At 42.6% G+C, this 109365-nt stretch overlaps 3 protein-coding genes across 5 annotated transcripts; all 3 read right to left on the reverse strand.

The window, feature by feature from the left end:
- Positions 1–14482: 14482 nt before the first annotated feature.
- On the reverse strand, positions 14483–34624 carry SKA1 (spindle and kinetochore associated complex subunit 1). Of its 3 annotated transcripts, none has more exons than XM_089513469.1 (7): positions 34180–34621; positions 33231–33332; positions 31726–31850; positions 27323–27414; positions 24578–24715; positions 17436–17605; positions 14483–14940 (listed from the first exon to the last, which is right to left on the reverse strand). In XM_089513469.1, the coding sequence occupies exons 1-7, from the start codon at positions 34238–34240 to the stop codon at positions 14792–14794; spliced, it is 837 nt and encodes a 278-aa protein (XP_089369595.1). In that variant the 5' UTR covers positions 34241–34621; the 3' UTR covers positions 14483–14791. The 3 variants fall into 3 exon arrangements, with proteins under 3 accessions (XP_089369595.1, XP_089369606.1, XP_089369612.1); XM_089513480.1 differs by having other exon boundaries at positions 33231–33329; positions 34180–34620; XM_089513486.1 differs by lacking the exon at positions 24578–24715 and having other exon boundaries at positions 34180–34624.
- A 3263-nt stretch (positions 34625–37887) lies between these two features.
- On the reverse strand, positions 37888–73685 carry LOC149324187 (tetraspanin-36-like). The gene is made up of 7 exons (XM_089497409.1): positions 73445–73685; positions 51480–51671; positions 50648–50722; positions 48897–48992; positions 46337–46495; positions 43819–43902; positions 37888–40965 (listed from the first exon to the last, which is right to left on the reverse strand). The coding sequence occupies exons 1-7, from the start codon at positions 73502–73504 to the stop codon at positions 40879–40881; spliced, it is 753 nt and encodes a 250-aa protein (XP_089353535.1). The 5' UTR covers positions 73505–73685; the 3' UTR covers positions 37888–40878.
- A 6998-nt stretch (positions 73686–80683) lies between these two features.
- LOC149324188 (tetraspanin-36-like) lies at positions 80684–105529 on the reverse strand. The gene is made up of 7 exons (XM_089487527.1): positions 105470–105529; positions 98898–99086; positions 96825–96899; positions 94848–94943; positions 87739–87897; positions 83528–83611; positions 80684–81402 (listed from the first exon to the last, which is right to left on the reverse strand). The coding sequence occupies exons 1-7, from the start codon at positions 105527–105529 to the stop codon at positions 81316–81318; spliced, it is 750 nt and encodes a 249-aa protein (XP_089343653.1). The 3' UTR covers positions 80684–81315.
- Positions 105530–109365: the final 3836 nt, after the last annotated feature.

Consider the following 109365-nt stretch of genomic DNA (forward strand, 5'->3'; position numbering starts at 1 on the left):
CATGACACTTGCATTCGATTCAGTTTCCTCCCCCTAACCCACATTTAAACAACTCAATCTTTTCTATGGATTTTTGGTTCTTTTTGTAGTGGCAATGGTGGCTGCCTTTACACTCACAGTAGCTGCAAGCTTCTCGCTGCTGCTGACAAGTCAGAATGAAGCACCCACCATTGATAGCATGACTGGGCACCTCATTCTGACATCAATTGCAGTGCCAGGCAACAAATGGGGGCCATGTTGCAAGGCAGCTGCCCATTGTTGACTGTGAAAGGTGAAAACCCACTGCAAAAAGGGGCAAATTTGGGGCCAGGCCGGAGCATTCTGGCAAGGGTAGACCTATCCTAATTCTCTTTACAAGATCCAAATGTCTTGCAGATGGATTCATTCTGAAATCCTATATGTGCTTTCCTAGCTGTGAAGACTAACTTAAATTAATGGGACTCCCTTCTGAGTAAGGATTTCTATGCAATGTGTATAGGACTGCAATGTAAATGTAGTCCCCAGAGCAGTTTTTAAGAGGGTAGGACATACTGTGCCCAAGATAACAATTTCCAGCTTGTAATAGAGTCAGCATAGTATTTAACTTACAAAACTCTATTTAAATTCCTACAATCTCCCAAGGGGGGAAAATATTTATATGCCTTAAGCTTCTTATGCTTACAGGAACCACTGTAATCCAGCAGGTCAGTTTCTGCCCAGTACAGCAAGAACAAATGTGAATAACAGTGTTAATCAATTAAGGTTGTCACAATTCTCTTCTATAAAATTGGGACAAAAGTATATCTAACTGGATTAGGCGGATTATTGACAACTCTCGCACCTCAAAATTTGACATGTAACATTGTCAGTACTTTAAGGTCTCTTGTGACAATTGTATTTTTCAGAAGTCTGTACTTAGTCAAGGTATTTTGTCCCCCATTCCCCCCTCACTGCCCATCAATTTGCAAAATGTAGTGCAATTTACGTTGGCCATGACTGAATGTGCTAATGAATGACAGGCTAAATCTATTTATCTCATCAGTCCACTGGAAAACATCTAGAAAAAAACCATTTAAACAGTGTATAGGTTTTTCCAGATGTAGCAGTGCAGAGACATCTTGAGAAAATCTGCGTTCTCTGCCCAAGAAAGGAACCTGTGGCTTCACAAGAGATGAAGACATCCTGAATCCCAAGAGGTTACTTTACCCCTGCGAATGGAGTTTAAATTTTACTGCCCTTTCTCTCAGTTCTCAGTTCTCAATTGTTTTTGCTTATAAAGAACAATTTTTATTTAACCTAGTGGCCATCAGTGGTGTATTCAATTCTTTTATTCCAAGTCTCAAATCAAATCTTGTCTATACCTTCAAGTTTCAAGTTGAGTCTCAAGTCCTTGCAAGATACTTTCAAGTCTAGTCTCAAGTTGAGTTTCAAGTCTGGGAGCCAACTTTAACAGATAAAAAAGGAGGTGGTTGTGTGTCTGTGAGAGAGACAGTTTCAATAACTAGACAATTAAGAAGACATGCATATAGTTAGATAAATTAAATTATCATAGGCAATTTATCAAGATTACATTTTAGAAAAATGAAGGCGGGATACAGATGGGCAAAAAGGGGTGTGTTCATGACGTCATGAAGGTATAGCCTTCAGACGGCCCTTACCTGAATGCCGCCATGAACACGCCGCCCGCACGCCCCAAGCGGGAAGAAGCGGCATTAAAAAGGTGCTGCTTTTCCCCGCTTCTTTTCTATATACTGCGCAGCTGCGCATCTCCGTCTGTAAGCTGCAGCACCGGTACGCCAGAATTGTTACGCCGCTAATTTAAGTTGCCCATTTAAAAGCTCTGTGTCTGCTGCGTCGCATAATGAGTCGGGGTCCTGGAACATGCGCAGTTTGCACCGAGGCTCTAATTAGAGCGTCAGATGCCATGCAGATGTGGAAGCTGCAGCACAGCTGCACTCTATTTTAATGCTCATAACCCTAACCCTAACCCTAGAGCAACATGTACGCATGCGCTGCTAGAATTGGGGAAAGTTTGGAATTTAAAGTGAACCCCTACACACATTCCTGTGCCATTTTCACCTAACAATAAAAAACTCCTAAAACTTTAAATATTTACATATGTACAAGGGAGGTGATGGGGGATGGCAGGGGGACAGCGGTGGCAGCGGTGGCAGCGGAGGCTGTGCATTGCAGATTCAGCAAGAGCGTGGGGACCAAAGGAGAGGAGGCATCCATGATGCTGGTGACACTACCAACGTGCAAGCGGACAAGGATGCCAACACCAGCTGATCACCAGCTGGCAGGAGACCACCATTGTTCTTGGGCAGGGCGAGGGAAAAAGTTTAAAGGGGCCTGGGCGCTTTAAATGTGCACATAGGCTTTCTGCCGCTGGCAAAAGAAAAAAAAAAGCCCCGTTTTTGGCCGCCGTGCAGAAGCTGCCTCTCTCTTTGCAGCGTCCTCCGAGGCGGCGGTATGGAAACTGCGGGTCAGAAACGGCCCCAGGTGAGGCGTCTTCACTGCCCCCCGTGTGGAAACCCCATACACCTGAGCCACGCCCCCGGGGCGGGCGGTCTGGAGGCTCCGTATTCAGCAGAATACACCTCCAAGACGTCTTCCCCTGCCCGTCTGTACCCCGCTGAAGTCTACTGGAGCAGCCCTTGAAAGCTTTTCCTAGGACCAGCAGGTAAAATTCACTGCCACAGCATGGGGCATGTTTCTCGAAGGGGAACAGCAAATGCATTAGGAAATGGGCTTGAGGTGGAAGGATGGCTTTAGAAGACTCCTCTGATGTTCACTGGGGACAGGCTGCTGAGTAGACCTCAGCCCTGCAAGCCCATTGCCTAACACATTAGATATTTCTGGATGAAATTACACCAACAAGTCAGTTGCTAAAAATATACAAGTTACGAGTCAGAGCCTCATTTACTGCCAAGCCAAGTCCGATTTGAGTAACTGAAGTGACATGAGTCCGACTTGAGTCTGAATCAATTGACTTGAGTCTACATCAATGGAGGCTATAACATCTGAACTGCATTTTGATACTTATTATTCTGATTTAGTCCTATATCGGTGTAGTCCTGTACTCCTATATAAAAGGCTACCACCCTGTCAATATAATTCCCAAAGTGTTATTGAAAGATGTAAATCATATCAAAGCCTAATAACTTTGTATTGTTCATGTGAGAAAGCATTAAAACATGGTTGATCAAACTTTCTAATACTTAAAATAGTTCATAGTATCAATATAATAAGCAGGATTCAATTTTTTCCATTAAAACATTAATGCAAAAAAACCAGTTTAATTTTTTTTTAAAAAAATGACTCCCCCTGCATGTTCAAATATACATATATAGACCAAACAGAATAGTAGGAAGAACATCAATGCAGCTCAGCCTCTCTACCTCTTCAGATGTTTCATCCTGCTGCACAAAGGATTTGAGTGGGAATAGTTGAAAGATTAATATGCAACCCAGCTTCAGGTATCTGCAAGACAAGCCTCAACAGGTAATTTTTGCCCATTTACCAACCTATCATTTGCCACTTGGGACAAAATTGTTGGATTCTTACTGTTTGTTACTTTTGTGGACTGGAGTGGAGAGGGAGGACTGGTAAGAGAATGGCATACAATTTGGAAAATTCTAGTCACAATACCTCTAAAATACCCTTTTCAAGCATTTTCACTTTTATAGTCACTAAAAGTTAAAGAACTATTAAAGAACCAATAAAGAAACAATTTTCAAAACAAACACTTCCTATATTACTTTTGAAATGTAACTTCAATATACTCTCTATGCCTCACCAATGAACTCATTTTAGGTTACTGGCTTGTAAACTCTGATTCTATATTTTTAAGTTGTACCCAAACTGTTTGTATGCATCATGTGTGATGGTGTTTCCTACCGTTCACAACACCACAAACCAGGACAAAATCCAGTAGGAACGTGTGGTTGTGGCGCAAGTCAACAGCTGCTTAGTGCTATTTTGTCTTCCAACCCCAAAGTTTCTTGGCTTAGAAAAGTTTGTGAATTTCCAGAAAGGTTAATCTGGTCTTTTGGGCTTGAGCTAAACTAAAACGATTAACGATTAGCACCATGGTTTCTGTTTATGTAAACCGAGCATGGTGAGCAACTACTCTGCCCGCAAATCTTTTAAACCAGAACAGCATGTCTTTATGAAGCTGCAGCAGTGCATCTGACACCAACTTGGCCTGCAGAAGAGGAAGGGAGGGGGGTTTCATTTATTTAAGAGTCCTTGGTTGCACATATATCAGATCTACCATATTAAGCCTGTAATTGCTGTACAGCTGCTCCAAAATTACATGGGAGAAGCAGCAGCATTGGCAATCACTCCAACTGCAAACAAAAACGCAAGGAGCAAGTCAGCCTCTCTTGTTGTGTTAAAGGTAATCAAAAAGGGGAAAAAAGGAACATACCAAGCTGGTTTATATGGAGTCAGACTATTGGATCATCTAACACCCTAATGCTTGTACCAGTTTTCCAAATGTTAGATTCAGATCTTGGAAAAGTTGCTTTTGAGGACTACAGCTTCCAAACTCACAGTGGCCATGCTATGTAATGGAGGGTGGATTTTAAGAGCTGTAGTCCCCCAAAACTTTACTGGTTAGTAGGGTTCCCAGGTACCCCTTATTTAATGCTCAGAAGGCTTGTCTCTTCCTTATAGGATCAGCAGGTATCCTTTATTTATAAAGGTTGCTCCCTATTTGAGGATCAGAAAGTTTTTCATAGAATCATAGAGCATAGAATATAGACTGAAAAAGATGCCTCCCAAAATCTTGTATTTTAGGGAGTGGGCCCTTCACAAAGACAGAAATGTGTGTATTGTGTAATTTATGAATAGGGGCAATATGTTAATTTTACAGAGAAATGCATGGCTAGGTTACCTGAAACCAATCCCTGCATTTGGTATTTAGGCAGAACACAAAATTTGTTAATGACTACTTCCTGTCAGGTCTGCATCTCACAAATCTCGGCTGTCCTTTATTTTGAAAATCTGGCCACAGTACTAGATATACAATTCCCACAATTCTTCACCAGCATGGCAATTGAGCTTGCAGGCTGGGGATGATGGTAATTGTAGTCAGGCCCATCTAAAGTGTTGGGTTGGGGAAGGCTAGATTACAATGACTGACAGAGGTTCTTTAACATTTTAGAGAGATGTCTTTTCCACTGTGTCAGGAGATGCTGGGATTTGAACCTTGAACCTTTTGCATACAAAGCATGTGCTCTACTGCTGAGCTACTGCCCTTCCCTGAACTCTGGAACACAGCTGAACTCCATTATATAATACTCTCCAAATGTCTGGTAGCAGAGATATTTTTAACATCTGCATTAAAAGTGAAGGCATACTTAATTCTTACATCACAACGGTTACTGAGAATTTATCTCCACACTAGTATTGATGCTTAAACTAGCTAAGGAAGTTACCTAGAATGGTACATAACCACAAGAGAATTAAAGCAGAATTTTGATCAACCTGAATAGCACTGTTTTATATAATGCAAGTCAAGTTAGCATACTCAGGTTTAACTGATACCCCATTAAATATACCATCTATATTCTCTAATCTTTTAAGAAGGGATTTGAAAGAAAGAAATAATGAAAATCACCAATTGGCCAAATCCTGATCAATCAAGTTTACTTTGCCTAAAACAAAACAAACAAAAAAGAAAGTAATACTGTTAATCCACCTGGCATGCCAATCGGCTAAAGAAAAAGAAAAAACCAGGCAGAGATGTACTAAGAAGGATAAACTGGAATTTAAATAGTTAAAGATAACATGTTCTTACGCATGTGGCTAGAACAAAAATTACTTTGCCATTTAATGCTTCAGAACTGGGCACAATCCAGAGAACATTAAATTTATTAAAACTCTGCTGAAAATCACTATACTTTAAAGCCTAGAATAGAGCCAGGTCAATTTTAATAAATTTTAGGCATCCAGCTTATGATCTGCACATAAGGGAAAGATAAGCAAGATGTAAACAAGCTTCTACCCCACCTGGAGTCTGTGAATTGGTTAAACTTCAAATCCTGTTATCCTCATTTTGGGATTAGTGGTGGCAGCATTTGTGTTCTTGCACCACTGCATTGTTAACAGGTCACAATAATGCATTGGCCAAGGGGAGCAAGAGAAACCAGTATGCAAATCAGGGATGAAGAAATCAAATGTATGAAGCTGCTGACTGTCAAGGAGACCTACTGTGTTGTATTACTTATAGAGATGAAATAAAATTAAACCTTGACACATAATTTTATGCAGAATGATAAAATGCATCCCTGCCGCAAGGAACTTTGTTGTTTTTGTGTGCCTTCAAATCATTACCAACTTATGGCGAACCTAAGGTGGACCTTTCATGGGATTTTCTTGGCTAGTGTATTCAGAGGGGGGTTGCCATAGATATTCTCTGAGGCTGAGAGAGTGTGACTTGCCCAAGGTCACCCATGACCAAACTGGGATTAAATCCCTGGTCTCCAGAGTCATAGTCCAATGCTGAAACCAATACCCCCACGCTGGCTCCTCAAGGAGCTTACACTCTAAAAAAGGAAGGCAACAGATGAAGGCAAGGGAAATAGAGGTAAGATAAACAGGGAGAAGGACAGGTTGCTTACCTGTAACAGTATTTCTTCGAGTGGTCATCTGCAAATACATACAAATGGGTTTCACTGCGCCTGCGCAGTGCTGTTTGGAAACTTCTGGAATCACTGGGCAAAGGTTACTTTGCAACATATAGAAACTTTTTGGTGGTAACTCCGCCCACCCGTTATAAGGCCCCTGCCTTCCTGCTCTTTTCCCCAGTTCCGCAATTTTTCCGCCAAGCAGGCGATGGAAGAGCCAATAAGAGCAGGATACTGAGGGGATGGACGGGTGGGATTTGTATGTTTTCGCAGATGACCACTCGAAGAAATACTGTTACAGGTAAGCAACCTGTCCTTCTTCTTCGTGGTCTCTGCGAATCATACAAATGGGTTTAGACTGACAAGCTTAGGTAAGCGGCGGAGGGAGTGTCCTGAAACCAAAGCTATGGTAAACCAAGGGTATATTTATTGCAACAATAAACACCTTGAACCATAAAAAGAGTCAGTCTTTTGTTCATGCACAAAAACTCAACACAGCAATAACATTGCAAAACCTGAAAAGGGGATCAAAGGTCATGCAAGACCAGTCCCATTGGAATTGTGCAAATCAACATTCAACAGAATGTAAAACAGTGGCATTATGTACATAAATGCTGACAAGACAAACCATCAGTAGTGCAATCAATGCAACCCTGAAACCAACACAGCCCTCCCGAAAGCTGCGTCTCGGATGGCTCTGGTGTCCAGCCTATAGTGCTTTATAAAAGTCAATGGCTGGGACCAGACAGCAGCCTTACAGTAATCCTCCAAGGGAATACCCGACAGGAATGCAGAGGATGCCGACACTGCTCTTGTGGAGTGGGACCGAACCCTGCCAGGAAGAGGTTTGCCCAATAGTTCATAGCAGAGGCGGATGGTACCAGCCACCCATTTGGAAAACCTCTGCGCAGACACGGGCAACCCCTTCTTCGGTTCCGAGTAGCATTGGAAAAGTCTCTCGGACCAACTGGAGGCAGCAGTGCTGTCCAAGTAAAACGCCAGCGCTCTCCTGACATCAAGAGAGTGCAGGCTTCGCTCCGCATCCGAAGTCGGATTGGAAGTGAGAGTAGGCAACACAATGTCCTGGCACATGTGGAAAGCAGACACAACCTTAGGCAAAAAAGTAATGTCTGTCCGAAGGACCACCTTGTCCTTGTGAAACCTCAGGAAGGGCTGGTCCCTCCGCAAGGCACAGAGTTCGCCCACACGGCGGGCAGAGGTGATGGCCACAAGAAAAGCAGTTTTCCAAGTCAGTAGTCTCAAGTCCGCTGTGGCCATTGGTTCAAAGGGCTTGGATTGGAGCGCGGCCAGCACCGCCTCCAAGCTCCAAGCCAGGGCCGGTACCGACACAGGAGAGTGCAGGTTGGCACATCCCTTCAGGAACTCCTTCACCAAGGGGTCCCTAAAGAAGGAAGCCCTACCCTCAAAGTGGTACCTGGAACAAATGGCAGAGAGGTAGCACTTGATGGATGTGAGGCACAACCCCTCATCCAATAGTGCCATCAAAAACTCCAGCACCACTGGAGTGGAAACTTGAGCAGGAGACAAGCCCTTTCGATCAAGGAAGAGGCTAAACCTCCTCCACTTCAGGGCATAGGACCGCTGGATGGATGGCTTCTGCGCAGCCAGGATCACCATCCTCACCGAGTCAGGTAGTGAGGCTAGGGCTGGATTCTCCAGGCCACAAGCGGCAGGCTCTCGATGTCCGGGTGCAGAATCTGGCCGTCCTGGATCAACAGCAGGTCCGGATGGAAGTCGAGGCGGAGGAAGCATCTCTTGGAGAGGTGGAGAAGGGATGCGAACCAGGGCTGTCTCGGCCACCACGGAGTGATTAGGATCGCATCCGAACGGTCCGTTGTCATCTTGGACACCACCCTGATGATGAGAGGGAAGAGAGGGAAGGCGTAGAGCAGCTCTCCTGTCCAAAGGAAGGCGAACGCGTCTCCGAGGGATCTGTCCATTCGCCTCCTGGAGCAGAACTGGGGACAGTGGCTGTTCCATTCGGTCGCGAAGAGGTCGACTTGGGGGGTTCCCCACCAATCGAACAGGTCGCTGACCGTCTCCGGATGGAGCCTCCACTTGTGGCACACCGAAGGGGATCTGCTTAGGCGGTCCGCCAACTCATTGTCCTCTCCTGGAAGGTGACTCGCCTGGAGGAGCACCTGTCTCTGGACACACCAGTCCCAAATGCGGAGAGTGATCTCGAGCAGAGTCCTGGATCTGGTGCCTCCCTGTTTGTTGATGTAATACATCATGGTGGTGTTGTCCGTCCTCAGGAGGACCACCTTGCCTGCGACAGCGAATTCGAATGACCTCAAAGCCTTTTCGACTGCGAGCATCTCCAAAGCACTGATGTGGAAATGCTTGTCCTGGGTCGACCACTTGTCCTTGACAACCTGGTCGAGCAGGTGGGCGCCCCAGCCTTCCAGGGAAGCATCGGTTGTCAAAGTCAATTGAGGCTGAGGTTGATGGAAGGGCATCCCGATGCAGACGTTGCGGCCGTCCAGCCACCATCTCAGTGAAGCGGCCACCGGTCTCGGTACTGTGAGCCACTTGGACGGAGGGTCGTCCATCGGAGAAGACTGAGAGGAACCAGGACTGCAGTGGTCGGAGGTAAAGCCTTGCCCACGGTGTCACGAATGTCGTTGACGCCATGTGGCCCAGAGCCACTTGGACGTCCCTGGCCCTCACCCTTCTGTGAGAGATGCAAGGCCTCAGTGATGCCACCAACGCCTGGAAACGGTCAGGAGGGAGAAAGGCGGAGCATCTTTCGGAGTCGAGGATGGCTCCGATGAACTTGGCCTTTCTGGTCGGAGTGAAGTGGGACTTCTCTTTGTTGACGACCAGTCTGAGGGAGTCCAAAAGGTGCAAGGCGAATGAGACTGCCTCTCGGAGCTCCTGCTGTGAGTCGGCGGCAAACAACCAGTCGTCCAGGTAAGGGAAGATTCTATAGCCCTTCTGATGAAGGTATGCCACCACTGGTGCCATGCACTTCATGAAGACCCTCGGGGCCGTGGCAAGGCCAAAGGGGAGCACGTAGTGGTACGCGGTGGGGCTGACGGCGAAGGCGAGGAATCTCCGGTGGGACTCCCGAATTCCGATGTGGAAGTAGGCATCCTTCAAGTCGACCGTCGCGAACCACAGGCCCTGGTGGAGAAGCGGCAGAATAGAAGCCAAGGTTACCATCCGGAACCGGCGGTATTCAAGGAAAAAGTTTAACTCCCTCAAGTCCAAGATGGGTCTGATGCCCCCATCCGCCTTTGGTACCGTGAAGTACCTGGAGAAAAAAGCCCTGGAGCATTGTTTGGGCGATAAAGGGGAGATTGCCCCCTTGTCCAGCAAAGTGCGCACTTTGTCGAGAAGGGTGTCCGAGGGGTGAGTGGACATGAAGGCTCTGGTTGGGGGGAGCTCTTGGAACTCGAGGGCATAACCCCTACGGACGATGTTGAGGACCCACGAGTCCATTGTAATGGAGGCCCAGGTGGTGACAAAGGGCCTTAAAATGTCCAAAAAGAAAAAAGAAGGAGAGACGAAGCGCGCTGCAACCCTTCAGGCTCTCTTCTTCCCCTGGTCGGTGTCCTGCCGGCGGGACTTTCGGTACCGGGAAGGAAAGTTGCGACGGCCAGAGGAGGAGGAGGACTGAGAGGGGTACCGGCGTCTCTGGGAGCCCTGCTGCTGATGTTGCCGGTCTTGTTGGAAGGTCCCCTGTGACTGACCTTGCGGCTGCCACAGGCGCTGCCTCTTTCTGAAGGGCGAGATGGGAGCCGATGACATCCCGTGCTTCTTCGCTGCCGCCTTCATTCTGAACTTGCGGTTCAGGCGCTCGTCGGTCTTGGCGTGGAAGAGGCCGCTACCATCCAGGGGCATGTCCTCTATGGCTGACTTGACGTTGGCATTGAGGTCCGAACCCCTCAGCCACGCATGCTGGCGCAGAGCCAACAAAGCCGACATCGCCCGTCCCGCACATTCAGCCACGTTTCTGGAGGCGGTGATGAGCCAGCTGCCGATCGAATGGGCCTCATCACGGATCTCTACCAGGCGTCGCTGGGTCTCGTCTGGAACGTCCGGGACGAGTGGCGAGATCCCCTCCATGAGGGTCTGGATGTACGCCCCCATGCAGGCGTTATAGTTGATGGCCTTGACTGCGAGGGCCACCGCCGAGTAGGCCTTCTTGGCCAGACCATCAACCTTCTTTGCTTCCCGGTCGACTGGGGAAGTTGCCTGTTTGGGGACGAAGCCCTGCTGAGCCCCCTCTACGATCGCCGAGTTCTGCTTGGGGTGTTCGGCCAACCAAGAGCAACTCGACGGGGAGATCCGGTAGAGGGACTCGATCTTCCTGGACGATCCGACGAGGGAAGCTGGCGCATCCCACGACCTCCGGACAATGGACTCGAGGGAGGGCAGCAGCGGGATGGAGGGCGGCATGGGCACCCGGCCATGCACCCGACGTTCCACAGCATCCCGAGCCTCCTCCTCGGGGTAGGAGAGCTCTATGTCCAGGGCCCTTGCCATCTTAATGATGTGCTCGTTAAACGAGCGCACATCATCCGTTGGGGAGGAAGGCTCCGGGTGGTGCATCCGCTGCGGAGACGCCTGGACGGAGGTGTCGTCGTCGTCCGAGGGCTCCCCCGACGCTAGCAAGGGCTCTTCCTCGGAGTCGGTGTCCGAAGTAAGCGGGATGTCCGGGACCCTCACCCGAGTTGCTGGGCGCGCAGCGCGGTGCAGAGGCTGAGGCCGTCGCATGCGAAGGAGCAGGCTCATCATCTTGGGGGCCACCGGGCGCAGGTTGAGCCGGGTGAACTTCCTGAAGGCGGTCTCCCTCGGCACTGACATGTAGTATCTCCCAGATTCGGCGTCAAAAAACACGTCAGTGTCCCTCTCCATCGGTTCGTCGAACTCCGAATGGATTGAAGGAGGAGATGACACTCTCCGAGGGAGATCAGCTGCTTCCGCGTTGGCGCGGGCAGTCGACCGTCAACGGCAGCGGTGTGTCCAGGAGAGCGGCCGCATGCGAGGCGGAGGAGCCATCAGGGCGCGAAGAGGCTGGTGTTGGAGCCTTCTTCGACGGGAAGCGTTGCTTGTGGGAAGCGCACTCCTTTCCCTTGGAGGAGTCCTCTGACCCGGTGTGGTCCTTGGAGGGCTTGGACCTCTTTGGTGCGGAGCCTTCAGCTGCCTCCTTGTGGTGCCTTTTTTTAGACGACCGCGGCGTCTCAGCCCAATCCTCGGGGGGGAAGAAAGGGTTGTCCGGCAGGTCCAGCAGGACAACAGCTCCTGTGGATTGAGGCTTAGATGTCTTCGCCTTTTCCACCGGTGCAGCCTTCCCTGAAGAGGATGCCCCTGTCTCGGGCAGCTTGGAGGCGTGTCGAGATGCCTTCGATGATGCCTTGGAGGACGGAGTCGGGCGACGAGACCTCCGCCTCCGCGCGATCCTTCGCGTGTGAGCCCTCCGGGGACGGCTTCCTCCCGGATTTCACCCTGGGCTCAGTACCCTCAGTCCCTGACTGCTTGTGGGGGCGCTTGGAGGGCTTGTCGGTGGCACTGGGTTTATGTGAACCATGGGCCACATCGGTGGTGGTGGACAATCCTGCCATTGGCAGGGCAGACACCACGCTGGACACACTCGCCCGGGAAGATGAGGCAGGCGGCGGAGCCGATGATGGACGGGGGCCTCCCTCCTGAACCTTGTCCAGAGCGATGGCCGAAGTCAGCCGGGACTCACGGTTCTTGCAAGCCTGGGATGAGAGGGACTTGCAGAGCGGGCAAGCCTTCGTATCATGGTCCTTGCCCAAGTAGAGGAGGCAGGAGGAGTGCGGGTCCTGGATGTGCACCTTGCCCCTGCAGACATCACACTTCTTAAATGGAGCAGGCATTTTCCGAAGTTCCCTGAAGCAGCTAGCGCGGCGGAAAAAAGGAACTGGGGAAAAGAGCGGGAAGGCAGGGGCCTTATAAGGGGTGGGCGGAGTTACCGCCAAAAAGTTTCTATATGTTGCAAAGTAAACTTTGCCCAGTGATTCCAGAAGTTTCCGAACAGCACTGCGCAGGCGCAGTGAAACCCATTTGTATGATTCGCAGAGACCACAAAGAAGAAAAATGTAATTACATTCTCTGAAGAGGCCAGCCACAGATGCTGGCGAAACGTCAGGAAGAAAATCTTCTAGAACATGGCCACGTAGCCTGAAAAACTCACAAAAAACAATGTAATTACTGCTTCACACATATTTAGTTATATAAAATATATATACATACATTATACAAATATTTAAAAACCCTGAAGGCACAAGGTCCCATCTGATCTTGGAAGCTAAGTATGGTCAGCCTTGGTCAGGACTTGTATTGGTGACCACCAATGAATACCAAGTGCTGTAAACTCTATTTCAGAGAGAGGAACTGGCACAAACACCTTTGAGGATTCCTTGTGTAAGGAAACCCTATGAAGTTCATAAGCTGGCAGGTGATTTGAAGGTGCGCGTGCACATACACACACAGTGAGAGCAACTCCATGTACACTTTTGAGGGCTGCATGTAAACAGCATTTGCATCCAAAGCTATTCCTCCCCCAATCTCTCTCATCTCTGTGCTGAGGGAAGAGAATAACCAGGAAAAGTTTGACAGCAAGTTTTTGTTAGCTGTTTTTGAAGGCAACTGTGAGCATGGCAGGATTGTTGAGGCAATCCCTCTTTGAACTACTACAGGGTCATTCAGGACATCTGCTCTTCCCATTCCACCTGAGGGGAAGGCAGATGTGACCATGATCATGGAGCTCATGTCAGCCATTGCTGTGGAACAAGGATAGGAAACTTGTGATCATCCAGATATTGGGCCTCAAGTCTCAGGACTGACCAAGGACCTGTGATCTACAAGACTGGAAAACTGCATGTGCTGAGAAGGTCTGCATTCTTGTCTTACATGCAATCCAGCACCTGCTTAGGAGCCCTATATTCAAGAATAGCAAGACTCCTAGCAAGCCAAAAAGGCTTAGGTACCCCATGGAGCCCTGGTGGTGCAGTGGTTAAATGCCTGCACTGCAGCCATTCACTCAAAACCACAAGGTTGCGAGTTCAAGACCAGCAAAAGGGCCCAAGCTCGACTCAGGCTTGCATCCTTCCGAGGTCGCTAAAATGAGTACCCAGACTGTTGGGGGCAAATTAGCTTACTTGCTAATTAGCTTACTTGCTGTTCACCGCTATGATCTTTGGAATAGCGGTATATAAATAAAACAAATTATTATTATTATTATTATTATTATTATTATTATTATTATTATTTTGTGGCAATAACATCACCATGGCCTCCCCAATACTACAGATAATAAATCCGGGCTTTGATGCAGGGTCTTAACCTTTCCGTTTATCCATAATTTATAGGTTTTGTTGGCTTCTGAAAAGTGCTGTGATCATCTCTCCCAGACTGACCAACTGTGTTAAAATATTTTCCTCCTAAACCAGTGATGGTGAACCTTTTCGAGGCTGAGTGCCCAAACTGCAACCCACTTATTTATTGCAAAGTGCCATGTCCCTCTGGCTTTCTAGTAACAAACTCTGACAAATTCTGTGCTGGGATGATGGCACATGTGCCCACAGAGAGGGTTCTGAGTGCCACCTCTGGCACGCGTGCCATAGATTCACCATCACTGTCCTAAACTGTTTCAGGTGGTAACATTTGGATCCTTGTCTGATCCTTCTATAAACAGATACCCATACTGTACATACTCACACTGATTTTGTGTTTAGTAACACACAAACAGAAGCAGTTGCTTTGCAGTTTTTTGAATGTAACCATTGAGGGGTCACTACTAGAAGTATCTAGAAGATAATAGAAATTCACAGGAATTCTGACTTAACCAACATTCAGACTACTTTATTGGCATCTTAATCATTCCATTTCATTCTATAACAAAGGACAGAAATGCAAAAACAGAGAAATGGTCAAAAGGTTGTACATCTTTGCTGAATTTGTAAATTACCATACTATTATAAATAATGTAGTATAACAATACAAGTGAAAGCTGCCTTCTACAGCAATAATTAATGAATGATAGAAAAGAAGAGATGCAAAGAAATGCAAAGCTCAGATTTCTGCTCAAATACTCTAAATCAGCAACATGGTCACCTAGGAGATTCTGTTTCTTCCATTTTTGGGGGATAACCCATCCCAAAGTCTCAAATTCCCATGAAATCTCAGCAGATGGCATAACGAACAAGGCGTGAGCCACGGATCTCTCGCACTCTCTGGCAGTGTCGCAAGATGGTAAGAATACTGTGGAAGCGTTTGTCTGCCTTCATTTGTGTGAACTCTTCAATGTCAGTCTCCACTATAAAGAATTCACCTGGGAACACACAATTTTAAATTTTTATTTTTATCTCACACTTCTTAAAAAGAGCTCATGGATGAGTCCAGTGTTATACATACTTGGTTCCCCCTTATCCATTTTATCCTCACAACACTCGTGTAAACTGAGAGTACAAGTGGCTGAAGATAAGAATTGGGAGCATACTGATCAAATTTGCAGATGACACCAAATTAGGAGGAATAGCTAATACTCTGGAGGACAGGATCAAAATTCAAAATGACCTGAATAGACTTGAAAGCTGGGCCAAAGCTAACAAAATGAAATTGAACATGGAGAAATGCAAGGTACTGCACTTAGGGCAGAAAAATAAAATGCACAGATATAGGATGGGGGACACCTGGCTGAATGAGACTACATGTGAAAGGGATTTTGGAGTCCAAGTAGACCACAAGTTGAACATGAGTGAACAGTGCGATGCGGCAGCTAAAAAGGCCAATGCAATTTTAGGCTGCATCAATAAAAGTATAGTGTCTAGATCAAGAGAAGTAATAGTGCCACTCTATTCTGCTTTGGTCAGGCCCCACCTGCAATATTGTGTCCAGTTCTGCGCATCACAATTCAAAAAGGATATTGAGAAACTGGAGCGTCTCCAAAGGAGGGCAACTAAAATGGTGAAGGGTCTGGAAACCATGCCCTATCAGGAATGACTTAGGGAGCTGGGGATGTTTAGCCTGGATAAAAGAAGATTAAGAGGTGATATGATAGCCCTGTTTAAATATTTGAAGGGGTGTCACATTGAGGAGGGAACAAGCTTGTTTTCTGCTGCTCCAGAGAACAGGACCAGGAACAATGGATCCAAGCTGCAGGAAAAGAGATTCCACCTCAGCATTAGGAGAAAACATTCTGACAGTGAGAGCTGTTCGACAGTGGAACAAACTCCCTCGGAGTGTAGTGGAGTCTCCTTCTTTGGAGGTCTTTAAGCAGAGGCTGGATGGCCATCTGTCGGGGATGCTTTGATTTGGATTTCCTGCATGGCAGGGGGTTGGACTGGATGGCTCTTGTGGTCTCTTCCAACTCTACGATTCTATGATTCTTCTATTCTATGATCATCTAGGAAGCTTCATGACTAAGCAGAGACTTAAATCCAGTTGTCATGCCCTGCATCCAGAATCCTGTTGAAGACTCTGACATGAACAGTGAGTACTTAGAAAGAGAGATAGGTTATCAGGGGAACACACTAGTGCCTGAGACAGAGGATGAGACTGTCCAGCAGCCACAGCCTTCTTCTGTTGTGGACAGAGATACCGACAGAGACATAGACCTGTCATTACTGGCCCCAGCAGACCATTGTCAGACAAGGGTGGAGACACTGAGTGCTTATACCTAAAATACTCAGCAAACAGCATGTTTGGGAGGCTGCTAGATCATAAATAGCCTGGCAACATGACCATAGAAGGTGCTGGAGGACCTAACGTTTCTTAGAAAAGTATTCTCTCCAGTAAAAAAAATATCAGTCATGATATTTATTTATATTCATGGTTTTTCCATTTTCATGGGGGGCTGCCCCTAACCCCCACTAATGTGGGGAACTCTATTTAAATACACCTGCAATATAATGTGGTACAATTCATATTTCCATGCTAGGTCTGTACAATCTCATTCCACTGCATGTGTAGACTACACAGAGACTTTTGGGGCTGAGAAGAAAGAAAAGCAAGAGAGGAGAAAGTAGATGGAGAAAGCTAGAAGAAAAAAATGGATGGACAAAGCACCAAGCAGAAAGTCAATTCTGTATGCTTAACCTCAGCATTGACTAACATCACTCATTTTTCAGCTGACAACAAATAGGAAATCAGAAATACTTTCAGAAAAGCTAGTTATAAGCTTCTGATACCATTTCACACACTGAACTGCTGATATCATATCAGTTGAGAACATAAGAAGGGAAGATACAGTAATTGGAGACAACTTTTGTTTTTTACTACCAGGGGAATGAAGCAATTTCACTGACTCTTGGATGTCTCCATGCTGTGCCTTTCATGGTTCCCTCAGAATGAAACTAAGGCGGGATACAAACCGCCATATAGTACGTATAGGATACATACTAGGGTTAGGAAGGGGCGGTGCTTCCGCACCCCCCTAACCCTAGTACATATCCTATACGTACAAGATGGCGGCGCCCCTTCCACATGGGCGCCGCCATCTTTACGTACTGGACGCATAGCGTCCAGACGTGTCGCGGCGCCTATGACGTCGCGAATGCGCCAGCGGCGCTTTGCAACGTCATCAGTGCGCCGCAAGAAGAAGCTCCGAAATGGAGCTTCTTTTTTGCTCCGCGCAGGAGCCGAGCGGTTTGGCTGCTGCAGCTCCCGCGCGGAGCAAACGGCGGCGGCGGGGAAGCGCCGCAAAGTGGCGGTTTGTATCCCGCCCAAGTTGTGTATTGAATTCTCTCTCAAGAAGCATCCATCCTGGTGAGCATCTATCAGCTGAAGAGCAGAGAAGACGCTGATAGAAATACAAGAAAAAGTTACCTTTTGTATCTTTGGTTTCTTCTTCCTGGAATCTGAAGTAAAGATTCTTGATGGCACTGGACATAGTTCTAGTAGGCTGGTGCATGATCTTATACTTGCTCACTACTGCCTTGTTAATTTCCTGAATGACTGCATTCACTTGGTTATAGGTGAGACGGCCACGCATGTACCTATAAAAAGAAAGCAAGCAGGTTACCGTTACCTGAGAAGCCAGACATTCAGAATGATGCTACAACTTGCAACACCACTATTGTCCAGAGCAAACATGTAGCAAAAGAACCTCATATATTTATGTATAATGTTCACATCAAGCATTTGCTTTAGAAAAAAGAAAAAAAACCAAGACTGCTTCATTAGTGGCAGTAATGTAAAGGAATCCTGCAGCACTGAGAAACAAAGGAGATAATTGCACCTGGAAATTCCACTGGGATAGACACAGAATTGAAAAAGTCAACTGCAGGTGTTACTGCATGCAGCCACGGCCAGGCGAGTGCAACCCAGATGCAGCCCAGACCCCAACCGTGCGTATCCAGCAGCTTTTCAAAAGCGGTTTTTGAAAAGCTGCTGAATAAGCACGGCTTGGGTCTGGGCTGCATCTGGGTTGCACTTGCCTGGCCGTGGCTGCATGTAATAACACTTGCTTTTGACTTTTCAATCCTGTGTCTATCCCGGTGGGATTTCTGGGTGCAATAATCTTCTGACAGTTCGGTCAGTTAGTTTCAAAGGTGGTACAAGATCCCTTGTATAGACAGCTCCCTGTGGGCTATATGCAGTCTGCCAACCATGGTTTGTTTGCTCATTCCTGCCTTATAGTCTGCTGCTATAGTGCACACAGAGCAGAGGAATCCAAGCTTATGTACTCAAGATTGTTATGGTCTTCTGTGATACATAAGTTTCAGGCTCTTTCGAGCTTGCCCTCCCTCCCAGAGTTCTTCTGTGATCGAGGTGTTCCTAACAGAATCTAAGAAAAGAGATATCTTGTCCTACACAGAACGTTAAACCATTAGCATGAAGATTAGCATGGCCCCTGCACAAAATTTGAAACTAGAGCATGGGATGACTCTCCTGCTGTGCAAGGGTTAACATGAGCTCTCCAGAATCAAATGTAGTGCAAAGTCTGTTAGAGCATAAGAGATCTACTGATTACTTCCTTCCACATCTCTCCATCCCACCACAAAAGAAGCTGACATGTTCAGAGAAAGCAGCCAAGATGATCAAAGATCTGGAAATCCAGCCTTTTAAGGATTGACTGAGGGAAATGGTGACGTTTAGCTTGAAGAGAAGACTGAGAGATGACATGATAGTTATCTTTAAATATATGAAGGGAAGTCACATAGATAGAGCAACCTTGCTTTCTGCTGCTACAGACTAGAACACAAACCAATGGATTCAAATTATAAGAAAAGAGGCTTCACCTACATACTAAGAAGTAGTTTTTTCCTGTAAGGTTTGACAATGAGATAGATTGCCTCAGATAGTGTTGAATTCTCCTTCGTTGGAAGAACAGAGATTGGATGAACATCTTTCAGGAATGCTTTAGCTGTATATGCCTGCATGGCAGGGGGTTGGATTAGATGTCTCTTGTGGCCCCTTCCAACTCTGCTTTTCTCTGAGAAATCTGCTGTCAGGCAAGGTGATTTGCAGATGGATAGCTTGAGAAATATTGCCTACCAAATCCAGAGGGGGAAAAACCCTCATATTTCAAGTACTGGTAAGGTATAAGGACAATGATTGACTGCTTGGAACCGAAGATTGCTCAGTTTTAATAGATGTGAACACCTCCATCCACCCACACAAGGGAGGAAAGAGCAGAAGAATAGGACTGATATATGAGAACAAGAGAGAGCAAGAGATGCCTGTGGCAAAAGACAGACATTAAAAAACCCACTGCAACTAAAGCTGAAAATGAGAGAAATGAAAAAGCAAGAACAGAGTGTGTGTGTGTGTGTGCGTGGGGGGGGGGGGTATTCAGCTGCTGACGCTAGCTGGAAACAGGAAGATCTCTGCATCCTAAAGAAAATAAAAACAGCGTTGTTGAATAACTACATCAAGAGTTTTACAGAGTCCTATTCTTATAATCTTGCTTTCAAAGGTACATCATCCAGAATGAAAAAGAATGTGATACAGCCCTGTACATTGCTTTCTTCTCCTCTCTTTGCCAGACAGAAAATTATACTAAAACCAGTCTTCTGTCTCTGGTTCATGGAAATACCAAGTTACAAATATAAAAACTCAAAAAAATTGGTGGTAGGAGACAGATGAAAGTGTTTTCCCCACAATCTCATCCAGGCGCCGCTGGAGGACGGAACAGAAAAAGTTCTTTCAGGCCCTCACATCTCTGTCCTATATAGAAAAACACAAAATACTTTAGTTCGGTTGTTCACTTCTCCAAATACAAATGAATTTGCCTTGTGGCTACATCATGGATAAGGCTGCTAGATTTTGGAGGCTCCAACTTCCATTAGCCCCATGGAGTGGTTAAGAGTGATGAGATATTGACGTGACCATCATATGGAGGGCACATAGATTTCCCACCTGTGGCTTAGAAGTAAGGAGCAATGCTTTCTAATGCAGCATGGGTGGACAATGTGTGGCCTTCCAGACTGTTGCACTCATCATCCTTCACCACTGATTGTGCAAGATTCCAACAACAACTGAATGGCAACCACTCGACCCAGGTTTTTTGGATCAATCTTTTGAGTAAAATTTCTAGACATTAGTAAAGGTAAAAGTTTCCCCTTTGACACGATTGTCTAGTCATGTCTGACTGTAGGGGGTGGTGCTCATTTCCGTTACTAAGCTGAGGAGCCAGTGTTGTCATAGAAGACTCCATAGTCATGTGGCCAGCATGGCTGCGTGGAACGCGGTTACCTTCCCATCGAAGTGGTACCTGTTTATCTACATGCACCTTTACATGTTTTCAAACTGCTAAGTTGGCAGAAGCTGGGAGTAGTGACAGGAGCTCACTCCATCATATGGTACTTGGGTCTCAAACTGCCAGTCTTGCAACTGTCAAAGTCAGCATCTTAACCACTAAGTCACCATGTCCCTGTATATACATGAGTATATACTGTATATTACAAACAATATCATCATACATGATAACACTGTGTACAGTTCTTATTTAATATAATAGTGTTATTACTATTACAATTAAAATGCATACATTATTCACAAATATATAACCACAAGCTTCTCTTGTGTGTTTCACAGGTTCAAATGCATTAGAAAACGCTCACAAATGTGAAAATTTCAGATAGTATACATACTATAATGTGATAGTTTGTTATAAAAGCTTCAGAATTTTCTGATATAGATACATCATAATAATAATAATAATAATAATAATAATAGGATTTCTTTATATGCCGCCCAATCACTGGGAATCCAGGTGGCTTACAACAGAGGGAATAATAGACAGTTCCCTGCCCTCAGGCTTACAATCTAAAAGGACACAACACAAAAGGAGAAGGGAATGGTGGGGATCAAGTCTAGCATTCTTCTCTCCCTCTGAGGCCTGGACCAAGGCAGATGGACGGGAGGGAGGGCTCTTCTTCTTCAGGCTAGCCCTGGTGGAGCTGGGCCTGCCTGGCCAACTCCCGCATAGGCCGGAGGATGACAGTTATGGAGGGAGGAGTCTCTTCTTCCAGGCTAGCCCTGGTGGAGCTGGACCTGCCTGGCCAATTCCCTCATAGGCCGGAGGATGGCAGTTATGGAGGGAGGAGCCTCTTTCTTCAGGCTAGCCCTGGTGGAGCTGGGCCTGCCTGTTCAACTCCCTCATAGGCCGGAAGATGACAGTTATGGAGGGAGTTCTTCTTCCAGGCTAGCCCTGGAACATACTGCTGTTATTGGTAGCTGGAACCATTTTTAAACCCAAGAATGGTCATCACAATGTCTTTTTAATAAAGACTTATCTAAATTGGCTAATTTTTGGAAGTGTAATACTGTTAATGCTTCTTTAACCCATCTGTTTTGAAAATACCCCATACTTGCCTTATTTTGGAAGGAAGTAATATTGTTGTGAGGGCAAGCTTTTGGCAGACAGTGTCTGAGGTGCATCTTGCCTGAAAAAACTCACCTGTTGTTTTAAAGAGGAAACAAGGGGGCTCGGGAAAAACTCCCTGCTGAGAAGGTGGTGCATGTAAAATAAATGGCATTTGGGGCTTCTTCTGCCACAATTAGAAGCCAGGGAAATTACCAGGCATCTTTGGCCAGATCCCACCAGAGCCCAGCTGAGCTGCACTTTTTGGCGGGTCTCAACATCCCCTTTGGGGCCATTTGCCCTCCTCCTCCTCCTGGACTCTGACCTCAATGTGGGGGGAGAAAGCTTGGCTGTAGATAAAGGGATGCCAGGCTGGGCCCCCTGAGAGAGACAGAGACTGCAGGGGGGGGGGGTCCCTTCTGTCTCTGCTAAAATGGCTCCCCCCATTCAGCCCAGATGGGTGTTGAGTGGGTTACAAGAACTCCCTCTAGGGTCTTCGGTTCTTCTTCCCCAGCTCTCTTGGTCTTTCCTGCATGGCAGGGGGTTGGACTGGATGGCCCTTGTGGTCTCTTCCAACTCTATGATTCTATGATCAATAAATTTGGTACTAGAAAGTTCTCTGGCATTTAGAAATGCACATATTCTTTTAAATTATTTATCCATGTTTTGGAACCTAACACATGGTCAGCAGAAATGGATTCTTCATGCCCTCTTGACAGCTGAAAGCCTGACACTCTAGTACTGGAAATATAACACTTCTCCATTATGTGAGCCAATGAACAGAAGATTTAACAACACTTGCGACATTTGAAGGAGTGATATATCACTGCAATTTTCAAAAGGAGCTATATTCAAATATTTGGTGTGCTTTTACTGAAATTTCTGAGTAATGATTTCTCTTTTTAATCTTATTCCTTAGTGCTGTACTGTTGGAACATTATATGTAATATGCCTTACAATGCAATTTTACTTTTTACTAATAAAAAATTAATTTAAAAAGCTGATGTTTCTTGGCTCCAACACCCACCAGCTCTAGCCAGCATAAACAATGGTAAGGAATGCTGGGAGCTGCAATCTAACATCTGCTAAGATGTAATTTGCCCACCCTCATTCTGAGCCAAGAAAGTGCCAAAACACACCAAAACAAAAAACAAACAAAAACAAACAACCCCTCACACAATCCTAGCAGAAGAAATGAACATATTAGGGGAGTTCTAGTCCACAAAAGTAGCATGTCCAAATTCTGATCCCGAGTTTGTATCTGCGCCAAAACAAGGATCAGTCTGACTAAACAAAGAGGGAGGTGGGGAGAAGGAGGAAGAAGCGTCTTCTGAAATCAGACCCGTGATTAATTCTGTACCATTAATTGCTTCAGGCCTGCAAGTCAGATGTTGCCTTTCAACTTTCTCATTACGCAGAGCCCCCCAGATCTCAACTGCATTAACTTTTCATTCAGCTTGGTATTAAATTGACAATGGTGCAGAATAAATTATGACCCAATCTGTGAGAAGTGACCGTTTGGATTAGTGAAAGAAGAGCTTTCACTCTCATTAGGCTGGAAAGCTACTGGACAAAAAGCCAACACCAAAGGGATAGGGAAATATGTGTGCGTGTGTGTGCATGCACTAGTTAAAAACACACAGACAATGCGGTTTTGTGTTGGACATTCCTGCAGGGCAACTTTCCACATTCCAGGGCTGGACTACAACCCCTATAATCCACAAGCAATATATGTGTGCTGCTGAAGATGATGGATATGGTAGTCCAATTGTCAGGAGGATTCCAGGTTGGTACAGACATAAGAGAGGCAAGAGGGAAAGTAACATATACCATTTCACCTCTACCAAGCATGGCATCTCCAAGCACATGCAAACATATGTTTCAGATTTTTCCATGTTTTAAAAAGTAGGTTTGACATGAACAAGCTGTGCTGGGGGGAAAATCCACACATAGCTCCTTGGTTCAAGAAGGCAGGGCTCAGTTATGGTAACATAACTCCCAAGAGTGGGACTTGAGCATCCATAGATTTTGGTATCCACGTGTGTGTGTCTCTGTGTGTGTGTGCCCATGTGCGTGTGTCATGGAACCAAACCCCAGTGGATACTAAGGGCCCATTATATATTGGCATATAGCAATGATTGACAGCCTTGAAGCCTCTAAGTGCAGACCCTGAACCCCTCAAAAAGCCCAAAGCTCCCAGAACCTCCCCCAAATTATTTTTTTTTTCATGCTGATTTTGGGCATTCCCCCCCCCCCCAAACCACCTGAAAATGTAGTGGTTATCTTCCTCTAACCCTCCAAAAGCTCCCAACCCTACCCAAAACAAGCAAAAATGAAAAAGAATGTCTGAAAATTGGCTAAGATGACACCCAGAAGAGATCTTGCATAACTTCAGGCATGTTGAAATATGCCAGTGCGGCCTGCTAGACAGGCACAAGAAGAAACAAATGGCCTGTCCCCTTTACAGTTGCCCACCCCAGCATATAGTAATGATTCCCAACATCCATGGCCATCTTGACATTGTTGGACTGCAGATGAAGGGAAGTCTGGGAAGGAAGAGAGCCTATTGTCTAGAAAGACAGCAATGCAATAAGTCCAGTCATTAAACAGAAATAACCAGTCAACTTTTTGGCTAGTGAAGCTCCAGTAAAAGGAGTTGAAAATTTCTGATCTGAACCCGTAGGCTTCTTCCACATGCTCCAAACCCTTTCCCCTCCAACATTTTACTTATCTCTAATCACTAATTATAGATAAGAGCTGGGGTTTCCATGGCTGAAACTGAAGAAGAACATTATTCTTCAGCCAAGTACAGGGAAACTGCTGTTAGATCTGACCGATAATCAGAGATAAAATTTAAAGATATTTGAATTTCCTGTTTTTAAAAAGATGTTACACTGGAATTCCTTATCAGGAGAAATGCAGAGTTAAGCTGTATTTTCATGCCTCAAAGCTGTTATACTAGGGTTTACCTCTGAGAAGAAGTGCACAGAACTGAACCCTGCCTTCTATTTTTGCCCATATAAGTGTCCACTGGGATACAGCTTCCAAGATCCATGCTGAATTAAAATTTCATCCCTGGGCTGACAACATTCCCTACTCTGCCTTAACAAGTACTAAAATGTGATTTAACCATTCCTCTTAGGAATAATTGCTTACTTACGCAGGAATCCTTTCAAATTCCTCTGCTGTTATATAAGTTACTTCCTTGATACATTTGGCCTTCTTTGCTGGCTTCTTTGCATGGGCAACCTCAGCATCTTTGCGTTGTTCCTCATTCTTCAAAGTGAAGCCCATTTCACTGCAAATACAAGCAGAAAGAATGTGATGGAAAACTTGTCACAGAGGTAACCACAAACACACTTCTCAAGTCTATTCTCTTTGCCACTTCAGGTATATTAGTCTATGTGCTGCATAGTAGCTTGAGTGCTGCACTACGACTCTGGAGACCAGGATTCAATTCCCAGCTCGGCCATAGAAACCTACCGGGTGCCTTTGGACAAGTCACATGTTCTCAGCCTCAAGGGAAGGCAATGGCAAATCTTGCCAGGAAAACCCCATGATAGGGTCACCATAAGTCAGAAATGACCTGAAGGGACACAACACACACTTCAGTGCAACTGCAATTACAGCAAATGTATGGATGACTTTACCTTTGATTTTCTATAGAATTTTGCAGGAATTTTTCAAGGGGAAGGAAGAATACAAAATAAAATGTCAACTGAACCACAGTTGGCTCTAACCTAGCTAAAATGCCAGAGGACAACTTTCAATATTTCAGGAACAGTCTTCCACACACCATGGAACTTCCGCTTACTGTCATGGCTGCACTCCACCTGTACCTCTCCAGATCTTTTCCAAAGACTCCTTTAAACCTCTCAGAACAGCAAGGATTCATTACATTAGCAGTATAGTCACCCCTCCATATCCATGAATTCTGCACCCACAAATTCAACCATCCACAACCTGAATTTTTTTTTAAATTCCAAAAAGCAAACTTTGATTTTGCAATTTTGTTTACCATTTTACTAGACCATTGTGTACAATGGGACTTGAACATCCATGATTTTTGGTATCCACCAATTCCTTTCCTCCAGTCTCCCCAACAGAGTGCACCCTCACAACAGCACTCCCATCTCACATACTCCCATCTTTCATTTTTCTCACATCTTTTTCAGAGTCAGTCCCAACATGGTGGCTGGAAGTGAACTTGCAGCACTTCTTGTTGCCCATTCTGAGAAGGGCTCCAACAAAAATGGAGATATTTGGAGGGGCTTCCTATGTGGAGGCTAGAATGTTTTTGCACATTTTGAGGGCTTTCTCCACTTTTCAGATCAAAAACACCTCAAAATTGCAGTTAAAAAAAGAGGGGGGGTTAGGGACCTGGGGAGTGGGATTTTAGAGGTTAAAGAAATGAGATCCACAGGCTGCATAAATAGTTGAATCCATGGAGCAGAATCCAAGGATACAGAGGGCTGACTGTACTCAATTTGTTTGGGGAATGGTATCATCACAGTCTCTACCCACTTGATGAATAATTGTTCCATTTGATATTGTTTTAAAATTGAAAGCATTGATTTAGAAACCCAAACAAACATAGAGTTTAGCTTTGGCTGAACTAAGCTGTGGCTGTGTATAGCAGACAACAGTGACACCTGCTTGTCACTGGCAATTAAAGGTGAGGAGAAACTTTCTTAACCATGAAAAAACAACCATACTTTTATCAGGCCCACCAAGAAATGCAAAAAGCATTGTGCAAGCTTTTAAAATACAGAGGCTTCTTCGTCGGCATGGATGTTAAAAGTCATTTTAGGGGAATAAATGTGATGTGGGAAGATCACAGAGCGGCACCTTTCTTTGAGATATTGAAGCTGAGCTTAAGATGGTGGTAGAGAGAGGTTTGATGCCAATTAAAGCCAAACCTGTGGCTGGTCACGAGTCATTTTAGTCACAAAAGCGAGACAAAGAAGTAAACACAAAACCCCTCCCCAATTCTTGGAAACAAAGACAGCTCCTTTAAGATTCAGTCCATATTTGTCCTGTGTGAGGCTTCAAGACCGTTGGAATGCAGCACGTCCTTTGAGAAGCCTCTGTACAGACACATCTGGAGACAAATTCAGATGCTATAAAAGTTAAAATGTGCCAATGAGAGCCAATTTCAAATTGTTTTACCAGAGTTGGATGTGAAAACCTCAGACTGAGTCCCAGTATATCTGCTGCTTCTAGTTTATGATTCCTCCTGATTGATCATGGTTAGTTCAGATATCATGCGTAACTTTGATTTGCAGTAGTACTTAACCATGGTTTAAAAATTCAGATTTTTTTAAAAAGTAAGTAAGGCCAAAAACTTGCAAATATGTCACATCAGGAGTTCCAGTGCACCAGAGACTACTACCATCATCAGAAGTTTTTCCATTTTGTTTTGCATTTCTTAAAAGAATGGAAAAACACACAAAAACTGGTAACTCCCCTGCCCTCTTTTTGGCATAAGTTGTACAAGAGAGATAAACATGCAATCAGCTCTCACAAAAACCTGTCTTGATTAGAGTTCTTTTTGAACAGTTGTCATGGAGACAATCATGTTCTGGTGCCTAGCTTGATCATACAAAATAGGATGATTTTTGAATGTTACAATTTGAAAAATAACAGTAGAATTACATCTCATTTTTATGATGGTTCTTTGTATGGGAAAGAAGAGCACACTGCTGAATCTTAAAGCCTTGATTTCTCTGCTTTAAGAAGCGGTAGGAAATGTGATGCCGTCCAGATATTTGGGCTACAATTTTCATCAGACCCAACTAGTCACCCATGGTGAGGGATTATGGGAGTATTAGTCTAACTTGGCACCAAGTTGATTGGCCCTGGCTTAAAACGTTATGATCCTTTTCCTTGATGGCTGGAAGCATACCTGTTTTGGACTGCTTTGGGCAGGTGAATTGGCATATTATCTCTAAGATGTTGAACTTCAAGATAGTCCCTGTCCAAAGATTCCTGCAATTCCTGCAATTAAAAAATAACAACATTTTCTTGGGTGTGTGGGTCGAGAGCGTGTTAAACATAGTGTTGAGTGAACCAATGTTTTGCATCTATAACAAGACAACCCTGTCCTTCATTAACAATGAAATACATTACAGTACAACTCTACATTACCCGAGAATCCACTGGGTGAAACACAGAAATGTCTTCCTAGACAAGTCAATTTTTAGAGCTTTTTGTTCCATTCCCCACCTATAGACCTAGCATTCAGCAAAAAACAAACCAGGGTGTCTGTCACCCCAGCTACACAAACTCCCTGAATTTAGGGATAGTTTGGAAGCAATCAACAAAATAAGCTTGCTGTTGTCAGCAAGCGCATCCCATAAGAATTCAAGATCTCGGCCAGTAATTTGATGACACCAAAGGTCATCACAAGAATTCAAAAATGAAACATCACACAGATAAATACAGTCAGCCCTCAACGTTTCCAGCTTTGACTTGCACATATTTGATTATTCTCAGATTTGATTAGTACGTTCACTCTAGGAACCTCTAGGTCCTCCAGCTTGACTCTGCCAGAAGTTGACCATAGAGTCATGCTTGAGGATATACAGATTCCTGGAGAAAACATTTTTCTAGACATTTGTAGGCTCCAGTGTCATTATATGGTCAACTTATGGCGGATGTTGACCATGGAATTGTCAAATTCAAATTCAAATTTTATTGCTTTTGACCAAAGGTCATTGCACAGCACAACAACACAATACACATAACAACATAACAAGGTAAAAATGCATATAAATTATATCTAAAATGCGAGCGTCTCGTATCTGGTACAGAATTTCTAAACAAACGAACAACAGTTGTCATTATAGGTTAAAAATTTTGTCAAATATAGTCATCACCTTTACAGTTTATGGCTATCCCTGTTATATACTTGTTCCTGATTTTTTTAGCTGCTAAGGCAAACAAAGCTACTTTCTAGGTTACATATTTATTCAGGTCCAGTAGATGAAAAATCATATCCTGTGGGTTTTGACTGGGACTGGTTTCTATTATAGGTGTAATGAACCTTTCTCTTGGTTCTTGGTAGAGAGGACAAAATAACATGTAATGAACAAGGTCCTCTACCTCTTGACAGCCATATACACAAGTACATTCTTTTGTTGGAATACCTCTATATCTTCCGTCTCTGTATGCTGTATCCATCATATTTAATCATAATTCGGTAAAAGCTTTCTGTAAGTTTGCAAATGTTAAACTAACAAAATAGTCTGGGAAAATACAGAACTTCTTGAGTTTATAGTATTGGGGGGCACATGAGGACAGATAAGCAGTATGGAATTGTGTTGGAGGTCCTAAAGATTCCTAGAGAGGTGTTTTCTTATGTTAAAAAAGCAGTGAGTTTTTTATTTGTAGTTCTTCCACTTTCACAGGGGTCTTGTGCTCCTAACCCCAGAGACTATGGAGCGTCCGCTGTATAATCCAAATTATACAGCGGGGGGACCTTGAAACGGTGGTACATGCTCTGGTAACCTCTCGATTGGATTTCTGCAACGCGCTCTACATGGGGCAACCCTTGTACCATACCCGGAAGCTACAATTGGTACAGAATATGGCAGCCAGACTGGTTACTGGTACATCCAGAGCCAGTCATATAACACCTGTACTTAAAGATCTGCACTGGCTGCCCATTCGCTGCCGGGCGCAATACAAGGTGTTGGTTATAACCTATAAAGCCCTACATGGCTTGGGCCCAGGATACCTTGAGGACCGCCTCTCCCCATACAATCCGCCCCGCACACTCAGAACATCTGGGCAGCAGCTACTGAGGGTACCTGGGGCAAGATTAGCCTCCACAGCAAGGAGGACATTCACCATCTTGGCCCTGACCCTCTGGAACACGCTGCCCATAGAGCTCCGCTCGGCTACCTCCCTAGCCCTGTTCAGGAAGGATTTGAAAACCTTCCTGTTTAAGCGAGCATTCCCCGATACAAGTTCTAGTTAGTCCCCCCCCGATGGCCAATGATGTACTGGCTAATAGGTGATTTTAATGTATATTTTAATGCGCTTTTATTGTCTTTGTATATTGTGTTTGATATTGTGTTGTACACCGCCCTGATTGGAAGAAGGGCGGTATATAAATAAAGCATTTATTATTATTATTATTATTATTAAATGAGGTTTGTTCCATTAAACACAGGGTGTGTGGAACATTTTAGATCATACATCTTAAATATTAGCATCATTCCTAACACAATGAGTCTTCCCCATGATCTCTTAAAAATATACTGAACACATCTTTCTTTGAAGACGGAGACATTTTCTCAGCTAAGTTTTATTATGTACAGAGCCATCTTATTTATAATATTTATCAAAATAAATCTGCAAATAATTCCAGCAGGAGCTCATTCTATCAGAAGCAAATGAACAACTTCTAAACAGTTTCATAAGGAACCTTGGGTCCTTATATGACAAGCAATAGATAATATATTCTCTTTTCCAAACAATATAGTACAATACAACAACACAGCATTATAATACAAAATAGGTATTCTGGATGATTCAAAAGGTGAGCATTTCTAGAACAGACCTCCAATTCCTTAGCTGCTTAATTCAATAATATGTTCTCTAAAAAACCAAAACATTCAAAGTGAAGGTAAACGCTCATATTTAATGTAACTGTGCTTGAAATTTGTGCAATTAACTCTTTGGAAAGTTGTTATTTGGAGTTTATCTCAACAATTGTGCAAGATTTATACACATGGTATTCAGTGTGCCATTACAGAAACCTGAAAGGGATTTGAGAAGAACTGTTCATGGTCTGAGGGTTGGACTATGACTCTGGAGACCAGGGTTCAATTCCTGCTTGGCCATGGAAACCCATTGGGTGGCCTTGGGCAAGTCACACTCTCTCAGCCTTAGAGAATGGCAATGGCAAACCCCTGCTGAAAAAACTTGCCAAGAAGACCCCATGATAGGGTCGGCTTATGGTCGCCATAAGTCAGAAATTACTAAAAGGCACATAACTATAACAAAACTATAAAAATTAAATATATATCTTCATATTCTCTCTTCCAGCCTTCACGCTGATGATTTACTTACCTCTTCCTCGCCCCACACAGATGTTTAATTAGCATACATAAAACCACATTGCTTTATTCTATTTAGAAAGGGCATTTGGGGCCTGTCCCAAATTTGATTTTAAGTGTAATACTGTGATGGAGAAAGGGAAAATTTCATTTGGCAGCTTTATCAGACTAGAAAAGCGCTTTTATTTTTAAGAAACTCATGGGTGGAAAAAAATATTGCGGAACAAAAGCCTCAAAAACCTTTTTTCCTAAAAGATTTCTCTGTTTAAGGAGGTCACCCCGCTGGTTCCCACAAAGTCCTGTGATGTTCTCATCAGACCTACTGATTCAGTCTTCATGTGTTCTTCCTCGCACATCACCTTATTTGTCCCCTCTCAAAATTCAGTGAGCCGCCACAAGTTGTTTATGCAAACATAGGTTGCTTCTGCATCTCAGAAATAATCCAGGTTGACACCACTTTAACTGCCATGGCTCAATGCTATGGAATTCTGGAACTGTAGTTTGTTGTAATAATAATAATAGTAATAATAATAAGATTTATTTATATTTCCTGCCTCTCCCTACGGATTGAGGCAGAATCACAACACAAAATAAAAATACATACTACAAACAATAACAACATAATACTGTCCTCTTACATCCTCCCAGCATTGCATAATAATAACACTCAATTACAATAAATTGTTAAATCATTAAAACAATTTTACAAAATCACAACAAAAATCAATAATATACAAAATACATTTTATATACCGATGTTATAAAGGCAAGTAGGAAGGAGGTCCAAGCCGCTGTCCAGAGCTGGAACCTGTGTTATAGCAGCGCATGTTGTTCCTAGGCAGGTGGGGGAAGATCCCAATGTCTTGTCCAGCGTGCAGCCTCTGCCTCCCCTGCTCTTCCTGGGGGGGGGCATGTTGTTCCTGGGAGAGTGGGGGGGGGTTAAAGTCTCCCCCCAGCATCCGGCGTGCACCCTCCATCCCCCAAGCTCTTCCTTGGGAGGGTGTGTTGTTCCTGGGCGAGTTATAGCATCAGAGCTCTCTGAAAGTGAAAGCTAAATATCACAGAAAACTATATTTCCAAGAGTTCCATAGCACTACGCCATGGCTGTTAAAGTGGTGTCAACCTGGATTATTTCTACAGTGTGGATGCAGCCATAGTAATTTATACAAGCATGGAAACAGCTTGAATGTACACTATCTAGTCCTCCCTTAAAAGCAAGAGCAGATTTGTCAATATTGACTACCTTGAGTTGATTCTGTTGCCTTTCCTGATGGTGGCTTTCCATTTCCAGTTGATTGAGGAGCTTGTTTACAAGGAGCAACTCATGGACTATCTTGCCAAGCACTGTCTTCAAAGATGGCTCTTGGCCTAAATAATAAAGGAGGTAAGTCATATATATGAAGGCAAGAAAAGCTTGTCTCACCAGAACTTGAGTACTGTATATTCAATGCATGCTACTGAATATTACATACATACATTACCATTATGATCAAAAATTTCCTGCATTCCTGCTTTCCAATGTCTGACGTCATATGAAATCCCACACCATATGAACTACTATGTGGTCAGATTAATTTTCAGACTAACCAAGTCATAGCCCAACCGCACTTTACCCTTTGGCCTAACTCTCCCAGAAACCGCTTTTTGACGTCAATGATATAGCCTGTCTGCTTGAACTGCTTAATATATTGTAACCGTGTCTTATGGTCCCAAAAGGCTGCCTGGGGCAACGTACAAATAATATCGCTTATATTATCTGTATAAGAAATCCTACTGTGCCACCTCATTGTAGTGGTCTGGGGTAAGAGCTGACCGTGAGTCTTCAAAAGCAATGCCAATTAGAGCATAAGCCCTGGTACATCCTTAATAGGCTGGTAAATCTTTGAGTATGTATAGCCTAAATACCCTAAAGGCACCAGATCCCATTTGATCATGGAATCTAAGCAGGGTCAGCCCTGGGTAGTACCTGGATGGGAGACCACCAATGAATACCAAATGCTGCAGGTTATATTTCAGAGGAAGGAAATGGCAAAGCTACCTCTGAGTATTCCTTATCCAAGAATACCCCATGACATTAAGGAGGTGGCCATAAATCACCAGGGGATTTGAAGGCACACATACACACATGTAAATCTTTGAGTATCAGCCTGGGGTAGATCTCATGTTATCAGAGGACCAGCCTAGCTAAGTACAGAGAAGCTTGTCACCAGAAGGACAGCCACTGGATGATGAATTAGCCTTAACAGCTATGTACAGAATTGGTAGCATCTGCATCAATGGAAGAACTACCCATGTGAATTACTTCAACATATATACAGTATTCTCTCCACATTCGCTGGGGTTACAGGCACAGGACCACCACCAAAGTGGAAAAACCACAAATAACAAAACAATGGGTGTTTTTAAACTGAGAGAACACCTCTCTAGGAATCCCTAGGTCCTCCAACGGACGTCTGTGGTCAACATCTGCTGGAAGCCGACTGCAGAATTGCACCAGAAGACCTACAAATGCCTCAAAAAATGTTCTCTCTGGGAATCTCTAGGTCCTCCAGTGTGAATTTTGGTGGACACTGACCACAGAGTCAAGCTGCTGGAGGACCTAGAGATTCCTAGAGAGAACACAGTAATCAAATCCGTTGATAATCAAAGCAGCAAAAGTCAAAGCCACAAATGTGGAGGGCTGACTGTAATGTATATATTATATGAAATTAACGCATGTACGTACTCTGTAAACTTTAAGCATCTTACCTATCTTTCTCAGCTGAAGTGACTTCTTAATATTTGAAATCTTGGTGTTCAGGTGAGTGCACAAACCATTTAAATCCGGAGAGGCCATATTGGATTTCTCTGCTTTAAAAAAAGAAGTAGCATGCATTAAAATGCAAAAGTCAGCATAAATTAACTGTTATTTTGATTTGGTAGTGATTTGACAATATTTCACTTTTTTTTAGCTGGGGGGGGGGGTATTTAGACCCACTATGTATTAGGCCTAGGCAGGCTCCCCATACACAACAATTGCGGCAGAAAATTATTTCTGAAGTGTCCCTGACATGTTTGCCATTTATCAAAGTATGAAGAACCCCCCCGTTTTTCACTTCCGGGGGCTAAAAAGCCCAACTGCATCCGATGGAGTCGCCTGGAGCCCACTGCTTTACTGTAATAAGGATAAAGAGGGAGAAGGAAGGGAACTGGTGCTAGAAGTTGCAAGGGAAGCAGGCAAATGGGTTCGGATGGCACGAAAGAGAAGGAAACGTCGTGATTAGGAATAACAGAGCAACGGGATTGTTAGCAGCAATGTGTGACGTGAAAATGTTTTAGGTCACGTATATGTATGTTTTCTATGTACTTTTGTATGGAATGTTTTTATGAGTACAGTAAAAAGAACAAGGACAGGATTATTTTGAGAGAGAGAGAAAGAGTCATGGTAGTTGAAGTGATATTAAACTGCTTTAATTGTGCAATGTGAACACACCCTTAGGAATAACATGATAATGATAATAATGATAATAACAAAGAAGATTATTTTTGGAGAGAGAAAGAGAAAGTGGTACCAAACTGCTTTAATGGTGCAGTGTGGATGCACCCTTAGGAATGAGAAGACAAATAATAATAATAATTAATAATTAATAAATAAGAAAATCAGGATTGTTTCCGGAGAGAAAGGGGAGAGAAAGGGGGCACATCTGCCCATCCTCACCCTCAGTGCCATCAGACTGCGCCCTTCCCTCCATCTTCCCTTCTTCCAAATCCCAATTCATGCAGCAGCAGAGCAGAGGCAGCAGCAACCATAATATAGATTCAAATCAACCGCCCAAAGGGACAACTCTCGCGAGAACAGAAGCAACTCTCGCCGGCAGGAGGCCCCGGCGCGCGAGAACACCCGGCGGCTGTTCTTTTCGCCCCTAGAGCTAGGAAAAAGGGTAGAGTGACGCAAAGTGGTAGAAAAAAAGTAAGTCTCGTCGTTGAAGAAATCTCAGCGGCCGCTCTTTTTCGCCCCTAGAGATAAGAAAAAAAATAGAGTGACGCGCAGTTCCATAAACAGAAGTCGCCGTCGTCGTCGTCGTGCGAGAACGATGGGAAGACGCTGCTTTCGCCTCTAGAGTTAGGAAGAATGCAGAGAGTGATGCGCAGTTCCAGTGCGAGAGTAATGTGAGTTCGCTCTTTTCGCCGCTAGAGCTAGGAAACATGTAGAGCAACGTTACATTGATGACAGAGGTCCAAAGGGACACTGCAGAAACAACCCACTTTAACTGCCCCTGGCTCAATGCTAAGGAATTCTGGGAACTGTAGTTTTGTGAGACATTTCGCCTTCTCTGTCAGAGAAGGAGAGAGCTTTGGTGCCAGAATAAACTACAAATCCCAGGATTCCATACCACTGAGCCATAGCATTTTAAAGAGGTCTCAAAGTGGGTTATTCCTGCAGTGTGTTTTGGACCAGAAATACTAATTTACACACAAACACAAACACAAACACACGCCCTTAACTCTATGCTGAACAAGAGCTGAAGTTAACGGTTCAATGAGGAAGAAAGTGTATTAATGTCTTTCACATCATAATTACTTGTGATTTATTTACTTATTGTTGTTGTTGTTGTTGTTATATGTATTTCATTATTTTTAATGCCGCCTTTCTCCCCAAAAGGGACCCGTTTGGCGGCTCCCAAGAGAGAGAAACAAACATTTTACTTCACGGTGTTTATCACACACTGGGGCTGACTTCGCCATTAAAGAGAGATTAAAGCGCATTTAAACAAAGCGAAGACGGCAAGTAGTTGCGCAAATGATTGTCACACGCAATTGTGCAAATAAAATGATGTCGGAAATGCATTGTCGCTGGCATCCCAAAAATAAAAAGATGCGCCTCAATGCTTCTTTGTAACCACTTTAATGGCGGGTTTTGTGTGACGTTGTGTGAAACCGTTACGCGTAATCACACAATTTTCCCCCAGGATATAATTCACGGGATAAACTCCAGTGAGAATTTAAAAACAATTAAAATCATTTAAAGCTCCATGTACAAAACCCTGGGATTTGTAGTTTTGTGAGGCATCAGCACTCTTTGGCAGAAAAGGCTAAAGGCCTTGTAAAACTACACATCCCAGCATTCCATAGGGTTGCCATAAGTCAGGACCTCCAAACCGGGACAAATGTAGGACAGATGTAGGGCAACATTTTCAAATGTAGGACACATTTTTTAAAAAATGGAGGACATGCGAAAAAATTGAGGTTTTTAAAAAAAAATCTTAATATAAATGCATGTTTTTTAGGCATGATCAAAATGGAAGACATTTTGGCATTATTCCTAGACAGATGGCAGAAATGTACCTGCCCTCGGGTTCAACTTTACTTCTCAGAAGTGTGTACTTGGGCAAGGGACTGTGGTTTTTCTTCACTGCGCATGAGTTTGTAAAAATCACAGCAAGTTACATTGGCCATGCCTCAGAGGCTTGTTGATATCAATATCACCATCATCATCATCATCATCATCATCACCACTATAATTGGCCAAGAAAGGCAGACTTGTTAGCATTCAAATAGCCATAAATACACAGAAAATGCACTTGCATATATTTAATAATAAAAAATAGTTTAAAAAAACAAGGCAGGGGTGTATATATTTAATAATAAAAATTAATGTAATAAAATAAAAAACAAGCAATAATAAAAATTAATGAAATAAAATAAAAACAAGCAATAATAAAAATTAAGGAAATAAAATAAAAACAAGCAATAATAAAAATTAATAAAATAAAATAAAGACAAGCAATAATAAAAATTAATAAAATAAAATAAAAACAAGCAATAATAAAAATTTATAAAATAAAATAAAAATAAGCAATAATAAAAATTAAGGAAATAAAATAAAAACAAGCAATAATAAAAATTAAGGAAATAAAATAAAAACAAGCAATAATAAAAATTAATGAAATAAAATAAAACAAGCAATAATAAAAATTAATGAAATAAAATAAAGACAAGCAATAATAAAAATTAAGGAAATAAAATAAAAACAAGCAATAATAAAAATTAATGAAATAAAATAAAACAAGCAATAATAAAAATTAATGAAATAAAATAAAAACAAGCAATAATAAAAAATAATAAAATAAAATAAAAACAAGCAATAATAAAAATTAATGAAATAAAATAAAAACAAGCAATAATAAAAATTAAGGAAATAAAATAAAAACAAGCAATAATAAAAATTAATGAAATAAAATAAAGACAAGCAATAATAAAAATTAATAAAATAAAATAAAAACAAGCAATAATAAAAATTAATAAAATAAAATAAAAACAAGCAATAATAAAAATTAAAAAAATAAAAAGCAATAATAAAAATTAATAAAATAAAATAAAATAAGTATTTTATATTTTTAAAAATAATTTAAAAAACCCCAAAAAACCAAGGCAGACCTAATGGCCACTGACTCAGCTTTCCTCCTCCTCCTCTGCCCCAATTCTGCCCTTCAAGGCACCCTTCCTCTTCCTCCTCCTCCTCCTCCTCCTCCTCAAGGCTATGGAATCCTGGGAACTGTAGCTCTGTGGACCATTGAGCCTCCTTTTATCAAGAGAGCTCTGGTGCCACAAGAAACTACAATTCCCAGAATCCTATAGCACTGAGCCATGGATGTTTAAGGGGGGGGGGTCAAACTATTTCTGCAGCCTTTTGCTACCCCAAAGCCCTTCCTATTTACAAGCAAGGCAAATCTCTTCCTTCCAAGCCATTGAAAACCAACCCAAGTGGAGGGCTGATTGCTTCTTTCCCATTGGTCAGCTTTGGGAGAAATTTGCATATTACAAGTAAAGGTGTTTAGGGCCTCAAAAACAATCCTGTGATAAAGAATTACAAGAATACCAACGCGGTATACGTTTAAAAGATGAGGCATTTAGACTCCCAGTGAAACATGAACGATTGATGGCCTTTTTTTTCTTTTCTCACTGTAACCTGGAAAGTAAGGCCTCTTGCAAGGCATATATACCAACGTGGGCGGGCAAAAGCTCTGAGTGGCAGATGTCCTGAAGACCTGCTCTCTAGGCTGAGGGAGGCAGGGAGGCAGGGAGGGTGGCACAGAGCCACAGGGAGAGGTGGAGCTGCCTCCAGGGCCTTGCTGGGGGGGGGGGGGGAGTCCTGGGGGCGGGGCCAAGCCGGGGCGGGACCGTGTGGCCCCGCTCCCAGGCGGGATATGGCATCCCTACATAGGATGGGGCTACAGCACTTAAACTGGTATCAAACTGTATTATTTCTTTAGTGTAGATGCACCCTAACAGAGTCTCATAGCATGGTTTCTTGTATACAAGTGCTTCACTTCCCTCCAGCTCTATCATACCAGTTTGACATGAAATAAAAGATGGCAAAATTAATGTTTAAAACATTTTATTTAGCATTGAGAAAGAACTCTGCTTCTTTTCAACACAAATATTCTTGTGACATTCAGGAAAGGAAAGCAAAACGGTTTGGAAGGTAATGTTGTCACTGACGTATTTTTCTTCAAGCATGTATGCAACCTAAATAGTTCCTTTGCTCACAAAAATATGAAGACTGTTATATAAAATAAATGTAACCAGACGAGAAATAAGCAAAATGGGGCACATTAAAAGCCTTCCTGAAATTAAATGCCTACCTTTGCAAGGAGCCATTCAGACAACTATTTTTCAGTGCAGTCTAAGAACGTAAGTACAGGCAAAGGCAAATTGCTACAGAAATTAAAAACTGCTTCACAAAACTTCCCAACTGAGTCCAACACAAACATACTGATCTGAATTACTGGTAATAATAGATTGCCTTTGGTGCTGAAAAATGTTGTTACAATATTTTCAGGTTGGACTGGTTTGCCCTTGTGGTCTCTTCCAACTCTATGATTCTACTGAGTTTATCACACTGGGGCTAATTTTGGCATTAAAGAGAGATTAAAGTGCATTTAAAGCATCCCATAAACAAATCAAAATGGAGAGTAATTGCGCAAATGATTATCACACACAATTGCACAAATAAGGTGGTATAGGAAATGCATGGTCGCTGAGATCCTGAAAGTAAAAAGATGCACGTTAATGCTTTTTTGTGACCACTTTAATGGCAGGTTTTCTGCGATGCCGTTTAGCATAATTGTGCAATTTTTCTGGGATATTCATGGGATAAACTCCTGATCTTTGAAGGAATGTCATATTGAGGAGGGAGCAAGCTTGTTTTCTGCTGCTCCAGAGAACAAGACCCGGAGCAATGGATGCAAGCTCCAGGAGAAGAGATTCCACCTCAGCATTAGGAAGAACTTCCTGACAGTAAGGGCTGTTTGACAGTGGAACACACTCCTTTCTCGGAGTGTATTGGAGTCTCCTTCCTTAGAGGTCTTTAAGCAGAGGCTGGATGGCCATCTGTCAATGGGGATGCTTTGATTTAGATTTCCTGCATGGCAGAATGGGGTTGGACTGGATGGCCCTTGTGGTCTCTTCCAACTCTACGATTCTATTATCTCCTTCGTGTGCTAAACTGTTATGATTCAATTTCTTCCCTGTCATTTTAATTTTAGTATTTAAGTGCCTTTTTTTTCTTCTTCTGGAAAGGGCATCCATACTTTTCATCAGATTTTCAGTGTGCCTGTGGCTCCAAAAGGTTTAGGAACAGCTGCAGAAGACTTTCATGTGCCTTCATAAATTTATAAATTTAGACAAAGCAGTTGTTTGTTCTCGGGGATCTGAGGACAGGGGTGTTTATCAAACGGGAGGAATTTCTCTTAAATTCGAATGAAAAGAAAATGGGGCCAAAGCTCATTCACTTAAAGTCGCTAGTTTCACGCAATTATGTGAATACGCATTGCATTCGAACTGGCTCCCCATTGCCCAAAAATAGCATGCCATTGCCTGAATTTGCATGTGGCAGTCTATCACGCAATAATGTGAAACCACATGATTGTGTTCGGACTGACTTCCCATTGCCCGAATTTGCGTGTAGTGGGTTATCATGCAATAATGTTAAACCCCATGATTGCATTCAGATTGCTATTGGATTATACTTCCAATTTCCCTTGTCTGATAAACTTCAGGGAGATCTTCCTTGGAAGCCTTTAAACAGAGGCTGGATGGCTATCTGTCGGGTATGCTTTGATTTAGATTTCCTGCACGGCAGGGGGTTGGACAGGATGGCCCTTGCGGTCTCTTCCAACTCTATGATTCTGTGATTCTACTATTGTGCTTTATAATGTTGGTCACTTGAAACTAGCTGAAAGCATGTGGAATTGGATAAGCAACTGACCTAAGCAGACTGTACCAGCTGTTTTTAATTTATTTTTTAATATTTTTTATTCAAAGTTTCCAATGTAATTACGGACATATTGCAAAAGTATCACTCCCCCATGTCTCTACAGAATGCATATGGTCAAAACTTGGAAAAAGTGACCTTTCCAGATTATAACTCCGAGAACCCTCCAGCCAAGACAGTCAACATGTTCACTGGGGGAGTTTTAGTCCAAAGCTTTTTCCAGGTTATCCATATAATACCATGACTATCAGACATTTGATGAATGTCAGCATTCAGATTTGAATAAAGATGATCCCAGATGTAATGGGCAGAGGTCTGCAAACTACAAGAGGCATCAGAAGATGCCAACAGTCACCGCAAACAGTTGTCAGCACAGTTTGTATACCCTAAAAGTGAGACTACATTCATCTTAGATTGACATTCATAGGTGATGATGACACCTACATCACTTCAAGCATCCTTTGTGAATATTCAGTCAACTCAACAGAACAGGAGAAACACATCAGATATTTGGGGGGGAAAATAATTGGGTTTGAAAAAAATAATTTCTTTAAGAACATTTTAAAAAACAAACATATATATATATATATATATATATATATATATAAAATAAGAATTTTATATATATAATAAGAATTTTATACAGAGGACTGCCCTTTCTAATGTTTTTAGCTGTGGTTTTAATTATGTGGTAACTAATGTTGTAATATTGTAATTGTTTTTAACTCTGTTGTGATCCCGCCTCAATCCATCGGGAGAGGCGGGAAGATATAAATAAAAACTATTATTATTATTATTATTATTATTATGGCTTCATATGCTATTGTTCCAAGGTAGTCTTCCCCAAACTGGTACCCCTTGAGATATACTGGACTACTATTCCCATTATCCCTTTCCATCTAGAGCATGCCAGGTTGAGAAAGACTGTTCTAAGGAAGGATGTTCACCTTAATTCAGCTACATCAGGCTGAATCGATATATTAAAGCCAAGCTATTTCACATTAAATACAACTTTTTAAAATGATCACAATCTCCTTTGGCATTTTTAGAAAAGCAGGTCAACATTTTCTTTGCAAGGCATCTTTTCCACATCCATTTTATCCATGTAAGACCAAAGAAAAGTCACTCTCCGTCATCCGGTCATGCAAATACTCCTGAATTTAAAGATTGGTAACCATCACTTTCTCTCTTGCAGGCCAGCACACAGACACTAAGCATTCCAAAGAACTGAAATTGGAAAAGAATAATTAGTATTTTAAGCAACGTTCAAGGTGCTTGGGTCACAATTCAGAAAAATGTACAGTTCAAAAATGTAAACTTTTTTTTTTAAGTTATACAAATTTTCAAATGATTGCAACAGTTTACCTCTCTGTTTCTGTCTCATTTTTAAAAGACATTTTTAGAGCTAACAAATGCTGCTCCCAGACACTGCAGAATTAATGCTGTTTTACACCGTTTCAACTGTCATGACTCTATCCTATGGAGTCCTGGGATTTGCAGTTTGTTGTGCCACCAGAACTTTCCAACAGAGAAAGCTAAATATCTCACAGAACTATTAATCCCAGAATTCTATAGCAATCAGCCATGGCTGTTAAAGCAGTATCAAACTGCATTAGTTTTGAAGTGCAGATGCAGCCCAAGGAGGCCTAAATCAAAAATGAAGGTAGTTTGTGCACTTATATTTTTGCTTGTCTGAAGATGGCGATGTTGCTTTATTTTGCTATATAGCACCTTCTCATTCACAGCAAACCAGGGAAAGCAGCCAAAGGACTACCTCTAATACAAAAAAATGGAATATAAGATTAGTCAGCTTCCAAACACATATTTCTATTAAGAACAAGGAGGGAGACCTAAAAAATTGGCCATTTCTCCTATCTGTAGGCTGACCATATTTCCTTGAGACAAAAATGGGACATTAGGATGGTAAAACTGGATGGGTTTTCGTAATATTCCATATTCATGAAAAAGTAAGACAATAACAACAGGGTTTTTTACATGAAAATATTGAACTGACAGTTATTCTTCAGTGACAGAACAAAAGTTTAACTAGGGATAGAGGGGGAGGTTATATCTCCAAAATGGTCGTACAATGAATATCTATCTGATGAAGTAATGTTACGCAGCAATTTTTGGTCTTTCAGTACCTTATCATAAAACCTCTCACACTCCATGACACAATTTTTTATTCTTGTTTTTGGGGGTTTTTTTATCACAAGAATTTCAAACAACGTTCTTCAAAGCATTTTCACAACCCGACAGGCCATTTTTCTTGGAAATGGGACAAACCAGACAGGTTTATTAAAGCAATGGCATGGTTTGAAATATTTAAAAAACTGTCCTGTCCCACTTAAAACAGTAGGTATGGTGAGTCTATCTATGTGGCTTTTGACCAATACAGCACCAGCACAGTAGAAGTCCAGTTGCTCAGGAGCAGTATGGTCAAGGATGAAAGCAGGAGATTTGTGTGCAGCCTCCAAAATACTGAAGGTGTTAATATAAGGAGAGAACAGAATGGATAAGACCTCAAAGCCCTGTGGGATAAAATGTGTTGGTCTAACCCCTGTCAATAATGTTTGGTTTGGTTCAGTGCATGGAGAAATAATAAAGGAAGGGTTAGTCTTATTAGTTGAGTTCACAGAAAGAGGAAAAGCTGGAGAGGAAAGGAGATGCAGTTGCCAAGAGTAAGGATTAGGCCCTTTTCACTTTGTAGAAGAGAACAAGATTTTTCAATCTCGTATTTGGAAGGATTCAAAGGTATAGCCATGGCACAGTACAGTCTGCCCAAAAATGGCGGACTGGAGGCATCCGTTTTAATTCTGCGCAACGTCCCTCCAGAGTAAAAAGAATCCAGTTCTTCTGGGGTTTTTTTAGCGGTGCCTGGGTTAAGTCATGAGTGCGCCATTGGCACACTCATGACATAACGGACGCACAGCAATGTATGGATGTTATGCTTCCGTTACGTGAAGATGGTGGTGCACGTGTGGATGGGATGCTGCCAGTAGGCCACCACCGATACACCGTAGGGTTCAGGAGCGTGCAGTTAATGCATGTTCCTGAACCCTAGTATTGGCACTGCTACACGCCATTTGGCCAGTGTGTATCGGGCACATGTTAGTCTGTAGAATCAGTAGGTAGAGAGATCTTGTGGCACCTTTGAAATGAACTGAAAGAAAGAAGTTGGCAGCATGAACTTTTGTAGACTAAAGTCTACTTCCTCAAATGCATTTGGATTTGGGAGGGAACAACAAAAGAGTAGACATTTTATAGTGAAATTTCTGTTATGCATTTGCATCTACTGTTGTATCTTTTACTTAGGATGCAAATGGGAACTTGCAGCAAAGGGATCTTTGAGACTGAGAGAAAGAGGTTGGTAGAATAAACTTTCATACAATAAGTGTATTTCATCACATGCATGGAGTGAATATGCCTAGGAACATACTTTTATAGCCATTAATGAACTGGTTGTACAGGTAGGTGCAAATGGCAACAGGAATGCAAAACATGAGGGTATACTGATTAAGTGACAAGTTCAGTTATTTAGGAGTTTAAGGTTTGTCTCCAAGGTTGCTTGCTGTGCTACTGAGCAGCACATATAGTGGGTCCCTGGTATCTGCTGGGGTTTGGTTCCAGGACATCCTGTAGATACCAAAATATGTGAGTGATTCAGTCCCATTATGACAATGGCATAGTAAAATAGTGTCCCTTATATAAAATGGCAAAATCAAGGTTTGCTTTTTGTATTTTTTAAAATTGATTTTAAATTTTTTTTATTGCATCTAGTGGAAATGGAGTCTGCCAATGGGCTTTGTACTGTGTGTCGACTTATTTTTTTTTTCTCTTTCCTGAACATGCATGTCAGCTGTATTGGTGGTCCTGGAAGTATATGGAAGAAGGAGAAAACATTTATATATGCACAACTTGCATCATTGTATAAGTCTGTCTTAATCCCATGGGCAACTATTAGAATGTTATGCAGCTGCATAGTTAAATCTGGCTGCATTTTTAAAACATTTCCTTCCTTTTCCATCTGAAGTTTGACCAACAGCACTGATTAAATGTATATTTAAACTTTGGAAATACCTTCACAATGGCAAAGCCGAGGATGACAACCATAGCATAGCTAAGGACACTCTGTAGAATAGATTTCACTTTGTCTTCACAGCCCTGCAGGGACATCGAGGGGGGGGGGGGGGACAGATATAGCACACATTAGTTCATACCATTTCCTCCAGAACAAATAATGAAAGAACCTGAGGCAGGTTGTGCAGCCATCATGTATGTGGTCCAGTGGGATGTCTCCTTCAGAGCTGATCAGCAAAACAGCCAAAAACTCTTACTTCAACCCTAGTGAATTCCCAAACAGCTTAATTTCCCAAACAGTTTAATTTTTCAGTTCCAGTTTAATTAGTGCTCACAGTCCTTAAAGGGGGTTTCTGTGCCAGGGATCTGTCTCAGGTTGATTTGGGTGAGGAGAATTCCATCATGCACAGACAGGAAAGGAAATGCACAGCTGGTGAGAAGGAATGATAGGGTCGGTGTAAGAAGGCGAATGGAAAGCAGGAGCCCCATGGAAATAATGCCAGCTAAGTCTGCTGTCCCACTGCAGAATTAATGCAGTTTGGCGCTACTTTATCACAGCTCCAGCTTACAGAATCCTGGGATTTGCAGTTTGTTTAGGAACCAGAGCTCCCTGACAGAGAAGGCTGAATATCTCACAGAACTACAAATCCTAAAAATTTCATAGCATTGACCTATGCAGTAATTCTCCAATGTAGATAAAGCCTAAAACAAAGGCTAGATTGAAGAGAAAGTACTGTAATAGAGTAGAGAACATATGACCTTCTAAATCTTGCTGGACTACAACTCCCATCATTTATTTTCATTTTATATCCTGCCTTTCTGCCACAAATGGGACTCATAGAATCGGTTGGAAGAGACCACAAGGGCCATCCAGTCCAACCTCCTGCCATGCAGGAATACACAATCAAAGCACCCCCGGCAGATGGCCATCCAGCCTCTGTTTAAAAACCTCCAAAGGAGGAGACTCCTCCACACTTGGAGGCAGCATATTACACTGCCAAAAAACTTCTACCATTAGAAGTTCTTCCTAATGTTTATTTGGAATCTCTTTTCCTGTACTTTGACTCCATTGCTCCTGTTCCCTGGAGCGTCAGAAAACAAGTTTCTTCCATCTTCAATATGACATCTTTTCAAATATTTGAACATGGCTATCCTGTCCCCGCTTAACATTCTCTTCTCCAGGCTAAACATACCTGGCTCCCTAAGTCTCTCCTCATATGGCATGGGTTCTAGACGCTTCACCATTTTAGTCGCCCTTCTTTGGACACGCTCCAGCTTCTCAACATCATTTTTAAATTGTGGTGCCCAGAACTGGACACAATATTCCAGGTGGGGGCTGACCAGAGCAGGATAGAGTGACTCTATTACTTCCCTCGATCTAGACACTATACTTCTGTTGATGCAGCCTATCGCATTGGCTTTTTTAGCTGCTGCATGGCACTGTTGACTCATATTCTGCTTGTGGTTTGCTATGATGCCTACATCCCTTTCACATTTATTGTTGGCAAACTTGGTGTCACCCATCCTATATGTGATTCAAGGCAGCTTACAACTGAGTTGCAGAAATACAAATATAAAATGAACAAAACCATCAAAAAAACTTTAAAACATAGTTTTAAAACACACTAATGAAAGAAAATATAGCAACAACCATTAAAAGGAAACCTCCTCAGAAGGCAAGGTCAGTTGTCATAGGTCCACTTGAATAGAAGAATCTGTGTCTATCATGCATGATGGCTGCACAACCTGCCTCAGAAAATAGGAGTGGAGGCAGGCTAGCCTTCCTTCATAGGGAATTCATGGGACTAACAATTAAGAAAGCCCTTACTAGATCTCTTCTGCAGATCTCAGTGCCTCAATCTCCCCAATTCAGTCCTTTATATAGCTGGGAACCAAACTGTATCATCCCTCACTATTGGCCATGATAGGTAGGGCTCATGGGATTTACTATACAACAACATCTGATGGCACATATTTTAGTCAACTCTGTTGCTGCTTCTGGCTTGGAGAATCTAAGCTATGCCTATAATCATAAGCATAAAAGATGAGCCTTGCTGGCTTAGACCAAAGGTTTATCTCTTTTGCAGTTTTATAGGGTTTTTTTGTGTGGGGGGGAGTTGTTTGTGTTCTAGAAGAGTTTATTCCTGACGTTTCGCCTGCATCTGTGGCTGGCATCTTCTTTTGCAGTTTGTTTTCTGCAGCAGCCCATTAGATGCATCTGTGAGGTTGACAAGTTAGACACGATAAGATCTGTCTTGTGCTGTTGCTCTGCAGAAAATGTTTATGGCATGCTGCCTCCAAATATGAGGATTCAGAACTTGGTACAGCTAATAAGTGTGCAACTGAAAGAAAGAGGTTGCTTTCCAAGAATTCAAAATATATGTGGTTCATGTGAAGATTGGCAAAGAGGCACCTGGGAAGCAAGGCCTAACTGGGAACAAGTTCATGCTTGTGTTAGTCTTCAGGTCCTAAGAATACTAATACTCTCATACAGGTTCTGAATGTTGTCTGCTCTTACCTGAGTATTGAGAAATTTTGTCTCACTCAGCTGTCCAGTGCAGTTCTTGCTAACATCTAGCTTGCAGCAACTCAAGGGTACACTGTTGTTCTTGCCGGAGGAATTGTACCACTGGCTACCGATCCAGTCTGTATAATTGATGATGCCACAGCACTGAAGCTGCAAGAAAAACATATGAGATGGAATCGAAGCCAGTATTTACACCATTAAGACTTAAGACATGTTGCCCTACTTTAAGTAACTACAGTTTACAGACCCTCCTGATCCATAATACAGCCATTATAAACTGAAAACACCACAATTATATTTTTTAAATATGGAATCAAGACACTCTATATATCATGGCACCATTAAAATGTAGGGTGGTGATTTTTCAAAATTTTGATAAATTCTTTACTACAAAGAGAAGAAGGTATTAGTTCTTATTCTTATGAAGATCATGTTATTAAACACATTACAGAACAGAACATACTCATAGCATATGTTCAAGAATAAAAATTAGTCTTATGCTGAGAGCAAGATGGAGAACAAATGGAATGAATGAATTAATAAATATTTCTCAATAAAATCTTTTATAAATAGGCACATTCCTCTCTAATAATGGGATGAGAAATATAATGACTGACAAACAAATTCTAAATAAATAATATATTTAGACTTTTCTAGAAACTTTTTCTGGTTGAAAAACAAGGTAAACATCTATTTAAAACAATACTCCAATCAATTTACGTTTCTTCAATAATCCTATTAAAAACCAGCAGTACTACAAATACAGTAACTGTGTTCTACCAGGTGAGTCTATTCATCAGTTTCATTCACTATTTCTTTCTCAACTTGAAGTGAAAGGTGCTCTCCATTTGTGGTGATTGTGCCATTTGCCACATGAATAGGGCTCCCAGGTTGAATACAAGATACGATTCCTATATCTTGGATCTGTTAATAAATGCAAGAGCAGGAGGATGTAGTACCGTTGCTCTTCTGTATCCATGGAATCAACAACCCATGGCTTGAAAATATTTTAAAATATAAACATTCCAGAAAGCAAACCTTCATTTTGCCATTTTATATGAATGACACTATGCCATTGTATTTAATGGAACTTAAGCATCCCTGGATTTTGGGATCCATGGGGAATCCTGGAACCAAATCCCAGCTGATACAAAGAGAACTATATATGGTTTTGCCAGGCAAAACTATGCAACATCTCCTCCCGCAACCCACCTTTCAGCTGTATTCTCTGCTCTTACATGACCTTTTACTGCCCATCCAGATGCTTTTCTCCTGCCCCTTTCAATCTGGCAATGCTACACATAGAATCATAGAATCATAGAATCGTAGAGTTGGAAGAGACCACTAGGGCCATCCAGTCCAACCCCCTGCCATGCAGGAAATCCAGATCAAAGCATCCCTGACAGATGGCCATCCAGCCTCTGTTTAAAGACCTCCAAGGAAGGAGACTCTATCACCCTCCGAGGGAGTGCATTCCACTGTCGAACAGCCCTTACTGTCAGGAAGTTCCTCCTAATGTTGAGGTGGAATCTCTTTTCCTGTAGCTTGCATCCATTGTTCCGGGTCCTGTTCTCTGGAGCAGCAGAAAACAAGCTTGCTCCCTCTTCAACATGACATCCTTTCAAATATTTAAACAGGGCTATCATATCACCTCTTAACCTTCTTTTCTCCAGGCTACATGAACCATAACAAAACACTCTTACAGTGCCGCTGGTTGGCATGGAATGGGCTGTTTTACTTTCCATATTATTACACTTTACTAGTCATTTTGGTAGAGCAATCCAGCAGATAAAAACCAGGCATAACCTATTTTTCTGGGAGAATATCACAGTATATATGCCTCCTTCACCTTTTGGCCCAGCTGTGAGAGGGGGAGCAGAGTGATTTTGCCATAGTTGCTTGGCTTTTCTATTTTCAGACCTTCTAAGAAGAAGAAATGATGCTTGATGTTGCAACCATACCTTTGACCTGGTTGCAGTTAGGGGAGAGGGGGAGAAAATATGCGACCAGCCTAGGGAAACTGTGTTGGCTTTGGAGCAATCCTTGGTGTTGCCTGGGGATCTAGCTTACCATTGGTTGCAAGGAACTCCAGCTTCCATACGATATTCTTATTGTAAAGCATCATTCATCACCAAGAAATTTTATACCAACAGCTTTGTCTCATTGTGATCACTCCTGAATCCATTTTTGGAGTAATGGCGCTAATATGGCCTGATCCATTAAATCAGTGCCTCAAGCAGGGTTCTTTCCCATCAACTGCTTTATTTAAAAGTAGAGATGGTATTAAATTTGGGACCTTCTGCATGCAAGGCCTTTGCTTTACCAACAACATGATGCCACACCTCTCATTTTCATACAGCTGCCCAGTTCCTACACACCTGTTTCTCCCAAAGTCTGTTTGCCTGTCATTAAAAGGGGAGCCACTGCAATCTGCATAGTCTATGTACGAAGATCCAACATGTTTGTAATTCCAAAACTAACATAACAGGTTATTCTACCAGAGGAGAAAGCTTACAACAGTAATGCTAAACAGAATGTGCAGCTTATTTACCTCTCTTTGTAGGTAATCTACGACATGAGACTCTTCTGATTTCCCATCATAGACCTTGAATGCTTGTACCATTGGTTCATGCAAATCTGTTTTTATCTGCAGTAAGGAAGCATGGTACATGTTTTGTGTCAGCAGCCACTCCAAAGTTAACATAATTCTACTCCCATGGCAATATTAAATGAATTAAAAAACAGGGCTCAATACATGTTTGCTACCCAAGTGAAACACACAAGTATCTGAACTGTATGTTAAGTGGAAAGGTGTGGCTAGTATAGAGAGAAAATCAGGAATGAGTGAACAGCAGATAGGGTTGTGTGAAACGATTTACAAAATATTTCGAAAAGTAGGCACAAAAAGTTTTTCCCTTTCTTTTTTTCTTTTCTTTTTGTATACAAAGGTATATAAAACAAAGCTCAGCAGCAAAAGTACCTTGCAACACTTTCACCATGGCCTGGGGAAACAGGGCCATCTGATGAGAAAATGGAGTTATGTGATGGTGAGAGGACAGAATAGGGGGGGGGGAGTTGTTTGTCTTCATGCCTGGGTGTGTCTCTTGCTGTCTACACCATAAGATTATAGGAAGAGACTGGTTTGGTTGTTATCTTCTGTAAACTTCTATACATAGTTCAGACTGACAAGTAGGATAAAAATACTTCAAATAAATTAAGTACATGTTGTAATGTTCAAATGAGCATCCTCTGTGCTCATATCCCAGAAATCAATATAGTGAGCAACCTTACCCTCAGACAGTATGAGGTTTCTGGACTGGTCAGGTGCAAAAGAAGAGTTGTCTTTTATGCCTGTCTGGTTCTCACTATACCAAGCGGATATTCAGGCAGTGAAAATAATCCAGGTACAATCTGAGTTGAATCTTTGTTGTTCACATGCATTTTGAATACATTTGATTAAGCTTCCTTGGAGGGCTGCCAAATAAACCACTTAACCCAGGAGAATGGATTTGAGATTTTTTCTGTGTAAAGATTTGCATTCTCAGCTGTGTGAATAACTGATGTGAATAGAACCAGGATAAATCTGGTTAAAACTCTGCATGCCTTGTGCTTCAAATACATTCACACCCTCATTTCCATCTTTATTCGAGCACTGGCTTGTGTGAGAAAATCAACTCACAGAGATGTGCATAGATGCAGTTTCATAGTGTGAACAACAAAACCAGAATGTGTGAATGAGATTATTCACATTGTCATGCAAAAAAATCAATATCTGAATTCAGCATTCTCTGAACATGCCAGCCACAGATGCTGGTGAAACATCAGGAATAAACTCTTCTAGAACATGGCCATATAGCTTGAAAAAACCCCAAAAAACTATGGATGCCAGCCATGAAAGCCTTTGATTTCACAATGTCTGAATCACTTCCAAGATATCCTGCCTCTTGCATGCTAAGCTCTTGCATATGATTGCAATGCACACATATTCTCAAGAATTACACAACCTTCCAGGGTCCTTTCACTCTGCACAAACACAGCACTATGGTTCCCCTTTAGCTGTCATGATTCCATCCTGTGGAATCCTGGGATCTACAGTTCAGGAAGGGATGTTTAGAATACTCAGCCAGAGAGCATGTGGAGTCACAACGTTATAACTGTGTAGAGTGGTGAAAAGGCCCCAGGTCTGGTATGACCCTATTATAGAGCCCTGTCCCAGCATTAACAAGGTCACAAGAATTCAGTGCTGGGTCTGCCACCTACTTGTATCATTGGCCCAAAAGGCACACAAATATTTTCACCTACCTTTCCTCTGTAAATAAATCCAAGAACAAAGGCTGCCACTTCTGCAACGAAGATCATCAGGATAATGACCAGGAACTGAAATGAGAAGCAATTGAGAGGAGGTCGGGAAGAGAAAGAGAGAAACATGGGAGTATGCATCATCTTTTGGACAGGTGTTGTACACATACATAAAGTAGGAGTGAAACTGGGGTGGAGAGATTTGTCTTTCTCTGCTTCATTGCCAAGCATCACAAGAGATGCAGCCTTAGAAATCCCATCTCCTCCAGATAGTGCCTTGATGTGTCAAAGCTCCAACTGTCTCAAAGCCAGTCTGGCATCACCTAAAAGCTGCATTTGTACATATTCTTGTTCTCCCCAAACTATCATATCCTTGTAGACAGTCTACCTTTCTTTTGTAGAAAATTCTTCACCCAGTTGCCCTATGGCAGAGACTACTAAGAAACATTTGTACATATCCTAGCTGTTTTTGCATCCCTTGGGTCCCCCCAGCTGTTTCTAGGAAGAAAATCCACATTGGCTTTGAAAACCAGGCACACACTCCCTGAGCACCTTATTTTCAAGTGGAAGCATGGCCTTGCAAGCCTGACTTGTAAGCAAGGTGTGGTGGGAACCCAGGCTTTGAATGAACCCTGAACGAACCCTTAAGAAATTTCTGCCATATCTAAATTTCCTGTGATAATTTGTTTGTCTTTCCTTCTGCCGACTATTAGCTTCTAGGAGTGACAGATGCAGATGATGGGTAAGTTACTTGTCTGGGAAAGAGGCTGCTGGCTCCTTCAGGACAATCTAATTATTGCAGAAGGCATTTCCCATGACGGATACACACACTTACCACTCCCAGTCCAACCTTGGACTCACGGATGGTGGCACAGCAGCCAACCAACCCAATTATGAACATTACCACAGCGACACAAATGATGATGACTGCTGGCAAGAGAGCATATTTGTCTTGAAGGAAGGGATCATAGGCCTTGTACGTGTTGAGAACATACCCACCGACATAGGTGAGGCCAGCTGCTGCAGCCTAAAATAAAATAAAATAAAATATAGTTTGTTTCAACCATGAGATCAAACAAATCATTTTAAATTATTACGGCTGTCTCCCCTCCCTTTCCCAGTGAACCCAACTGATTCCTCCCAATATACCTAAAAATGAATTGAATCACAACACCTGTCTGTTTCCATGCCTTGTTCTTGCTGCTGTTGTTGTGTGCCTTCAAGTCATTTTAAATTTATGGCAACCATAAGGTGACCCTATCCTAGGGTTTCCTTAGCAAGATTGGTTAGGCAGTAATTCCCAAACTTTAGTCTTCCAGGGGTTTTAGATTTCAACTCCCAGAAAACCCAGCCACCTTGGGCAAAGGTCAGAAATCCTAGAATCTGGAATCAAAACACTTGGATGACCAAAGTTTGGGAATCCACTGGGTTAGAGGAAGGTTGCCATTGCATTCCTTGTAGGCTAAAAGACTGTGACTCTGGAGACCAGGGTTCAATTCTCCACTGAGCCATGAAAACCCTTTCGATGACCTTGGGCCAGTCACACACTCTAAGCCCCAGAAAACCCAGTGATAAGTTCACCTTAGGATCACCATAGGTTGGAAATGACTTGGAGGCATACAACGATGACAGCAAAAGCCCTTCAAACAGACAGAGGTGTGTGCATCACATAATGCACGAATGTGGATAATAGGTGAATTTTACAGAGAAACACATGGGTCGGTTAACAGAAATCCAATACATTCACTTGATATTTTGGCAGAACACAAGCTTGCTAATAGCTGTTTCCCAGTTGTAAACCCTGCATGTCATGAATTTCAACTACCATATATACTCGACTATAAGTTGACCTCATGTATAAGTTGAGGGCAAGTTTTAGGGCCAAAATTATGGATTTTGATATGACCCATGGATAAGTCAAGGGTAAAATGTAGCAGCATGTAAGAAAGGATATAAAGGATGAAGCAAAGTAAAATGATGCTAAAGATCTCAAAACTTTTGACAGGCATACCTGTTTGTGCTCACCCTAAGGGCTGTATGGATGAGAGAGTAGAGGGGTTGATGATTGTTTTAGTCGCTCCAAGAAGAATTAAGCTCTCACCTTTCACCAGGGGATGGTTCCTTTTCTGATAAGAGTTAAAGTACAGTACTTACATTGACCTGTGGATAAGTCAACCCAAGTTTTTTGGGTCAAATTTTTAAATAAAATTTCTAGACTTATCCCTCACTGCTATTTTGAAAACCTGGCAACAATCAATTAGGGCAGGTAAGCAGTACTCTGCTCTGTTATTCCGAATAGTCGCACAAATTTTAGTTTTTGTACTGTTTTAAACTTCTTTTTTCTCTTTTTTCAGTTAATGTTTTGTTTTAGCATTTTAATTCTGTTTTAATGTTGACCTTTTCTGTATGCATTTAACTATTGTTGCTGTTGTTGTTGTGTGCCTTCATGTCATTTCTGATTCATGGTGCTCCTAAGTTGACTCTATCACAGGGTTTTTCTGGAGCTGAGATAGTGTAACTTGCCCAAGGTGACTTGCAGTGGGTTTGTGAAGGTGGTGGGCTTGACAGAAGAGCCTCTCCTGAGGATCTCAAAGCTTGGACAGGTTCATACAGCTCACACTTGATCTCTAGCAGGGCTGAGCCATTCAGAGCATGCAGCAACCATTACAGCTTGTTGTGACAGTATAATATTTTGCTTAACTAATGCATTCGCCGGGTGGAGGAATGTTATCCATCCAGTCAGGAAGAAAGTCTCTTGAGAAGGGTTCTTAGCTATCAAACAGTTTATTTCAGTTTGCAGAACAAGTAATTAACTTTGAATCTTGTACATTTTCAATGATACTTGTATAAAACGGTGGAACTTTAACCCACAAACTCTTGGATATACCGTATGGTCATCCCTCCATATGTGCAGACGAGTCCACAGTCTCACTATTCACAAGAGGGACAAGATGCTACCTTTAAAATGTGTGCAGTCCCCCGCACACATTACAGGCGTGCACAGCATTATTCTCTAAGGAACTTGAATATGTGCAAGTCACAATTTTTGCGCTGAGAGGGGGGTCCGGAATGGATCCCCTGAAAGTTGGGAGGGGCGACTGTATTCTTTTTTACCATTTGTAATTCAATCACTGCACCACACAAGCAGGCATTTATATGTCTTAGTTCTAGCTAATTTTCTTTAAAAATGAGCAGGCCGCCATCATGGAACTATAAACAACACAATACACAAATATAAAATAGACACTTGAAAAATGATGCATGCATTGCTCATATTAAAATATCTTAACAAGGAAAAAAACATTTCCTTTTTACAAAAACCATGAAGCATGTGAGGCAGACTCATGTGATGCGTTCCATGATATCAATTTGTCATGGCTTTATGACTTCCTCCTTTGCCTAAATATCTGGGAAATCCCAGCATTTATAAGAAAGGTTACAATTCTGTATCCTGGTACTAAGTCCTACTGAACTCAGTAGGGGACACTATATGTCTTCATTGACATATGCAGGATTATTGCCCTGTTAAAAGGTCAGTTCTTTAAAACAAAGGCCAAGATTGTACAGCTAGTTCTTCCATTTAATAATAATTTTAAAGAATTTTACAAGATTTTTAATTCGCATCTTGTCTGTAAGACATCCAGTATTCCCTCAGCTTTTTTGAAAGCTGTAATAAAACCAATCCAAGCAAATTCTGTACTTTGGATATACAGTTGTCCCTCCCAATTTGTGATCTTGCCATTCATGTCCCTCGGTCTTTTGTGGATGGCAAACTGGGAAAAGGAGATAATGCAGTGCACGCCGCAAGTGAAAGCGCACCCCCATTGTAATCAATGGGGCTCCAATATTGGCAATTTTCCCAATTTGTGTAGGGGGTCTGGAACGGATCCCCCGCGAATTGTAAGGGACAACTGTACATTCAATTGCATTTGAGACAGAGGGGGAGGATGAAACAGAAAGGAATGCTCCTATTCATGCTTTTGTTGTTGCTGCTGCTTAAAAATGATAAGGGAGGCTAAGACAAATGGTCATTTTAGGAGAAAGGGTAATCACCATTTGCAAATTATCTGTAATCATGTAAAATGAATTGGCTAGTCACTGCTCAGAAAAGTTAATTTTGTTCCCACAGTACAGAGTCACTAATTTTTCACATACCCTTTAAAATATTGCAGTTCTCTAAAAGGGAGTGTGTTCCTTAGCAGCAGGGATAATCCAGTGTGATGGCCCTGTGGCTCTGCCACATGTCACCCACTTCTTTCCATCTCCCAATTATCATTATCTCCATGCTCTATGCATACCCTCCAAGGCAAGGACAGTCTTGATTAATCCTCTCCTGTCCCACTTGTTCAGTTGCTTTTAAAATGTCCCAGAAACTTGCTCTTCCCTGTAAATCTTGAAATTCTACTACTCTGGAGATCAGGGTTTGAATCCCAGCTTGGCCATGTAAACCCACTGGGTGATCTTGGATGTGTCACACTCTCTCAGCCTCAGAGGATTGCAATGGCAAATCCCTTCTGAAGTAATCTTGCCAAGAAAAGCCCATGATAGATTCACCTTAGATTTGCGACCAGGGTTTTATTCCCCACTTGGTCATAAAACCACCTTGGGCAAATCACATGCTCTCAGCCTCAAATCAAGGCGATGTCAACCCTCCTCTGAGCTAATTTTGCCAAGAAAACCCTATGATACATTCACCTAAGGGTTGCCATAACGACTTGAAGGCACACAACAACAACAACAACAACAACAACAACAAAGAGCTTTGCCAACGAGACCAGAGCATCACCAGTAGCTAAGAGATCAAGAGCAGCATGTACTCTCCCTAAAGTGAAATACATGCTTGCAAAAAGCAACTACCATCTGAACAAAATTAAATTGTCACCTTCATTGCAGTGGTGAAAGAGACATGAGAGTGTATAAGCATCACGTGGATAGAGATTTTAAATGCAGGGACATTTAACATTTATCAGGCAGTTAGGGTTACATTCACTCTGTTTGGATACACCTAGAGTTGTACCCATTATTAATTATCTCATACACAGATAATCCACTCCTCTGCTGGCTCTTAACTCAGACCATAGACCACAATACTGCCATTGTTCCTTTGTGGCTCTACAGTCAAGGGCACTCCACAGCTCCAGTACCTAGAAAATAGCATCTTCACTTAGAACAAGCAGCAAAACCAGGCAGAAATCACATATGGTCCTTATCACCCAAGTGTTCTTGAACCAGGGGCCCATTTAACATGGGGCAGAAATAAGAACTGGTCTCTTAGGCAACTCTGACAGCCATTTGCTCAATCCCTCTGGCTAAAAGCCCAGAAACCACTCAGTGGACAGCAGAATGGCTTCAGCAGAACCTTTTCAGAGTTAGGTTATTTGCAGATGTCCTCATATGTCAATATCAAAAGGCTTGACCAATCACATGCAGTTTGCCACTGGGCAGCTCTCCAACCTGGCACCTTCAAGATGCGTTGGACTACAACTCCTAGCATCCCTTGCCAGCAGAATGGTTTTGGGAAAGTGATGAACTTCAGTTTTCTTTGACAAATGGTTCAGGAGTGCTTTGTTTGTAGGGATGGACATCTGGATCAAGACTATGGAATAGAGTGGGAGGCTTTTATTATTTAAAAATGGCTAATTCTCGTGTTAATCCAAATGGGTGCTAGCAGGAACTTTTCTCTCATGGCAGATACAAGGGGTTTCATTCTTTCAGGGACTTTGATGCAATAAGCAGTCAAAGCACTTACCCTTCATGCCATGCTCTTGGTATGACCTTCCCCAATGCCAACTACTGCTAAAAGAAAAATCAACTGTGGGCTTATTCAGAAAGGAAGATAGTCCCTAGAAGTACTGAGACTTTCCATTTCTTATTCTTTTGATTTTACCTGTATATCCATGGGTTTGCATCCAAACTCTTTCTTGAAATGTATCATGCTACCAACTTTTTTTATTTCAGTTAGTCTCAAAGGTGCTACAAGATCTCTCTACATACTGATTCTACAGACTAACACGGCATTTTGTCAAGATGTAGCAGTTTTCAGTTCAGGCAGTACTGGAGGGACATTCATACAGGCCATCCCCTTCTTCTGGTCATGTAGATACTCCAGGAAATTGTTATTTTTTACTTCTATTAACAAGGCAAAAAGAGATGGTCCTCTTGTTATCTAAGCTGCCTTCATCTTTTGCGAAGCTACAGACTTCATTGTTAGGCACTGAATGCTCTCAGTGTTCTGGACATTGTGGAATTTGGATGTTATTGTAATTTAGCAATATTACACTTTAACAGTATTCTACTAGTGAAGCATTGGGACTTGTGAAGTCGAAGGCATTACTACTAGTGAAGGCATAACTACTAGTGAAGTGTTAGGATTTTTTTTTCTTTGATTGCTAGCATACCTCCTTCCCATGCTTGACATCTGGCCGCTGCCACAATGCAGAATTAATGCAGTTTGACATCGTTTTAACTGTCATTGCTCCATTTTACAGAATCTTTAGTTTGTTGCAGCACTTTTAAAAAAGACTAAATTTGCCACAAAATTACAAACCCCAGAATTCCATAGCACTGCATCATGGCAGTTAAAGTAATGCCAAACTGCATTAATCCTGTAGTGTAGTGTAGATGTAGCTTCAGCTGAATCTACATTCTTTTTCTTTGGAAAAGAGGCACTATGTGAAAAAAAACACTGTTACAAACATTAATACTTGGGGCTTTTGTACACCAGTTACAAATTCTCAATTGAGAAATAACTCTCAAGAGAGGAAATCCTAACCAAATGAACATTAGTATATATTTTTAAACCCTGCCATTTGGAGAGGCTAACTCTTGTGTTGACAAGTCCATACACTACATGTTGAAACAGAGAAGTTCATTTTTTTTTGGTAGGATATGCTTTTAATGCTTCTCTTTCCTACAGTTTAACTTTAATGTGGTTAACAATATTTTCTAATACATCTTCTACAATAAGCTGTCCATGTAATTTTGGAAGTCATATAGGGAAATGCCATTTTAAGGAATTAATTTGTCTATTAAAAATAATCTATGTAAATTCACTCTTACTTGTTTTTGTAGGCAAGAAATCCTAGAGGTTTTTTGCCACTCAAGCTTAGCCCCTGTGGGTATTTTCCACTGTTCCCTAAAGTCAAACAGCAATAAACCCATTAATTTTAACTGAACTTTATAACACACGTTATCAGTGGGCTGATACAATCAGTAGAATTAAACAATGAAAGAATGTGCAGAGCAGGATTAGTGCATTCCCTTTTCCCAATCTAGGGGAGCATCTACACTGTAGAAATGATGCAGTTTGACACCACTTTAACTGCTGTGGCTTCACCCTATAAAACCCTGGGATTTGTGAGGCACCAACACTCTTTTGGCAGAGAAAGCTAAAGTCCTTGTAAAACTACAAACCCAGTATTTTATAGGACAGAGCTACAGCACTCAGAGTGATGTGAAACTGCATTATATCTACAGTGCAGATGAAGCAGCTTTAGCACATGATAAATGCATTGAATATTCAGCCAGTAATGCAAACCACTCTTTTATTTTTACATAGGACCTTATCACCCAAGCTGCATTCTTGCCATCATTGTACTAATTAATAAAAAACTGAAGCAAATCAGTTTAAGGGCAGCCATTCTTGTATGTCTTCGCAACTGTGCAACTGGGGCTGCTTCTGCCATCGCACTCTCTTCCACACTCCACCTTAACCCTGCCTTGTTGCTGTTTTTAAACTTTTTAATGACATTCTGGAGTTCTGCTAATATGATTGAAGTTTTAAGAAAAGAAATCAGAAAATAAACCAGGCTGCTTGGGAACAGCAAGGGGGGAGGAGGATGGGGCGCGGAGGAGGCACTGACACCATGTGACTGCCAGCAGCAATATTTTGCACACAGGTCTAATGGAACTGCAGCACAACTGGGAGCTTATTGATGGATTTCTTCTGTCAATTAAAAGGGACCCTAACCAAACTTTGCAGACACATCAGCTATGGGTTGGAGGTGACGTCATGTAACAAGTATCACCAAAGGCATTATTTTACAACTAGAACTGTGGTTTAAAAGCTGTGTGTGAGACTCTCCTAAGTCACAGACAGGTGAAATACAGAGGTGCATCAAAAGGCATTCATAAAATGAAGTTGTCCTGAATTCCAACAAGAACTGAAGAAGTGAGTGCTCTCATTAATTTGTCAGGCCACCTCAAGATATTTTGTTGCCTGAATCATAGGACTTTATCACACAGGCCCTAGAATGGGCCTGTCGAGTTACAAAAGGGGGCTTGATGGGAATGGGAGGTGGCATAGAACGCTGTTTACCGCACAGGAGAATGCCACCAACACCGTCACAGGACGTTCCCATCACGTTCCAGATGCGTCTCAGAGGGGGGGACTTTCAAGAACGGTTTAGAAGCGTTCTTGAAAATCGCCCCCTCTGGGATGAATCCAGAATGTGATGGGAACGCGATGGGAACTTCCAGTGGCGGCAGCGGTGGTGGCATTCTCCTGTGCGGTAAACAATGTTCTGTGCTGCCTCATGTTCCCATCACGCCCCCTTTTGTATTGCAACAGGCCTGTTCCAGGGCCTGTGTGATAAGTTTAATAGAATCATAGAGTTGGAAGAGACCCCCACGACCATCCAGTCCAACCCCCTGCCATGCAGGTACTCTCACCCCCTACAGATGGCCATTCAGCCTCTGTTTAAAGAACTCCAAAGAAGGAGACTCCACCATTCTCCAAGGGAGTGTCTTTCACTGTTGAACAACTCCTACCTGGCTTCCACTCTACCAAATGCATCTCAGGAAGTAGACTGAAGTCTATGAAAGCTCATGCTGCCAATTTCTTTCTTTCAGTTAGTCTCAAAGGCGCTACAAGATCTCTCTTCATATTAGCTCTTAACTAATGTTGAGATGGAATCTCTTTTCCTGTAGCTTGCATTCATTGTTCTGGGTCCTACTCTCTAGAGCAGAGGAAAATAAGCTTGCTCCATCCTCAATATGACATCCCTTCAACAGGGCTACCATATCTCCTCTTAACCATCTCTCCTCCAGGCTAAACATACCTAGCTCCCTAAATCACTCCTCATAGGACATGGTTTCCAGACCCTTCATCATTTTAGTCACCCTCCTTTGGAATTCTGGGATTTGCAGTTTAGTGAGGAGGATTTAGAATTCTCTACCAGAGAGTTCTACTGCCTCTGCAAACTACAAATCCTAGGATTCCAAAGGCTGCAGCCAGGGCAGTTACAATGGAATCATAATGCTACACCTGTGTAGTGTGAAAGGGTCCCCAGTTAATTTTCTCTGAAACTCACAGTGTAGCAGTCCCTAAACTGGCAACCTCCAAATGTGACCCAGCTCACAGGTGCCTTTTTGTTCCTGCCTATGAATCTATCTGCTCTCCACCTATAGAGGGGTCTGTGATCTTTGTTATTGAACAGAAGCAAGGGTAGGTTTTACAATAATAAAAAAAAACCTGCCTTGCCTTTTCAAAAGGGAGGATCATTTTTATTGCTTTTGCTTTATTTTCCTACCTATTCCCAGCAAGTGCAGGAAACCTGAGAGGATAACTTGATGAGCCTATTTTAACAGACACCAGACAATAGGATAGTAAAACAAAATGCAAACTACATGACTCTGTGATTACCATCCTTTCTCTTCCCTTCTCATTTTTGGAAAAAAATAATCTTTACCTGATGATGAAGACTTGTGGTTTCAAAAGCTTGCGCAGAGATTTTTGTGCTTTTTTGGTCTGCTTGATAAGCACACTACTACACTAAGAAGGTTATCGCATCAGTGCCTGAAACATTTCTATTCTGTTCCGAAAACGTTTCAAGATGTAACGTTATGGGAACGGATATTATCGCATTCGAAAATGTAAAGCGTTCCGAGAACGTAACGGGAACACAATTTACCGCATTTGTCCTTATAGGAAGTGTGATAAGTATGAGAACGTTTCAATATTTGCACATGCGTATTTGTAACAGTGTATTCTTGTTCATGAGTACCACATACACAGAACAAAAGGCTTTTACAGGGAGATATTTGTGCAAACACAACCTAATCTTTTTATATACAAGATACATATAGACACACACACACACACACACACACACATGTATACACACATATAGTCCGCAATCTATATATACAAAAATTTATATATATATATATATATATATATATATAAAATATGCATATATATGTATATATTGTGTGTAATATATTTATATTATATATAATATATATTTTGTATATATTACATATTTAAAATATGTATATTGTATATATATTGTATGTATACTTTTAGACACACACACACACACACACACATATATATATAAATGTTATACATATACATAAACATAGGGTTGCCATCCCTGGGGACCTCCAAACTAGGAAAAATGTAGGACAATGTTTTAAAATGTAGGACTTTTTTTAAAAAAAAATTTCCTGGCCAGGAAATTTTAAAAAGAAGGTCCTACATTTTTAAACCTTGTCCAGGGCCCGGCTAGAGCTGGGGAGACAGCCTCTCTCAAGTCCCAGCCAGGCTTTGGAGGACTCTGCAGTCGAGGAGCCCCATCCAGGGCCAGGCTAGAGCTGGGGAGACAGCCTCTCTCAAGCTCCAGCCAGGCTTTGGAGGACTCTGCAGTCGAGGAGCCCCATCCAGGGCCAGGCTAGAGCTTGGGAAACAGAATGCAGGGAGGGAAGTCCTTTCAGCCAATCACAACAAGGCAGAACATGGGAATGGAAGTAAGAACGGATTACATTACCGCTCTGACATTTCTTGGACCGTTTTAAAAACTTTTCCACAAGCTTGGATCACTTTCTCATCCGTTCCCTCCGAGGAACACATATGGAACACTTTGAGGGGTATGTAGAACGCGATGGGAACCCGATGGGGACAAAAACGTGCGGTAAAGTTGAAAGTGTTCCGTTCCAATCGGGTTCCAAAAATGTTCTCGGAACGCGATGCGATAAACTCCTAAGAATTATGCACTAAAACTAGCTATAAAAATTCTCAATACACAATTACAGCACTTTGATACTATTTCAACTGCTATGACTCTAGGCCAGGGGTTCCCAACCTGGGGGTCATGACCCCTTTGGGGGTCACACAACCCTTTCTGGGGGGTCGCCAGGTTGGGAATTCCCCCCGCCTCCCGCCTCCCCTTCTCCCCGTGGGTGCCGGCGCTGGAGCAGGCATCGCACGGGGAAAAGGGGAAGGGGGCGGGGCTCCCTCCTTTCCCTTCTCCCTGCGAGTGCCCGCGCTGGCACAGGCATGTGCAAGGAGGAAGGGAATGGAGGCGGGGCCGCCTCCTCCTCTCCCTTCCTTCCCACGGGTGCAGGCAGGACTACATCCTATGGAATCCTGGGATTTGTAGTTTGCAGAAGCAGAAGAACTTTCTGGCAAAGAATTTTAAAGACCCCCACCAAACTACAGATCCCAGAATTATATACCTAGAGCAGCAGTTCCCAACTTTTGTTGGGCCATGACCCCCTGTGGGGACGAAAGTCCCGCCCGCGGCGTCCCTGATCGGTTGGGAGACTGGGAAGGGGCGGGACTTTCGGCCGCCTACAAGCCCCAGCGGGACGGGCGGGCCGCCTCCTCCTCTTCTCCCTGGGGCTTCCAGGCAACCGTGGGGAGAAGGGGATGGGACTGCAAGCCCCAGCGGGCTTTGTGACCGGAAGTCCCTCTCCTTTTTCCTCGGCTGCCTCCCTAATTGGTTGGGAGGCTGGGAAGGGGCGGGACTTCTGGCCGCAAAGCCCGCTGGGGCTTGTAGGCGGCCGAAAGTCCCGACCCTTCCCGGTCTCCCAACCGATCAGGGAGGCCACGGGCGGGACTTTCCTCCCCAAAGGGGGTCGCAGCCCAACAAAGGTTGGGAACCGCTGCTCCAGGCTATATAATTCTGGGATCTGGTGGGGGTCTTTAAAATTCTTTGCCAGAAAGTTCTTCTGCTTCTGCAAACTACAAATCCCAGGATTCCATAGGATGTGGTCATGGCAATTAAAGTAGTATTAAAGTGCTATAACTATGTAGTGTGCACATGTGTGTGGGGAATAAACATTATGCTAGACCAGAGGTTAGGAACTTTTTTTGGCCCAGTATCACATTCCCATGTGGGAAGCCTCCCTTCCAGCAGTGAATAATTCAAAGTAGTAATTCATACACACCTTTGGAAATGTTCCCGGCACACATAAGAAATGCACAGTGTACAAAAGCCAGAGATGAATTCTGTTCCAAAACTTGCAAAGGGGACTGTTTAGTTTGTATGTAGAGTTATTTGAAGGTTAAGTGTCCTGTTATGTCTGATCAGGAATGAGAGAGAACTAACTGAAAAAACACTAGTGTTGGGCAAGGATTGTAGAAACCATGTATGGCATGAAGAAAGATACCCGAGTAGTATCTCTTCCCACCCATCCCATAGTAACATTAGAACCCAGGACCATCCTATCAAATACATGCTGGGTTGAGAAAAGGAAATACTTGGTATCTGCTGGGGTTTGCTTTCAGGACCTCTTGTGGATACCAAAATCTGTGACTTCTCAAATCCCATTAAATACAGTGATCAAGCTTTGCTTTTCAAAATTTATATTTTTTATAAATATTTTCAAACTGTGGATGCTTGAATCTGTGGATAAAAAAATCTGTCGCTATAGAGGTCTGACTGCATGTACATTATGTATAGGGTTGCCATAACCCGCCTGCAGGCGGGACAATCCCGGTTTTGGTGGAACCGGCCCGGGCCCGGTCCGGTTCTGCCAATTCACGGCTTGGGCCCCGGATTTGTCCTTTGATGCGGGCCGGGCAGCGCTCCTCCTCTTCCTCCTCCGCCTCCGCACACTCCTGCAGCAGCCACCCACCTCCTCCTCACCCACCTCCTTGTGTTTTGTGTGGACGTGCGGCTGCACAGCCTGCCCTCTTCCTCCTCCTCCTTTTTTCTTTGCGCGCACGGTGCACAGCCCACCTACCTCCTCTTCCTCTTCCTTCACGCGGCTGTGGCCAGCACCAGCTTGCGCTTGCCCTGCTTGCGTGTGTGCAAGGCCATATAGGGAGCGCTCGTCCCCTTCAGACTGGCTGGCCAATGGCAGAAGGGCGGGGGCGGGGCTGTTTCCAGCCCCAGCTAGGGGGAGGGAAAAGCGCCCTTTCTTGGTGCATGGTGCCGAGGAGGAGGAGGAAAGAGGAAGAAGAGGAGGAGGAAGAAGAGGAGGAGGAGGATAAGGAAGAGGAGGAGGAGGAAAAAGTAAGAGTAAGAGGAGGAGGAGGAGGAGGAGGAGGGTGCCTAAGAAACATGCATTTATATTAACATTTTTAAAAAATCATCAAATTTTTTCGCATGTCCTACATTTGGGGAAAAGTGTCCTACATTTTAAAATGTTGTCCTACATTTGTCCCGGTTTGGCGGTCCTGACTTATGGCAACCCTAATTATGTAATTTATGAATGTGGACAATCTGTTAATTTTACAGAGCAATACATGGCTAGGTTAACTGGAATCAATCATTTCCTTTGGCATTTAGGTAGAATACAAACTTGTTAATAGCTCCTTTCCTCACTGTCAGCCTTCATGTCATGAATGTCAACTATCCTTTATAGCAGGTAAAACTATCTCTCACTGTAACTGGAGGAGAGAGGGGTAGAAGATGAAGAGGTTCAGTTTTCACAAATACATCCTTTATTTCTTGGCTGCTTTGTATGTGACAGTGAGCGGGGAGAAGGAATATAACCCTTAGTTTTGTTGTGGTTGCTGTGTGCCTTCAAGTTGTTTCTAGCTTATGGCAACCCTACGGCAACCCTAGCAAAGGGTTTTCTTGGCAAGAGCTGTTCAGAGGTTTGCATTGCCTGCCCCTGAGGTTGAGAGTGTGTGACTTGCCCAAGGTCACCCAGTGGGTTTCATGACCAAGTGGGATTTCGAACCTTGGTCTCCAGAGTCGTAGCCCAACACCATGATGCCATGCTGCCTCATAAACCTCTGAAAATATCTCCCACCTAATAATGTGCATTGGAGCTTTTTCTGGTAAGCCTATTTGTTGTGAGTGAAAAACAGGACAGAAAAACTATGGCTCCATCTACACTGCAGAATTAATGTGGTTTGATACCACTTTAACTGTCACGGCTCAGCACTTTGGAGTTCTGGGATTTCTAGTTTTGTGAGAGCTGTTGCCTTCTCTAGCAGAGCACTCTGGTGCCACAGCAAACTACAAATCCCAGTATTCTGTAGGATGGAGCCATGACAGTTAAAGTGGCATCAAATTGCATTAATTCTACAGTGTGGCTACAGCCAAAAGGTGAAGATACTAGAACCCTCCAGGCTTGTAAGGCTGCTGCAGGCAGAGAGCAATATGCAGAACTGCAAGGTTTGGCAGGTGCAGAAAGTCTGAAAATAAGTATGGAAGAGTTATTTAAACATTGCTGGTCCTCTAGATCAGAATGTTTTAAGCCATCTGATGTGAGACCTAAGGTGTTTTACACCAATATGTTGGAGACCAGCACCATATTGGAGAGCCAATGTGGTGTCGTGGTTTGAGCACTGGAGACCAGGGATCGAATCCCCACTTGGGCATGAAACCCACTGGGTGACATAGTTTTTTGTGGATTTGGGGGCTATGAAGCCATGTTCTGGAAGAGTTTATTCTGATGTTTCATCAGCAGCTACAATGAAAATGCCAGCTACAGCTGCTGGTGAAATGTCAGGAATAAATATTTCTCTAACATGGCCTCATAACCCAAAAAACTATGGATGCTGGCTGTGAAAGCCTTCGACTTCCCACTAGGTGACCTTGGGCAAGTCACACTCTCTCAGCCTCAGATGATGGCAATGGCGAGCCCCATCTGAAAAATCTTGCCAAGGAAACACCATGATAGGATCACCTTAGGGTTGCCATAAGTTGGAAATGACTTGAAGGTACACAACAACAACAACAAAGCACCACATCTGTGCTATTGGTTACAATTGTTTCTTTTTCTCTTGTAAACCTGATGTGGATCAACAGCCTACAGCCCATGGACTGGCACTGGCCCACTTCTGAGTGCCATTGGCCTCACTCCTGGCCATGCAGGCTGGGGCTAGGATTGCCAAGTGAAATAAGGGATAGGGAACCTGTACCTTTAACCCGTTGTGTAGAAGAAGGAATTGCAACAGATGCTGCTTGTCATACAACCTATTGAAACCCCCTCTTCTGCACAACCATTAAAAGTACAGGATTTGGTCCCTTGTTTCACCTGGCAGTCTCAGTTGGTGCTGATGAGAGTTGGAGCCTTCTCTTAGTTTTTTGTTGAACACCCCATGCCCCCCCCCCCCCCCCGGTCCCTGTATTTAAGGGACAAGAGCATCTGTATCTGTTCATCTCCATTCGATGATGTATTTATGGCAGGAATGAGAACTGTGCAGCCCTCCAGAAGTTGTTAGATTGCAACTCCCAGCAGCCCTAACCAGCACAGCCATGTATGGGAGGACCTGAAGGGTCAAACCTTTCCAACCCCTGCTTTACAAACAAGAAAGCATCAACAGAATATTCAAACTTCAATTCTGTGTGTATGTCTGTGTGTGTGAGACAGAGTGACTGCTGTAAAGGAGGCACATGTGGGTTGCCCTTGACTTAGGGATGCCATATCCCGGTGGCTCCCGGGACAGTCCCATTTTTGGAGGAACCGGGCCCATCCCATCCCGGTTCCCTTCAAATCCTGCTCATGCGGCCATTGCCACAGCCACTAATGCAGCTGGCCGGCCACCCTCCTCCTCCTCCTCCTCCTCCTCCTCCTCCTCCTTCTGTGCAGCTGCTGCACCACCCGCAGCACTTGCCCGGGCTGTGGCCGGCAGCAGCGCGCGCTCACCCCTCTTGCACGCCTGCGCGCAGGGCTTAAAGAGGAGTGCTCGTCCCCTAAGCTGTCTGGCCAATGGCAGAAGAGCGGCGGCTGGCCTGTTTCCAGCCCCAGTCTGCCATTGGCCAGTGTCAGGTTGGAGACAGAGCTTTGGAGGAGGAGGAGGAGGACTAGAAGGAGGAGGAAGAGGCAAAGGAGGAGGAGAACCGAGGAGGATAGGCCTCTGGCCCGGGGGAGGGAAAAGCGCCATTTCCTGGCGCCAAATGGAACCAATGAGGAGGAGGAGGAGGAGGCAGGGAGGTGAGTGGCCATTTCAGGTCTGCCTTGGTTTTATTTATTTATTTATGGTATTTATACCCCATCCTTCAGCCAAAAAGGCTATCAGAGTGGCTAATAGTCTCAATCCATATTTATATTATTAAAATATACAAGTCTGCATTGGTTTTTTATTTTATTAATTTTTATTATTAAAAATATACAAGTCTGCCTTGGTTTTTTATTTTATTAATTTTAATTATTAAAAATATACAAGTCTACCTTGGTTTTTTATATTATTAATTTTTATTTTTAAAAATATACAAGTCTGTCTTGTTTTGACAATGATGGTGGTGGTGATGATGATGGTGATATTGATATCAGTCAGCTTCTGCACCATGCGCCCACTGTTTCTGAAGCCGAGAGACTGTGACTTTCCAAAGTGCGTTTTCTGTGTCTTGTTTGTGCTTTTAATGCTAACAAGTCTGCTTTGTTTTGACAAGGATGATGGTGGTGATGATGATGGTGATATTGATATCAGTCTACCTTGGTAGACAGCACGCGCCCACTGTTTCTGAAGCCGAGAGAGAGTGACTTTCCCAAGTGTGTTTTTTGTGTATTTTTGTGCTTTTTGTGTGTGTTTTGGAATGGGGGGGGGGGGGTTTGGCCAGAAAGGGAAGTACATTTCTGCCATCTGTCTAGGAATAATGCCAAAATGTCCTCCATTTTGAGCATGCCTAAGAAACATGCGTTTATATTAATGTTTTTTAAGTTATTAATTTTTCCCACGTGTCCTCCATTTTAAAAATATGTCCTACATTTGAGCCTAAATTTTGTCCTACATTTTTTTACATTTGTCCCGGTTTGGAGGTTGACAGTTATGGCAACCCTACCTTGACTGTACAGATGTGCCTGAAGCAAAACCAAAAAAAGGAAGCAAAACTATGCAGTCACTGCACCTGCTTCTCTTTTTTCATATTTTTTTAAACCATAGCAATTAAAAAAAAATAACCAAAAAACTGTGGGTGCAGAGAACCACATCTATGCTGCTGGTAGAATCTCAGAGGATTTGGAAAATGAAAGTAGCTCGACTCACTTGCAAATAGTCCAGGAAGCTGAATTTCTGATATGCTTCCCCTATTTACCCACCCACCCATCCGTGACTGTCAAGTAATGCTCCCCATCTGGTGCCATCACTTTTATGTAGCTGTTGTACCAGGCATAGTAGATTTAAAATGTAAAAAATAGATACAATGGGCCCTTGGTATCTGCTGGGGTTTGGCTTGAGAACTCCCCCCCCCCCCCCGTGAATACCAAAATCTGTGGATGCCCAAGTCCCATTACATATGATGGCATGGTAAAATGGTGTCCCTTATATAAAAAGGCATATATATATATATATATATATATATAGGAATATTTTCAACCCATTGTTGAATCCGTGGATAAAAAATCCATAGATACAGAGGACTGAATGTACATTGCCAAGGCTTTCTTCACACATTACTGGAGATACACAGAGGCCGCTGGCTATGTTATCTCCCTGTAACTCAGTAATCCTTATACAACTCTCTTTGCAGATGTGTTGTGCATATCACAAGCATCATGCAGGATTTTAGGAGTTGTAATCCAAAAACAATTTCCCCAAGCTCCCAGGGTAGGATGCATGCAAAGGTGTTGCCTGACATAGCCTGATGCCACCAGGGACGTAGCCAAGGGGGGGGGGTTCTTGGGGTCCGGACCCCCCCTTCCATTAGAAAAATGAATGGTGTGTGCTGCTGCGCAGCCACACTCAAGCCCCATTATAATGGTGGCACTTAGACTGGACACCCCTCTTCCTAAAACCCTAGCTACGTCCCTGATGCCACACTGCAGAATTAATCCAGTTTGACCTTTACCTGTCATGGCTTCATCATGTGGACTCCTGGGATTTGTAGCTTGTTGTGACACCAGAGCCCTCTGAGAGAGAAAGCCAATCTTTATTCTTGGTTCACCACTTAGCTTTGGCTTTTTTAACAATGTACAGAAAATCTTTTATAAAGAACGAATAAAAACTCCCACCTCTGGTCATAACTGTGTATTTTAGATGATGATTTTATTGCTTGAATTGTATTTTTAAATGATGTTATTGTTTTATTGTAAACATTTTAGATGTTATTATTGTATTATGGTTGTAATCCCTCCTCGATCCACTGGGAGAGGCGGGAAATACAAATAAAGTTTATTATATTTATTATCATTATTATTATTGTGTGTGTCTATGTGCCTTCAGAGAGCCAGCGTGGGGTACTGGTTTGAACACTGGCCTATGACTCTGGACACCAGGGTTTGAATCCTGAAACCCACTGGGTGATCTTCAGCAAGTCACACTCTCTCAGCCTCAGAGGATGGCAATGGCAAACCCCCTGCAAAGAAATGTGCCAAGAATACTCTGTAATAGGTTCTCCTTAGGGTCTCCATAAGTCGGAAATCATTTGAAGGCACACAAGCACAACAACAAATAAGCCTTCATTCATGTCATCTGTCAACTGATGGTGACTCCCTGAATTTCATAGGGTTTTCTTAGGTCAAACATTTATTTGGCAAGAGAAGCTCAGAAGACAAGACACAGTAAAATTATACAAGAAAATATTTTGCAGAAAATGTCCCTATGTGTGGGTGTTGACATCAAAAATTTTTTCCCCGAGTGTGGATCTTCACATAATTAAAACAGAACCATTCTGTTCCAGACATGGGGGAACTCCAAGTATGCAAAAGGATTTGCCAACCCTCACCTCCCAAAATAGCAGAAAAAGTGTGTTGGGATGGAGCATGCTCAGTTGCAAAGGGATGCTGATAAATCTATGGGAGGGGATGGGAAACTATCAAAGCTGGAATGAAATACCACGAAACAGGGCATGGTTGTTTTACTGGTTGGTTGTGTGGATGGAACTCTGAACTAGAGCATTCTATGTTGCAATATTTTGTTGCAGATCCTGTCTGTGTCATGCATCATAAATAGATCCATGTCTATCTATGCTGCACATCAACCTTCTTTGGTCTAGTACCTTCCAGAACAGCCAGTGTTCAAGAATGCTGGGAGCTGTAGTCTAAAACATATGGACATCGAAGACTGATGGAGACTGAAATGTATATTTCAGAGGATTTTAACTATGAGCAGAAAAAAAGTATGATTATAAATGAAGCTATCAGTAACTGAATAGGGGAGAAAGGGAAAGAAAATAGCTTTTGCACAGTGAGGCTAAAAAATATAGAACACCAAGGACTATTTGAGTGACTGTCATTATGCATAGTTGGAAAAAGTTCTGTTTTGCCATTACAACTTGCAGAATAGTCCAGTCAACATGACTAGGGAGATTGTGGGCGATGGATAGCAAAAAAGTCAATAGTCAAAAATCTACTTGTTATAATTTGCATGTTACCCAAAAAAAGTCAAAGTCCAGAGTTACCATTTTGGACTAAAACTCCCAGGATTTCTCCAGCCAGCTGGTTGGGGGATCTGGGAGCTGTATCCCAAAATATATTGCACACACACACACAGACATGGAAGTGCTGCGATTATTAGATTATTATACCTGTCTTCCTTGATGGTCCTAACCTAAAGGAGAATTATTGTGCTGGTTGTTTGCTTAAAATATTTGAAGTGTGTTTCTCAACAAACAGCATTCGTCATTTTCTAACTTTCCAGTCATACGGAGTGTTGAGTTCCATTAAATCTCTGAGAAGGGCTAATTTGTTGGGTTAAAAAGAACATTTGAGCCCTGTTAGCTTACATCCAAAAACCTATCCAGTCCACCTTAGTTGACCAAAAAGTTGTCCCTAGGAAACCAACAAGCTTGCCTGCAGTGGGAGGGAGTACAGTTGTCCCTCTGTATCCATAGATTTGTTTTATCCACGGCTTGAAAATATTTAAAAATAATATAAATTCCAAAAGCAAACCTTGATTTTGCCATTTTCTATAAGGGACATTTCGCTATGCCATTATATTTAGCAGGAATTGAGCATCCATGGATTTTTGTATCCATGGTGGGTCCTGCAACCAAACCCCAGTGGATAGCAAGGGACCACTATATTTGTGTCTTTATGAAGGCACTACATCCCAAAATATGGGATTTCTTGGCATTTAATTCAGGCTAGATAAAAGGGAAAAATTCCCAACCCTCAAAAGAGGTAACATCCTTTATAATTAGGGTTGCCATTCCTCAAAACCTCCAAACCAGGAAAAATGTAGGACACAATTTTCAAATGTAGGACACATTTTTGTGTGTCCTACATTTGAATAGGAGCCTCGCTGAGGGGACGCTTTCCCTCCCGGCCTGGACTCCGGGCCTCGCTGCGACGGCGGCGGGGGCGGAGCCCAAGCGAAGAGGGAATCCTCCCCTCAGCCCGGGGGCGGGGACAATCCTGGGGGCGGGGGCAAACCGGGAAGGGACCGTGCCGACCCGCCCCAAACCGGGAAAGTCCCGCCCTCAAGCGGGATATGGCAAGCCTATTTATAATAAGGGAAACTAGCCAGTCCTGCAGCAGATCTAGTGTGGTATAGTGGTTTGAACTTGGATTCTGGAGATCAGGATTCAACTCCCCAATTGGTCATGGAAATCCACTGGGTGACCTTGCGTGAGTCACACTCTCTCACCTCCCAAAAAACCTACCTTAATCTGAAACAACTTGAAGGCACCCAACAACAAAACAGTCCTACAAGGGACAAACTTGTTGATTCTTAAATAAAGGACTTCCCTTATAGTTAGGGATATCTGGCAACCTAAGTGGGACAAAAGGGGCAATAAGTGATAAAGGAAGGTGACTCAGCAGCAACTGAACTCCTCCAGAGCTTGGAAATGTCATTTTTTTCAACTACATCTCCTAGCATCCCCGAGCCAACTAAATAGGGCTGACTTTCAAATGAGTGGAGGATTGTAGCTGGATTTCTGAGGGCCAGGCAACTATACAGTGCACAGGAGCAAGGGCTCATAGTAAAATATGGCATAGTAAATGGTGCCAATGCGGCACAGTAGTTTTGTACATTGGATTACGACTCTGGAGACCAGGGTTCAAATCCCCACTTGGCCATGAAACTCACTGGGTGACCTGAGGCAAGTCACACTCTCTCAGCCTCAGGGGAAGGCAATGGCACACCTTCACTTGCCAAGACAAATCCGTGATAGGGTTGCCATGAATTGGAAACAACTTGAAGACACACAACAGCAACAGCAGCAGAACAGAAAGTCTGTATAGAAAGATCACAGCTGATAAGATTTAGCAGTTTGCCATTCCAAAAAACAAAAACACCACACACAGAGAGAAACAGTTTCTAAAGGAATAAGTTCTCTTTAGTCCCCAAAAGCTTCCTCCGAACTGCACTTACCAAACTATGTAAATTCAAATTATCTAGCCACCTGTTGTGGATTATGGCACTCCACAGACAGATCTGTGAGAGTTTGTTTGGATTACAACTCTGCAACTCTCTCCCCCATCCAACATGGAAAACACTAACATGCTTTCTGTTTTCTTGGAGGGGGGCTGGGAGTTTTAGCTCAAATAACTTTTGCATGGCATTGGGGTTTGAGTCTTGGTCTACGATTTTGAAGACCAGTGTTCGAATCCTGGCTCCATCGTGAAACTCACTGGGTGACCTTGGGTAAGTCACACTCATCCTCTGAAGAAGGCAAAACCAATCCTCCCCCTCTGGACAAATCTTGCCATGAACCCCATAGGGTTTCCATGACTTGAAGGAACACAACATGATGACAACAGCAGCTCTTTCTAGCCTCTCAAAGCTTCCTCTCAGCTATACTTGCACTGGGCCAAAACTATGTAAATCCAAATTTCTACCCACCTGTTGTGGATTATGGCAACCCACCGACAAAGTCTGGCTATGAGAGTTTTTTGGACTTGTTGTTGTGGTGTGCCTTCAAGTCATTTCCAGCTTATGGCAACCCTATCATGGGGTATTCTTGGCAAGTTTCTTCAGAGGGTGTTTGCCATTGCCATCCTCTGAGGCTGAGAGAGTGTGACTTGTCCAAGGTCACACGATGGGTTTACATTTTTTTGGATTCTAACTCTCCAAATCCCCCATCCAGCATTAATACCACTTAACTGGGGGTCTTGGGAGTTTTAGTTCAAGTGACTTTACTGAGCTCAATGCATCTGAGGAAGTAGACTGAAATCTACAAAAACTCATGCTGCTAACTTCTTTCAGTTCGTGCTACAAGATCTCTCTGCATATTGATCTTGCAGACTAACATGGCTATGTCTTTGCATTTCCTGAGCTCCATTGACAGCAAAGTCATAGAATCATAGGAGTTTATCACACGAAGGAGATTGGACGTTTATCCTGTGAATATCCCAGCAAAATCACGTTAATTACATGAAATACTTTCACACGACATCCCACAAAATCCACCATTAAAGTGGTCACAAAGAAGCATTAACGCATATGTTTTTACTTTGGGGATTTCAGCGACAATGCAGTTCTGATATCACTTTATTTGCACAATTGCATGTGATAATCATCCACATGATTACTCGCCATTTTCGCTTTATTTGCGGGATGCTTTAAATGCGCTTTAATCTCTCTCTAATGCCAAAACTAATCCTAATGTGACAAACTCCAGAGAGTTGGAAGAGACCACAAGGGCCATCCAGTCAAAAAACCCTGCCATGCAGGAACCCACAAGCAACGCACCCCTTTACTTTTCTAGTAAGAAAAAAGTTCCTTTTACTTACCCAAAAGATGAGGCTAATTAATAGTAACACAGTTTTCGAAGCAATCACTCCAAAGTCCATCCTGCCTCTCTGTATACTCTGGTGTATAAATTAAGTTGGAGAGGGTGGGAAAATAAAAAGATTTATAGGTGATGCCCACCAAAAAAAGCAAAAGGACCAATGCAGGGCAGCTGTGTGTTCACTTTTTTGGCTTTCTCACTCCACTGGGACTCTTAGCAGAGCTTTCCCAGCTACGATCGCATGATCCACTCCTAGTCACATGCTCCCTTATGTACAGTGCAAAACAACACTCATTGCAGCCTCTTATTGCTCTCCAAAACCTCATCATTTATTGTGACTAATACGGCTACCGTAAACCTTCTGGAAGGGCTGCCTAGGCAAAAGGGAAGTGCCATATCATTCCTAATAGCAGCTCCAAACTGATGAGATTTTGAAGGCTGGCTCTTGCAGCATGCTGACTAGGACATTCTGGAAACTGTAGTCGAGAAAATAATTTTCCCTTCCTTCTGAACACTGTTCTCATCTATCTTTAGGAGAAAGAAACTGACTCAGGGACAGAGACAAACAAGGGAATCAGTACATGGATCAGCTCAAAATAAACAGGTGGACTTAGTGTTTAATTTCTCTAGTTATCAATTGAGTGCAGAGGAGAGATCACTGTTGAATTGGGTAGAATTCAAAGATATAGGACCTTATCGCACACACATTCTAGGGACGGAAGGAGGACGCTTGTGTGCGCGTGCGTGCTGCAGAAAACAAAGTTTATCGTACACGAATACGTCCTCCAAAAGGCCCTGTTCCATCCCCCGGCGCGCACCCGTTCGCGTCCAGTCCTGACAGGCATGATTTTTGCCTGACGGATTACCTTATGTCAACAAAAAATCATGCCCATCAGGACTGGACGCGAATGGGTGCGCGCCGGGGGACGGAACAGGGGCCTCTTGGAGGACGTATTCGTGTGTGATAAACTCCGTTTTCTGCAGCACACGCACACACACGAGCGTCCTCCTTCCGTCCCCAGAATGTTTAAAATTGTGTGTGCGATAAGGTCCATAGTCGTGTTAGTCAGTAGAATCAGTAGGTAAAGAGATCTTGTAGCAGCTTTGAGATTAACTGAAAGAAAGAAGTTGACAGCATGAGCTCTTGTAGATTTAATGTTAAGGAAAATGCAACATGGGATATACAGTGATAGAAATAAAACATGTATGTGAGAGTCACTATGACTAGGCAAAAGCAATTAAGAAGCCACACAGGTGTAAAAGATAATGTAATTTAGCAGTCCTAAATGCCAAGGACAGAAATGTAGAGTGTATAATTGAAAACACCTGAGAATCATTAAGTGGACAAGGTGAAATGATGAAATCATTAATTATGGGTTGAACTATGAGAACCAATCAAAATGGATGTACACGCCCACTGGGTGGAAACTGACTAAGTGGGTGGTGTTTTACAATGGCTATAATAATTGCTATGATTGCCAATGTATTTTGTGGGTAGTTGTTGGATAGTTGTGGAGTTTTGTGAGTAGTTTGAAGATTGTAGAGATTGTAATTTGTGAGGGCATTAGTATTTGTATATAGTAGAATAAAGTAGATCTTTTATATAAGACTACTGAGTTGTCTGGTGTCTTGAGTGAAGATACAAGAGCCAGCAGGATCCTGGAGAAGTGTGAAGACTTCTGTGGAAGCAAGAGTGAGAAGGCTTGGAGAGTTTGTCAGGGTCTTCAGCCTATTCTCTGAAACTCTGCTGCTTTAGAGCAAAGCTTTAACCACTGGCCAAAACTGGTCAGCGCTGGTGCGTAACAAGGTGGTGAGTTAGAGCCAGAGGTGAAGAGCTACAACTCCCATCATCCCTGACATTTAAATCTACTTCCAAAAGCACCTGAGAAAGTAGACTTCAGTCTACGAAAGCTCAAGCTTCCAACTTCTTGTTGTTGAATTTGGGTTTATTGTTTGTGCCTACCCCAAGATATACAATGACCGTTTTTTGTTTTTCGGGCTATTTGGCCATATGCTAGAAGAGTTTATTCCTAACGTTTCGCCAGCATCTGTGGCTGGCATCTTCAGATGCTGGCAAAACGTCAGGAATAAACTTTTCTAGAACATGGCCACATAGCCTGAAAAACTCACAAAAAACTTTGGATGCTGGCTGTGAAAGCTTTTGGCTTCACATTATACAGTGATCCCTCTACATTTGCTGGGATTATGGGCAAAGGACCCCTGTGCATGTGGAAAAACTGAAAATACAAAGAAAAAACAACAACAACCCACTAAACGCCTCTCTAGAAATCTCCAGGTCCTGTAGCACATCTGCCAGAAGTTGATCATAGAATAATACTGGAGGACCCACAAATGCCTAGAGAAGTGTTTTCTCTAGGAACTTCTAGGTTCTCCAGCACAACTCTATAGTCAACTTCTGGCAGAGTTGCGCCAGAGGACTTTGAGATTCCCAGACTGAACGTATTACTCAAAACTGCAAATAATCAAATCCACAAAAGGCAAAGCTGCAAATGTGGAGGGACAACTGTAATGTGGTTGTTGTTTTTATCCTGAACGCTGTTCTCATCTATCTTAAATGGAAAGAAACTGAATCAGGACACAGAAGCAGATGAGGTTATCAATAAATGGATCAGCTCAAAATAAACAGGCAGACTTAGTACAGCAGGTAATTTATCTAGTTATCAATTGAGTGCAGCAGAGAGATCATTGATGAATTTGGGTTTATCATTTGTGCCTAGCCCAAAATATACAGTAATTCATTCCGGACACGAGTGGAATATATGGAGATATTCACAGGCAAAACTCCTGATAAACTCCTTCATGTGATAAACTTCTAGGATTCTATCTAACCAATTTTTCACTTTAACCACTATGCAAAGACACAGCCATGTTAGTCTGTGAAGGCCTTTGAGACTCACTGAAAGAGAGAAGCTGGTAGCATGAGCTTTCTTTGTTTTATATATATAACAGTTTTATTGATCCAGCATAAATTTATCACATATACACCACTCAGAACGTGAAAGCAACCTATCAGACAATCCATACATATCCATATCCACACTCATATTTCACCTTCTTCTCATCCCTCTCCATCTAATAAATCCCTTTCTTATCTTCCAACAGATCCAATCTCTCCCTTTCTCCTTCCATCTAAAAAAACCCCCAAACCTTCCCATTCTTCCTCTCCATCCCTTCTAATTCATTATTATTGTCTATTCTCTTCTCTCTTTCATTCAGTTCTCCACTTTCCACCTCCATTCTATTGTAACACAGTTTCCCCAGTCTTCTTCACTTCCATCCAGTCCTCCTTCCCATTCTTCACATGACTATCCTTGGCACTTGAGCCTACAATGCCAAAGTAGACCCAACTCTACAAAACATCATGGTGCCAACTTCCCTTTTTCAGTGAGTCTCAAAGGGGTTGCAAGATCCTTTTACATACACATGAAACTGTTTGTATGTTGTATGACTTGAATTCATTTCTGACTTATGATGACCCTAAAGCGAACCTATCATGGGTTTTTCTTTGCAAGATTAAAAATATTGGCTCTGAGACACCTGGCCCCTACCATTAAGGAAGAGGAAATAGGACTGCAGATATTTTAGATTATTACATTTGGTGCTTTTATGGATGGGTGGCTGCTATGAGTCATTGCACGTTATACCATGCACTTTCAGCTGGCATGCCTACAAATATGGTGTACCATATGCATCCATATCTGAAAACTGTCATCATGTATAAATGATATAAACCTGGTGCTTTTTTGAGAAAGCATACAATTGCTAAACGATTCACAGTGATCCCTTGACGTCCCTTGGGATTTAGTTTCAGGATCCCTCTGTTCATAACAAAATCTGTGGATGGTCAAGTCCCATTATACAGAATGGAGTAGCAAAATGTCTGCTATGAGTCACTGCACATTATATCATGCTCTGTCAGCTTACATGCCCACAAATATGGTGTACCATATGCATCCGCGTCTGAAAATTATATAAAATGGCAAAATCAAGGTTTGCTTTATGAAATTTTTTGGGAGGAGTGAAATATTTTAAAATCATGAATGGCTGAATCAGTGGATGCAGAATGTGGATACAGAGGGCTAACTGTACCAAGCTCCATCCATTGTACAGATGCACAGAGTTGCAATAGCATATGTCCAATATCTCAAAAAAATCACTGCCCTGGACTGACATTTTGCACCTGGGAATTTGCAAGATTACCAAGTCGTTCATGGGTTTCCCCTGTCAATGAAAAGAAATGCATCAAGGAAAGGGCAGATGTGGGTTGGAAGTGGCGTTGTGCAATCAGTATTGCCGAAATTGCTTCCTTCCCAGTGTTCATGTGACTCAAAAGCCACATGTGGTAACATCCCAATAAAACCCCAAGATAAACTCACTTTAGAATTGCCATTAGTCGGAAAGAGGAGCACTAGCAGCAGCAGCAGCAGCAGCAATAACATTGTTAAAAACACTGCATCTGGCATCCTGTTGGTGTTTTACACACATGTAAGTTCCCTAATACATGTATCTTTATTTTTTTTTGGCCTTTGCGTGCCATCCGTATTCTATTCATACTTAAGGTATTTTGCAAGTGTAACTATTGCACATGCAGCTGTGCATTTTTGGATGATGTGTAACTATCCCCCAGTGTTTTCAATATCTTAATTCCATGGGATTCCAAAATCATATTGGCAGATACACAACTGTTGTGCAACCAATATTCAGCAGAAGAGTGGTATAGGGTAACCCCCATATAAGCATGTGAGTGTAGATTTAGAAAATGCAAGCATGGTGGTAAATCTCAAGTTGTGTTTTATACCACACTCAATTAGTTGAACAAGTTAAGTCCCCCATATCCAAAATGTTGGGACCAGAGGTTTTTGGGGGACCCCCCCCCCATTTTTTGAATATTTGCAAATACACAATGAGATATTTTGGGGATGGGATCAAGTGTAAATACAAAATTCATTTATGTTTCATGTATGCCTTATGCAAATTGCCTGAAGGTAATATTATACAGTGCTTTTATTTCATGTCAAACTGATACAGAGTTGGAGGGAAGTGAAGCACTTGTATACAAGAAACCATGCTATGGTTCCGGACCCTCCCGCATAAAGAAAAACCACGTATGCTCGAGCACTGTTGAAAGTAATGGTGCTTGTGCATGGCGCGATGGCATGGTGGCACAGGGGCGTGCACACTCCAGGAGCACACACCCTATTACTTTCAATGGGATGCACTGCCCTTGCACCTCCGCATGCTCCCGTGCGCTCCCACGTGGCTTTCAGCATATGCTGAAAGCCATGTATAGTGCATCCGCGTATGACGCGGGCGCACTGTACACATTCTTTTTAATAATTTTGTGCATGAAACAGTTTGCATATACTGAACCAAAGGTGTCACTATCTCAGCCACTCATGAAAAAGTTTTGCGTTTTGGATTTCCGAATTTGAATGCTCATATGAAAAGGCTGAGAAAAGTTTGATAACTTTTGCATGTACAAAATCCTGGGATTTGTAGTTTTGTGAGGCATTAGCACTCTTTGGCAGAAAAGGCTAAAGGCCTTGTAAAACTACACATCCCAGCATTCCATAGGATGGGGCTACAGCACTTAAACTGGTATCAAACTGTATTATTTCTTTAGTGTAGATGCACCCTAACAGAGTCTCATAGCATGGTTTCTTGTATACAAGTGCTTCACTTCCCTCCAGCTCTATCATACCAGTTTGACATGAAATAAAAGATGGCAAAATTAATGTTTAAAACATTTTATTTAGCATTGAGAAAGAACTCGGCTTCTTTTCAACACAAATATTCTTGTGACATTCAGGAAAGGAAAGCAAAACGGTTTGGAAGGTAATGTTGTCACTGACGTATTTTTCTTCAAGCATGTATGCAACCTAAATAGTTCCTTTGCTCACAAAAATATGAAGACTGTTATATAAAATAAATGTAACCAGACGAGAAATAAGCAAAATGGGGCACATTAAAAGCCTTCCTGAAATTAAATGCCTACCTTTGCAAGGAGCCATTCAGACAACTATTTTTCAGTGCAGTCTAAGAACGTAAGTACAGGCAAAGGCAAATTGCTACAGAAATTAAAAACTGCTTCACAAAACTTCCCAGTTGAGTCCAACACAAACATACTGATCTGAAATACTGGGAATAATAGATTGCCTTTGGAGCAGAAAAAATATGTTGTTACAGTATTTTCTTCAATTTCCTCCCTGTTGTTTTAACATTAGTATATGTCTTTTTTTTTTCATCTGGAAAGGCGGTCCATACTTTTTATCAGATTTTCAGAGGACTAGACCCATAAAGGAGCTTTCATGCGCATTACATTTACATGCTCTGAGAATTTGGCATATGGCAAAGGATATCCTCAACATAAATTTAGACAAAGCAGTTGTTTGTTCTTGGGGATCTGAGAACAAAGAGATCTTAATCTAAAAATCCTCAGTACTATCATGCTTTATGATGCTGGTCACTTGAAACTAGCTGAAAACATGTGGAATTGGATGACCAATTGATCTAAGTACACTATACCATCTGAAATATTTTTCAAAAATATTTTTTATTCAAAGTTTCCAATGTAATTACGGACATATTGCAAAAGTATCACTCCCCCATGTCTCTACAGAATGCATATGGTCAAAGCTAGAAAAAGTGACTCTTCTAGATTATAACTCCAAGAACCCTCCAGCCAAGACAGTCAACATGTTCACTGGGGGAGTTTTAGTCCGAAGCTTTTTTCAGGTTATCCATATAATACCAAGAAATCAGTAATACAGTACATCCATGTCATACACGGACACACTATATGCGGCTTTCAGCATATGCTGAAAGCTGCGTGGGAATGCATGGGAGCGTGTGGGGCACAAGGGGCTGTGCATCCCATTGAAAATAATGAGGCATGTGCCTCCGTGCCATCGTGCCATGCATGAGCCCCATTACTTTCAATGGGGCTTCAGCATATGTGTTTTTTTTATTCAGGCGGCTCCAGAACAGATCCCCCGCATAAAAAAGGGCACACTGTACAATATCACAATAATGATGGGCAGAATCATCACACATATCGGAGAGTCTTTATGTGGCCGGGTGCTATTCCAGGAAGGCCTGCCAGAAGAGATCCGTTTTGACAGCTTTCTTAAAGCTATCTAGGTTAGTAATTTGATGGATCTTGTCCGGCCCCATGTAGAGCATTTTCCAAAAACGAAGTCTTCAGGTTACCAGTGCATGTACTACAGTTTCGAGGTCACCCGGTTCCAGGAAAGGGCGCAGCTGCCGTAAAATCCAAAGCTGATAACAGGTGCTCTTGACTGTCGTATTCACCTGATTCCTCAGCGAGAAATTGAGAAGCACTCCCAGACTGCGAACACAGTCCTTTGAGGGGAGCGTGAGCCCCTCTAGGATCAGAGGTTGCAACCCAATACCTGGTTTAGGAGCCCCTACCCAAGTACCTCCATTTTGTCTGGATTCAACTTGAGCTTGTTTTCCCTCATCCTGTCCATAACTGCCTCAAGACACTGATTGCAGTGAGAAATGCCTTCTGTCTTCATCGCCGATGCCCAAAACATAGAGAGATACATTTGGGTGTCATCAGCGTACAATAACACCCCGCTCCCTTGCATTAGAGCATGGCAGGTCGAAAATGACTGTTCTAAGGAAAGATGTTCACTTTAATTCAACTACATTAGGCTGAATCAATAGGTTAAAGCCAAGCTATTTCACATTTAATACAACTTTTGAAAATGATCACAATCTCCTTTGGCATTTTGAGAAAAGCAGGCCAACATTTTCTTTGCAAGGCATATTTTCCACGTCCATTTTATTCATGTAAGACCAAAAGGAAAGTCACTCTCCGTCATCCGGTCATGCAAATACTCCTGAATTTAAAGGTTGGAAATCATCTCTTTTTCTCTTGCAGGCCACCACAAAGATGCTAAGCATTCCAAAGAACTGAAATTGGAAAATAATCAGTTTTTTAAGCAATGTTCTATGTACTTGGATCATAACTGAGTAAAAAATGTACAATTGAAAAATGTAAACTTTTTAAAAAATTATACACATGATTTCAACAGTTAACCTCTCTGCTTCTGTCTTATTTTTTAAAAAACATCATTAGAGCTAACAAATCCTGTTATCACACTGCAGAATTAATGCTGTTTTACACCGTTTCAACTGTGATGGCTCTATCCTATGGAGTCCTGGGATTTGCAGTTTGTTGTGGCACCAGAACCTTCTGGCAGAGAAGGCTAAATATCTCATAAAACTACTAATCCCAAGATTCCATAGCATTGAGCCATGGCTGTTTTTGCTTGTCTGAAGGTGGCGATGTTGCTTTATTTTGCTATATAGCACATGGAATAAAGGATTAGTAAGCTTCCAAACACATCTTTCTATTAAAAACCGGGGGTGGGGGGGCTAAAAATTGGCCATTTCTCCTATCTGTAGGCTGACCATATTTCCTTGAGACAAAAATGGGACATTGGGATGGTAAAACGGGATAGGTTTTCGTAATATTCAATATTCATGAAAAAGTAAGACAATAAAAGAAGTTTTTTTACATGAAAATATTAAACTGACAATTATTCTTCAGTGACAGACAAAAGTTTAAGTAGGGATGGGGTGGATGGGTTATATCTCCAAAATGGTTGTACCATCAATATCTATCTGATGAAGTAATGTTACTCAGCAAATTTGGGTCTTTCAACACCTTCTCATAAAACCTCTCACACTCCATGACACAATTTTCGTTTGTTGTTTTGGGGTTGTTGTTTTTTATTACAACAATTTCAAACAATGTTCTTCAAATGATTTTCACAACCTGACAGGCCATTTTTCTTGGAAATGGGACAAACCAGACAGCTTTATTAAAGCAATGGCACGGTTTGGAAATATTTTAAAAACTGTCCCGTCCCACTTAAACCAGTAGGTATGGTGAGTCTATCTATGTGGCCTTTGAGCAATACAGCACCAGCACAGTTGAAGTCCAGTTGCTCAGGAGCAGTATGGTCAAGGATAAAACCTCAAAGCTCTGTGGGATAAAATGTGTTCGTCTAACCCCTGTCAATAATGTTTGGTTTGGTTCAGTGCATGGAGAAATAATAAAGGAAGGGTTATTCTTATTAGGTGAGTTCAGAAAGAGAGAGGAAAAGCTGGAGAGGAAAGGAGCTGTAGTTGCCAAGAGTAAGGATTAGGCACTTTTCATTCTGTAGAAGATAGCGAGATTTTTCAATTATGTATTTGGATGGATTCAAAAGGTTTATCACACAAAGGAGATTGGGAGTATATCCTATGAATATCTTGGAAAAATCATGTAATTACTTGAAACCATTTCACACAACATTGCACAAAACTCGCTATTAAAGTGGTCAAAAGAAGCATTAACACACATCTTTTAATTTTCAGAATGTCAGTGACAATCCATTTCTGATATCATTTTATTTGTGCAATTGCGTGTGATAATCATTCACACAATTATTCAACATTTTCGCTTTATTTGCAGGATGCTTTAAGTGCGCTTTAATATCTCTTTAATGCTGAAATTAGCTTCAGTGTGATAAACTCCATAGTCTGTAGGATCAGTATATAGAAAGATCTTGTAGCACCTTTGAGATGAACTGAAAGAAAGTAGTTGGCAGCATGAGCTTTTGTAGACTAAAGTCTACTTCCTCAAATGCATTTGGATTTGGGAGGGGACAACAAAAGAGTAGAAATTTTATAGTGAAATTTCTGTTATGCATTTGCATCTATTGTTGTATCTTTTACTTAGGATGCAGATGGGAACTTACAGCAAAGGGATCTTTGAGACTGAGAGAAAGAAGTTGGTAGAATAAATTTTCATAGAGTAAGTGTACTTCAACATATGTATGGAGCATAGGAGAAAGCATCTATCTAGGCACATCCTGCATCGTTGCGTAAATCTGTCTTAATCTCATAGGCAACCACTCAGATGTTATAAAATTGCATCATTAAGTCAGGGCCTGTGCTGAGTATCAGCATTTAAAAAAAAATTCCTTCCTACTCCTGCTGAAGTTTCACCAACCACCCTGTTAAATGTATATTTAAACTTTGGAAATACCTTCACAATGGCAAAGCTGAGGATGATAACCATAGTATAGATAAGGGCACGCTGTAGAACAGATTTCACTTTGTCTTCACAGCCCTGCAGGGACATAGAAGGAGGGATACAGATACAGCTCACATTCATTCATACCATTTCCTCCAGGACAAATAAAGAAAGAACCTGAGGCAAGTTGTGCAGCCATCATGCATGTGGTCCATTGGGATGTCTCCTTCAGAGACGATCAACAAAAGAGCCAGAAACTCTTACTTCAACCCTAGTGAATTCCCAAACACCTTAATTTCTCAGTTCCAGTTTAACTGGTGTACACAGTCCTTAATTTTAATTGTATTATTATTGCTTTTCATTACATCTAATAAAAACAGGCAGAATAAACCAGACATTACAGAAAAACAAAGATTCACTATAGTCAGATTAAGTCTTTACCCATCTGTATCTTGTTAAACATATTTGTATTGAATCAAATCTTATATTCACTGCAACTGAAGATTAGAAAAATTCTACATATTTAACTTCCTTTGTTGTTGTTATCCATTCAGATGAAGAGATTCTTCATTCATGTATATTCTGCCTACAAATACACAATCTTTAGTATATCAAGTATTTCCCCAACCACCTCGATTTATACATTTATCACATAAAAAAGTAAAAGGTAACATAAAATAAATAAATCAAAATATCCTGATTCAGCCTTGAATTATCATTAATTACAGAACCTAAGCATATATTTTGCTAAATCTTACTTAGATTATATTGTCCAACTCCGACAATAAGGACCTTGAAGCAGTGGTACTTGTACTGCTAATCTCTCGCCTTGATTTCTGTAATGCGCTCTACATGGGGCTACCCTTGTACTAAGTTTGGAAGTTTCAATTAGTACAAAACATGGCAGTGGTCACTGGTTTTTCAAAATATGACCATATAACACCTATTTTGAAAGCTCTTCATTGGCTACCTGTTAGCTTCCGGGCGCAATACAAGGTGTTGGTTATCACCTATAAAGCCCTACATGGCTCAGGCCCAAGTTACTTAAAGGAACGCCTCTCCCTGTATCATCCGCCCCGCATTCTCAGAGCCTCCGGGGAAAATCTGTTGGAAGTACATCCAACCAGACTGGTCTCAACTTCCCAAAGAACCTTTACCTCAGTGGCTTCTAAATTATGGAACAACCTCCCAGAAGAGCTCCGTCTTATTACCTCCTTGGAGGGTTTCAAGAGGGCAGTTAAGATGGATCTCTTCCGGCAAGCCTATCCACCCAATCTTCTGTAATGACATCATTCACTCTTCTATCCAGGATCAGAACATTTTATCTTATCAATGTTGACTGCACTGTTTTTAACTGTTTTAATCATTGAAATTATATGTTTTATTCTTGTATTTTATTGTTACTGTTGGGTTGTAATCCCGCCTCGATCCACCTGGGAGAGGAGGGAAAATACAAATTATTATTATTATTATTATTATTATTATTATTATTATTATTATTTCCTTTCTCCAGTATTCAACTCCACTATTGTACAAGAATCAATTCTTTCCTCATCCATCAAGTCAAAGGAGGAGGAAGTGCATTGTGCAGTGTTTGATTTGGTCTTTTGTTTCTTTACAACATCCATAAAGGATGAAAACACAGCATAAAAAGAGCCCCACGTAAAAGATTCATTGTGTTTCTTTATCATTCAGGCAAAATTAGAATTTGCAGTTTAAGATAAAGTTAGCTTTAGAGAGAGAGAGGAACAGTTTCCCAATTCCTCTGCTATTTCATTTTTTTTAACATCTGATTTTCCTTAAGTTCAAAGCACATTAATTCTTTCCCATTTCTTTTGGAATTGCTGTTCTGTTTTACCCTTTATAATCATTGTTAATTTGTCCATTATTGACAAATCATTTATCTTTAACATCTATTCTTCAAATAAATGGGTATCCTTATTCTTCCAATACCTTGCAAATGTTAGGTGAGCTGTTGTGATCATATATATGTTCTATGTCTATTAACATCTTATAAATTTTTGTTATCCTATGTTTATCACCTTGGGAGAGGATTTTTTCTATGTCTTTTGTTTCTATTTTAAATTCACTAAGTTTGTTGTCTTTTTTGAACCTTTTGATGGTAAAGTAGCCACTGTATTTCTATTCCTTCCTTCTGAAGTTCTTCTGTTGTTTTAAATTTTTCTCCTTTTTCAATTTGGATTGATAATTCCCAGTAAGTTTGCCATTTTCCTCTGTGGAGATTTTCCTCCTTGTGAAAGGCTTCCTGAGTGGAAGTCCAACTTGGGATTTTGATGTAAAGAAATTTCTTATATTTATTCTAGGTTTCAAATAAAGCTTTCCTTATTGCGTGTTATTAAAATCTTTCTATGTTTTGGATTCATCATAACATAGATACGTATGCAGGTCAGAGGTCAGAATTTTTGTTTGTGATTACGACTCCCAGATATTTTACTCTACGTATTATTTTTATTTCTATTTTCTTTGCTAGTTCTTCCTCGTCCATTTTTATAAAAAAATTCATTAGTATTCCACTCTTATTTTTATTCATTTTAAATTGCCATACTGCTAATTTTTTTCTAGGACAGTAATTAGTTTTGAAATGCAGTTTCTCTAAAAAGGTTGCTATATCATCTGCTTGTAATTTAAAGTGGTGGTTTCATATCTGCAGTCCTTGAATTTGACTATCTTTTCTTATTTTCCTCAGTAAAATCTCTATTATCACTATGAATAGGAGTGGGGAAAGTTGGCATCCTTGCCATGTTCCTTACTTATATTGGATTTTTCTAATTTTTCTCCATTTATGATTATTTGTGCATATTGCTGGATGTAGACAGCATTCACCCAGTTTTGAAATCTGTCTCCTGTCACATCTCTATCTTATAAAATCCTTGTATTTGCACTTTGTTGTGAAACCAGAGCTCCCTGACAGAGAAAGTTAAATATCTTACAGAATTACAAATACCAAAAATTCCATAGCACTCAGCCATGACATTTAAAGCAATGTCAGACTGCATTAATTCTGCAATGTAGATACAGCCTAAAAGAAAGGCTAGATTGAAGAGAAAGGACTATAATAGGGCTAGGGAACATACAGTCCACTTGCACCGTATGCAAGTGTGCCATATCCGGCTTTCAGCGTACACTGAAACCACGCAACAGAAGCAGCTATGGCATGTGCCCCCATGGCATGCACACCACGCCACACTGTGTGCATGAGCCCCTTTGTTTTCAATGGGGCTCGAGCATACATGGTATTACCCTTACATGGGTGTGTGTGTGTGTGTCTAGAAGAGATCCCCACAGAAGAGAAAGGCTGACTGCATGGCCCACCAAATCTTGCTGGACTACAACTCTCATCATTTATTTTACTCAGTTTATATCCTGCCTTTCTGCCACAAATGGGACACATAGAATCAGTTGGAAGAGGCCACAAGAGCCATCCAATCCAACCCCCTGCCATGCAGGAATACACAATCAAAGCTTCTTCCATCTTTAATATGACATCTTTTCAAATATTTGAACATGACTATTGTGTCCCCGCTTAACCTTCTCTTTTCCAAGCTAAACAGAACAGGCTAGGATAGTGCATCCCTCCCCTCCATTGCTATCCTGCTTGTATAGTTCTTGTATAGTTCTCCTAGCTATGAGCGGAGAGATGGAGCCTGCTTGCACACTAGGGTATCCTTTGTTTGCCTCTACACTATATAGCCCTTAGTAATCCATCTTCCATTGGGCTTAGCATCTAAGTGGGGTACACCAAATCAGCTGCCCATATAGCCAGTGAAGGGGAAGTTGATTGTTGGCTGTGGGGTATTCTGGGTAGAATTAGTTTAGGGGTTTATTTGTACCATAGGATGTGTAGAGATGCAAAAGGACCAGAATGCATCTCCTCTGTAACCACTTGCTACATCACTTGCCACTAATAAACCTTGTGCTATTGCAGAAAACTGTATTAGTGTTTGGCACTAAAAGAACTCTTGGGTAGGTCTGGATTTAACCCAGTTCTGGAACAGAGGAATGTGATACAGCTAATAGGTGTGTAACTGAAGGAAAGAGGTTGCTTTCCAAGAATGCAAAATAAATGTGGTTCATGTGAAGATGGGCAAAGAGGCACCTGGGAAGCAAGGCCTAACTGGGGACAAGTTCATGCCTGTGTTTGTCTTCAGGTCCCTTAGAATACTAATACTCTCATACAGGCTCTGAATGTTGTCTGCTCTTACCTGAGTATTGAGAAATTTTGTCTCACTCAGCCGTCCAGTGCAGTTCTTGCTAACATCTATCTTGCAGCAACTCAAGGGTACTCTGTTGTTCTTGCCGGAGGTTTTGTACCACTGGCTACCAATCCAGTCTGTGTAGCTGAGGATGCCACAGCACTGAAGCTGCAAGAACAACATATGAGATGAATTCAATGCCAGTATTCACACCATACACACTTAAGACATATTGCCCTCTTTAAATAACTACAGTTTACAGACCCTCCTGATATATATTACGACCACCAACTGAAAATACCACTGTTATGTTTTTTAAATATGGAATCAGACACTGTATATATCATGGCACTAGTAAAATGTAGTGTGGTGACTTTTCTAAATTTTGATACATTTTTGACTACAAAGAGAACAAGGTACTAATGCTGATGTTTAAGAAGAACATGTTATTAAGCACAATGCAGCACACAGAACACAGTCATAGCATATGTTCAAGAATAAAAAAAATAGTCTTATGCTGGGAGAAAGATGGGGGACAAACTGAATTAATTAATTAATTCTCAATAAGATCTTTTATAAATAGACACATTCCTCTCTAATAATGGGATGAGAATTATAATGACTGACAAACAAATTCTAAATAAATAATATATTAACACTTTTCTAGAAACATTTTGAGACTGAAAAACAAGGTAAACATCTACTTAAATAACTTTTAAGTGTCTTCAATAATCATATTAAAAATCAGCAGTACTACAAATACAGTAACTGTGTTCTATCGGGTGAATCTATTTATTATTTTTATTCACGATTTCTTTCTCAACTTGGAGTGAAAAGTGCTCTCCGTTTGTGGTGATTGTGGCATTTGTCATGTGAATAGGGCTCCCAGGTTGAATACACGATACGATTCCTGTAGCTTGGATCTGTTAATAAATGCAGGAGCAGGAGGATGTAGTACTGTTGCCCTTCTGTACCCATGGAATCAACCACCCATGACTTGAAAATATTTTAAAATATGTACATTCCAGAAAGCAAGCCTTCACTCATTTTTGCCATTTTATATAAGGGACACCATTTTACTAAGCTATTGTATTTAATAGGACTTGAGCATCCCTGGATTTTGGAATCCATGGGGGGTTCTGGAACATTTGTATACTTTGTATCTTTGGATACAAAGAGCACTGTATATTGTTTTGTCAGGCAAAACTATTCAACATCTTCTCCTGCAACCCACTTTTCAGATGTATTCTCTGCTCTAACATGACCCTTTGCTGCCCATCCAGATGCTTTTCTCCTGCCCCTTTCAGTTCTCCACTGAGCAGTAAATGGTCGCATTTCAGTGTGTGTGTGTGCAGCAACTAAAAGGTTGGTCAGGGAGCACAAGGGAGTTCAGCCTGGTGTGAGATATATATCATAGCACCAGTAAAACATACCAGTTCTACCAGTTCAGCCTGGTAGAAGGTTACACTACATCAGGGGTAGGCAATCTTTTTGAGCCGGGGGCCGGGTTGCTGTCCCTCAGACAACTGGGGGGCCGAAGCCAAAAAATAAATAATTAAATAATTTTTTTAAAAAATTAAATATATAAATAAACCAGGACAAATGTAGGACAAAATTTTCAAATGGAAGACACTTTTTTAAAAAAAATGGAAGACATGCGAAAAAAAATTGCTGATTTTTTAAAAAATGTTAATATAAATGCATGTTTCTGAGGCTTCTATAGACAATTGCCCCCCAAAGGCCCCGGCGGCAATCGGTGGCAGGACTGGGCTGGGGCCGGTCCCAAGGCCTTGCCAGGCCGCATCCGGCCCGCGGGCCGCAGGTTGCCTACCCCTGCACTACATCTTCCCACACTAGGTTCTGTTAAAATTAGAGGCATAACAGTCTTGCCCATATTCAACCTGGCAATGCTACACATGATCCATATCAAAACACTATTACAGAGCCAGAGGCTGCCATGGAATGGATTGTTTTACTTTCCATATTATTATGCTTTACTATTCATCTTGGTAGAGGAGTTCAGCAGATAAAAACGAGGCATAGCCTTTTTTTCTGGGAGAACCTATTGGTTCTCCTGGACCCCTCAGCAGCTTTCGATACCATTGATCATGGTATCCTTCTGGACCGCCTCTCTGGGCTTGGAGGTACTGTTATACAGTGGCTCTGTTCCTTCCTGGAGGGCGAACCCAGAAAATGGTGCTGGGGGACTCCTCTTTGACCCCCTGGTCATTGACCTGTGGGGTCCCTCAGGGTTCTGTGTTGTCCCCTATGCTGTTTAACATATACATGAAACCGCTGGGAGAGGTTTTTTCCAGGGTTTTTGGGGTCCAGTGTTATCAATATGCAGATGACATTCAATTCTACTACTCCTTCCCACCTCAATCCAAGGCGTCTGTCCTGATCCTAAACCAGTGTCTGTCTTCAGTAATGGACTGGATGAGGGCAAACAAGTTGAAACTTAATCCAGACAAGACCGAGGTGCTTCTGGTCAGTCAGAAGGCAGACTGGGAAATAGGGATCCAGCCTGTGTTAAATGGGGTCACACTCCCCCTGAAGACACAGGTTTGCAGTTTGGGGGTACTCTTGGACTCAGCTTTGAACCTGGAGGCTCAAGTCTCTGCTGTGACCTGGAGTGCTTTTGCACATTTAAAACTTGTACACCAGCTGCACCGATTCCTTGAGAAGCCAGATCTGGCCACGGTGGTACATGCCTTGGTTACATCACGTTTGGACTACTGTAATGGGCTCTACATGAAGCTTCCTTTGAAAAGTGTTTGGAAAATTCAGTTGGTTCAAAGAGATGTTGCCAGGCTGTTAACAGGGGCAGATTACAGAGACCATACAATGTCCCTGTTGAAACAGCTTCACTGGCTTCCAGTTTGTTTCCGGAAACAATTCAAGGTGCTGGTTATTACCTATAAAGCCCTACATGGCTCAGATCCACACTATTTGGCAGACCGTTTCTCCTGGTATGAACCATCCCGGAATCTGAGATCCTCTGGAGAAGCCCTTCTCTCTGTCCCAACACCATCACAAACACAGTTGGTGGGGACGCAAGCGAGGGCCTTCTCAGAGGCTGCCCCTAGACTCTGGGACTCCCTGCCCAGGGAATAGATCAGAATGGCTTTCTCCTTGATGGCCTTCCGCCGGCAGATGAAGACCTACCTATTCACACAGGCATTTAAGGAATTGCTATAAGGATAGGCTGGGATGTTGGACCATTTTAAAAATTTGTTACAATTTTCCTCCCTCTTATTTATAGTTTTATCTTTTTAAAATATGTTTTATTATTTTAATAACTATCTTTTATAATACTGTAATAATTTAATTACTTTTAATGTACTTTTAATTATTTTTTATTTTTTAATTAATTTTTACTTTATGTTTTGTAATTGTACTGTTTTTAATGCTGTGAAGCCGCTCTGAGTCCCAGTCCTGGGAAAAGAGTGGGATAATAATAATAATAATAATAATAATAATAATAATAATATCACAGTATATATGCCTCTTTAACCTTTTGGCCCAGCTGTGAGAGGGAGAGCAGAGTGACTTTATCATAGTTGCTTGGCTTTTCTATTTTCAGAGCTTCTAAGAAGAAGAAATGATGCATGATGCTGCAACCATACCTTGGTCTTGCCCTGGTCACAGGAGGTCTGGGGCGGGGGGGGAGGGAGAGAGAGAACATGTGAGTAGCCTAGGGAAGTTGTGTTGACTTTGGAGCAACCCTTGGTGTACCAACATCTTTGTCTCATTGTGAGCACTCCTGAATCCATTTTTGAAGTAATGGTGCTAATATGGCCTGATCCATTAAATCAGTGTCTCAAATAGAGTTCTTTCCCATCCACTACTTTACTTTAAATAGAGAGATGGGATTAAATTTGGGACCCTCTGCATGCAAGGCCGATGACCCTTATCACACGTGAGACTGGAACTCAAATCCAGAGCCAGTTTGAAGTGAAGGGGAAGCAGAATCAGTTCGAATCCAAGGCAATTCAAGTGATGAATTATCACACATGAAGAACAAAATTGTGGTGATTCCTGAGTCAAAGAGGAGTAAGTGCACATTGTATTACCACACCGGTACATATCATGGGGACTCAACGATTCCAATTGGGACCCTTACTCATGCTCAGTGGGGATCTGAACGCATCATGAACCTTTGCACTTCCAAGGTGAAGAAGGGGGCCACTTCCTGGTTCCAATTTCACGTGAATGCTAGCCTCATGTGAATGACTGCTTCACGTTACTTCTATTTCCCCATCCCTGGCAGCCAAATTCAAATGCAGGGGTCGGCAACCCCCGGCCCACGGGCCGGATGCGGCCTGCGGAGGTGGCAGGACCGGCCCCAGCCCGGTCCTGCCGCTGCCGACACCGCTGTCGACGCCAAGGCCGATGCCTCCTCCTCCACCTCCTCCTGGGCCGCACGAAGGGGCCTGCGGAAGCAGCCTGCCGCCTCCGCGGGTTCCCCCCAGGGCCCTTGCGGCCCCAGGCCTCTCCCTCTGGAGGGAGGCCTAGGGCCGCACGGGCCGAAAAGGAGCCTGCGGAAGCGGCTTGCCGCCTCCGTGGGCTCCACCACGGCCCTTGTGGCCCCAGGCCTCCCCCTCCGGAGGGAGGCCTGGGGCCGCACGGTCCGAGAAGGGGCCCGCAGATGTGGCCTGCCACCTCCTGGGCTCTTCCACGGCCCTTGGAGCCCTTTCGGCCAAACGGAAGAGCTGAAGGGAAGGGCCTGGGACGGGTGCCCAAGCCCTTCCCTTTGGCTTCCCTCCCCTTCGGCCGAAAGGGCCCCTTGAAGCCCGTTCGGCCAAAGGAAGGGACTGAGGAGGAAAGGGTGGGCACACGCCTCCTCCTCCCCGCAATGCTTCGGTGGAAGCTCCGCCCCTGGCATGCGGCTCCGCCCCTGGAGCGTGGAAGCTCCACCTCCAGCATGCGGCCCCGCCCCCGGAGGGTGAAGCTCCACCCCCCAGCTTCGGTCCCCCAGTTGTCTGAGGGACAGCAACCTGGCCCCGGCTCAAAAAGGTTGTCTACCCCTATTCAAACGGGTCCTCCGTGTCAGAGCCCCCATCCATTTCAGCCACATCTACACCTGTACTCATGTCATTCTCCTCATCTATTTCAGCCACATCTACATCTATCCTCCTGTCATTCTCCTCATCTATTTCAGCTCCAGCTACATCTATCCTCCTGCCATTCTCCTCATCTATTTCAGATCCATCTACATCTATCCTCCTGTCATTCTCCGCATCTGTTTCAGATCCATCTACATCTATCCTCCTGCCATTCTCCTCATCTGTTTCAGATCCATCTACATCTATCCTCCTGTCATTCTCTTCATCTATTTCAGCCACATCTACTGTCATTCTCCTCATCTATTCTCCTCATCTATTTCAGCTCCAGCTACATCTATCCTCCTGCCATTCTCCTCATCTATTTCAGCTGCATCTACTGTCATTCTGCTCATCTATTCTCCTCATCTATTTCAGCTCCAGCTACATCTATCCTCCTGCCATTCTCCTCATCTATTTCAGCTCCATCTACGTCTATCCTACTGTCATTTTCCCCATCTACACCTGTACTCATGTCATTCTCCTCATCTATTTTAGCCACATCTACATCTATCCTCCTGCCATTCTCCTCATCTATTTCAGCTCCATCTACATCTATCCTCCTGCCATTCTCCTCATCTATTTCAGCTACATCTACATCTATCGTCCTGTCACTCTCCTCACCTATTTCAGCTACATCTACATCTATCCTCCTGTCATTCTCCTCATCTAGTTCAGCTCCAGCTACATCTATCCTCCTGTCATTCTCTTAATCTATTTCAGCCACATCTACTGTCATTCTCCTCATCTATTTCAGCTCCATCTACATCTATCTTCCTGTCATTCTCTTCATCTATTTCAGCCACATCTACAGTCATTCTCCTCATTTATTCTCCTCATCTATTTCAGCTCCATCTACATCTATCCTCCTGTCATTCTCCTCATCTATTTCAGCCACATCTACATCTATCCTGCTGTCATTCTCCTCATCTAATTGAGCTCCAGCTACATCTATCTTCCTGCCATCCTCCTCATCTATTTCAGATCGATCTACATCTATCCTCCTGTCATTCTGCTCATCCATTTCAGCCACATCTACATCTATCCTCCGTGTCAGGGCCCCCATCCATTTATTATTAAGGAATTATTATTAATATTATTAATCAAAAATTTCTTTTACTACAAAATAATCAGTGTAGAAGCTGCAGAGTTACTTGGAAGTAAATATTTTGGATCTCAAGGAGAGCCATTTTGGAGGAGTGCAGAAATGATCCAGTTTCCGTTATTCTCCATGATCCCTAAAATACCTCCTTCCTGAATCCATTCCACTCTCCTTCCCGTTGTAACAGTTGCTTACTCTTAGGCTGCATCTGCACTGGGGAAATAATCCAGTTTGACCCCACTTTAACTGTCCTGGCTCAGTGCTATGGATTGCTGGGAGTTGGAGTTTGTTGCTTCCCCAGACTCTGATGGCCCCCTCCATTGCTCCCATCTCTCCCCCCAGCCTCCTGTTTCATTCCCTTCATCCCTGTCAGCCACATCCACCTCCCTTTTTGAAGGAGCACCAGAAGCAAATGGAGCAAAATTGCAGTGCAGTATCATGGGAAATGTGGGACCTTGGACATTTGGGGGTGTGTACTGAGATGGAAGCAAAGTTGGATTCCACACTAGACCAATTCAAAGTGAAATAGAAGTGAGCTTAGAAGCATTTTTTGTGAATTCGCTTGCTACCGAATTCACCAAAATGAGGAGGTACTTTGGATTGACTGCGGAAGGGCCTCGGAATGACCCCCCATAAAAAGCAATCACATGTGGTAATACATCAATGTTATCATGTGAATTCAGATCGTTGGACCTGCAGTGGTGTCGGATCAGAGCTGCAAAAACCTCTGTGTGATAAACACCTTTGCTTTACCAACAATGTGATGCCACCCCCCCCCCTTTTCCACTGCAATCAGCATAATCTATGTAAGATGAACCAACATGTTTGTAATTCCAAAATTAACATAACAGGTTATTCTACTGGAGGAGAAAGTTTACAACAGTACTGCTAAACAGAATGGGCAGCTTCCTTACCTCCCTTTGTAAGTTATCTATGGCCGAAGACTCTCCACTTTCCCCATCATAGACCTTGAATTTGTGTACCATTGGTTCATGCACATCTGTTTTTATCTGCAGTAAGGAAGCATAGTGCATGTTTTGTATAAGAATAGCAACCACTCCAAAGTTAAAACAATTCTACTCCCACGACAATATTAAATGAATTAAAAAACAGGCATGGCTCCACACATTTTTGGTACCCAAAGTGAAACACACAAGAATTTGAACTGTATGTTAAATGGGAAGGCGGGGCTTGTATAGAGAGAAAATCTGGACTGAGTGAACAGTCTCTGTCTTGCAGACAGGGTTGTGTGAAACTATTTACACAAATATTTTCAAAAGTGGGCACAAGAAGTAGGACAAAGTGGGCTTTTTTCCTTTCTTTCTTTTTTTCCTATTTGGTCTTTGTATCTTAAACAAAGCTCAGCAGCAAAGCATCTTGCAACACAGTCACCATGCTCTGAGGAAACAGGGCCACCTGATGGGAAAATGGGGTTAAGCGATGGTGAGAGAACTGAATAGATAAAAAATGTTGTTCGTCTTCACGACTGGACGTGTCATGCTGTGTACACTATAAGATTATAGGAAGCAACTGATTTGGTTGTTACTAAACCATACTAAGCTCTGTTGGCGCAATGGTGAAATGCCTGTACTGCAGCCCCTCACTCACAAACCACAAGGTTGTCAGTTCAGTACTAGCAAAAGGGCTGAAGCTCAACTCAGCCTTGCATCCTTCTGAGGTCACTAAAATGAGTACCCAGCTTGTTGGGGGCAATTGGCTTACACTTTGTAAACCGCTTAGGGAATGCTTGAGTACACACTCATAAGCAGTATAGAAATGTACTTGCTATTGCTATTGCTACTGTCCTTCAATACATAGCCCAGACTGACAAGTAGGATAAAAATACTTCAACTAAATTAAGTACAAGTTGTAATGTTCGAATGAGCATCCTCTGTACTCATAGTCGAGAAATCAATATAGGTGAGCAACATTACCCTCAGACAGTATGAGGTTTCTGGACTGGTCAGGTGCAAAAGAAGAGCCATCTTTTATGCCTGTCTGGTTCTCACTATACCAAGCGGTTATTCAGGCAATGAAAACAATCCAGGTAGAATCTGAGTTGAATCTTTGTTGTTCACATGCATTTTGAATGCATTTGACCAAGTTTCTTTGAAGGGCTGCCAAATAAACCATTTAACCCAGGACAATGGATTTGAGATTTTTTCTGTGTAAAGATTTGCATTCTCAGCTGTGTGAATAACTGATGTGAATAGAACCAGGATAAACCTGGTTAAAAGTAGGCATGGCTTGAATGTGCTTCAAATACATTCACATCATCAACTCCATCTTTATTTGAGCTCTGACTTGTGTGAGCAAATCAATATGTGAGTGAGATCATTCACATTGTCATGCAAAAAACAAACAAAAAAAGCATTCTCTGAACATGCCAGCCACAGATGCTGGCGAAACATCAGGAATAAACTCTTCTAGAACATGGCCATATAGCTTGGAAAACCCCCAAAAAACTATGGATGCCGGCCATGAAAGCCTTCGACTTCACAATGTCTGAATGACCTCCAAGATATCCTGTCTCTTGCATGCTAAGCTCTTGCATATGAATGCAGTGCACACATACTCTCAGGAATTACACAACCTTCCAGGGTCCTTTCACTCTGCACAAACACAGCACTATGGTTCCCCTTTAACTGTCATAATTCCATCCTGTCGAATCCTGGGATCTACAGTTCAGGAAGGGCTGTTTAGAATACTCAGCCAGAGAGCATGTGGAGTCACAACGTTATAACTGTGTAGAGTGGTGAAAGGGCCCCAGGTCTGGTATGACCCTATTATAGAGCCCTGTCCCAGCATTAACAAGGTCACAAGAATTCAGTGCTGGGTCCGCCACCTACTTGTATCATTGGCCCAAAAGGCACACAAATATTTTCACCCACCTTTCCTCTGTAAATACATCCAAGAACAAAGGCTGCCACTTCTGCAACGAAGATCATCAGGATAATGACCATGAGCTGAAATGAGAAGCAATTGAGAGGAGGGCAGGAATAGAAGGAGATAAACATGGAAGGCTGTACCATCTTTTGGACAGGTGTACACATATATAAAGCCAGTGTTTAACCAGGGTAGATTGCCAAGCATCACAGGAGACACAGCCTTAGAAATCCCATCTCCTCCAGGTAGTGCCTTGATCTGTCAAAGCTCCATCTGTCTCAGAGCCAGTCTGGCACCACCTAAAAGCTGCATTTGTACATATTCTTGTTCTCCCCAAATTATCATATCCTGGTAGACAGGCTACCTTTCTTTTGTAGAAAATTCTTCACCCTTCACCTTGTGGCAGAGACCAGTAAGAATCATTTGTACTCATCCTAGCTATTTTTGCCCACCTCGAATCCCCTGAGCACCTTATTTTCAAGTGGAATCATGGTCTTGCAAGCCTTACTTCTAAACAATTTATGTTGACAACCCAGGCTTTGATTTAAAAGGGAAAAATAGACTGCTTGCCACTGCCACAAATTTGGTTGTGGTATTCATGGGCATAACCCACAGAGGCTTGGGAGTGTCAGTAAAGCTCCTGCAATACACAGCCTGAAGTTGTACATCTATGGTATCCAACAGCAATCTGCTTGTGGCATCTCCAGAAGATGAAAGGACTAATCTCCATTGCAATCATCATTTGATTGAAAGTGAGTTTATCTCCTTTTCCAAGGAAAACAGTACGTACAGACAATAGTCTGAACAAAGCTAGGTAGGTTTAGTGTCTCTCAATCATTGGTTCCCTCTCTTCAAAAAGAAAGTATAGTCTGGGCTTAGAAAATCTGGAGAAGAACCTACACTGAAAGCTATAAATCCAGAAGCACTACAATAAAATCCAATAATGGCTTTTTCTCTAGCCATAGCAAGAGGATGAGCTTCAAAACTCATAGGAATAGGAGATTCATCATGGAGAAAATCTCTGGTGGGCAGCTGGGAATGTGGCAATGTTCCCTTACTTCACCATATTATTATTTTGGCATGCTCCCTTCGAGAGCAAATGAACCATTTCCAGTTCTGTTTTACTTCCTATATTGGGTGCTATAGCCAGGAATTTTTTCAATTAAAATAACATTATCAGCCTGTTACTCAGATTTGGTCAGGCACCAGAAAAAAATTGATTTGAGAGGAAGGAGAATAAAAGGGAAAAAATACATTTTGGATGAGGAAATGTAGAGTCTCAATGTAAAAGTCCTGAATAAAGGTTTACTAAGTTAGAACTATGCCAGGCCATGAGATTTCAGGGCTAAAACCTTAAACTAAGGAATAACCCCTTATGATACCACAAGGGGCAGCCCATGGTAAAACCATTAAGCATGAAATATTAAGTATAATCCACAGTTTCAGAGAGTACACAAAGGGTGGTATGTGTGTGTGTGAGATACATACACACATACACACACACACACACACACACACATTTTAAGGTAGTGTTTATAGTTTAACATCAGGCATTTGGAATTCCCTGCCAGTGAGCTTTAGTTCCCCACCAAACTACAAAACTCTGGAGGCCAAAGAATACTATAGTTCCTTAGTGTGAATGGGCTCTGAGATTTGGGAACTCTAATCCAGAGAGAAAGAAAAAACAGTAACCTTGTCATTCATCTTGTATCCCATCTGACAATGTGGAATGCATGTGCAACACTTAACACCTGCAGAGTTTGGACAATTGGGAACATACTATGAACATTATACCATGGCAAAAAAAGCACAGCAACTCATATCAGAGAACTTTTATCTGCGTAAAATGTTATCCTATTGATCCTGAATGATCCTGAATAAACCCTTAAGAAATTTCTACCATAGCTAAATTTCCTGTGATAAACTGTTTGTCTTTCCTTCTATCAACTACAAGCGTCTAGGAGTGAGAGGATGCAGATGATGGGGTAAGTTACTTGTCTGGGAAAGAGGCTGCTGCTTCCTCCAGGACAATTCAGTTACTGCAGAAGGCAATTCCCATGACGGATACACACACTTACCTTTCCCAGTTGAACCTTGGACTCATGGATGAGGGCATACAAGCAAGTCAACCCAATTATCAACATCATCACAGCAACATAAACGCTGACTGCCGGCAAAAGAGAATATTCGCCTTGAAGAAAGTCATTATAAGTGTCATAGGGCTTAAAAACATACATGTTGAAAGAACTGAGGACAGTTGCTCCAGCCTAAAAATAAATTAAAATATAGTTTATTTCAACTATAAGATGAAATAAATCATTTTAAATTATTATGGCTGCCTCCCCTCCTTTTCCTACTGAACCCAACTGATTCCTCCCAATGTGCCTAAAAATGAATTGAATCCCAAGACTTGTCTGTTTCCATGCTTTGTTGTTGCTGTTGTTGCTGCTGTGTGCCTTCAAGTCATTTTCAATTTATGGCAACTGTAAGGCGACCTTAGGGTTTCCTTAGCATGTTTGGTTAGGCAGTAATTTCCAGGCTTTGGTCTTCCAGGTGTTTTGGACTTCACTTCCCAGAAACCCCAGCCACGTTGGCCGACAGTTAGGAATTCTGCGGGCTAAAAGCCAAAACACCTAGATGACCAAAGTTTGGGAATCACTGGGTTAGAGGAAGGTTGCCACTGCATTCCTTGGAGGCTAAGAGGGTGTGACTTGCCCAGGATCTCTAATGGGTTTTCACCCTCTGGTCTACCAGAGTTGTAATATAACACTCACTACACCACACTAGCAGCCCTTCCTGTTGAAATTTAAAGAAGAGACAAAGGATGGCTTAAAGGGTTGCAACTACCAACTTCCTCATTGGTAGTTATGCTGGCTAGCGATGATGGGAGTTATAGTCCAACAACATCGAGGGGGCACGCAGTGGCTGCCTCTGATGTTCCCCAAACAAACAATTGGAACTCATTTGTTTACAGAAGACCTGATGGAGGTGAAGAAAGCTCAATGTGGCTGGTCAATTTTGGGATTTGATGAGGGAAGGGTTGCCAGGCTTCCCTTATTATTGTAAGTCATGTTCCTTATTTGAGGGCCAGAAATCTTGTCCCTTACAAGCCTGGCAGGTGACCCTTATTATAAGGTATGTCCTCTATTTCAGGGAGGTAAAGCTCTTATTTTTACATAAACAGAACAAGATGCCAACAAAACCCCATATTTTGGAGTGTGTGGGGGGGGCCTTTCAGACCTGAGAGCCAATGTGGTGTAGTGGTTTCAGCATTCGAATATGGCTCTAGAGACCAAGGTTCGATTCCTCATGAGCCATGAAAACCCACTGCGTGACCTTGGTCCAGTCACACACTCTCAGCCCCAGAAAACCCAGTTCACCTTAGGATCATGACTTGGAGGCACAGAACGACGACAACCAAACCCTTCAAACAGACAGAAATGCATGTGCATTACATAATGCATGAATGTGGATAATATGTGAATTTTACAGAGGAAGACATGGGTAGGTTAACAGAAATTCAATACACCGTACACTCATTTGATCTTTAGGCAGAACACAAGCTTACTAATAGCTGTTTCCCAATTGTAAACCCTGCATGTTATGAATTCCAGCAACCATATACACTCAACTATAAGTTCACCTCCTGTATAACTCCAGGGCAGGTTTTGGGGCCAAAATTAGGGATTATAATATGACCTGTGGAAAAGTTGGGGGTAAAACTTAGCAGCATGTAACAAAGGATGGGGTTCACAGTAAATATGGCAACTGATACAGAATGGAGCCAATGCAGCATAATGGTCTGAGCGTTGGATTATGACTCTGGGGACCAGGATTCGAATCCCCACTTGGCCATGAAACTCGCTGGGTGACCTGAGGCAGGTCACACACTCTCAGCCTCAGGGAAAGGCAATGGCACACCTCCTCTGAACAAATCTTGCCAAGACAAATCCATGATAGGTTTGCCTTAGGGTCACCATAAATTGGAAGCAACGTGAAGACACACAACAGCAAACAGAAATTCAGTATGGAAAGATCACAGCCGATAAGATCTAGCAGTTTGCCATCCAAACAAAAACATAAACAAAACAAAAATCACAGTCACTAAGGCTCAAACCTTGAGTACGTTTACGCAGGAGTAAGCTCTGTTTAGATCCCAAAAGCTTCCTCTGAACTACACGTAGCAAACTATGTAAATGCAAATGATCGATCCACCTGTTGTGAATTATGGCAATCCACAGACAGATCTCTCCAAATCCCCCATCCAGCATGGCCAACATTAATATACTTGCTGGGGCGGGGGGCACTGAGTGTTGGACTACGACTCTGGAGACCTGGGTTCAAATCCTGGCTCCATCGTGAAACTCACTGGGTAACCTTGGGCAAGTAACGCTCATCCTCTGAGGAAGGCAAAGCCAATCCTCCCCCCCCCCCCCCGGATAAATCTTGTGAAGAAAATCCCATGATACGATTTCCATGACTTGAAGGCACACGACAAGAAACAACAAAAGCTCTCTTTAGTTAGGGATGCCATAACCCGGCGGCCCCCGTGACAAACCCGCTTTTGGCCCCCCCTCCCGGTCCCGGTCCGGTTTGGCCCCTAGCCCCCGCTTCGGCCTTCCCCTGCCTCCTCCCCGCCATCCTGCGCGGCTGTGTGCCACTCTCCCCACCTGGCGCACTGGCGTAGCCTAGAGAGCAGGTCTTCAGGACATCTGCCACTCAGAGCTTTTGCCAGCCCACGTTGGTATATATGCCTTGCAAGAGGCCTTACTTTCCAGGTTACAGTGAGAAAAGAAAAAAAAGGCCATCAATCGTTCATGTTTCACTGGGAGTCTAAATGCCTCATCTTTTAAACGTATACCGCGTTGGTATTCTTGTAATTCTTTATCACAGGATTGTTTTTGAGGCCCTAAACACCTTTACTTGTAATATGCAAATTTCTCCCAAAGCTGACCAATGGGAAAGAAGCAATCAGCCCTCCACTTGGGTTGGTTTTCAATGGCTTGGAAGGAAAAGATTTTGCCTTGCTTGTAAATAGGAAGGGCTTTGGGGTAGCAAAAGGCTGCAGAAATAGTTTGACCCCCCCTTAAACATCCATGGCTCAGTGCTATGGGATTCTGGGAATTGTAGTTTCTTGTGGCACCAGAGCTCTTTTGACAAAAGGAGGCTGAATGGTCCACAGAGGAGGCGTTGCCTGGGGGCAGAGCCTCTTGCCAGCAGTCTGCGGTGGAAGAGAGGAGGCTGCGATGATAAGGAAAAGCAGGGGCTCCTCCGGTGGTCCTGGCCACTTCCCTTGGCTCCCTCCCTCCTCCTCCTCCTCTCAGAGCAGCCCCACAGCCAAGGTGAGCTGCTCATTCACACTCCCTGGCTTTTATCTCCCCCCCCCCCCCCCCCACTCTGCACTTTGAGACCACTTTAACTGCCAAAGCTCAATGCTCTGGAATTCTGGTGTCTGTGAGGCATTTGGCCTTCTCTGTCAGAGAGATCTGGTGCCACAATAAACTACAATTCCCAGGATTCCATAGCACTGAGCCCTGGCAGTCCAAGCAGTGTGTTTTGGACACAGAGATCCTCCAAATGAATCCAGTCCCTAGCTTTTATATCTCTCTCACACATTGCAGGAATAATAATCCTGGGAATGCTAGTGTCATGGCCAGCCAAGATGAGCTCTCGGAGGATGAGGAGGAGGATGAGCCTCCTCCAGAGCAAGGGCTGATTGAGACTACGCCAGGTGTTAGTTCTGCTCTGCCAGGTCCCAGCTGTGCTTCCCCAGCCCCAGAGCAGGAGGTCCAACCAGGTCGTAGTGCTGAGGAAAGGCCTCCTATGGTGCCACAGCCTAGTGGTGATTCTGGAGACGAGGCGTGCCTGCAGGTGCCTTCTTATCAAGAGAGAAGGGCCGAGAGTGCTTGCAGGCGCAGATCCAGGAGGATTGCAGAAAGACAATTAGCAAACCAGCCTCAGGTGGCTCGAGGGAGAGCTTCCCTGATTTAAGTGGGAGAGAGGCTTGAGTTTGTTGCATGAGCCCTTGGTGTGATTGCTGTCACTCTAGCTCCTGATATCTTGTTACCTTGCTACTTTGTTATCTTGACCTCGGACCGGACCTTTGTTATCTCTTGGCTATTGTGACCTCGGACTGTTTTGACCACGCTGCTTTCTGGCTTCCTGACTTCGGCTCGTCTTTCGGCACGCTTGACTTTCTGCAACCCCGACATCGGCTTGTTTCCTCGGCTTGCTCTTTGACTGCTTCTCTACAAGGTTTGTTTTGCCTGCACGTGTTGGCTGCAGGCTTGGTTATCAGCATAAGTCAGAGATTGCTGGCAACAATCCCAGACAGCTAGTGTTTGGGAGACATTGAGACTTCTCTTTCAGAGATGGCTCTGAGGCAACAATAGACTACAATTCCCAGGATTCCCCAGCACTGAGCAGTCTCAAACTGGACCATTTCCTCAGTGTGGATGCACCTGGGGAGGAATTCTGGGCACTGCAGTTCAACTACGTTTGGAGGGTTATGGGACTCCCTGTCAGAGATAGCTCTGGGGCCACAGTGTATTACAATTCCCAGCATTCCCCAGCACTAACCCAGGACAGTTAAGTCACTCTCAAATTGGATTATTTCCTCAGTGTGGATGCAGCTTTGGTGAGGAACTCTGGGCATTTCAGTCCAGCATTGTTTTATTTCTGCAGTGTATTTTGGACCAGAGACAAGGTGACCAGGCATCCTCCTCCTTTTCCAGGATATGCCCTCTTCTGTCAAATTTCAAAATGTCCTCCATTTGGATCATGGCTAAGAAGCATGGATTTATAATTACATGGGTGTTTTTAGCTTTTATTTTTGGCCATTGGGTGCCCTACATTTTGGGGTGAGGGCACTGGTCACCTTGGTCAGAGAGCTTTTCCAGGGGTTAACTGCTATTCTGCTGTGGTGCTGGAACAAACCACCATTCCCAGAATTCCATAGCATTCAGCCGAGGCAGTTAAAGTGGTCTCAAACCAGATTATTTCTCCAGTGTAGATGCAGCCCAAGCCTTTTGCCTCTCTTATGCCTGAGATTTCAAAGCCCAGCCCTGGCACCACCAACTACAAATCCCAGGATTCCATAGGATGGAGTGATGAGAGTGAAAGCAGTGTGGCAGCAGCCTAAGTGTGCTTAATGCAGTTCTTAACATGGTGCACCTCTTGCCTACAGAGTCTCACAAGACTTTTTTAACTACTTGTACCCATTAACTCCATTTCATGTCTCCTTTATTTAGTGGGGAGGAATACAGACAAAACAAGTCAAAATGAAGGAAAACCAAAGTCCCTTGACCAAGTACACACTTCTGAGAAGTATAGTTGGTGCATGACACCTGAAACCGAGGGCAAATCCACTTTTTGTTTAACCATGTTCTATATGCATAGCCATGTTAACCCATGTTCAGTGTTAAACCCAAAGGGTTTGGTTGTGAAATAAGCCTCTGAAATATGCAAGAGGCAATGTTAAAATAAAGCCATGTTCAATGCCCAAATGTGCTGTTTGGAATGGGGAGAGGGGGGTGGCCAGAAAGGGAAGTACATTTCTGCGATCTGTCTACGAATAATGTCAAAATGTCCTCCATTTTGATAATGCCTAAGAAACATGCATTTATATTAAGATTTCTAAAAAAGCATCAGTTTTTTTGCATGTCCTCCATTTTTAAAAATGTGTCCTACATTTGAAAATGTTGTCCTGCATTTGTCCTACATTTGTCCCGGTTTGGAGGTCCTGACTTACGGCAACCCTATCTTTAGTCCCTCCAAGCTTACTCTCAACTACACCTGCACAGGGCCAAAACTATGTAAATCCAAATATCTATGCACAGACCAAGTTTGGCAATGAGAGTTTTTAGGAGTTGTTGTTGTGTACGTTCAAGTCATTTCCAATTTATGATGACACTAAGGGTATTCTTGGCAAGTTTCTTCAGAGGGTGTTTGCCATTGCCATCCTCTGAGGCTGAGAGAGTGTGACTCGTCCAAAGTCACCCAGTGGGATTACATTTTTTGGATTATAACTCTCCAAATCCCCCACCCAGCATTGCTGCCACTTAACTGACGGTCCTGGGAGTTTTAGTTCAAGTGACATTCCTGAGCTCAATGCATCTGAGGAAGTAGACTGAAGTCTACAAAAGCTACAACTTCTTTCTTTCTTTCTTTCTTTCTTTCTTTCTTTCTTTCAGTTGGTGCTACAAGATCTCTCTGCATACTGATCTCGCAGACTAACATGGCTGTGTCTTTGCATTTCCTGAGCTCCGTTGACAGCAAAGTCATAGAATCATAGCAGTTTATCATATGAAGAAGATCGAGAGTTTATCCTGGGAATATCCTGGGGAAATTGCGTAATTACATGAAATTCTTTGACATGACACAACGTCACACAAAACCAGCCATTAAAGGGGTCACAAGGAAGTATTAACGAGCATCTTTTTACTTTCGGGATTTCAGCAACAATGCTTTTCCGATATCACCTTATTTGCGCAATTGCGTATGATAGTTATTTGCGCAGTTACTAACCATTTCAGCTTCATTTGCAGGATACTTTAAATGTGCGTTAATCTCTCTTTAACGTCAAATTCAGCCCCAATGTGATAAATTCCCCCGTTACTTTTCTAGTAAGACGAAAGTTCCTTTTACTTACCAAAAATAACTGGCCAACCATTACCAACCCAGAATGGGAACTGATCACTCCAAAGTCCATCCTGCCCCTTTGTATACTCTGGTGTATAAATTAAGTTGGAGACGGTGGGAAAATAAAAAGGTTTATAGGTGATGCCCACCAAAAAAAGCAAAAGGACCAATGCAGGGCAGCTGTGTGTTCACTTTTTGGGCTCTCGCACTCCACTGGGACTCTTAGCGGAGCTTTCCCAGCTATGATCGCATGATCCACTCCTAGTTACACGCTGCCTTATGGACAGTGCAAAAGAACACTCACTGCAGCCTCTTATTGCTCTCCATAATCTCATCATCCATTGTGACTAATACAGCTATCGTAAACCTTCTGGAAGGGCTGCCTAGGCAAAAGGGAAGTGCCATATCATTTCTAATAGCAGCTCCAAACTGATGAGATTTTGAAGGCTGGCTCTTGCAGCATGCTGACTAGGATATTCTGGAAACTGTAGTCCAGAAAAGTAATTTTCCCTTCCTTCTGAACACTGTTCTCTTCTATCTTTAGGAGAAAGAAACTGACTCAGGGACAGAGGCAAACAAGGGCATCAGTACATGGATCAGCTCAATAAACAGGTGGACTTAGTGTTTAATTTCTCTAGTTATCAATTGAGTGCAGGGGAGAGATCACTGTTGAATTGGGTAGAATTCAAAGATATAGTTGTGTTAGTCAGTAGAATCAGTAGGTAAAGAGATCTTCTAGCAGCTTTGAGATTAACTGAAAGAAAGAAGTTGACAGCAGGAGCTCTTGTAGATTTAAGTCCACTTCAAAATGCACCTGAGAAAGTAGATTTATGTCTATGAAAGCTTATGCTACCAACTTCTTGCTGTTCAATCTGGGTTCATCATTTGTGCCTACCCAAAATATACAGTGATCCGTCTACATTTGCTGGAATTATGGGCAAAGGCATCCCGTGAATGTAGAAAAACTGCAAATACAAAAAACAACAACATTATTCTTTTCACCTAAGAAAACTCCTCTCTAAGAATCTCCAGGTGCTCCAGCAGTTGGACCAGAGGATCTTCAGATTCCTAGACAGAACGTATTAATCAAAATAATCAAATCCACCAAAGGCAAAGCCGCAAATGTGGAGGGCCAACTGTAATGTGGTTGTTAATTCTTCCTAAACACTGTTCTCATCTATCTTAAATAAAAAGAAAATGAATCAGGAGCAGACGAGGGAATCAGTATATGGATCAGCTCAAAATAAACAGGTGGATTTAGTACAGTAGTTAATTTGTCTAGTTATCAATTGAGTGCAGAGGAGAGTTCATTGATGAATTTGGGTTTATCATTTGTGCCTAGCCCAAAGTATACAGTAGTTCGTTCTGGACATGAGTGGAATATACAGAGTAAAAAATGAATCTAAATATTGTGTGTCCATGGTTGAATAAAGATAAAAGAAATCCATCACTATTCCCAGGAGATGGGTCAAATTTCTGGACCTGCAAACGGGACAGTTTTGATGACACCAGAGGAGATGAGAGGGGCTTCTCATCAGATAGCTTTCTAAGACCCACCACTACCACTTCATTCCTCCAGAAACTGTGTGGTCCTCCTAGAGCTGTGTTTTTTGGGTGGGTGGGTTGGTGGGAAGGGCATTTCTGCAGCTGTTCTCTGAAGTGGCACTTTTATCAGCAGATGTTGGTGATAATGGTTATCATGCTATTTATTAATTTTTTTTAAAAAAAATGCTTATTTCTGCAGATTAAGTTCCATGACAGATAAAAAAGAGTGGGTCAGGAGTATCTTTTCTGGGTTACTGTTGACTGGCAACCTTATTCCTAATCCCAAAACCTCAGAACTCATGGTTATATTAGGATGGAGGCAACAGTAAACGTCCACATATAAAGTGTGTATTGCAATTGATCCTTTTCCTGTTTTTGTCACATGAAAAGCCTACTATCAGTGGAGACTGGTTCTGGTAAATGGTTCTGGTTTTGGTGTAGTCTGTTAAAATATTACATGGAACTGAGCTTGCATTATAGCCCAGGTAATTGTTGCATTAGGATTTACTTCTGAGCAGACATGAAAAGAACTGCACTGTGCTTTTCCTGCTTAGTGGGAAAAGGTCCAAACCAGTACGATTTGCTTCTGAGCCCTTCCCGTTTCCTTAGCCCCACTCCCTATTGCAAGAGTCTTCCTGGAGTGGAATTTGGCCTCAGGGACTGAATCTGCACTGTAGAATGAAAGCAGTTTGACACCTCTTTAACAACCTTGGCTTAATGTGATGGAATGCTGGGATTTGTAGTTTTGTGAGATATTTAGCCTTTTTTGGGTGCATCTACACTGTTGACATAATGAAGTCTGACGTCACTTTAAGTGCTGTGTCTCCATCCTATGGAATCCTGGGATCTGTAGTTTTAAAAAGTCTGTAGCCTTTTCTGCCAAGGAGTGCTGGTGCCTCACCAAACAACAAATCCCAGGATTTCTGTAGGGTGGATCCATTGAAGTTAAAGTGCTGTCAAACTGCATTATTTCTACAGTGTAGATGCGCCCACTGTCAGAGAGCTCTGGTGCCACAACAAACTAAAAACTCCAGGATTCCATAGGATCGAGCCATGACAAATAGAGTGGTGTCACATTGTTTAACTCAGTGTGGGAGCAGCCTGAGTTCAAAACCCTGTAAAGTTAGGGAAGGGTATCACATGTTAAGGAAAATGCAACATGGGATATACAGTGAAAGAAATAAAACATGTATGTGAGAGTCAGGGTGACTCAGCAGAAGCAATTAGAAGCCACACAGGTGTAAAAGGTAATGGAATTAACAAGTCCTAAATGCCAAGGACAGAAATGCAAAGTGGATAATTGAACACACCTGAGAATTGTTAAGTGGACAAGGTGAAATGATGAAATCATTAATTGTGGGTTGAACCAAGAGAGCCAATGAGAGTGGATGTACATGCCCACTGGGTGGAAACAGACAACAGTGGGTGGTATTTTGCAATGACTATAATAATGGCTATGAATCCCAATGTATTTTGTGGGTAGTTGTGGAGGAGTTGTGTTGGATAGTTTTGGAGCTGTATATAGTAGAATAAAGTAGATCTTTTATATAAGACTACTGAGTTGTCTGGTGTCTTGAGTGAAGATACAAGAGCCAGCTGGATCCTGAAGAAGTGTGAAGACTTCTGTGGAAGCAAGAGTGAGAAGGCTTGGAGAGTTTGTCAGGGTCTTCAGCCTATTCTCTGTAACTCTGCTGCTTTAGAGCAAAGCTTTAACCACTGGCCAAAACTGGTCAGCGCCGGTGCGTAACAAGGTGGTGAGTTCGAGCCAGAGGTGAAGAGCAACAACTCCCATCATCCCTGACATCACAGCCCTCTGAATGTTCTTTGACTGCATGTTCCGGCAGTTAATGGTGGAGAAAACTAGAATACTGTGTCCAGTTCTGGGCCCCACAATCCAAAAAGGATGTTGAGAAGCTGGAACGTGTCCAGAGGAGGGCCACCAAAATGGTGAAGGGTCTAGAAGCCATGCCTTATGAGGAGAGACTTAGGAAGCTGGGTATGTTTAGCCTGGAGAAAAGAAGACTGAGGCCCTATTCCCACTAGCTCATTTGCCTTGAGTAGATCCGGTCCAGACTTGCTGAGCTGGTACCGAATCTCCCCGGAACGAAGTTCCCACTACCCTTTACCTTGATTGATGCAGTTTCTCCCTCTGAAGTTCACATTTGCAGTACCACTTTAAAACGGAGCCGCCTTTGTTGTCAATCAAATTCACTACCACTTTTGTCAAGCGTATCCTACAACCATTGGGCAATGGAATGGGTGCTTTCCCCCTCTCTTTCGTTTAAAAAAATTGGCGGCAGCGTTCGTATATTCTGTAAACTTGTCAAGGTGTGTATGTGCATGTGATGTATGCCTTCAGGT

The sequence above is a fragment of the Sceloporus occidentalis genome, unplaced genomic scaffold (assembly GCF_023333645.1).
Source record: "Sceloporus occidentalis isolate IW3139 unplaced genomic scaffold, rSceOcc1.0.p SCAF_1, whole genome shotgun sequence".
Lineage (NCBI taxonomy): Eukaryota > Metazoa > Chordata > Lepidosauria > Squamata > Phrynosomatidae > Sceloporus > Sceloporus occidentalis.

Bases quoted from the DNA above. Each gene is read 5' to 3' on its own strand.
- SKA1 (XM_089513469.1), bottom strand. From the start codon at position 34,240: ATGAATTGGGATTTGGAAGAAGGGAAGATGGAGGGAAGGGCGCAGTCT. The intron at 27,415-31,725 runs GTAGTCAATATT...TTTTAATTGCAG, and splicing joins GGCAACAGAATCAACTCAAG to GAATTGCAGGAATCTTTGGA. The intron at 14,941-17,435 runs GTAACTTTTTCT...GTGTGTTCCCAG, and splicing joins AGAAACCAAAGATACAAAAG to GTGAATTCTTTATAGTGGAG.
- LOC149324188 (XM_089487527.1), bottom strand. From the start codon at position 105,529: ATGGACTTTGGAGTGATCAGTTCCCATTCTGGGTTGGTAATGGTTGGC. The intron at 94,944-96,824 runs GTGGGTGAAAAT...TCCTTACTGCAG, and splicing joins GATGTATTTACAGAGGAAAG to ATAAAAACAGATGTGCATGA. The intron at 87,898-94,847 runs GTAAGGAAGCTG...TTGTTCTTGCAG, and splicing joins TAGATAACTTACAAAGGGAG to CTTCAGTGCTGTGGCATCCT.
- LOC149324187 (XM_089497409.1), bottom strand. From the start codon at position 73,504: ATGGACTTTGGAGTGATTGCTTCGAAAACTGTGTTACTATTAATTAGC. The intron at 50,723-51,479 runs GTAAGTGTGTGT...TTCTCATTTCAG, and splicing joins CCAAGGTTGGACTGGGAGTG to TTCCTGGTCATTATCCTGAT. The intron at 48,993-50,647 runs GTAGGTGAAAAT...TCCTTACTGCAG, and splicing joins GATTTATTTACAGAGGAAAG to ATAAAAACAGATTTGCATGA.